The sequence below is a fragment of the Dromaius novaehollandiae genome, chromosome 1 (genome assembly GCF_036370855.1).
Source record: "Dromaius novaehollandiae isolate bDroNov1 chromosome 1, bDroNov1.hap1, whole genome shotgun sequence".
NCBI classification, from domain to species: domain Eukaryota; kingdom Metazoa; phylum Chordata; class Aves; order Casuariiformes; family Dromaiidae; genus Dromaius; species Dromaius novaehollandiae.
This window is the reverse complement of record NC_088098.1, coordinates 13,750,893-13,895,071: the sequence shown is the minus strand read 5'-3', so window position 1 is coordinate 13,895,071 and position 144,179 is coordinate 13,750,893. Positions and strand designations below refer to the sequence as shown.

The following is a 144,179-nucleotide window of genomic DNA, read 5'->3' as shown; positions in this document are numbered from 1 at the left end:
GTCCTGAAATCTTCTCTTAAATCTCCAAGCAGGTGTATCTCCTTCCCAGCTGACCTGATATCTGAACTCTGACCTGGGGAGCCTGACACAGAGAAATAATGAGGTTTTTCCCTGCCCATTCAAGCCAGGACCTATTGGCTGGAGCTATCAACCAGCTTGCCAGCCAGCAGCATTTGATGAACTTCTTTCTAAGGTGAGAGTGCTACACCTTGGGCATGTCTGATTTTCACTCCTGAGGTATTTAAAAGACAACAGTTTGCTGCATGTAGATAAATGGCAACAGTGACAATCTGAGGGGAACAGAAGACAGGAAATTCATTTCACCCACCTTGAGATGTCTGCAGGGTAGATGGCTGTGTCTGAGCTAGTCACACCAAGGGTCCCTTTATACTGACTGGGAGAAAGGCACATTTATGTCACAGTGACATTTGGACTTTTTTAGGCTTGCTTTACATTTCTGGCTGTGAAAATGTCTGTGTGGTCACACGTCTAAAGCTTTAAGCAGTGATCTGATTTTCTATTTTCTCCTTTGACTGTAAATCAGGAGTGGTTCCACTGGTGTCCTGGGAGTCCCACTGCAGGGTTGGAGATGCTAATCAGACCCTGTAACCATGATCTCACTAAATCTAGAACAAGGTGCAAGGAAATACAAAACCATATTCATCTTAGGCTCATATTAATCTAGGCAGGATTTGCCTTGACAGGGAAAATAGGCTTAAAATACATTAGAAAGAGACCAACTGAAAAATATTTAGAAAAAAAAATCTGAAGTATTACTTGCACTTAATGTTTTTTAAATGTCTGAGAGTAATGAACTGGAACCATTCTCAGATGGAAACAAAAGAGGAAAAAGCCTTGCATGGGGCGGGGGGGAGATAATCCTGACGCACATGTTATTCTCAGAAGGTAAACCAGCTTCACACACCTGTAGGTTATCATACTTTCCATGCAAACATCATTATTCTCAAAGGTTTTTATTTATGTTTATATACAAGGAAAATTTCTATTGCACAGAAAAGATGAAAGAAAATTAAACTAGATCTGACATAGCCTGCTGGTAATCACAAGAACAGGAAACATAAGGTTCTCTGATAATTTCACCTTTTTATTGCAAACAGCTAACCCTGCCTTCATGGGATGTACATATTGCATAAGTGCTGTGTTTCTAGAAAAGGCTGGGCATGGTTATGGATTTGAGGCTATGATGCCCAGAAGTTGAGAAGCAATCAACAACTGATGAAGAAAAATGCTACTGGTTCATCAAAACCTTCAGCTTGCTGCCCAGCAGTTTTAAAAACAAAAAAGTAGGTACAGCTTGTCCTTACAGTACCTCTGTAACACAAGAGCAGTGGTGGGGGTTAGGAAAAAAAGCGTAATCCAATAGATGAATGTTTACTGCCTTTTCTCTTGTCTCACCCCTTTGGCCTCAGGCAGCAGGGAGCCCATCCAGACCTGTAATGTAAATCATGCGGTCTCAACTCGTTTCCCCTCTCGCTCGCCCAGGCGGCTCAGAGAGGTTCAGCTCTATCTCCTTGCCCAGGTAGCAGCCTATTTGATATAACTGCTCCCCACTGCACAAAGTGGCCAGGTGCTGTGACAGCTCATCGGCGCTCTCCCAGTCGTTCTGGCAGGGTTTTTCTATGATTATCCTCCTACAGCCCCTGGGGATATGATTAATTCATGGAGCATCACTGAAGGCATCTTTCTATGGCATATGGAGTTAAAGTGTCCTCTTCACAGAGATGCCTGGGGACAACTGTGAAATTTGTACAGACAATCCCACTAGGTAGTCAATCTTGTAAAAGCACTGATATTACAAAGTAAATACAAGTGATCTATTTGTTTAAGGTTATTACTGTGACCGACAGGGTATTAAAACAATCTTTCTACTGACAAAAGATATCAGGCCTGCATTCCCATTTGATGTTCCTGAGCGTGCTTTTTCTTCTCTCTTTCTCAGCCAGTGAGCTTTGGGGTGTTCATCAAATTTTACTGATATGGAGATTGGAATACACTGCACAGCCAACCCATTGAAATTCAATTCAGATATGGGCTTAAATTATAAAGAGAAACCTTAGCTAGTAATAACACTTTGATGTGCAGCTGCATAAAAGTTTTAACTTCCACTTTCTTCTGAAAGAAATCAGCTTCCAGTCATGCTATTTGATTCATACTTTATCTTTTAATACATCCAAAGCACGAATATTAAACACTGCCCTCCATGGTCAGGAAAATTACAGTGGGTACCATATGAAGGCTTCTGTTTCATCCTTTTATCAAGGTTGTATATGAACAGTTCCACCCAACAGGAATTTACTGCCAAGTGTTCAGAAAAGAAAGGTCAGTCCCTTTAAATCTCAGCCCTTTTCAAAAGCATACCATTTCTTTTTGAATTGGAAATTTCAGCTAGGAAAGGACGTTGCCTTCGCAGTTGGATTTTGTATTTCGGCAGCATATGAGGCTAAACAAGAAGGTGCCTGGGCAGGCTTCCCTCGACACTGTGCTTTGCAGTCCTAGCCACCCTGTCTTCCGTTCTGGAGCCTGCCATGCTATGCAACTCCCCACCTTGCTTTTTTATTTATTTTTGCTTTTATTTATATTTATCCTACAGTGGCAGGTCTTGCAGAATCCAGAAATGCTATAACATTTATAGTCCTGCTGTACCAAATCCAATGCTTTTCCCATCCCACGAAGAGGTACAAGACATTTGTTCACCCACGCTGATACCAGCCCTGGTCTGTTACTGGGGACCTCACAGGAAACAACAGTAGGTACAAAACTTATTCCTAGCATCATGACCCTTGCAGGATCGAGGAACAAACTTAGCTTATCACTAACCTGAAATCATTTGTCCAGGATTCATCCCTCCTTTCAGCATTTCTTGCTTCCCCCCATTTAGCCTGGAACGCTGATCCTAACCCAAACTGTGTCTTTAGTGCTAAAGGCTTCTGGGCTTGGTCAGCACTAACGTTAGGGCTATGTCTGCATGTGGAAGTGGCTGAAGAGCTAGGATTTAGAGCCTTCAAAGGCTAGGGTGAAGACCTGTGCCCCCAGGAGTGGTGGTTTCAGCTACGCAGCCTAGCCCACCAACACCTATTTGCCCCAGAAATACACAGGCTGCTCCTCCCTCCCTGTAGCTTTTCCCGCCCCATGCAAGTCTCACAGGGCTACCATTGCACATACTTCCTCAGGCCCTTTTCTTTCCTGACTTTTAAGCTGACCTTATCCTTATATATCCTTATATCCTTATGCCTTAGCCAGGCAGACAACTAGCAAGAAGCCATCTCCCAGTGGGAACCAGCCCTCACTCTGATCCTTCAGGACCTTTAGATCTTCACCCCACCTCTTTGACATGCAGCTTCCCACAGAGATAACTCTAATCTTAACCCTTTCTGAATCATAGCCCAGTGACCTGTCCCAGCCCAGAAGAAATCATAAAATATTGCCCTGTAGGCACAAGCCTTCACCCTGCCTCTTGAGGAAGCCGAGGCTCTTTCCTATGACCTGCGAAGAGCAGTCTCTGGCCTGTGCTATGCCTCAAACTGGGTCCAGGCAATGCCTGATGCAGCTGACTCAGGTCAATCTCATGCCAGGAGGTGTGTTAATAACCAAACAATATGGTCAAGCACATATCCTGGCTCTGTCTAGTTTACTAGAATGCATATAGCCAGAGGTATAGTAATAAATATGGCCTTCAGGCCCCCGAAATCAGAAAACATGTTCTTAATCCCACTCCTCCTCTGTCTTAATAGTCTTGCCATAAACAATATCTTTGCAGGATAAAGTACAAGTCATTCAACCCTGCAGACCCCAGTCCTCATTCCAGTACTGGAAACCTGGAGAATACAATACAGAATATAATGCAGATAAACAATAAATAATTATTTTTTTCCAAGGTCTGACAAGCCCCAGTTGCAAAGCCTGTTTCTGGGAATTAAATTCTGAGGGCTGAAAGGATAGAATTGGAGAACTGCTGAATGATTTAGGTTAGAAATGACATCTGTCCAGAGGTGTCTGGTCCTGCCTCCTGCTCAAAGCAGGCCAAGTTAAAGCAGGGCAGGTTGCTCAGGGCTTTGAATGGCATCCCTTTCCTCCAGTTATGAACCGCTCTTCCTAGTCTGGTGTCATCCATGTCTGCAACTGCCTCTGTACTGAGCCGCTGAGGAATGCCAATTTTAACTGGCTATCAGTTAGGCCTTGAACTGCCCTTTGAGCCAGACAGCACAGGTAGATTTCCGCCCACCTTGTAGTGGTCCTTCAATGGTCAAAAAGGCCAAAGGCCTGCCTGGGACCTGGGTTGCTGTACACTGCACATCCTGCAGCCCTCGGATGTGGGCTGTGTGCTGGCCTCTCAGATTTCTTTCAGGCTTATCTTCAGATCAAGGGCTAATGCCCCAGCTAAAGGTATGGTTGAGGGCCCTCAGAGATGACCAAGTAGGCTTATCGGTGGCTTCTAGGGAGGTCATCAGGGCTAAGGTGAAGGCTGGTATTTACTGGAATTAACATATGCTGACAAGTTTTTTGAGAAAATGACTTCTCTTCTTGTAACATGGCAAAAGTTAGAATTAGGATTCAAGGTTGTGTGGTTATGTGTTGATGGACTATGATTAATTACTAGTTGATAGATAAAGAGTAAGACTTGCCTTGCAGTTTGGGCTATGAGTGGGATCTTCATCAGTTGATGCATTTAGGCATTTCCCCCCTGCCTCCCACAATACCTTCTGGGTATGGGCTGCAGAGGCTCCGATAGATGATTCACAGTTTGAGTTTACTTGCAGGCTTGGGTTTAACTAGCCTGAGTGGTTAAACTTTAGGTTTAGAGGGAATAGAGGGAAAAGTCTCCTCTGCAAGCACGAGGAAACAATAAATGTCAGACTAATGTGAGAGCTAGTGCCAGTGGGACAGATAGCCACTGTTTAAGTATGAGAAAGAACTGGTTCTCTTAGCTTGATGGAGATTCTGCAGTGACTGCAGGCAAGAATGAAGGCTGAAATGAAATGAGGCCAATAAATCAGAGCTACTTCTAAGCTTGATAGTAGCACAGCACATTGTGCAGTGTTGATCAAAAATTCTTGTTTTTCAGCCCTTGATTTCTAAACCCTACCCTTGTATTTATCTATCTGGCCCCCTAACAAATGAAGAAACACAACAAACCCTAGAGCAAATGATGACTCAGTGATCCCAGTGAGCCCTGCTCCTCATCTCACCACAACAGGCCTTGTGGGACACAACAATGATACAAGCATTTTAGTCACAGGAGTCCTACATTTGTTAAGTGACTACCTAGAATATACCTGATGCTAATGGCATCAAATTCATCCGAGAGCTGCATATTTTGCAGGATTCATTACCATGCCATTTTTCCAGCTCTAGATTTCGGAAGCCTTAACACAAACCAAAATGTGATCCAGGTAATGGTATCTATAGTCCAGTTAACAGGAAGTTACTCAATGTGTTGGCACCAGCCCTCACTGGAAACTCTGATGACACAACGAATCCCTGAGTTTTCAACACCTGGTTTCCCATACCTCACTGAGCCATACAGCTGTTGTGTATGATATATAGCTCAGGGTATGGCCTTGAGCAGTATGATCTAGCTTTGAAGTTGAACCTAACTTCAAAGTTGGCCCTGCTTTGATTGCAGGGCTGGGCCAAATGCCTTACAGAGGTGCCCACCAACCTAAGCTCTCTGGGTCTCCAAACTCAGCTGACAAGCCTCTCACATGAGCTTTGTATTATCAGTCAAGAAACCTATTTATGCAGTCCTTTCTTTCCCTGACTGTAATGCCAATGCTTGCATTAGTGAGCGCAGTCTGGTCCAGACCTGTGTATTAACTCATATTATTTGCCCATGCTGACATTTGAGTTCTGTGGGCTTTGAAAGATGCATCAGTGAATGTGTATATCCACCCGAGGAAGGAAAGAAGAGCCAGCTTTGCTTTCATGTCATGACCCTTTCAGTTACATTTTCTAGAGCTTTCTGAAAGCCTCATCAGTGTGCTTCTGGCATCATTTGGCTCCTTTGACTTTATTCAACCTTTCCTCCTCGGCTTAATCCATCCCCATAAGTTTTTCCACTGCTTACGGAGGAAGAGGGGATGCTCGCTCTCCTCTGCCCTGCTCTGGGCCTGACAGCTCTCTGTCCTCTTCTACTGCACATGCCATGTTACTGAGCCATGACTGCTGCTCTCTTCTTCTTCTCCCTTGCCCAAGATACAGCAGCATATACTACCAGCTTTACATTTATGTCTTTTTGTATACTTTTGGGGATGCTCAGGGCTTTATTTTTTCCCAAAGTCCTCATCTTCTTTTGTTGAGAATGGAAGTAAGGTGGTCCACTGTGGCTTTCTAAACACAGATAGCAATTGAGTCATTAAAATGACATTTGAAGAACTAGGTGAAGAACTTGGAAGTTAGAGGGCGCCTCTAACAGTTATCAAGTGAGACTAGGATGTCCCTGATTTGGCTTGCTTTCTTGGTGCTGCACCTTGTAATGGAGGACGAGTTTCCCCTTCATGGCAAAGTCAGCTTCTGCCAAAATTCAGCCTGCCACAGAGCCAGGATGCCGAGCCTTTCTCAGTTCTAGGAGAACTAGGACTTGCAAACTGCCCTTGTTGAAGACACAGCAGTAACCTCCCTGTCTTGTTGTCCTCCTCATCTTCCCAGTTCCCCCATAGACACAGCCTGCAGTGCTGGTAGATGAGAGGTCCTCCTCTCCATCTTGGAGGCACACTGAGGTCCTCTCTTGCTTCATTGCTCTTTTCGTATGAACTCAAGGTCACTCTAAGTGAAGTATTATCCGCTTGCTCTTTGTGTATGGAAAAACACAGGGAAGTGGCTCAGCGTTCCCACTGCCTTGGATTTTCTCATGCTGACTCAGCTCTTCCTCTAGGCACTGGCTGCTGCTGACGGTCATCCCACAGGAGCTTCGCCATCAGCTCCCACTGCAGCAGGAACAGACCCATTTAAAAGCAGTGCATGAGAAACACTGGACCTGAAATGGATCTTTGTCACAGCAGTTTAATTCCTTTGCCCTCTATGGATTCATCTTTTATCCTTATTGGTGTTCACAGAGCAGCACCCATGCCACTGTGCACAAAAAAGAAAAAAAAATCAGATCCAATGGGCAGTTCTACCAGGAATGGTATAAACTTTCAAAATTATAGAAGGTATTTAATGGAATTAAAAACAACACTTCTCAGTGAATACTTAAGACAATGGTTGTCATCTAGCTACAAAACCACCTTCATTTGAAAGTATGAACAACATATGATATCTGCAGTATTCCAGACAGATAGTGTCAGATTACCTAACCCACGAGCCACTTGCTCCAAGTTGCAACTGGGGCTGAGGTTAATTTTCCTGCTAAGGCTTAGCTATAATTTAAATTTCCTACACTATTTGAGCTGAGTAATCTGTACTTCAGATCTCTTGAGCATTAATAAAACAGTTATGAGAAGTTTCAGGATAAAAGGTTAAACCCATAAAAATATGCAACTCATTTATAAAAATAACTCCATCAGATTTTTCACAAGCTATAACGGCAAAGGTATTAATTTCTGCATTTGTAATAACCGGAAGCTCCATTGGTAGAAGTCACCAGAGCAGCCTTTCTTTGGATTCACCAGCCACAACCTTTTCAAAATCTGTAACACGGCTGCACATCTTGCAGCAGTGTCAGTCTGGCATTTCCTACTTCACAACCAGGGAGGCAGCTCAGGAGACTGAAAGATGTCCTTGGCCACCTCAGTGCATCTCTCCAGGTTCACTTCCTCCCATGAGGCTCAGCCCAGACCCTCTCTCTGATGAGTTGTGTGACTGCAGAGCCCAAATTGCAATCTCCCAGTGGTATTGGTTGCTCCTAACAGGATGGAAAGTTTCAAAGAGACCTCATTATCTCTTGGAATTGTTCTTTGCAGGGGGAACAGGGACAATTCCCCTTTTTTGAAGAGGCATCTGTGATCTAGTAGCTTAATACACACTATCTGCAGCAGAATTTTGGTTAAACTGGGTTCTTTCCTTGCTTTCTTCTCTAGACATAGGACCACGACAGTGTCACCTGTGGGTGACACTTCAGGTATGTTAGACATCTGAACCACCCTAGATGCCTTCTGCAGGTTGAGATGAGTCAGTTGCCTGTTTCTCTCTTCTGACGATCTGGGAATCAGTAGAGCTACCTCAGATGCAGACATTTGACTTCATGGACATCCATAGTCAGGTGAGATGAATCCTGTTCTTGTCTCTGAGCCCAGGATACACTCTTCTCCCTTCCCTAGTGGGGAGAATAATGTCTGCTATTGTTAAAAAGGTGAATCAAAATGAAAATGGTCAAAAAAATATTCCACAGTATACACTTGTTTACAAGTAACTTTGTTACTAGCTGTTTTGGTTTGGGTTAGGATTGACAAAGTATGCTGGATGCCCAGCAGACCCATGAAATCGGTGGGGTCTGGAGACAACTTTTAAGCTCTATTAAAAACCCAGATTTTTCACTATTGCTGTAACATAGTATAAGGAAATGTTTATATAGCTCCTCAGGAGCTCAGAAAATATTTTAAAATAAATCAGCTTAAAATAAAACTAATAATTCCATGTTATAACTGATACCATATTCATATTCAAATAATCAGCTTTTCTCAGTAAGCATTAGCTTGTATTTGCCTATCAGTTTTTAGAAGTCTGCTCTTTCTTCTCTTCATCAGCAGCCTTTTAAGCCTTTTCATCTGTAGCATTTGCTGCAAAGTCAGGTAATGCAAGGCAAGCATCCTTATGTCTCATTATTACTGATTACCCAGCTCTGGCCTGCTTTTCTCCCCAGCTTGTTCTGCAGGCCTGGCCTTTTCTAGGAAATGCCATCATTCCTCATGACAGCACAGCTTAGAGACTTGCTGTGAACTGTATCTCTTCGCCCCACTCTATAGGATCTGACAGTGAAGCTATTTAAAAACACTTGCTTTCAGGAGGCAAAAGGATTGGTGTATGGTTATTGCTTACAGTACATTATATTGCTCCAGAAGCAAAAAGCAGCAGCCCTGGGGTTGGCCACAAACATGCAGTTCAAGCTCTTTATTAGAAAATATACCAATTTACGTCAAAACACAAATCTTTGTTGATATGACCTGTGACAACTGCTGCAACAAAACCCTGCAACAATGGTTTCTTGCTTGGTTGATGCCTCCATTACACACATAATAAACCCATCAAGCTCCGAGCCATCTCTTTGGCTTTACGCTGCTGTAGCTAAGATGTACAGCTGGTCCGATATCTTATTCAGTCTTTGGTCACAAGCGATGCTTTAAAAGAACCCTTCTCTCAAAATAGTATCTTAATGAAAGGGAAAAGGGCTATCTGCTCTCCTGCCTGTGCCAGGAGGAGCCAGGCAGGCGGTTATTGCCCACAGCCCAGCGGTCCTTGCCCTTTCGTTCCAAGCGTGAGAATTTATCAGACGGACATGAAAGACAGTAACAAAACTATGGCTGACTTCAGTGGGGGCTTGAGTAGGCCCTAGGAAAACACTGCCTTGTTCAAACGACCTTAATTTCATATAGGATAGCTCACTGTAGGCTGGCCAGCCTCTTAGATCTATTTTTTTCTTTCTATTTGTATTAAAAATGAGAGCAGAAGTAGGAGAGTGCTTCAAGCATACACTGTATGAATAGAAGTAGCAATAATGATACTTAGCCTTTATGTAGTGGCTTTTTATCCGCAGATTTCAAAGCATTTCCACAAAAGGACATTACTGTCAATCTCCACATTCTCCAGAAAGAAGAAGTGGCATACACAGGCTCACCCAGCACGTCCTGCCAGAGCCAGGGACAGAGGCCCGGCCTCCTGCCTCCCCCCGCTGCTGGCCACACACCGGCCTCCCCACACCTCACCCTGGCTGTGTCTTCTCTCACCACCTCCCTTTCCTGGGCGACTGCCCGTCTGGTTGCTCCTGCGATGGGGACTAGCTCTAAATAGGCAGGAGCAGTGTCCGGACACAGACATGCTCCAACATGACCCAGAGCTCAGGCTGGTAAAGAAGCAGCAGCAGAAGAAGGAAGAAACAGCAAATTAGCATTGTGTGTATAAAAGAGTTTATTTTATTTAAATTTGTGATACACGTACATAAAAAAAAGACCTGTACATAGGGCAAAGAGTAACCCATTTGCTTTCTTCTGCATTGGGGACAGTGGGACCTGTCATGCAAACCAGAGCCCTCTTTTACTAGCTATTTTAGTATCAATGTACATTTGCAGGAGGTGTGAACACTCCCAGTACAGGGTAGTCATGTTTTGTACCTGTCTGTAGATCTTTTCTACTGCACAAAAATCAAACACGAGATATGCTGTATTGAAGGTCCTTGTGTTTCAAGACACTAAAAGCCTGGAAGGCCCAACAGTTCCTGGTGTTTTAAAATATTTTAAGCTGAGTGGCTCTACCAAACGGATAAATGGCAGAAGGGAGCCACTCCACACACACACTCCACTTGAGAATTTGGGCCTGTTCTTGACATGGGAAAAACGCTTTTTCTGTGTTTCTTCCTTGTGTGTTGCAAACTCTGTACAACACGAAGATTTCCATGGAGATGGAAGCATTGCATATTGTTGAGGCAAGGATCTGAATTTAAAATAGAAATATGATTGATCTCCAAATGCTGCTCAGGGGGCAAGGCACTGTTATGCTAAAAAGTATGCTTTGCAGCCCTCTGTCACACTGCTGTAGGTTTGCCACGGTTAACTCCGCGGTTGCCAAACCCAATATGCATTTGGAGAATGAATAGCTCTGAACAGCATAAAAATGATTCAGCAGTAGCAAGGCTCCTCGGTCTGTCTGATGCCTCAGCACTGGCTTTTCTGCAATACAACTGTTTCTGCACCAGCGTGACGATAAGCACTCACCTTGCAAGGGGCTGTGAAGCATCACTTCCCATGGGGAGAAGGAGACCTCTCACTGACTCCAAAAAGGGGCTAGGCATCTTGAAGGATCAGCCCTTGGGACTTTGGATTCACAGACAAATTTAACAGAAGGAGTTAATAAAAATAAGGAAAAACTCTGTTGGATATACCTGTCAGCTCTCCATTAACTGCCAGAAAATGCGAAAAGAATATATATGTATATATAATTCAAGCTAAATAAGTGTGTGGTAAATATTCTCTCCGCTTACATGCCCCGCCTACAACTCTTAACACTTAGAGTGAATTTTAAACAAGCAGGAAGCACAGAGAGAAGCAACCACCTACCACCTTCATACGTGGTTTCAGCCACTGCTAGCTGGAAGAGCTCCCTCCCAGATGACTGTCTCTTAAGGTCTTTTAGGACAGGTAAACATCATAAACATTAAGTACAACGTCTCTTGTATTCTGGGGAAAAATCCCTAGGTGGCTTACTGGTCACCCTTGCAGCAGCACTCATACGAATGTGCAGGGAGTAGTTAGCCCAGAAAGCACCCGTGTGTGCTGTCTGATGGGGAGGGATGGGGGCAGAGAAGCTGGGTTGTCATTGCTGAAGGCAGGGCCCAAGGAGCCTGAACATCTGCAGGTCCAAAGCACGGCACGACGCAGGGAAACCGCCTCCCTGAGCACAGAGGTGCTGTGGTGGGAGGACGATTTAGCTCTCTCAGAAGAAAACTCAGAAGGGGAGTGGAAGGGTCCCTGCAAGAAGACAGTGGGGGGTTCTGATTCAGCAGAGAGCCAATGCAGCTGCTAAACATGTCGCAAGAAACTCAGAGCAGTGAGAGGTAGGAGCCAGCACCTGCTCCTCGTCCAGGCAAAACAGGCTCTCCACGTCCCTGAAGGAACAGCTGGGGGAAAGGATGTCTTCTGCCAGCCCTCGGCAGCCCCTGAACCCCCGTGGGCTACTTACAGCAAGGGGCAAAGAGCCTCTGACTCGCACATGAAGAGCTGAGGGCCTCCATGAACATCATTATTAGATGACATATTAGACCTGGAGGTGGGAGGTGATTAGCAGCATGCCTCAGTGGGCTCCATCTCTCTATATAACATGTAAAGAAGCTCTAGCGCACACATCTCTGGGGCTCAGCACTGTTTGGTCCTCTCAGATCTGCATGCTTTAAGCTCTCCCAGCCTTTCCCGGTCCTCAGCTTGCAGCAGCTTTGCCAAGCCACGGCCTCCCGCTCCCCAGGCCCTCCCAGCTGCACAGGTCTGTCCCCATTTCCCATTCCCCATTTCAGATGTAAAATGCCACACCATTAATTGCATGGTGTCAGGACAAATGCTCGTCTTCTTACTGCTATTCAGAATCCACAGAAAATGAAGCATTTTACATATTCTTGATTAGACAAATGGCCCACCAAAGGCAATCTTCATTAAAATTGCACTCTTCATTAAAATTCCATATACATAAGTATCATTAAAATGCAGAGCTGGCTTGTCCACACATAAAAATTTCCCACTATTAAATCATGAAATTATAACACTTAAGGATGTTAAAAACAAAAAAAAGTTTAGTCTGGCATCAAGCCATCGGAGAAGTACTGCAGGTCTGAAATTCATTGTAAAACTATTGCTTTGGGGGGGGGGGGAGGTTAATGGTACCCACAATGTGTTTGAAAACCACAGACTGCAGATTTCTTATCCTCTCTGTGAACAAACACAGGGAGGGGAAAAGCAGATATGAAAGTGTGGCAGCTGCTGTATTGCACAAGACTTTTGGAAGCCCAGGGATAAATCCAAATAAGCCAGTGAGAAACAGGAGGCTGCGGAGGCCTCCATCATCCTAGAACTCAGCCACTGCCACCGCAGCTGTCACGCAGTACCAACCTCACAAGCTGATCCAGGTCCACCTTAATATTATTTAGATAATTAGGTTTCCTGAGCTAGGAGACTACTGGATCTTATTCTTCTGATAGATTAGGATCCTTCTGATAATTTCCAGGCTATGTTTATTCAAGACCAGTTTATATCCCATGCCAATGTTGTCCTTCAGATCAAATGTCTCTAAGGAGCATTCCCTGAAGGCATGTTTACAGCAAGCACATCCCCTCCCAGCTCGTTTCACTGGGCTACACAGACCAAGATCTCCCATTGCTGTCTTGCATGATAGTTTCTCCTTTCCACAAGGTAGCCATAATAATGCCTGGGGTTTGCAGCCATGATTTCGGGACCCAGGTGATCAGAACTACACATGTGCAGTTCACGCAATCCATATGGACTCGAAGATGATCTAAAAGGCCCATGCTGCCAATGTAAACGAATGTGCTGGCTTTAGGAACTTTGATACTTGAGGTAGAAAGCGATTTACTGTCTTTGCCAAAAACAGTCAAATTCCCAGTTGACATTTTCAAATGCAGCCCAGGGAATTCTTAAATACGCCACCACCTTTGGGAGCGTGGGAGAGAGCTGGCCACCATTGCAGGCGCCTACTCACCTGCCTTGGCACCAATGAAGGGAGCCTTCGCTTGAGCAAAGTTGAGAAGCATCTTTCTACTTCATCGCAGTGGAGATTGGGATGTGACAAAAAGATTCAACATAAAACAAGTTTCAGAGCAAGTGACAGGGAGATTAAAACCGAAGCAAAGCATAAATATAGAAGGTTAGTATCATCAAAATGGAATTACTTTATCTTTATTGTTCTTTATGGTCTGCATATTGACCACGAAAGTGAACTGTTTTCTGTAGCATGTTCAATTGACTTCAGGAAACTTCCTTAAATCAAATCAAAAATGTTTTGAGATTTCTCAGGAGAACAAATGAGAAATAAATAGCAAAGCAGCATTTTGCTGAAGTGTCTAGTCACCAGTCATTATTAGATCTGACAGACAGGACAAGATGTTTAGAAAACATATTGAATGTGGTTTGTTATCTAGCTATGTACTGAGGCTTTTATCTGATATACTCTGGTTTTCTTTATATAAAAAGAGTCATTGCTGAACTGTATTTGCAACAAAAATACGCGTTTATCCTAGGGACCCTGTTGTTTATGGTATGTTGTTTCTGAGTACTATACAATTTATTTAATGGCAACATAGTCCTTTATACTTTAATAATGCTATGAAAAATTATGAACATTAAAGCTTGTCTGGTGAAGGGCAGGCTAAAAATCTGCTTTTATTTATGCTTGAATAAATCTGAAACAACTGTTGGCCAAAGTTGCTCATCTAGATACCCACTGCTGTAGCAGTGTAGTAACTGATGCACAGATGCTCGTTTTTTCGGATTACTGCTGTCCCTGCACAGTTGGAGAACAGCGCTGAGAGCCCAGGGGACCGACAGATACCATACGAACATGGAAAAAGTCATCGTCCTTCAGTCTGGATCTTCTGCCTTATTCTGAACCTAGCTTCAGCCTTTCTCTGCTGCATTAAAGAGACCAGAAACTTAGAAACCTTTTCCCTGGGCAGGGGCTTACAGGCAATGACCAAGACACTTAAGCTACTTGTGGATAAATTATACTGAATTCTTGGCACTCTCTAAACTTTCCCAGACCTCCAATCATTCCTGCAGTACTTTTCTGAACCCTTTCCAATTTATCAGCATATGCCTTAAAACGGGGACCCAAGAAGTGGCCAGTTTGTTCCAGTAATGCTCTTGCAAATGCCTCACGGCATGATAATTTCTCTCGCCTCTTCCGACCCAGTATTTCCTTCCTGTGCATCCAGGATTGCTTTAGCACTTTAACCACTTGGTTAGACCGGGAGCCCCTAAGCAGTCCGCAGCGAAACCATTTCATGCCCACTGCTGGCTGAAGCAGTCCCAAATGCTGTCACCTGCAGTGGTGCCCCAGCGTGCACAGCTCTATCCCGAGCAGTTCAGCACAGCGTTAAAAAGCACATTATTCGGGGGAGGGCAGACCGCTGGGCCCTCGGGGAGCCCCGCAGGTGGCACCCGCTCACCCGGGGTGCACCCCCGCCGGGTGCCCCGCGCAAGCTCAGCGAGCCCCTCCGTCGCCAGGCTGCGCCCGCAGGTGCAGTTACTTCTCGAGATCTACCCATCAACAGAGTTTGGAGCCTTTTGATATGGGTTGCGTTGCTGGTGTGCAGAAATCATTTTTTTTTCACCAGAACGTCATGTGTTATCAAACGAAGTGCCTGACAGTGTATAGTTTGGCGACGCTGTTGCTTTTATCAGTCAAGCTCAATCTCACAGAGAAAGCAGTATCAAGTTTGGCAGTGCTACAGCTCTGCACTCATTTGCCTAGGCATACAAGAAAGCAATCAATCTGCAAAACCTCAGCAAATAAGAAAATATATTCAGTTATTTAAAATTTCAAAGAAATATCTTTAGTTCATTCTCTTTGCAGTTCTCCTGAAAACAGAAAGGTTTGTACTTCTGCCTGATATTTGGCAACTCCCGCAACATCTGAGACAGCTGATTTCACTCTCAAGCCATTTAAAGCAGATGGATTGTAGTCATGCACAAAACTCTCTAATGAATAAGTAAAACTACAGTTACTTATTATATTATGTAATAACCATTTATAAAGAACTGATCATTGAAGCAGCTGAAGTTTTCAGCTCCTCCGTGCCTTGCTTTATTTAATTGCCTTCGTCTGAGTCGTTTTTGTTGTGCATTTACTGCCATCCAGTGCTTATTCGAGGTATTACTCTAGCATCCCCGACGAAGAGCTAACCCAGTGCTGGAGTATTTGGCTCTTGGTAAATACCCTGACCCCGTTTGCGGAGGCGCTGCTGCAGGTCTGCCGCGGGAGGCGGCCAGCGCATTGCGAGGCTGCAGCGGTGCTCGGGCATGATGCAGTATCCTGCTGTGACAGCAGCTGCATAACGATGGGCACGCGAATTTTCGAAACCTGTGTGTAGGGCTCTGTGTGCCCAGCGCTGCTGCAGACTGGTTCAAATGACTTTTTGCAGGTGGTGAAAGAAGAGTTTAGCAAGGATGTTAAATAATATTTTACGTTTTGTTTTTAAGGTGTTACTGCTTTTTTCTTTTTTTTAATTTCCTACACAGGCTTTGCTTTCATATCTCATAACCTGTAGATACTTGCATATGTCTCTTAGAAAATATGCTACTTCTGCTTTGATGAAAGATAAAACTTGGTACTTTAAAAGTACCCATCTTACCTGAACTATTTTTTTTTTTTTTGCTTTGGTAAAATTGCAACTCGTAAGATCTGCATGCTTTTATACAGTGCCTGAGGAAGTTAAACTGGTAGGTATTTTAAATGATTTGAATTTTTAAAGGTCCCAAATTTTTCATGCTTTCGTGAAATGTTGTGTGGGGTTCACAATGAACAGGCCACACAGCAAGAAAAAAAGAAGGTATTCCCACCTTCTACGCAGTTCACTAAGTCTAAACAGCTAAGATGTCTGGGACTGAAGGGCCAGAAACGTGACTCCAGATCTCATTTGGAGGTGGAGGGAGGACAGTGCAGATAAAACGAAGGGCTCCAGGGCTTCAGCACTCGGCCAAGCCGCTCCGGGCACTGCTACGGGTGGGCGTTAGACACCTACGTTGCGTCAGGTATCCAACCCTATTATTTGTACTGCTGGGGTACAGCTAGTAGCATTTTCCCTGTTGCAGGGATACAATGCATTGCGGGGAAAATTTACTGAAGGAGAAATATATATTTGTATATTTAAGCTGATATCTAGTTTGCCATCATTTGGTGATTTAAGAAAGCCGGAAGGTGTGGGTTATACTGCTTAAACCACTGTCCCTCTTCCCCTTATCATATGCATACAGTTCCCCCAGCTTTCCCCTTTTCCCTGGTCTCTCTCCTTGGGGGGGGGGGGGGGGGGGGGGAAGCCTTTATAGCTATCACCTCCAAAATTCTGAATATCCACGTCAGTGTACACATCTGAATAGCAACGCTGTACTGCCATTGCTTGCCATTTGGTTCCTTACTGTCACATATAAGCAGGAGACTAAGAGGAACTGCTTAACGCAGTGTTTCAGTATTACATTTTGTTCTACAGTATTATATTTTACTTTAAAAAATCAGGTTAATTAAAAATCTTTGCCTCAATTAATCTCCACGACACAGAGAATGTTAACTGAACCTAAAAAAAAAAAAAAAAAAAAAAAAAAACCTCCTTTACTGGCATTTCTAATTTTGCATTTCTTTCAGAGTGGTGACTCAAAGAAGTTTAATCTGATTCACTTTGTTTTTTCAATTGATTCTAATTCCAGATGGTTTTACATCCTTAAAAGGCCTTAAACAATGATGGCAGGGAAATGCAAATCCATTTTCACAAAAATAACAAAAAAAAATGTCCTGAAGACTTCCACTGTGATTTAAAACAAAACACCTACAGCACAAAGATCTCCGAAAGGGCTTTCCAGAAAATCTGTATAGGAGACCTGTACCCTGGTGCTGGGTGCTTTCTCACAAGGCTTTCATCAGATCCATTTTCTTCTGACTTCCCCAAGGAACTGGGGAGCTATTGTCTTGATTTTCCTAAGAATAAAAAGCCATCAGAAAACATTAAGCTTTCCTGTGGGGTAAAAGCAATGAGATTTGAGAGGAAAAATTATTTTCTAACAACAAACTCCCAACCTGTTCTACCCACAGACTGTAGTTTTTAAATCTTGAACAGAAAAAAACAACTTTTTACTAGATTTTTTTTAATTATCTCTACCTACATCTTAAAAAATATCACAGACACATACAAGAAATGGCTGGAAGTTTGGGGGGTCCTGGGGAGGAGAAGGGAGGCTGACTGCTTACTGTTTTTAAAAAAAATATATAAAGCCCGATCCTATGGCTTGACCCCCCGGCAGCCCTTCCACCAGAATGGGCCACACTTAAGCCCAAATGATGCTCTTCCTTCCAGTCTGGCTCCAGACTGCCCTCAGCAGAAGTGTTAAGGTCTGAATTAGCTTTGATATCATTCTGCCCACAGCTCTAAATAGAAAACTGATTATTTAAGCATGTTTAAAAATACTGTAAAGAATATATAGCACTCTAAATGCTGAAACTGCAGTTTAACCATGGAAAATAGGTCTGCTTTTGAAGTGCTAGAAGAATGGGGTTTTATTCCACAAATGTCTGCAAAACCGGGCAAGAAGAGATCGTTTAGCCTTTTCTGATCACCAAAAGCTTTACAAGACTTTTACAAGTTCAATGCATCATTTCTTCCACAGTCTCATCTAACCTATTCCCAGATGCCTGCACTATTGGTGTCTCAGCACACTATTTCATCAGGGTCTAGTCTGTTATTCATTCCGTTCAATCTGTCACAGTACCTAACCTAGCTGTTCTCATGCTTAGTTTCTTCTCCTATGATCTTTGAAGAACTCTCTTATGTATCTACCTACTTGAGAGTATTCACAGGCTCTGACATTATCCCCCAGCCTTCCCTTTCTGTGCTGGATGACATTAAGTTTCTTCAGGAGCTCCTCCTGTCACGTTATCCAGATTTTGAATGCTTTGTTTTGTATTTTGCCTACGCTATTAGAATCTCTGTGCATGCGATCAACCTGTCTCTCTCCGCATTTTTAATTTTATCTTTCTGGATGTGGTATGAATTTTGGCAGGTAATATGCAGAGGGTATCCCACAGACCTGGCAGTCTTGTGCATTAAAATGGCAAGGGTAAGAGCAAGGGAAAGGGCAGCTCACCAGGAGCTTTCTATTAATCAGAATCATTTTTTTGATTTAGTACAGCTGCAGGTAAATCATGGGAGATACAATCCCACCAAAGAGAGACTCCTCTGGGCCTCAGCTCTTCAGATGCTGCATATGTTCTTGGGAGATTAAGAAGGTCCTGCAGAGGTAAATGAGAGAAAGCAAAGTAGATTGCTGCTTAATTAGCATTCCTGTCATGGGATTTTTGCCCATGAGGTAGCAAAGACTGAAGCCTAATGCCACAGGGGAAAACAGGAGCAAAGAGGACAAATTCATACTCCCACTGACTGCAACACCAGAGACAGGTGCACGCTACAGATCACAGGTTGAAGCAAAAATGTCTGCAGGTTTCCAAATTAGATGGTGTTTTTCAAACTTTTCATTCTGATTTTTATGTGCACTTAGGTGAATATTTGGGGCTGCATTAGGACAAAACAACAAATACTGAAGAACTCATTTTTCTCCTGGAACAAGAAACCTAATTTCTACTTGGCTGTAGAAAATAAACAATCTGCCGTAGCTTAGAGGCATAATTAAAAGTAGACTATACCTGTGGTAAGAACTGGCAAACATTGACTTTTTAATGGCTTCTGTGAGCAGTCAAAAAAAACCTGTTTAACTTATCAATACAAGGAGAAAAAAGTAGTTCTGACCAGCAGCCAGACTTTGGGATGGTACCCTTGGAGATAAACAAGTCCAAAGTAAGCACTAAGTGAGGCACAGGATGGAAAATATTACCTCAGCAAGATGTATTTTATAGAGCCACATGAATTTACTACCAGCCCCTGATTAAGACTTAATGAATAAACAAACAGGACTGCTTTTGAGATGGTAGAAACAAAGTTTATTACCATCACTAGACAAACAGAAAAGAGGGGTCTACATTGGTTTGTCCACACTTGCTTTACAGAAAGGAAGTTGCTATTGATCAATGAAGCTGGTCGCTCTGCGGAAAACACAGCAGCTTTCCACAAAGATTATATGGACAGGGTTTTAAAGAAATTACTCTATAAAACCTGTAGAATTTAATTCTATTTTAAAGTATTGTTTACTATGAACCTTCTGCAGAAGATCATCACTTGTTCGAAGGGCTGATTCACAAGTAAAGAGAAAGCTGGCATTTTCCGAGTTGAAAAGGATTCGGCTATCCTTAATACACATTAGAATGAGAAGAAATCGTTAATACAGTGATCTCAAAATCCTTCAACTCTCCGAGGAACAGAAGATGATGGCTCCTGTCAAACTCTCAGCAGTGCCATTGCTCTGAAACTCATCTCGTTTGTGCCAATGGTTTCTGAATGGCCTGTTTAAAAGTCTCCTTTTCCATGCTGAATTCCCCAACTACAAATGGGGCCATATCTCACATTAACAGTAGTGCTGCAGCTAGTAGACCCCCTACAAGCCTAGAGCTTGTCTCTGCTGCTTTTGACAGGCTTGCAGTGAAGTTCATTTCAACACTGATTAATTAATAAGGAGAAGATACAATAGCAAATTCTTGCACTCTAGTTGACCTGTTCATCTGTTACTCAAATACGCAGAGGACGAAGTTGGTTAATTTGGTAACAGGAAGACTTTCCTCATCCAAACATCACAGGTAATAAATCACCATTCAGTGAGTTTAGGTTTGTTCCCCCAATTATTCCATGTCTGTAGAAAAGAGGATTCACTGGTGTTATGTTTAAAGGAGGAAAAAATAGATAGTCACTTGTACTGACTCTTAAGGGGGAAACCTAAGATGTTTTCAAAGAAAGATTATAATGGAAAATAAAACACATACAATTTATTACTAACTTTAATAGTTTTTTTTATTTCTTTTAGACAAGCTCATTACACAAAGAGAACTGAATTTCTGCAGTAGCTGGGATTGTTCACAGGCCTCTGATGAGCAATCAGCAATGTGCACTGAAGTGTGAACTTTATATGTGTACAGAAATTCACAGTTCAACAAATTTGCCAGACCAACCTGGAGATGGAATAACAACAGATTCAGAGGTGCTATTACAGATAGTGACCCAACACCTTCATTCTTAGTCTTTTCATTTACTTTTCCTTTGCCTGCATCCAAAACAGCAAGCTGTGTCTTTCTCCAGCTCAGTCACTTTCATGGTGAAGGACCTGATGAAATTTCAGTAGTTTAAAAATACTTTTTGCTTTCTTTTTAACTTCAGTGGTGGTGTTCCTATTTTGCCATTCACAGAGAAGCCACACATGGATGGAAAAGCTAACGCAAAATATCATGTGATGCAGGCTCTGGATTTAAATTAAGTCCTTCTGCATCCCGGTTCTGCCATGTAGGAAAACATATTAAAGATCCCTGCTTTTCTTCCACTTCTCTGAGTGGAGTCACCAGGTGATTTTTATCTTGGCCAGTGAAAGCAGCAATGACTTTGGACTTCAAAAGGGTGATAGTTTTAATATCTGTAGTTAAGTATGAAGCGTATTGCTCATCCAAAGATTCCTCATCCCCACAAACCTGCCATCACCTGCCCAGCATTTTTAGGATATCTTGGCTTCCCTCCTTCAAAGGGAAGCCTCCAAGGCTTGCACGGCTATTGACGACTTCTTTTCAGCAGCACCCGGGAGAGGGACACCAGTGCTCCATGGCTGTGAAAAGCAAATTTCACATCTGTAGGAGACTTTTGACCAAGATCTATTGATTTCATATACAGCAGAGTTACTATTCAGAGGAAAACTAAGGAAGAAGCGGCAGTCTCAGTTCTGGATTCGAGCAACAGTTTCATGTTAGCGATGCGTTGCTGGGCCAGGAGCAGCGCTGGAGGGGCTTTCAGGAAAGTCCTGCTGCCTGAGGTCAGGCTGGTTTCTAGGGAGGGATGATGTCCCTTGTGCATCCTCCACTACCAGCCGGGCTGACAGCACAACATGTTTATGAACAGCTCATGTTCACTTGCAAGCGAATGAAGAAAGGTCAGGAAAAAATGCCACGAAGTCAATATCTGGGTTTTTTTTCCCCATGGTCACACCATTTACTTAAGCTAGAACCAGTAACTAATGTAATTGTGAGTCCAGCACCTAGAGCCAGGCACCAGGTGAAAAACACTTCCAGTCTTGTGTCCTGCCATGTGAAGGCCACTGTGGTAGCTATAAGCAGCAGCCTCCTGCCTCTGAGGTTAGAGCTTCCTTGTTGGGAGACCTGGAATATAATAAGATCCCCATTTTGTCTACTTTAGAAGTAAATAAGGATTTAGGCCTTGAATAATGGGTGATGTTCTTATATATAAGTTCAAACATTTTTCCCTGGGACTTCAGACCTCCCCTCGCCTCACACAGGTTTTAAGCCAAAGTAACATCAGTGACACCATCAGCACAGAGAAAAATCTAGCACTTAATCCTTTTTATTTTATTTTGCAATCAATTCTTCCCCTTCTCCTCCTGGCCTCCCCACCCCACCCCAACTAGGCAATACTGTAAGATGTTTGTTCACTGAAATCTCTTTTGCATAGTACACACATATTCTAATAAGCAAGACGCTTTGAATCTACTTCCATTTTGAGGATCAGACCTGCTTTCGTGACCTGCTTGCTGCTCGTCAAAGGGTGATGCTGTTGCCTGCCTGCTCCACTTGCTTCTTGCTGGTACACCATTTAGTATCACCCATCTCCATACGCGGCCTAGGTAGGAAGAGTCCTTACAAGTGCTCGAGGGCATCACAACTCCTCCTGGCATCAATAACCTGTGAGTAACCAAATCCACCCAACACAGCGATTCAGTACCCCAGGAGAACAGTGCATCCATTGTGCGCCAGATGATCCAAATGCCTTTTCATCCGGCAAGGCTTAAGGAGAAGAAATACATTTATTTTATTCTCTAAAAATAAAGGGTTAAATATGCTATTATGGTATTTTGAAACAGTTGCCGAAAGACTACGAGAAACACATGTCTGCACGGATGACCTTAGCTTCCCTCTGCTGTGTGAAGCCTCCTCGCTCCTGCTTCTGGCTTGGTCTGGCTGGAGACCATTGGTGTTGGCATCCTCCATTGCCATTGGTGCAATAAAATTAATCAACCGCTTCTCATGCTAGCGTTATGGATGTCTTTCACTGTCTCCTAGCGCAGGTGCATGTCTTGACAGGTGGAGAGGTCTCCTATGGTAAGTGCTTGAGGTTTTGCCATCTGCTCTCCCTTCAAGCCCTGTACTTTAGGTCTCCTGCAGCCCCTCAAATCCTCCTCTTAGCGTCGTAATTCAAAGCCATTGGTCCACAAGCACAGTATTGCCCTTCAGAGCTTCAGTTAACATGCGAATGGTGAAGATGGAGCTCTGCTAGAAAGTTTTACGGTTGTGGGATGTTGATTAGTCCATAAAGTTTGGGAAACAATTTAAAATCTTCAGAGGTTTGCCTTCTGTGATACCACAGCAGTAGGGCCAGATTCTTCACAGAGCAAGAGTTTGATGCAGTATGTCCCTAAAGGCATTTTAATTAGCTCAAGGTGTTTCATTCTGCTGTGAGAGATCATCATAGAAGTCCAGTAGCTTCATCACCACTGATTCTGAATTGATGTGTTTGACAGTAGCCTGCATCAGATCTGTTTCCCATTAAGTCATTAGAGGTCCATAAAAACTGAAAATAAATCAGCCTGTTATTCACCTGAATTTGACCATTTCCAGATCTTATGAAGCACACAAAAAGAGCTATGCTAATGACATTGTTATGAATCTGTTTTTAAAATGGTAATGATGAATAAGAGTGGCTTAAATGGACTAGCAATCACCATAGCAACAAAGCAGCAGTCAGGAGAACTACTATTAAGAGAATCTGAAGTCTTAAAAGGGTTCTCCCCACACGTTTTAATGAAACCTGGGGCTCTTTGATTTTGAATCAGATCAGACCAGAAAGAAATGTGGGGAAAAAAAGAACATTTGCATTAAAGCACTGAATTTCACCAAATATACATTATTTCATATTCAAAGCACATTTTTAGGGGGCATAAAGAAGAAGCAAGTGAAAATTAGAACATAACTAAGGATCGAAGTATGTGTTGGGGTAAGTCACCCATTCCAGTAACAGAAAGGCAATGTAATGCCTGGGAAAACAAATAAATGAGGTCTGGAAGAAGACAGTACAGTTTTTGTTTTACCTCAGACTCTTGTACAGGGTTTAAATGGCAGCTTTTCTTGCTTCTGCTTCCTCCTTCCATCATCAAATATCCACAGACCCTTAAAATGACCTGGCATAGCATATCTCACAGTCTAACACCATTACTGCATTTGCTCCTTAGACATTGGCAACCAAAGCTAATTATATTACAGATGAGATAAATATGAGAAAAAAGTCTGTGCCTTTTATTGCTACTGTAAGGCTTGTAAAGTTAAGATCTCTTTTCAACAAATGAGGAAAAATTGAAATAAATTTCACTGTCTGTTGTCTCCTTCCCACCCTTTCTCAAAGTGTTTGCTGGAAGACTAGACTTAAGTCACAGAAAACAGCAATCTGACTCAAAGAGACATAACAGAACTGTTTAAGTCTCTCTTTTTTCAAAAATTTGAATCATGATCAGCTCACATGCCTGACAAACTCTCTGGATAAAAACTCCCATGAGAACTGAGCAGGCTGTGGCTGAGGTTTGGGCTGCTGCGACGTTCCTCTCCCACCAGCCTTTCACCAGTGGCTGCAGTGCCATGACTGGAGGCTCTGAGTCCAGAGCTAAAGAGCAAACAGGAAAGACTCAAGGCCAGTTTCCATACTATGCGAGACCCTGTACCACTGTTGTCTTGGAAAGCCACTGACCACAGCAGTGCCCTTGGCTTCCCAAAAGGAGAAAAGACAGCTGTCTTCCTAAAACGCTTGAAATTGGTCAATCCATTAAGAGACTAAATAGCAACATGGACAGCATGTACAAACAAGATGTTACCCGTATGGAGGTGTAATTTAGTACCATCGTGGCCAGGGTTTTGCAGGACACAGTCCCTTCTGATCCAAGAAGAAGGCAGTTGCAGGTATTTTCTGTCACAAAGAGGCTGCCATTTTGCATGCTGCAGTGCCACGCAGCACCAGGAGCATGCCCAGCTCATGCCCTGGCATACCAAGGTGTCACCCCGATACACCAACAGGGTTTCGATGCAAGGAAAAAGCCACACATGCGGGATGGGCTGGGGCAGTGGCAGCATCACACCCAGGCACCCGCACTAGGGAGCTCTGTCTGGCGTCGCAGGTCCATCTGCCAGCTGCACGCAAGGCATCCGGCCGTGGCAGCCGGCTGCTCTGAATTGCTCTTGAGCACAGGCACCAGCCCTGTTTTCAGGCATCCAAATGCAGCATGTTTCCCTGAGGGCTTGCAAAAGCACAAGCACCCTATCGTCTCGGGCACTTGGTTACCACCAGTCACGTTTGCCAGCCTTGGCCTGCTTAAGTTATCGATTATACAAGATGACAATGTTGTGTCCTAAAAGGTAATGATCTTCTGCCACCTACTGCCACCTGCTCACCTGTCCAGACTGCAGGTGAGTGTGCAATCATAGCTTCCTCCTTTTAACTGGCCTGGCTGCCTGTCAGAAAACTTGCATCCAGATTATATTGCTACAATCAATATGTATAGAGACCTTTTCAAAGATCTGGGCACTGGTGTGTAGCCAGACGCTATTTCCACCCTACTGCTGACAAGCACGTATAAACTGCAGATGAGCCTATCCAAAGCTACACACTTTCTCCAAGTTTCTTTCCTTCATTATTAAACACCAACAGGCAGACCTCAGCTCAACGTTTTACCCAGTTATCTCCAGGCTTTCAGGGAGAACACAAGTCTTTCAACTGTGAGCTGAACATAGTAGGATACACCAGGCAGCAGCTCACAGGAAAGCACGTAAACTAAAAATCCGCGCCAGAGATCTAGTAGCTGCACAACTGAGCAATACTCTGGGCGCTGAAGACCTTCAATGCGCAGTACAACAGCGCAGCATCCGTTGCGCTGCGTAACGCAGACAGCCCCTCCCCGTCCTCTGTGTAGCAGCACGTGTCTTCTCGCATCTCGACAGGCTCCTGCTTGATGCAGACAAACCGCAGCAGCTGACAGTCAAGTGCCGGTGACAAAGCTGCCTGGTGCTAATTAAAAATGTACAAAATTAGAAAGACTTTGATGTAGCTTCTCCTAAAGAGAGCATCAAAACTAACATCTGGCAAACACTTTACTCTCAAACTTATGCTTTATGCTTAAACCTCATTCCTTGCATGACTTTCCCCTTTAAACGAGCCAAAAACACACATTGGCTGCATTTCAGCAACAGCTGAACAGAGGGAAAGGGTTCTCAGGTTGCCTCAGCCACATCAAAAGTGTGTGCGTGTTGGGGGGGGACCCACAGGGAAAATACATTTTCCCAGAGTCCAGGCCAACCTGACACAGCATAAAACCTCTGACTTTTGCAGTATTGCTCCTGATTTGCAGATTCAGCCTCCAAAAAAGAGGGATCGACTAGTTCCTGCAATTCAGCAACACAAAGCAGGATAAAAACAGGCAGCAACACTTAACCTAATAAAAGAGGATAAATGTTGCTGAACAGCTGTTGTGAATCTCTTCCCCGTAATGCTGCCCCTCTCTCCTCTTTATTGCTCTTACTACCATGGCCTAAAGGTACAGTGTGAGCAGTACGGTCCTTCCCACTCAGAGCTGACTGATTAAAATCATAATGGACACAATAAAATGCAGAATAACAGGGTAGAAACCAGGATAATAACCTAAAAAAGAATTCTGTTTAGCTAAGAGAAAAGTTTGCATATTAAATAGACATGCTTTTTGCTCTACAGGAATCTAAACTGAAACCTTTCAAACCATAACCAGTTACTCATGGGGAGCTGGGGCCAGAGATGGCCCTGGACCCACACCTGGGACAAGCTCACTCCACTTGGTACAAGGAGGCGGCAATCCACCTGGCCAAAAAGAGAATTAAGGAGTGACTTGAACCCGGCTCTCACAGTGTTGTGCTTTGGCCAGCAATTCAGCTTCAGTCCTTATAATTTTTTTTGCCATCAAAGTAGAGTCATTTCTTCAGAATCAGTTCAACTTCTATGATTATAAATGGAAGGAAAAAAAAAAGCAAAAAAATATTGATTGCCCTACAGACTTCTTTGTAGCCCCTTTCCCCTTTCATGGGTGATAATGGAAATTAAACAGTTTTATCCAGCAGGACAGGTGTGGAGGAAACCAAGCTTGCTATGGCTGGGTTCTCAGCTGGGGAGAGAGACACATACGCCAGCTCCATCCCACGTAATCGCGCCGGCGTGGGGCTACGCAGGAGCTCAGAGCTGCCTGTAGATGCCACCAGCTCCGGCCAGTTGCTGGAAGCCGGCAGAGCAGCAGGAGCTGGGCTCCAGCGCCGGGTCTCTGCAGGGCAGCTCGGGGCCCGCGGCGCTGCACGCTGCTGTAAGCGCTCCCGTTACCCCTTTCCCTCGCCTCGTGGCTCCCGAGCACCGCAGGATACCACCCCGCTCCTGCTTGGCAAACCCTACTGAGGAGCTGTCGATGTTGCAGTGTGGCTCTAAGGTGATTTCCATGTAGGAGCAGGTGAGAAAGGAGCTATTGCATCTCTGTCGTAGAACGACTTGCCCAGGGAAAAGCAGCCACCTACAATCCAAGCGTGTCATTTGTGGGCCTTGGCTGCTCAGCGTGGACTTCTTCTTCCATCACAGCTTGTGCTACCGCTCCCTCTACAGTATGAAACCCCTAAGGCAGATGCCACATCCTTCCAGCAAAATCAGGAGGAGAAAGATCTCTGCTTCCCACTTACCATCCTCTGAAGCCCCCTGCCCCCATACCAAAGCAAATTTTCCTAAACTGATACCTGTACATTGAGTTTCATCATTGCTTGGCTGTGGAAAAATTAAACTTTTAATTGAATTAAATTCAAATTTCCATTTTGCTTGCATCACCAAAAAGTTCAAGCCATCTCTGTCCATTTGGACAACTGTTAGATACCTACTGAAAGAGCTCTAAAAACAAAAAAGAAAAAGAAAAAAAACCCCTACATTTAGGATTTAATGCCTCATGGAGATCCAGCCTTATGCAATCGTAAGAAAGCAGAAATTTTACTCAGTTTCTCGCACCATGTCCCAGCTGTCAGTATCCAATTACACACCTTGTCCCATACCCTCCAGTCATGTCAGGTGCTTATATTCTCTTTCATCAGCTGATCTACTTATAAGCAATATAATGAGATTACTGAAATAACACCACTGAAAGCATGGGAAAAAATATCTGTCTCTTTAGGCTACTTTCCTGACATAAAAGAGGAAAACCTTAATTCCTGAAAACAGGGGTGGGGGGAGACTAACAAGCAGCCAAAACCAGGCATTTATATTTGGATATTCTCTGGCAAAAACGCTACCAGCACCTGAGCATGATAGCGCAAAGCTATTAAGCATGTCAGCCGCAGAATAACATAAACTGTTTATAAAGGAGCGTGCGTGTAATGAGTTCTCAAGTGCCGCTTGGCTGTCAAGCCCTGGAAATCGCTGCGGGGGCCCTCTCTCCAAAGCCGCAGCGCGCCGGGCAGGGGCAGGCGTGCCGGCCAGGCAGCGCGGGGTGACGCTCTCCAGGGCCTGCTGGAGGCCGACGCTGGCGAGCTCGCGGCTGGGGCGCCCTGTGCCGGCTACAGGCAACCGCGCGGAGCAGCAAGGCCCAGGCAGACGCAGTGCGCACGCTCCAGGCGCTGAGCACCGACGCAAGCGCGTGGCGCCGGGTGAGCTGAGCAGCAAGCTGGTGTTTTCTCCGCAGACTGAGGACACAGGAGGAAGCCGTTTGCGATCATCGCACAAGCAGAAAGGATCCTACAGTGTCAGTTATTCCTGACTGGCTTTTAAAGGTATCAAGTGTTAGGAATTGCATAAGCCTGAGAAGAAGTGCTGGAATTATACGTGCCGGCAGGGGTCTCCGGAGCCTGAGCTTCTACGCTGGTCTCCTGGGGCTGCTCGCAGGACCAGCTCCGCTCCGAAGGTAATTCCCGGAGCCCAGGATGCGATTTCCGTAAAGGCGCAGGACAGCACCGCCACCAGCGACCTTCCCCCCACGCCGGCTGACAGCCCGATACCGCCTCTGCTCGCCCCGCTGAAGCGGGGACCAGTACAGGTCTTCCCGAGCAGCGCTGGGCAGTAGGTGAGCCAAGGGAGGAGGGTCCCAGCAGGAAGCCACCACCGCCGGGGCGGCCGCTCTCAGCCCGGCACCCCGACTTTTCTCTTTAAATCCGACGACAGCCGAGATCCTTACTCACGACTTTCAGGCCTCGGAGGGGAACGTGCTGCCCCACCGACGACCGAGCTGCAGCCCCCATGCAGGCCGGCCCCCAGGGACCAGCCGCGCTGCACAGGCGCCTCCCCAGCCGCCACTGGTCCCCAGCCCCGCTTTGTGGATCCCCTGTGACTTGCCCTGCTCTGGTTGTGAAGGCTCCAGAAAAACCTAGATTAGCGACTGCTCTCCCCTTCTCGCCGCCTCCTTCCCAGCACTGCTATTTGAAATATTGATAGAGGGACTGGGAGGGAATAAATAAGTAAATAAAAAAAAATTATTAAAAAAAAAATCACTCAGTCATGGCATACCCTGGGCTACAAGGTGGGAGATAAACCCTATTCAGCTCTCATCCACCTGACTACAAGAACTGAGCATGCACATAAGATTTTCAAAAGCCTCATGTAGTGATTTCTGAAGTTATTTTCAAGACAATTGAAGTAACCAGACTTAACAGATATACCTATACATGTATAGCTCTAACAACAGTATACACTCCAAAAATATTTGAGCAATGAGGTTTTGTGCGAAAGTTAACTTGCACATACAGAAGTCTACTTTAGCTCACAGTTCCTTGTGTTTTTCTTTAATGCTATGAACGCAGAAGCATTTTAATGTTTATCATGTTTATATTTTTTAAAAATTACCTCTGAAATCTAATGATCATTATAAAACTGGAACGGGGAGCACAGAGCAATTGCATGCCTCAGTTCTGTTATGTTCCCCGTACCCGAGGCTGCGGCTCCCAGGGCAGCGAAGCCAACCGACCGCTGCTCACTACACTGGAAACGGTAGGGTTGTCCACTTCTCTTTGCCCCATTGCTCCCAGGTCAGACAAGTTCACAGAAGGGTCCGATGAGCCCTTCTGCTGGTGCAAGGAAGGTGGCGGGAGGCAGGGAGCCTCCCGTTAGCTTGGCTTGAAACCACAGTCAGCTTAAAACATTTGCTTGAGCACTGGCCAGAGATCTGGCTTTTCAAGAAGGTGTCTATGCAGTTGGACCTGGAGCTTGGCACATCTTTGAGAAGTAAGCCTTAAAAGGCTTCTGTCATCTCCAAGTAAAGAGAAAGACATACGGTGCGCAGTACATCTTCACTAAGCAGCCCACATTGTCAGAAATATAAAACAATAAAACTACTCAAAATAGTAGGGATAACTTTTAAGCAAGAGTTAGTAGAGCAGTAAGTCCAAGCTGTCTGCTGAGGCCTGTTGTTGGCAGTGGGTTTTTCCCTCCCCACCCCCGCTCCTTTTCTCCCCAGAAGCCACGAAGTGCAACTGATATTTTGCACAAAGTGAACTCACATGAAGACCACGGTGATCATATTTAAGAGCTGCTGTCCTTCACATAAACATTCCTTCTGCTGTTTTCAGTACGCATATTTAAAAGCAGAAACTCAACATACTTACATGCCTGCAAAGACAGCATCTCCCTCCTTTTCCAAAAGTCCTTCTGAACCCTGCTCAGCCACAGATCACAATTCCAGCTTTGGACTCAAAGCTGTCTGTCCCCAGTGCCCCATCTGTCCAGATCATCATTGCAGTCCTGCATCAGTCAAAGTCCAGGCTTATCTCCCCTCCACTACGCTCTCCTAAGAAAGTGCCCAGAGTCGCCCATCTTGCAGATGGATTTGAGCGCAGACACAGCCACCGCTCCACAAGCTATGCAGTCAAAGGTCCTCATTTTCAGAAAGTGCAGGGGTCAGCATGCCGTGAGAAACGATGTGAAGCTCAGTGTAGGCGCAGGAAGGCAGCTTTCTAAGGTTCCCCCTGCCACATGAGCACAGTGACCAATGATAATGTCCATCATAATCATCATCATATAACTTCAGAAACCTTCCCAGAGCAAGTCCACTAACCAACACTACCCTTACATGGTTCCTGAAAACATGCAAAACACCTAGGTATTGCAACAACAACAAAAAAACCCCGTATGAATACAGAAAAGCCCTGCATTGATATAATGAACCCCACTGCCCTGAGAGTAAAGAACGGTAAATGCTGCCATTATAAAGCATATATTCCACAAAGAAATATGGAATGTTATTTTGCTCCTCGTTCACACTTTGCCACCCTTTCTCCCTGTCAGTTTTTCCCAAATAGCATCTAAGATTTAATCATTTTCCCCTGACCTTTTCTGCAAAGGCTTTCTTTTGCTCCCAAATACTTCTCAGACTGATTCCAATTTCTGCAAATATTTATAGACTTGCATATTGTTTTTAGAGATGGATGGTTTTACATAGAGCTCATTTGACTCTTATTCCTTATTCATCTTGTGTGACTGGTTAACATCCGTCATTGGCTAATGACATTGCTGGGTGGAGAAGATTTTTCAAAAAGTAAAAGTAACTTTGAATGTATATATAATTGTTTGGTTGAAAGACTTTATACTGAGAGCTGCCCTTCCTAAACACTCGTCTGACCTAAAAAGCTATGCAGAGGATTTTCAGAAGTTCTTATTGACTTAGCTGGGAGAGATTAAAACCTCACACCCTGCACTCACAAACACAGCAAAAGAACGGCATGAAGATGGCTGAGCAAATACTAGTTTAACTTTAAATAACGCTTCCCAAATCCTATTTCGTAGTGTGCGGCCAGTTCCAAGTTTATTTCTTTACAGACATATTTTGCTCAACTTTGGCTTGCACCAGTAAGGAAAATCACTGTCAAGAAGAGATCGTCCACTTTGTAAAGCACACTTAGTTTGAAGAAGCACACTCTCTTTGCAGTCATGTAGATCATTAGGAACAAAGACATGAAGTATCAGCTTGGGAAAACGGGAGTCACTGAGCAACCCAAACCAGCAGAAACAGTAAATTTAATAGCTCCAATTTACACAAAATGAAAGGTGTAAAAGGTGGAGGCAGCTTTACTCAGCAGGTGACATGTTGATCAGAACACTGTCAGTATTTCTGAACTATCAGGACTGAACGTCTCCCCCGCCCCCAGTCAGAGGAAGAGAACTGGGAAGGTGCTGACACAAAAGTACACAGGTAGGAGGTAACTGAGGCAATCTCTCAATTCAAAACTTGAACAGTCACAGAGAGAGTAACAGAGGAATTTGAGTTGTTTAGGAATGAAACACGGGGTAACTCCCCTTTGGGCATAATTCATCTGAACTTTCAGCTAGACTATCATGGAGCAGCCAGCCACAAACTACTAAATGAGAAGAGTGGGGGTCAAGATAAAATTCTGGTCTAGGCATGCAAGTGCTATTTGGATTTTATCCATTTACGTGAGATCATCAAGAGACAAAATAAAGAGCAGGGGCTAAAAAACTGTGATGCAGGAGGTTAAACAGGCAAAGTGGTTTTGGAGGAAGGTCTGTATATGTGCACCAGGAGGAGAAAGGAAGGGAGCATAAAGACAGACATATATATATATATAGGCAGGAGAGGGTGAAACAAAAGGAGCGAGGACAACAGAGAAAAAACCAAATCAGTAGTCAACAGAAAGAAAAGCATAGTGAAAGACTGAAATCATTCTCCATATATGATCAGTTTCCATCTGAAGTGGCAAAGATGGAGCTTTACAAGACGAGGCAAAAGCAACGATTTTACCTATTTCATATCTCAAATAGGTTGTGAAGCTCACAAGATACAGAAGAGAGTCAGGTATTTAAATGTAGAAACAGATATTTGTCTTCTCCTCATCTTCCTTCTCTGTCTCCCAGGCAAGGCTAAACTGGTCAAATATAGCATCAATTCAGGTTAAATACTGTGAAGACAACTGTTCAGAACAATTGTGTCCTTGAGGCATTGTATTAAGGCATTTACACTTTTAAGAGCGTCAACAACTCGGCAAGGATACTGTTGCACCAAGGGATTGTTCCCTTAAAAATGCCCCAACTTCTGCAGCATAGAGAAAGAGTCCCTCATACTGTTAGTAGATTTTACTTGTGATGTAGGAAAAAGATCTGGAGCTCTGAAAGGAGGTGACGCCTTGCAGGCAAAACATTTAGTTTAACCTAGAACTGTCTAAACAGAAATTATTGAAACCAGAGACTCTGTAGAACTGCTAGACAAAAAGATTATTTAAAAGTAACAGCCAAAAAAAAAAAAAAAAAATCCCAGATTCTCCCAAGCTGAATGCCGTAACTGTCCCTTACAAGCCTGTTAATCCTTGTACTGCGCAGCACCATACTTTATTTGCTCATCTGCTGTAAGGCAGCGTATGTCTGTGACGCTCTGCAGCCGCAGCTGGCATGCCTGCTTTTCTTTCATTCCGGTTAGAGTTACATGGAGAGCAGGTGAATAGTTCATTCAGTTAAATTCTACTGTTTTCATGGGCTGCTAAAATGAGCTTCAGAAAGCAAGTGCCATTTTCAGGAATCTTTCTCCAAAGTCTCATAGAGTCGACAGCCAAAATTAGACTTTTGGGCTTCAAATTCTCTTTCATTTAGGTTTCAGGCAGACAAGGTTGAATCCACCAATCATTGTAATCACTGCTGCAGATGCAGCTAATTTTGCACAAATATTTAGGAAAAATGTATCTAAAAAGTGCAAGAGGGAAATCAGGCATTGTCAAAACACAAGTGTTTAAAATACCAGCTTAAAAGCACCATTATATTGCCAGATGCTTAGCTGCCGTCACGAAAAAATTGAGAATTGAAATAAATGGAGTAGGATGCATTCATGACTGGGATATCTGTCATGAACTGATCTATTTCCACTAAGCAAAAACTGCAGAAAGGAGGATTGTTGAAGCAAACAAGTGCGTCTGGATTAGGTGACCCACTCCTGGCATTATATTCCTAATTGGAGACAAAGACTTGTGTATCTAGTGAAAGCTAGTGCTGTGTAGTGAGCTTCTGTGGCATACAACATGGACAAGAAGCCCTAGCATTTATTCACAATAGCATTGTGGATTACGCAGAAGCGCAGCCAAAGGATCAGCAGTTGGGTACATATTTCTGTGACTGACGAACTGAAGTGACCACAAATTCTGCAGGATAAAGAATAGTCATAGTTAGATGTGAAATGCTTCCTCTAAACCCATCTCCCACATACCTGTGTGGTGGGAAAGGTCTAAATCTGCGCCTACCTGTAGCACAGTCTGCAATTATGATGTTGCTTTGTGGAGGAGCTTTGGCAGACATGAGCTTGTATTTCTATTATCATACAGGTGTATGTCATCCATGCCCATCTTCAGCGGCAGCTTAGATTTCATTGGTTATTTTTTCATCCCTTAAGCTAACTATATGATTACAAATGGACAGACATACTTACAGATAAATATCTAAGCAACACAGAGGCCAAAAATGTATCTATGCTCTCCAACAAATTAACAGGATTACTTAAAACACAAAATAAAGGCAGGTCCCTTTTGCTTCAAAAGTAACAAACAACAAAACCCACCAAACTCCCCCACAGTGATGGTCTTGATGCAGCTACAAATATCCCAAAGAGTAGTAACTCACCTTGTTCCAAGCAATCAGGTGCGTTTTTGCTATACAAGTTATTAAAGTGTGTAAGAAGTGTTAGCACAAAGCATTTTTGTGTTTATTTAAATAAAAATTATAATTTATACAAGACTTTTTAAACAAACAAGATTTTCTTAAAAATGTACAGGGCGAGTAATTTCATTATTTCAATTCTTCATACAGTATAAGTCTTTTGTCAAACAAAAGTTACACTGATAATACATTATTTACAACTTCAAAATATAGACTCAAACTTCAGACATAAAAATTTTAACATCCATTATATTTCAATGATTAGTAGTAGAAATTAAACATCTGCCAAAACGTACAGATTTCAGTAAAAACTACTGGTGTTTTTTAATATAAGTTTAAGTAGCCAAAAAAGTACATCCTTTCATCTCTTCACTGTTGGGTAAAATCTTTCCTCTTTGTCTAGAGGGACAATAGTAGGGTTTTGCTGCTGGATTTCTGTGTGATGTTGCTACTTATAAATAGCTTGTTTTATTCAATCTTGCCTCACAAAAGCTACAGTGTACAGAAAGGCATGATTTCATATTTCAGCTTTTTCTGCCTTTTGAATTTAAATGGTCACCAATAAATAATTAGAGGGGTCAGTTTTCATCTCCCTTTTTTCCTTTAAAAGGGACTCAAACCAACCAATGCACTTCTACTAAAGAAGTTAAATCCAATTAAGCATGAAGGATCCAGCAATGAACCACATACATCAGCAGAACTGCAAATATAAACAGCAAACAGACAAACAGAATGACAAGAATATCACTTTTTGCTATTAAAAAGTAACATTTTACATTAAGTGGCACTACCCAAATAGTAATTGAAGTGAAGCAGGTATACTGCAAAACTACATAGGAAGAATTGAATTTAAGATTAACTTCAGTGTAATTACACAAGTCAAGCATGTATTTACTCACTGTCCTTCCCCTCCCACCCTCCAAATAAGCAAGGGTGTAGAAGACAAAAAAAGTACAGGAGTACTCACAAGTAAACACACTGAAGTTATTTTCTAGCTTCTTTAAATTACATAACACAAGAGCAGTTACTTTGCAGTAATTCAGACAACCTAATGTAAAGTGAACTTTGCAAAATATGTACACAGATGTTTGTCAGTTATATTACAGCTCTATATTAAAAAAAATCCAGTCTGTTTTCTATATATCAGAATGGAACAATGTTGCATTGCTGTTTGTGATAAGCTTACTGCTTTAAGAATTACTAATTTTTAAGTTCATACTGTTAAAGTGCAAATTTATTTTGAATGCCAACACATTAGATTTCGTAAGATTCCAACTTACTTGTCCAGAAAAAAAATTGTTAAGAGTGTATTGTATGCATGAGGCATTTCAGTCTGTCAAAAAGATAATAACGGTTTCTTTCCTCCTCCTCTGCAGCCTAGGTATGGTTAATTGTCCCGGCACCATCAGCACAGCACCTTTAGCTCCTTCAGGAACCAGAATCTAGGACAACCCTGTATATTAGAGTCAACCAATGAAGGGTAGGAGGGAGTGGAGGCAGTAAGTGCAAGTCAACTGATTTCCTACTAAAACCACTGTTATGATCAGAGTGAAGGTATAAATTACACTTGAAAAATGATATAAAAATAAGAAAAAGAGCATGCTTTCTGTAAAAAATATAGTTTTCTGTTTCTTCAAAAAACAATAACTGCAAACACACCCAATTTTTTCTTAAGACAAACTGAATGAACCATGAATCTGATTAAGTGTTATAGTGACATTAAGCGATTTTAATGCCTATTTGGTAGCCGCACCTACTGTTCAAAGAATCTTCTAGAGAGGAAAAATCTAATGGCAGTACACAGCAATTGCAAAAAAACGATTAATTGCTTTTGAAACAGGTGTGATGGAAAATTTTAAACCCAAGAATTTTACTTAAACATAAAATCTGCACATGCAAAGTCAAGAAACCACAAACTGTTAACTACCTCCATATTAGACAGTGGTAAAAGGGATCTCCTACCAGCTTCACTTCTATTCTAAGTTTCCAGGCCCTGAGGTACACCGTATCTAAGGAGGTGTTAGAAATCCACCCCTTTTTTCAGGTCTTGTAAAAACATGTTCAAGTGCTAGTCTAAAGGGAGAACATGGAAATTTAACATTCTCTTCATTAAGACAGATTCTCCCCCATACTTACTCACAACTCCACTTAGGGCACAGAGTTTCACCACGATCAATGTTTTGCTTTAGAACCAAGTCACAGTATTTGACAGTATTTCTTCCTATCAAGTTAATTCTCTTCATTGCCAAACTGGGATAGGTTTCTACAGTTTGACTGTGACCTTCTTCAACACTGATGCATTCATGGAGAGACCTTAAAAATTGTGCTAAGGGTTAAAGACCCTTTGCTATTTGACTCCGCTCTCCCCCCTTCATTTTCCCCCTCTTCCTATACAGGAAGAAAATCCCTTATTTAAAAAAAGAAAAGAAATCCATGAAAGTAGGTCACATTTTCAGATAAGAGTTTGCATCTCCATTGTTTTTTGAGGCCATTCTTACTACTGAACTCAAAGCCATAGCAAGGAAAAAGACCTACTGGAAAGCTTACCATAACTCCTATTGTGCTTTTAAGGAAAATGCAAATAAAATTCTAAACCTCTCAGATAGGTGCTATTATATGGAGTATAAAAGCTTTCTAATATTAAAGACAAAGGTCAATATGTGCTTTGCTGCTAAAAAGGCCTGAGAGAGTTTAGAGAAAGAGAATAGCCTTCCTGTTGTATCTGGCAGTTAGGTTGAATTGTTGCTAATATTTAATTTTGCAAGGGGAAGCACAGCAACATACCAGTGCCCCTCAAATACTTTGAAAAGGAAACAGTGCTTTCACTTGCTACATTATAGTGTTATTTTATTGCAAGGTAACTCAAGAAAAAAGCCAAAAAAGAAAAAAAAGCCATGTCCCAAAGTTTAGTTTAAGTATAATTATTCCCACCTTCCCCAACACAAAAAGCCTGCAAGTCTTTTAGGCATTAACATACAAACACCTTGTACATACATGTACAATAGTTGAGCCCTTCTATGACAAATATCTACAGAAATACAAATATATGATGCCTAACATTTTAGGAACAACATTTTGGTGCCCTCTTTTATAAAAAGTATCTGCCTTCCTTCCTTCCTCTTACTTTGGTTAATTAGGAAAGGAAGATATAGTTACAAACATTTTCCTCCAGTTCACTGTACAAGCAATTTAAACCTCTGTATGCAGGAAAAACTGAACCAAACCAGACTGTTAAAACACCCTTCTGCAATGCAAGAATTAGCAAGAAGAAGAGTTACTTTAAGTGCACATATCAATATGGAAATACTAAGATGTTATTTCCTTGGTTTTACTATCAGTCTTAAAGAACGCAATTAAGAACTCAGAGCTGAAGACAGACTGCAGGCTACTGCAGTCGCCATTCCCAGGTCTCAGGAAAAAAGAGATAAGGGGACAAATGTATCCCTAGTGATACCACTGTAGTTAAAGGGATCAATCTGTTTCAGTCCACTATTTAGTCACTTCTCCAAGTATCTTCCCAGCTTTTAATGTTAGTAAATAAACATTAAAAGTGCTTAATGTGCAAGGCTAATAGTGATGATAGCACTTTCACTGTTTTGTTTCATTTTTTCTTTTTTTCTTTTTTTCTTTTTTACAAAAACCTTAAAAACAAACATGAAGGCATATAAAAAATACACTTGATTTATGTAACAGATAGAATAAAAACCACAAGACAAGAAAAATTATTGCAAAATAGATGAGGATGTTCATTTTTTCCCACTGCCAAATTGTAAATTAAGAAAGTTTCTTTAGATCTTCTAAGGTAAGATACTAGCTCTCACTGCTTGACGATGCAGAGGTTATTTTCACGTATTGGTTGAAAATTGTCTCAAAAGCTTCATCTCTGTGTACCATGGCACCAAACACCAAAGGCTAAATGACAGGGAAAAAAATACAGTTATATCAGTCTGAAAAAGAAAAGTCTTTCTTTAGGTATGGTTTTGGTCAGATCAATACGAACAGGAGATGAGCTGTGCTCTATGTGCATTAATAAAAACATAAGAACCCTTTTCTTTACTAAATCCTTGGGTGTATGTCAGAGGTTCTAGTATTTCCATTTCTAAAAACAAGGTATAAAATACATCTGCATAAAATATTAGCAATAGCTAACATTTCATCTCTACTCTTCATCTGCTCAACACACAAAGTCTTTCTAATTGATCTCTGCCTCCAAAGAATTTTAAAAATCTTTATTAGTGCCTATTAGTTTCGACTCATAGAATATTTATTTAAGCATATTAAAATTTTAATCTCTTTTAATTAAGAATTAATTTTCAGTATCAAACTGAGCAGAAAGCCTGGTACAACTGTCATATGAATTAAAAAGAAAGTTGGTTTATAAGTGATTAGTTTAAGATCAGATTCAGTTACACTTTAAGAAAAACATGGTTGCTCAGAAGGTACTCAGGGCTTAGAGAAGCTTAAATCTTCAGCACAATAAGACTGAAACAGGAAAACTCTGGATCACAGGGTCAGGCCCTTTTCTCCCAAAGCCTGTCACTTACATAGGAGATCGCTTCTCACCCACATAAGAGACCACTCCTCACCCATAAAGAGTCGGGCCATCAGCTTTTAATTTCAGACGGCACTGCAAACCAGCCCCCATGCTCTTGATAAAAGGTTGCAGGGGAGCACTCAATGGAGGGAGTGAAATAATGGAGCAGAAAGGATGAAGCAAAGCTCTCTGAAGTGTTACAGTAAAACAGTCCAGCAGCAGTTGAACAAGCCAAATGTTTAATTCATTCAGATTCTGAAACCAAATATACTGAATACTATAGAACTGAATTTTAAAAGCCAAACACTGGCATAAGGGAAAAATAAAAGGCATTTATGTTGATGCTAACCAGAGCACAAAGACAAAAAAGGCTCTGAGTCAAGCCCAACAATACATATAGAGCTGGCTACTTACTTTTTGTGTAGATGGTGTTGAAACAGCAATTCCCATCCCTGATCCCGGGAGAACAGAGAGTACTTTATACTAAAAAGGACAAAAAAATACAGACCAAAGATATCTTATGTACTGAACAATCACAAGAGGTGCTGAGAAGGTTATGCAATTCATCAATGGTAGATCCTCCTACCCTCAACTAATTTGCCTGTATGAGAAACAAGAACAGGCGAGACACTGGTCTCTGATCCTCAAGCCAATGGCCACAGCACTGCTCACATACACACAGCAAAAGTCTTACCCATTCTCCTCCCCCCATACAGAGCAGACTGCCTACTGGAACAGTCCTTGGCCTCAAACCGTCTCTGCTAAGCGGCTGTTGCTAAGAGTGGTAGCTGACCCCAGCCCAGACTGCCATGGACTACACCAGCAGCTTGATGGTGTGGATAACGACTGGTCAGTGATTCAGTATACTAGTATGTATATACGTGAGTGAGTGTGTGCGTGCATGCGCACAGTCTAAAGGTTTTCCTAGAAGTAATATTGACCGATTGATTAAAGGAGTAGGAAATGGAACAGATGGGCTTTTTTTTTTTCCCCTCCAAAATTAAATAGATAAACAGAGCGTATATGCAGTTTGGCTTTTTTTTAAAAGAAAGCCAGTAAGATTAAGAAGGAATACAGTTGCCTGAACTGGGAAATATCCTATAGGTAGAGGGGAACCTCTATATGTATAGCATGTAGTGCTCTAGTCAACACAGGAGTTAAGATGCAATATAACTTTAAGTTTAAAATAATTCAGAAGTATAAAAGTTCAGTAAACCTTATTTCATTTTTATACTCATATGAGTATATTTGCATGTGGTGAGTCCAAATGCCTAAGTGAGCCATTCTCAAAATCTTCTTGATCAAAGAATTGCATGTTTGGTTATAGAAATTACCAATGTCATGCTTCTTTTTGAAATAGCATAAGCACAAAAGCAAAACTTGACTAGTTGAATAAAAACAACTTTCTCCTCTATTTGCAAAGAAAAACAGACCTACCTTCTGAATATCTGTTATATCCGTGAGCTTTATAACTTTATTTCTTTTAGATGAGCCGGATTTGGAGCTTTCAAAGCACAAGTAACTGAAGATAAGGAAAGAAAATGCTCATTTTGATACAGTATTCTAAAACAAAGCTGTTAATATCCTTCCTTTCACTTCTGAAGTTTGAAATCTCACAGGTTAAAATCAGCTTCAAAAAAAAGAAAGAAGTACACAATGTGCAATTCAGTTACAGCTTCTAAATTAGAAAAAACATTCATAAATTCTATCAACTGGCTAATTTAAAAGTCTAGTAACAAATGGTATGTACAAAAAAATCTTATTTTTATATTATTGCATTGAAAGTTTATGCCTTGAAATTGACAAATATTTTAAAGATACAGGAAGCAACTGTGTCCTTAAACAGTTGAAATAACAAATCCCAAAAGTCTTATAAATCTTTTATTCTCCTTAAAGTAGATTAATGGAAAACACTGCATTAGTTTCATGTTACTGTGATGGGGACAAAAGCTAAGATTTCTAAATGCTGGAAAGTGCTCTCCATCACTAGATGACATTGCATACAGATTAGATTTACTTTCATTCATTACACTCCAAAGGAATTTCAGTGTAAGAGCCCAAACAGTATTGATAATACTTATTCAGCTTAACAGGAAATAGACAGCAAGGATTAAAAAAATAAAAATTAAGCACAGGTTTTGAAACTAAGGCTTAAATTTCTATTTTCTTTTTGTTGCACATTGTTTCAAGGAAAATAAAGAAACTAGGAGTATTTGCTAAATAACTATTAAGCACAACTCTCTCAACATACACTTGGTTCTTTCAGTTTAAAATATATATATGAATATATATGTGTGCACACACAGAGTTAGCATGCCATCCATGTCAAGAACTGCAACTACTAACATCTGACTATATAAAGCTATTCTCCATTCCTATGCATACATTTCCAAGACACTAACACATTTGTTTAACTTTACCATACTCCAGATTTAGTTCTCCCCCTCATATGGTGCTTTCCCGAGCTTCTAAGCACCATGGAAAGGCATTTTATACCCTCTTGTCAGAGGATCAGAGGAGTGTAGTTTCAAAATATTATTAAAGATTTACTTTTTTTTAACAAGTATGTTGCTTTTCCTTCCTAAGGAAAGCGTTGAATGTAATGACTCACTTCTCTGTGACATAAAGAATCCCATTCCTAATGTAGTCTGTAGGCATCTTCCTATCTCTGTTAATCAAGCAACAGCGCCAGCCATTTTCACACACTGAAAAAACAAACAAACAAAAATGAAACTTTAGATACCTACAACTAGAAACGTCTACAAAGCAAACCTAAAGAAAGTATTTCTAGACATTACAGTATCTATTTTAACACTAGTTAAAAAACACAATTATTTCCTTTAACTATCACATAACTATCACGGTTGTACTACCACAAAAGGCATGCCAGGCTGTGCCTTCTTCCAAAGGACTGTATGGATGTGGAAGGAAAGGCACCTTCTCCATCCTAATTTAAACCAAGTATTTTTAACCAAAAGCTTTTTTCTGTACTTCATGCAGAAAGGGAATTCATCTTTAAGGTACACTGGGCTTTTCAGAAAATATATTCTACCACTGTAGCCTCCCACTGTATAATACCTGCTAAAGGGCGTTCATTCTCTGACAGGTTAAAAACTTCATGGAAATTGCCTCTCTTGGTGGTATGAAAACGACTACTGTCTTCATCCTTGTTTATTCCAGCTGGAGCGCTTGAGCCTACATAACTTCTTGATGCTGCTGTTTGAAGCTGTAGAAAAATAAATACGATTCCAAAATTTGAACAGCAACACTTACACTGCACTCTTAAAAATAGCTTTGCTAACTGTTCTTGCAAAAAAAAACCCCAAAAAACAAAAACAAAAAAACAAACAAACCACAAACACACCAATTTGACTGCGTACAACTGCACTATACTATTGCTATACCATAGTGCTCTAATATGCCATCTGAAGATAATCTTTCCAAGTACTACCCTTTGATGACCTTTGCAGGGGTGAGAGAACATGGTATTAGAAGCACCTATATTAAAATACCATTTTGTGAGAGTAAAGAATATATCCGATTAGGTATAGCTAAGTCACTGCACACAACTCACATTAATATACGAGTGGAACTAACAACGGTTAATATATTATCATACTTCAGCTTGTCTTCAAGAGACAGACCAAGCCCAGAGCGCATCAAATAAGTTTAGAAAGAAAAGAAAAAAGAAAAGGGCAAACAAAGAAAAAAGTCACACAAAATTGCATAAACTCATTATGAATAACAAATGCTGAAACTGAAAGGAAGTTTTCCACGCTACGATCCATACCTTTTCATGCCCTGACAGCTAGCAGGAAAAGAAACAAACAACACAAATGTGACAGTGACAAAAGAAAAAAGTGAAATCTATTTAACAGTATAATACATAGAATAAAACATGAACTGAGTGAAGCTGCTCACATACCAAGAGACTACACACGATGAATGCAATTTAAAAAAAAGTTATCAGTGGTTAGAGCACACCAGTTCAATTTATTCAGGTTATGTTAGAGTCATTGATCTTTGCTTTGCTTTGAAGTTGTATTGAACTTTTAAGAGTGTTGGCATAGGAAATAAAAGCTGGAATGGTTGTCAGCATCCTTAAAAAAAGTAACATGCAGCTCTCAGACCTGAAGTACCGATGTAAAATCTACCTTCAAAAGGAGCCCCTGTGCCACCGGAGGCTGCCCCAGCAAAGGAGCGGTGGCTGCGGGAGGGCAGCAGCGGCCGCTCTGAGAAGCCTTGCCTGCCTTTGCTTCTGCCGCCTTGCCTTGCCTTCCGTGTGGCACCCCGCAGCTCTAAAGGCCGCTTTTGTCATGGAAATACCAACAGCGCCATTCCCACTCGGCTGTACACATGCATTCCCCAGTTAAACAACTGGCACGCTGACAACACGCAAGCTCAGGACCGAGCCCTCCTCCTGCAGAGGCCCAGTCCTGCTGGAGGCTAACCAGTCTCAGCTGGTTTTTTCCCAGTGTAAGTTGGCAGCACTGAACACTTCACAGGATTTAGCTCTAACAAAAGAAATCCAAAGCGAATGAAAAATATGCACTGCCATCACTGGCTATAAATCAGACTGACAAACCCGGCAAAACAAAGGGTATTTACCATCCAGCTTTTAGGGGTACTGCAGTACAATGATACCTCGGGGAAAAAAAAAGATAAAGAAAGCTGATGTTGACAGCAAGTGTTTGATGATGACTGTACAATTGCCTCAGTTACTGCCCTTTTGCTTTGCCCTTAGCAATGATTAAGGCCCTGGAACCAAGGAAAATAACAGCTTCTTCAATTTTTTGTCTGCAAGTAAGGATCAGCTGAGTTTTCTGGAAGGCTTTCTTGGGCAAGCAAGTTATTTGGCTCCACGTGCCTGTAATCAGGTGAAGTTCCACAGCCCAGGACATACAGAAGGTCAGGAGAGAGATTTAATGCTTTTTGCTCTGGAACAAATAATATTCCTTTTGGCTACTCTGATTCTTTTCCACCCATAATATAAAGAGACAATAGATGTTTAAGCTTCGGTACCACACCCCATTCCTGCAGCTGGAGATGGGAGAAGGAGTTCTGCCCTTACTTTTAGTTCTTCCTAAAACAGGAAAGGATTTCCTCTACCCTTAAAACAAGCAGCCAATTTAGATATAACCACACAGGCTAGTGACAAACCTATGGTTGACTACAAAAAGAAAAGCATTACATCTTATTTTGATAAGCCTTAAAGTGTAACTGGAAGTCATCGGTCTGCAAAGCTGGAAGGGTCATGTCTAAAACAATCACCAATAATCTGGAGATTGGCAAACAGCATTCCTCACTAGTTTTGTTTGATCTGTTGATCTTGAGCTTTTGACATATGACCTTTACCCATCAGATACTGATGGGTAGGACTGCTTGCTGAGAATGTGGGGCCAGAGTGGTACAGGCAATAAATATTGTATGGGGTCTAAGTTTACAGTATCTTGCATACTGTTTAAAGAAAGGAAGCCAAAGCCAGTGCTGACATTACATGTTTTGGCATTTGTCTTTTGTAGGAAAAAAAAAATGTAAAAATCTATTTGAGATGTTTTTTATACTGATAGGTTCCCAGAAATCTCTCAGTGGGTAAGAAAGCTTGTCTAAAATTATTGAGACCAAGCTGATGCTTTCATAGACATTTTGAAGCAGACAATGCAATCCTGCACATCCTTCTCAGGGAGAAAACCAACCCTGACAAGTCAGGCACAGTAGTCTCAAAAACTTGGTCTACTTGTCAAAACTCAAGCCATAAGGAAGAGCCAGAAGGGACAATTACTCTCTAGTTTATGGATTGAAGTTCAGCAATTCAGAGCTTTTCCACCACTAAGGCAGATTACAGAGACATCCAGGAAGAATCATCCTGAATGATGAAGCAGCCATAACCATCCAGAATGTGAATGCTAAGCTGGAAGCTCTAGAGGCATCAGAAAGTTTTAACACTATCTTCTGCCAGCAACAGAAATTTAGGCTACAGACAACAGACCCCATGGCTCTGTCCAACAGCTCATTGATTTCTCTCGTCCCTTGGAAAATACAAGCAAAAACCTCACTTTCAAAGATTTTCTTTCTACTTCCTTCTGAAAAACTCAAGTTATGCTAAAGTTCTCACCATTTTCCCACCATCTGCTCAATCTCCCTCAGAACCCCATATTTCTTTTTCTTGACAGGTTAACCAAGGGTTCATGTGTTTAACCCTTCTGCTGTCCAGCTGGGTACCCAGGCTGAATTACTGGTAAAGTGCTTCACATTTTAGTCAGGGAGTTTTGACAGCATTCAAATACCCTAGGAAAGCAATTAGATATTGTGAAAAGACGCATTAAGCAAATCCAAAAAATGGGATTAGACTAAAGTTTTACTACTGTAAACACTGACAATGTCATGGATATGGAAAAGCATGACTTGTTTTTAAGTCACCATTTCAGGCCCCAAAGCAACTGGCAAAGGTGCACAAAGCAGAACACTTGAGAAAGATTTAAGTACTGTGTTTCAATAAAAGGAAAAATTACTTTTAGGAGTACTGACATGGTGAAAAGTCATTTATCACCACTACACTAAAAGGTCATCTATTACTAATAACCATAAGACATAATACCCAAATCTGTAAATGACTTTATTACATCTATTAATGCTTATCCCATTAGTAAGATACCTATTATACTAAATCTTTTTTTTTTAATAACTGCTCTTAAATCCACGTAAGCAGCTGAATCTCCATTAAATAGAATATATGAGAACAAAGGGGAATACAAAAAAACGAAATTTTGACATGAGAATCACACAAAATGTATATTACAGACACTGATGTGAGTATGGATGGTATTATTTTCACAGTAATTTTTGTACTTTTTGTAAATAATTTCCAATATTTTTAAATAAAAAGATTCCTTTCTTATATGAAACAGATTCAACATGAAAGCTGTGTAGATCTTGAGAAAAGGGAAAAAAAGCATTTAACATTGAATATTAAGACTTAATTAACCTTCCTTTAATGTGCTCTAGTCACTGGGGAAAAGGAGAAGGAAGAAGGAGATCTGATTTTCAGATGCTGGGGGGCGGGGAGAAGAATGAAAAGAAAAAAAAAAAAAAAAAGGTATTATCCTTACCCGTCTCGATACTGTAGCATTAGACCTTTCTTTGAGCTGCGGATCTGTTGGTAGACTTGTCCAGATGATATAAGGAGTATCATACTTAGCTCTAAGTCTGGGACATCGTTTGAAGATGAAATCAATAAGGAAAAACTTGATTCCAGCATAGAGACCTGAAAAAAGGTCATTTTAGCAGTCATGTTTTAACCGGTGTTAAGAACCTGACAGTTTTGATCATGTTTTAACAAGCTCATGAACCAAATTCTGTAAGTATCTTCAATCACAGTGCTAATCCATTCTCTTGGTTTTAATATTTTGATTCTTCTTCCAAAGAAGGCAGGAAATTATTTCCCTTTCCTTCCCCTACACAGATACACTTCCTCCCCACACAAGTCTTTTCATTACTTATGTAGTTTCTTATTAGGCAAAAGAAAATTAAAGTAACTCAAACATATGTCCTTTACTATCAGAAGCATTCTGAAAACATGATATACTTCCAAAATAAAAAATATTCCAGAGGATTCAACTTTGCAGTTCCTTGCATAAATTTAAATGACAACAGAGGGCTCTCATGTGTTACGTTAAACTCTGTCTGCCAGCTGAATATGTCCTCTTATCTTAGGTATTTTCTTCCTCTGCTAGGTTAGAAATTAAGGGATCGAAGTACTCTCTCAAGACTGTAATGAATGCAATTGAGATCTCATTCTAAGAATTAGAGCAAAAAATTCCTCACACAAATAATTCAACTGCCCTACCAAGCAAACCTACATATATATTTAAATTAACACAACAATTTGAAGTTCAACAGCACTAAAATTAATATTCATGTGACCTCCTCATTGCTTCAATGAAAAAACGAGAGTTCTTGGTTCATAGGACACAGCCTCATACCTTAGAAAGAACTCTCTTTTTCCAATTCTCAGTCAAAAGTTCAAATATCTGCAACTTTACGCCTAGTATTTTTATTCAGCCTATCCTCTAAAAGTAGTCATGTTAATTCCATTTTGTCCTACCCTATCATATTCATGATGTCCCACGTATTTCTTTTGCAAGAAAGTGTGACCAAAAATCCTCAAAATATAGGACTTCCTGGAAGCCTTAGAGCTGACAGTCTGAAGGCTAATGGCTCATCATAAGCTTCCTCACCTCAAGGAGCAAACGCATTATCCAGTCCTTTTCTATTATAGTACATATTCACAGATGATTTAAACTGCATCTGACAGGCAATGCCAAAAACAAAGATGATACTTTAAAAAACTGCATTATTTATTAATGCAGTTTTCTTTCTTAAACTCCTAAATTCCCTCTCCAAAGAGCATGCTACGCTTTAAAGCATTAAATGTAGACTGTCAATTATTTATTGTGTTTACCCATTGCAAGCCCAATAATCCTGTAGGGCAAAAAGCAGGATGCAATAAAAGCTGCCCATAGAGTAATGTAGAGCTTCTGTGTAATTTCTGGCTGGACCCACATGAACAAGCTGAAAACAAAAAACAAAGTTTTATTACGAGCTTGCTAGAGGTTGTTCAAGTCTTGTTTTAAGAGGAAAAATGATTCATTCAGATAACTTACTTTTTTATTTTTTCCAGTATGTCTGCCATCTTGCCAAAAAGGTTCTGCATAAGAAGTGAGAGAATTAAATCCAAGTTCTGGTGATTTTTTTTTTGTCCACATGACAGAAGACAACAGAGTTATCATACAGAAGTGATTTTACCTCATGTATTCCACAACTGAATAAATACAGAATTGAATAGCAATATTCAAATGACTTCCATCTAGCTTAACATTTTGTTCTGTAACTTATAACTGTTTATTAGAAGTGAAGGAAGAAGTTACCTGACATCACTGTTAGGACTGGAAAGTGTTTTTGTTACTGCAAAAATTTTATAATAAGTTAATCAGAATGTATAAGAGCTTCTGCCAGTAGGTAACAAAATGGAAAGTTTGTTCAAACATTTTGAACACTGAAATTTCAGGAAGTTTTTACCAACATTACTGAGTCCAAATGTTGGACTATTATCTTCTTTTGAAACACATCACTATCAGATTTTTAGGAAATACCCTCGAATTCTACATACTTCCCACAACTGTTCATGTGACAGCCATTGCTTAAGATTAACAAGGTTATCCAGTAGCCTTCTCTAAATGACCCTTACTGCCCCAACACCTGTACATTTCATTTCCCCAACAGGATTCAAAAGGTGTTCATATGAGAAGCACAGTCACTTACTGCTGAAGAAAAAAAGAACCAGCAAATTGATACTGGTGCTACCAACAAGCCAACTTGGGCAGCAGCACACACTGCTGATGGCTCACCCCACTCCTACCAGTGGGTAACAGCAGCTCATTGCCACAGCAAGCTCCTTTCCCGCCCCCAGTCACCTGTCCCCGCTTGAACAAGAACTTGCTTTCATTTTTGGCCAGATTAATTTTATGCTGACCTCATGAGCAAGGAGTCAGACATGCACCGCAACCAGCAGAAGGAAGGACATGAGAGTACACAGCTGGCAACAGAAACGTAACCTACTTTCAGCAGCAGCACGCTGTTAGACATGGCACAAGGTTGCAGCTAGTTGCACTAGTCAGCCTAGTTAACTAGGCAGTTAGCTGAGTCACTCAGCTGCTAGTGTAACTGGACAAAAGTGGATGCGTCAAGTCATGTAGGTTGGGACAAAACCTTCCTTTACCCTCTCCCATACAAATAAGAAAAGACTGGGGGCGGGGGAAGGAAAGGATGTTTAAAACAGGCTATTTCAGAGTTGCTCTACAAACTGTTGAATTAACACAGCTAAGCAAACAGTAGCCTTCTGCTAAATGCTGAAGGAACAGGTTTTCTTAAACCAGCCTTGTTACGGGTTAGCAAATCTGTGATACGGATCCAGACTCCAGTGTATTGCCAAGAGTCATGATCTGATCTACAGAACCAGAAGCTCATTTATACAGAGAAAAACACTCAAAACTTGCTCCTCTTCCCCTCTGACGCTCACTTAGAGCCATGACTGGAGAATTTCAATCAGTTCAATTAAGTGTCACGTAATTTTAAAACTTTGGGGTATTTTATCAAGATCCCTAATACTTACAAGTAAATATAAGAATATGTGAGAAGTATTGTTTGTTTAGGCATTTGTTTCCACATGCTGCACAACTAGGTATTTTGATCACTTCAAAATTAATCTCCCTGTTTCTCAGGAAGCAATAAGAGATGTCTGAAAGCAGTACAGTACCTGTGCTTTCTGAGCCACATCTAGAACAAGCTGAAACTTTTCTGACACTGTCAGGTCCTCTTTTGGAGGTTCCTTGGGCGAGAAAAAGACAACCAATTAATTTGCAGCTCAGATGAAACTGATATTTTATAAAACTCGTACTGATAACTCAATCCTTCAACATTCTTGGCAATAATACTCTCACTTTAAACAGTTTCTGTACTTACCAAGTTCTTCCCTTGATTTAGATCTACTGTTTGCACCTTTCATTCCCGGTTATCTTATAGTTATTAATGCCTTTCCTCCACAGCATATGCACACATACTAATATGAAACTGCGAAAGACCCAAACAAGTCTTTGGAGCAACACAGCTAATGGTTTTCAGCCTATGACCACACACTTAAACTGACCTGTTTCTGGTCTAGCACAGAAATGTCACTTCTGCTAGTGGTTTTACATCAAGAACTTTTTCACAGATTATTGGCCTTTTAGGAGTAACAAAATTATCCAGGAAAAAAAGATCTCACTAAGCCTTACAGAAAGGTTTGAAATTCAAAGAATTCTACCCCACATTAATACTCATGAGAAAAAAACTAGGGCAAGAGCATATCAAACTTAGGATAATATGGCAATTCAGTTTGGAAGGGACCTTAAGAGGTCATTTAGTCCAACCTCCTACTTAAAGCAGGGTATATAAATAATAATTTCAAAATGTTACAAAGAAACAGAACAAGCTTTCTGAAGGTGATCCCACAGGATCTAACTTGTCCTAAATTGGCATATAAAGGTTTAAATTTGAATTGTGTTTCTGCAATAGAGTATTTTATGGTGAAACGCTCAAACCTAAGAGAGCTGTTAATGAAGATTTCCTAATTGCAAGAGAAAGAAAAAAGCAGTAGTGCCTGCACTTACACCTCACTCCTTTTTCCTTTCACAGCTACCCACACAAACACAGAAAAGGGTTTTGAAGGTGCAATTTCTAATGTAGGCATTTAGGCCAAACTGATCAAAGACCTACCATAGGTTCAGAAACTTCAGGCACAATGCTCCACTGTATTCTCCAGCCCCTAGAAGTTACAGAAAGTGTTAAAGAGCGATACTATTTCTTCTCTACCTGCCAACATGGATTATTTGTGAGAAGTTAAAAGTAGTTTTCTGCTTTAAAAAAAAAAGCTACAAACAACCAAGCAACTTTAAAATAACTAAGTTATTTTTTAAAATAACATTAGCTATAGAGATACTGCACAGATTCAGGTACACTGCTTGTGGGTTTTACAATAAAAGTGAACTGTGTGTCCAGAGTAAATGACTATGATTTGTGGGTTTTTTTTTTTTAATGTAAACAAAATGGTGTCAACTATTCAGGAGCCTATTTGCTACTGGAAATTTTCAAAGAATGAAGTATCAGTCATAAGTACCAATTAAGAAATCAGAACATAATATGCACTAGGGTTTTTTCCTTAATTTAAGGGAAAACACTGTAAGCCTATAACAGCATTTAAAAATAACCTCTCAGTACAAAAAAAATTACCTCTTAAAAAAAAAAAACCTTCATTTTAAATGGGGACCAGATTTACAGATGAGAGAGATACTTCAGATATAGATATGACAAGAGTCCTCGAGAAGAACTAAACTGCAATTTTAGGCCTACATGAAAATTTTCTCTGGGAAAAATGCAGTAAGCCTCAATATGTAAGGTGACATTCTCCAGCTAGTTCAAGTGCTGTAGGAAGAGGCTTTTATTTTAGAATTTTAAAATGCTGAGGTGTTTGTCTGAGAACTTGCAGCATTATTTATGATGACCTAAGTCCTTGGAAATGAGGTAGGGCAGTCAGAAGCTACCTCCTTAGAGCAGTCAAAAATTACAAAAATCAAGCAATCTAACAAAGGTTATTAGAGTTTGAATTTTCTTTTTTTTAAACCTTTTAACTCACAACATTAGAAAAGGTAGTAGTTTAGGATTCAATGCAGAAATCACAGAACAGCTTTCAAACAAACCATTACAAGAAAACAATCTAGTATTTAAGTAAATACCTGGCTATGAGGTAATTTAGGGACAACCTCAAAATTGCTAAAAATAAGAACATAGGAATGGCCCAGCCATGCCATACAGCATTCATGTAAATCTGCAGATTGGAAAAAAAAAGAAAAGAAAAAAGAAAGAAAGAAAGGTTACAAACTGAGGTGCAGTGAGCTGTATAAAATACAGCTCCCTGTGCAGTTCAGAAACATGCAACTCCAATCACGAACACTGATGAATGTTAGCCACTCCACAACTGATAACAGCACTGCATTCATGATGTAAAGTCAAAATTATAAGACTGAACCAAATCTCCAAGAAATGACACTCAAATAGTTCTCAGCTGTTTGAGAGACTGAATTATTCCAGCACTGCAACTGATGTGATGTAGAAATAAAAATTAAACATTAAAGTCTGTGAACCTGCTTTCAGACCATGATATGGCCTAACTTGACCTAGGTCTACCAACACAATAGCGTAGTATGGGAATAAGGAGTTCTAGCAGTTAGCCACTTACAGGAGCAACAGGATTAACTCTCACTCTATTATTTCAGGTCAATTAAATCCCTAATTCTTTACCAAGCTTAACAAGATTGAGAGGGAGATCAAAAGGCTGCAGGAGAACGGCTCTTATCTTGCCTAACAATTAATAGACACAAAGTGCTTCAAAAGGTTCTGAACTTGTGAACACGTAGAGCCTACAGCCATTCTGCTTTAAGACACTAGGTGTTTCACTCATCACCACAAGACGAAACAGTGCTCAGGCTCCGAGATACCCAAACTTCTTGAACAAACAGCTGAAGCTGCTGTTTCAGCTTTTATCTGGAAAATGGTTTTGTTTGAAGGTGAGAGGAAAATGAGTGGATTGGGAGAAGGGAGAGAAAAAACATGAGAAGCACAAAAGGAATCACAATGGGAAAGTCTCCTCCTCCATATTCCCTGAACCGTGCAGTAAAAAGCAGCAGTAAATGAGGCTGGGGTGGGATGACTTAATGAACAGAGGTGTGTCATTTCCACAAGACAGTTCTCATTGACAAAGTCAGTTATAACTACTGTTTAATTAGTAATAAACTTTGACATCAATATTTTTTCATGGTATATATGAAATATTATTTAGATCAGTTAATTAATAATTAGAAGGAAAACAAAGCAAAATCCAACTAATCCAACTACTTGTATTACCTTAGAGCATGGAAACTTCCTCCCATAACCCCACAGCAGTATTTAAATTTAGCTCAAAGACATAATTTTTGCCCATTTAATGACACTCAAATCGAGGCATTTAGTCTCTTATCAGTAAACGTGATCCTAATGAATGGAAAACAGCACCGATGGTAAAAGATAGCTTCTTAACAAATACAGCCTCTCTCAGGATTTCAGCCCTAGACAACAAGAGGTCTTGTAGAGGGTGAAGTAACCATCAAATTACAGTTCTGGCAGACAGGAAGCAAGAAACACGGGGACAGTGCCCAGACTCTTGTAAGTTATTTTAACTGTTACAAAACAACACTACAAAATAAACTCAGAATCACGCAATCTAAATGGTTTTGAAATATAAATGAAGTGTCAACTGCACAATATTTTTGTCTTATATGAAATTACACTATTTGATTTGACTTGAATTGTAACATAACCCACACTCAGATATGGTAATTTCAGTGAATTTTACTAAATGCATTAAAAAGTTCTTACTACGTCTCAAGGAAGAGGATAACTTACAATAAAGGCAATAGCAGAAGTGTAGATAGAATACCAGTCTGATAAGGCAGAAAGATTCTTCACAAAATTAGTAACAGGTTTGGCACCTCTCTCTAAACAGAAGTGGAGAGAAAAAAACAAAAAAACACAGTTGTTAAGATCAGTCGACTACAGTTAAATGACTTGTAAATGACAAACAACCAAACCAGAAATTTAACAGGAATATTCAAGACATGTAAATATAAAAAAGCTTACCCAAGTCAAGAAACAAATAAAACTTTAAAAGACACATCAATATAACTAAGCAACTAGGAAAGCAATACATTTCCAAAAATTAAGCGTTATTCAAGAAAAAGGCTATCTCTAAACTGCAAGTGTATAGGGGCAAGCGGGAGGGAAATCAAGTACAGCACTATCTTTACCAGGATAAGTTGGATTTTGTCAGCAATCTGCTCTTAGCTTTGTACTACTAATTTACACTACCTCAAAAACTCAGTATAGGTCAATTCATTCTACTGTAGAACAAGGAAAATTAGCCTGATGGAGCTCCAAGCCACCAATGGACAATCTGCCACTACTTGAACTAGCTGACTTAAAACCAGGCTAGATATCTCTTGGCTATGTTTCTGCAGCAGTCTATCCACCGCTAGCACTCTGCTGTTGCTTACCCCTATCGTAAGCCAGGAGACATAGGACCACGTTGCCTGGAGAAGTTTGCCTCCAGCCTCTGCAGCCCTTTGCTCTTCCTATCACTGTGCAGGAGACAAATCTATGTAGGGAGATGTGTCACCTCCGACATGCACACAGCCAGCGACAGCAAGATTTCTCTTTTTCAGCTCTCTGAACAAGGCTTATCCTTTACCCTTCCTATTCCTATGTGCTCTTTTACCAGTTATGCAAACAATTTAGAGAACACAAGAAACAGGAAAAGGCTGCTGCAAGGAGACCTTTGCCTTCTTTGCTGGAAAACACTGATTTTTTGCCTCCTCAGCCAAGAAGGCTGAAGACTCCTCTTACATAGAGGCCAAAAAGTAACACCCTAGTTCACTACAGTTCAGAACTTTGGAAGACTTTCCTCCAACAGCTGACAGCATGCTGTCCTAGTGTGTTTGGCCTGAGAGTCAGCTATCCTTGATACATTCCCGATAAGAAGTAATTAAACAACTAGGACTAGATTTCCTTGAGTGTCAGCAGCACAAATGAAGCAGCAGATAAAGTCAGTGGAAGGGAACGTTCAAGGCAGTGGAGGAGATCACTGACTACGGCATTGCTTCCAGCAGCTCCTCCTCTCTGCTCTACTCCACCGCCTAAGAAGAACCTGCAGGGAAGGTCAACACCTGGAAACCACTGGAGGCAAAAGGGGCTTGAGGGCCGTGGGTTAGGCACCCTCAAACAATAGGAATCTAACCTTTGTGGCTCACTTAGGGAAGCTAAAAATCACTCATAGCTTAAGCTTAGTACTTTTTTTAAAGCCATTCTAAAGACAACACACGTCCATCAAGGAGAACAGGTCACAGGTATTCTCCTAGAGGAAACTAGAATGAATATCAGTATTGGATTAAAGAGAACAAAACTGGCCTTACACAGACGTTAAAGACCTCTATTTCCCCTTTACCTCCCCTCTGTAATAAATTAAATATTTAAGGCACAAGCCAGGCATTTTTTTTCAGGCTAGCAATTCTTTGCTGCATAAAGCTGCTGGAGGGTTTAACTACTTTGTTTAACCTGCTATCTTGCATCCTCCCTTCCAGAAGGGGTTATCAGCTGTCTGAGAGAAAGAAATGCAGGACACATTCAGGTTCTCCATAGTCCAAGTCCTCCTTCTTTGGCAGTTTACGTTAATATGCTAGCAAGGGAGCTACGAGCAGCTCAGGCACAAGCACATAACTGTTACTTTTGCCACTAGAGAAGTATCTCACAGAAGCTCAGTTTCAGTAGTTAAGGGGTTACCCTGTTCTCACTCATTACATGTTTACACATTTCAATTAACATTACATGTTTAGTACAGAGATACCCTTTGTAATTCAAGATTAAAAGCAAGCTTCTACCATTGCTCCTGCCTGTAAGTTATTTTGCATTCCAAAAACTAATTCAGGATTTCAGAATCACTTCTGCTTATGAACTGGCAAAAATATTTCAAAACACTATGTTTTTACATGCAACAATCCTCCCAACAGGGTTACTAAGAACTATTTTTATTTCCAGAAAATAAAATACTGCTAACTACTTACTTAATCTTCTCATATTTTCAGTCAACCTGGAGGAAAAAAAAAAAAAAAAAAAAAAACATGGATGAAAGCAACTTGTTAAATAGATAAGTACTGTGTTGTATTAAAATGCAACTGTGCACATTTGGTCTCTGAAATACTGCTTACAATTGTAAATTAAACTTCTGTGCATGAAGCATCATTCTTACCCATTACGAAATGTGTCTAGTAACTGCCATAACCTACCTGCATCAGAGCAAAAATTGAAAAATTAAAGCTCTCCAGTCTAAGACTTTGTCCTCATTTTTCAACGGGTACGTGACAGAACCCACTAAATAATATGACTCTTATTCTACCCTATACAGCAGAGAAATTTCAAATTTCATGTCTCAGTCAAGGCATTCACAAACCAGTTCAGAAATGGTCCTGAAACTTCAGTTTTATTATTTTTTATGTAAACACTTGCTCAAGCTATGCAAAGGTTGTAAATAGCCTTGTAAAGAAGCCAACAATTGCCTACAATTGCTTCAGAGCTTTACCTTCTAGCACTAAGTGGTTCTTCTGTTTCCACTGTATTTTCCTCTGGCTGAAATCTGAAGTCCTCAACATACTCCCCAAATTTGTCATAAAACCACTTCTGGAGTCTTGAACACACTGTGTGACTGCGCTTATCTATTAAAAAAAAATTATATATTAAGACAATATCAGAAGACATCTTCATACAAAACCTGCATCTGTTCCCATACGATGTTTTTTGTAGTGTAGCATTCTTCATAAAGAATTCCTTGTCCTTCACCAACACTTTTCATGGGAATCCACTATGGAATTTAGTCTTCCTACCATTTCATGGAAACATCAATGTCTATACTGTCAAAGATAATATATGTACTTACCAGGACAGTTCAATAAAGATATGGAGAAATTTTCTTTCACTGGAAATCAGGCAAGTTTCCTGCCCATTCAAATCTGCCCATTCACACAGCAGTGATTCTCTGCCAGGTAAAGAGTCCAAACTTCACAGTTTGTCTCTTTGGCAACTTGATCTCTCAACTATTGCCCAGAGACCACCTCAGATACCCAAACATCTCTGACTGCTTGTCAGTCTTAAAGTCTTGGGAATCCCAACACTTAATTCAGAAAGTCGGAAAAAAAAATCTGAATTCCTGTTTCATAACAGAAGTTAGAGGAATTTTTCAGTCTCTTGTAGAAGGAAAACAAATAAAGCTTGTGAAAGAAGAGTCAAGGTGACTTCTGCTTCCAGGAGAAGCTTTGCTGTAAGTACAATATATGGAAGCATCTTATCACAGAAATTACTTAAACATATTTTAACAAATGAAAATTTCTAGCAGCATGGTAAAAACATTTTCTAGTTAAGAGATTCCTGTAAACGTAAGACTGACCTAAATCTCAGCACTTTTTTTGTGCTAAAGACTCATTTGGAGAAAGGAAAATGTATACCAAAACACTCCTGCAGAGAAAACAGGAGAACACCTTACAGCCAGACTAAACTGACAGGAATGGGAGGTGGCAACTTCAGCAAGATTCTGCAAGAGACGTTTTTACAACTGTCTGCCAACTGGTTATATGCAGTAAAGTATTAGCTTCCAGTGCGGGCAAGAAAGCGTTTGCATGTGTGTTTTGTTTTTTTAAAGTTGGGCAAGAGAAATTATGCTGTCTATGCTACCTTCCATATATGGAATATATATTCATTATACTGCCTGCAAAGTCTTATATGGCAAAGTAATACATGTTTTCTGTATGAGTACTTTACAGCTACTTCAAGATAAATTTCAATGGAAAATGTAGCAGAGTGAAGCCCTTAAGTTTCAGGCAGTGCAGATGAAAGCTAAGCAATTTCCTCTTGCTTTATCTCCAACTCAGAAAATCACTTCTTAGAAGCAATACACAGACTATTCCTTGGCAAGTAGGAACAGGGAAAGTTAGGTCAACAAAACAATGCAACAAAGAAGAGACTGGTCACGACTATTCCAGGACCCAGCTTAGTCCAGAACTCAGTAAAATTAAGACATGTTTAAGCAGGGCTATGAAAGACTGATCTGCCAGTGACAACTGCCCAAACTACCCTTTTTAAGCATATAAGAAAAAGCAACCAGTCCTCAGAAAATAGAATAATGCTATAGATTAAAGAATAGCAATGATATCTAGAAAAACAATGAATTTAGTGACAGTTTACAGCTAAGACAAAGCTTACATTTGAAAATAAAAGACAGGAAGTCAAAATTTCCCATATGATAATACTTCAGGTAGTACAAAGAATAAAATTTTGAGCACAGAGCAAGACAGAAAAAAAAAAGAGCAAGGGGTAGTTCACATAACAGAAACTACTGACGTTACGGCAGCACAGGAGGAACAACTCTTAAATTTCAATTAATCTTCAGTTTTTAAAAGCCTGGCTGGTACGCTCAATCAAGAGGTGTAGGGAAAATGCCTAAGTGTACTGAAAGATTGAGAATCTGCCTGCTCCCTTAGTTCTTTCAAATGTCACTATATTATTCAATCCATATAAGCAGCAGTTTGAGAAATGAGGGGTCAGGGTAGATGTGCAAAAAAACTAGCAACGCATTTAAGTTTATTCCTTCTAAAATAATTTATCTTTTCTTTTAGAAAAAGGAAGTATTATGATTAATGACACCAAAGAGCTTTTGCAGCTGGGAACAAGACAGAACATCTTTCTTACACATCAAAGCTGTTTTCTGAGTGGTCAAGGATCAGCCATGCATACAAGAATTAAAGTTACGTTACAGCTTTCATTTCATTTCTAAAGGTCTTACAGAGCAATATAAACTCCTTCTTCAAGTGTGCTGTCATCTACAAAAAGTAAATGCACAATCATATACAGAGAAACTGCTCAAATAATCTTTTATTATTAGCTTTTTCAGAAACCTCCTTAAGGACCTAGCAAGTTTTTCAGCAACATTTGTTTTATCTTCTAGAAGAGTTTTGAAAGAAAGGAATGAAAAAAAGATCTGTTCTCTGGATCAAATTGCTCATACAGATTTGACCAAGGTTACCTGTTCCATTGGCCTGTGACTGTGGCTTTGCAGGTTGCTGAGTGGCAGGCACCTCTTCTGCTCTAGAAAGAAAATGGAAACAAGGTGAAATGCTACTGATTAAGATCTTTATGCCCATTGCGTAAAGGGAGCCCAGGAAGGAAAGAACTTTGATGGCTTTCATGGCTGAGCTAACGCTAGCATGACAAGAGAAAATCAGACTTGTGCTTTATGGCAAGAATCAAAATATTCGTTGTACTTAGAGACCAGGGAAATGCCATATACTGAGAGGAAAGTTCTAGTCATTTCCAGTCACCAAAAACTCATTTTCATCTTTCAACTACTGAATGTTTTAATATCCAACTTGTTGCATTATTCATCTCTTTGTATTGTGTAGTCACTGCAGTGCCCACCAGGAGGGCTCTTCAGAGCCCTGACTTTTCCCACAGGAATAAATGCGGAGGGATTCCAGATTGCAAGTTGATAGCCACAGTTCTAGAGCAAAACCAATTTAATACATGAACCTTGAACGCTACCATTGTTACTAAAGTCAATGACCAGTCAAATCTTCACAAGCGGAAGAGCAAGTGTCAAGAATTATTTAAAATTTTAAGTTGTAAGGTCTTGAAATGCATAGATATCAACCCAAGATGAAAAGATCTTTAAGTTTTTTTTCAAAATTTAAATAAGAGCCTGAAAAACGGAGACAATGCATTTTACAAATATATGGCAAGGAACAGGCACCACTGGTCTCATCTTTCACCCCAAGTCAAGAACAGTATTATCATCCACTAAAAGTGAATGGATTTTGGAAAACATATACTTAAAAAAAAGTCCTGCACATGGCCGGATGGCAATTATATTTGAGCTATCCATAGCCTCCAATAGCCAAAGTATTCTGAGTACACTTCAGGCTTCAGTCCAAAAGTCTGTAGCCATCCATGCTACAGAAAAAACTTCTAATGGAAAAGCAGCTTTGACAACATAACACCAGCTGCAACAAGCTCCACTTGACATGGAGTTATATGAATGAAAGGAAGCAAAAATGCTTGAAGCAAAAATGTGTCAGTCATGTACAATTTCATTACCAGTCATTTATCAGACAGAGGTGCTTTCAAATGTTCCCTTCACCTTTCACTCCTCCTGAAGGGAACCAAGAGGTATATAGGTCAAAGGGAGAGCAAGAAGAGGGATGCCATCATACCAGACAGGTGATGGCAGTATAGATAGATACAAATCCCTTCTCTGTTGCTGCTCGTCTAGAAAGCACACGAAGGAAAGAATTGCCGCATTGTCTGTATATGGAACAGATCTAAACCCACGCAGAAATACACTCACAGCAGCCTCCAAACTGATCTAAAACACAGCCCTACAAATGGGCAAAGACCACATACGAGGGAGTAGAGCACTGAGGAGGGGAAGCCTGGAAAGGCCAGGTAGCCATCTGCTGAAGACAGCCAGAATACAGTCTCAGTTCAACATCTGAACAAATTAACAACAGAACGAATGATACAAAGTGATGGCTACTTCGCAGACCTACATTACACAAAACTCATTTAGCTGGACTATTAAGTAAAACAAAGTTCATAGATTCTGCCGCATTCTTGGTCCTTGAATATACAGTTCTAGGCTGGAAAACAAGAGATCTAATTACCTCGCTTCCCTGCTAAGCACTTGCCATATTTCACGAACTTTCCACATTCTCATTCATTTCTAAAAGGAACATTTAGAAATAACTTACTAACCTCTAAACTATAACTGGACCTCTACCAGTGTGGAGCAGCTGACTTCCACAGGTTTTGCTTCCAAAACTGGTTGTTTTCACTCCTCTTCAAGACTTTTCCACTTTTTCCACTTGTGTATTTGTAACAATTCCTTCCAAAAGCCACCTGAAATTCCACCCCTTTTTTCTTTGTTTGTTTAGCCAAACTTTAACTTTGCTTTCTGTGCCATTTTTCCTCAGTTCCTAGACAAACCTTGAGCTCTTCACTCAAAAGAACTCCTCCTCTTCTCACTCTTCCCCCATGTCCTTCTGTCTCCTCCAGGCCTAGCTCTCTTTCTCTAAAGAAGCAGAGCTACAAATATCATCAAATTTGCACAATTACATAGCAGTGGCTGAGTTTCTGTATCACCCCATCAAATGATTATACCAGATACGCTTTTTATTCATGAACCGTCACTGCCTCCACGTTCACTGAAACTGAAGGCAGATTTTGGTAGAGCGTACAAAATCGTTCACAAACAGGTTCGCACAGGCAGAAGCCAATTATTCAGCCCACTCTTGCTGTGCTAAGACATGAGGGGTCACACCTGGAGAGCCCCAGTGCCGGGACGGAGACAGGATCCAGCCACCAACCACTGCCAGGGCCTTGACGGTGGGTCTTCCTTTGCAACGCCAACATATTTTCAGAAGCAGCACATTGTTACTCCATGTTTCTTGGAAAAATTCAAGAGTCTCATCTAGAAACAGCTCTGAATACCAGCCTGATTGAAATGCATCAGTAGCATATGACAGTTGGCCTTCCCCCCCCCCCCCTCCCCTTTTGGCAATGTCTTTCTTACCATCTGCCTGTTACTCTTTCCCAGTGAAGAGCCTGACCTTTCTGAATCATCAGGTTAATGACAGCTCATTACTGCACCTGTGAATCAGCTTATAATTAACCACTTCAGCCAGATTTGGCCCAGGAAGCTCAGAATTCATTGTTCAGGCTTGCACACCCACTAGGAAGCCTAATCCTAAAAGCAGGTCATGTTTTCAGGCTTGCATACCCACTAGGAAGCCTAATCCTAAAAGCAGGTCATGTTGAACCAGCCAGGACAGCAAGACCACTGACAGAGGGTAGGAATCACTTTTTCTCCAGTTACTGAGCTATTCTTCATGCCAGAGATCAGCTAGAAGACTGAGGGGGAAAAAAAAAAACCTACCTCCACAACAACACAAAAAGGGTATGCTTCCATTTAAGCTTTCTAACAGCCACCTACACTAAAGAAAACAAGCTGCATTAATCCTGCTGCGAACACTTTCCACGCAGAAGGAGGATGCAGTAGATAAGGCTAATGTATCATCATGCTTAGACTAAGGCATGTTTATAGTATCTACAGGTTGCACTCACGCAAACGCACATGCTGATGAAAACAGGTAAGAGGCAATTACAGCCAACAGAGAAGACCCTCATGAGTATGCTGCTTCTCAAAGTCTGTTACAGCATTTCAAAGGAAGACTCAGCCTCTAGGCCCTAACAGTGTTTGTGGTTGGATCCTCTCTCTGTTCTGGCACTGAAGCCATTCAGGTGTGACCCCTCATGTCTTAGCACAATGAGAGCACGTTGAACAATGCCAGTGTTTATACGTATATGTGTATACAGTATATTTGTGTATATGTATGTGTATGTATATAAATACAAATAACATTATTGGCATTATATATATTTATATACATACATGTACCTGTATACACACACACAGGCAGAAGTCAGAGAAGCATGAACGTTAGAGCTACTCATGAGCAGTAGACATATAACATTCAAAAATGACAAGCACACGCTGAGAAAGCTTCCATTAAATGCTGACCAACAGAAATATCCAGAATAGTGTTATTTTTATAATAGCTGCAAGTATGACACAAAAGTTAAGAAAGTCTTGACACTGAACTGCGAGCTATGTATCTTGTCTTCGCTATCTTGGTGTTGTGCATCTTTAGCCTTGCACACCACTGAGAGCGCAGAATGGTACAAGAATCAGAACAATCTCTCCAAGAATTCAGGTCAAAGACCTGAATCACTGCAAACAATTTCCACAGCTCTTAGGCTCTTCTTAGCCATGTTAAAAGTTATTTTCTACAGACTTACTCAGAGTACAGAGTTCACAAGTAACCTATCATTTTTGACAGCTTTTGGGGAAGCCAGGCATAGCTCTTACGTTACTTGTTACTGCTCACAGAAACATGAGCACGTATGCACTTCCAGGGGAAGCACCTTCCAACCTTGGAAATGTGAAAATAAGCATAAAGGAGTTACTTTCACAGCCTGATTTAAAAAGACAAATCATTTGGGTACACACAGCTTCAGGAGCTGTCACAAAACTGAGTTAAACATTTTCATGTTTTCAATGCCCCCTCATTAGAATACACCAACAGCCCCAGCAGCCTTTGACCTCCTTGCCCAGACACTCCCCCATCTTATACAACTTGTAGCTTCGGAAACAAAAGGGCTCAGAAGAAATGTCATCAAACTAACGTTGTACTAGATCTACATGTTAACAGACAAAAAAATTTTTACAAAGAAACTCTTGACAGCAGCTACTTTACGAGCAGCCTGTCACCAAAGCTACTAAGTTAAAAATAAAGAGAGAGGCATAAAGTTCAGCCAGCTGGGTATGTCAGCAGTCGGGTATGGCAGCAATGCCAGCACGGCATGGGAGCCAGGCGACAGTCTTTGACCTGGGTCCCAGCTTCTTATTACCTGCGCAGCAAGTCCCAGGCTGACAGGGATCCTTCCAGGAGGGAACATTTCCAGCCACCACAGCAAAACCAGAGGCCAGTTAAGGAATTTCTCAGTGGACGCAGTCAGCCACATCCAAAGTGTTGCTTGTGTGGAAGACCACGCCACACAACCAGAGGCCAGGAAGAGTCAATAAAGACAGAGGCTAAAGAAGGAATAGTGGCTTATGCAGAAACATCATCTATTTCCTCTTCTTAAAAATAGCTTAGAATCATACTGCTAAAAAGATTTGTATAAGCCACAGCTTGTTAGTAGGTGTTGTAGCAACAATTACTTTTTTTTTCTTATTGTGTGGTGGAGCTAGCTAACAATTCGTAAAATAAGGCAGCAACAGCCCACAATTTACACTAAACAAGTATTGCTCACACAGATTATTCCAAATCATTTATGCATTGTTCCACTAGCAAAATGCCATAAGCTTCAGCTGATGCGCCAAATGCCAAGGTGTCCCAAAGTGCCCCTAATGGGAAATCTTTAGCTGAAGCCACTAGTTTTTTGAATACTCAGACATACAGGCAGACATCAGGAATGAGCCCCACAAACAGAACAGCCTCTTCTTCCACTCTTCCCTCCTCCCTGCAAAAAATTCAATGAAATAAGGCCATGTTCTTCACTTAAAAACAAAACAAAAAAATCCACACTGATAGCTAGCACTTTGTTTTCTCTTTGCTGAACAGCTTGCAGCACGTTTGTACAGCATGCATACTGATCTACTTCACAACTGCATCTGAACACTGCAACTGTTGAAACAGAAATAATGTCTCCCTTCTTACACCACAACATAATTTGTTTTTCATTAGTAGTTTACATCTGTAAGCAAGGAAATGTACAAGCATGTTTATATGCATAGCTACTTAAAGATAATATGAAAAATTAGCTGAACAGCAGGGCAAATTTGATTTTATCAACATTAAGCCAAGACAATGATTTTCCTAGTTTAAGTTTGCTTAATAAAATTAAGTATCCATCAGGCATAATTTTGGCCTATTACATACAGGATCGTGCCAGCTAACACTTTGCCTGCAGTGCTAACAGCAGCATTAAAACATCTATAGCAAAGTACAACCAGTTAAAAAGCAGTGAAAAAGAATTTCAGACAATGGAGCATAAGCTAAGTAAAAAACCTTAGGCTTCTTTTGAGTATAAACTGGGAAACGGTTCAAAGTCTTTTGTTGTGGCCTTACCTATACTTGCCTTTTCCAAAAAGGCTGGAATATAAACAGGACTAAGCAGAAAGACTTGGATAAAGGGAATAATTTAGTGCAGCACTCAAGCTTACAGGGCTAAAGTAATCCTTAGGATATCCAAATGGGAATAAAGCACTGAGGTAGACAGGTCATGCTACCTTAATTTAGCAATGACATGCCTTCTAGAGGCATGCTCTGATTGTGGTTGTCCACAATCTTGCCAGACTCAGCTGTTGACACTTGGAAATGAAAAGATTCAAAGAAGAGCTAGAAGACTAAAGATTGATAAACAAAGAACTTCAAACTCTTTTCTTTGTAAAACACACCTACTCACAAGTAGCAGTGGGCCAGATGAGACCCTGGGCCATCCTCATTGCTCCCTGTAAAGAACAGCCCAAATAGGGCAGGAGGATGGGACTTGCTTCCAGAGGAAGATCATTCCCCATCCGTTCCCCGGACTCTCAATAGTGATGTGATCGCTCTCTCCTGCCAGCACATAACCTGGAACCCAGGCTTTCTCTTTCTTAGGAGAAAGCCTAAAGGCCTAGACCCAAGTTGTTTATGAAGGGATGTAGCACAGATCAGAGGATACAACCTTTACTGTGCTCAAATACAAGCATGTGGAATTTACATCTCAACTTCCTCAAGGCAGCAAGTCAGAGACAAGAAGGCATCCTGAAGTACCAGTTATCTCAAGCAACAACAGAAAACAAGACTCATTGTTTCATACTAGACAAGACACCTTTACTCTCCTCACTCATACAAGACCTTGCCAAAATAGAGTACCCCATAGAGAGCTTCCAAAAACCATGACCTCAACACCGTGGCTGTCTAAAAGTCACTGGACTCAAACACTTAACAGAAAAGAGACTTCCTGGCCTGCTTCAAAGTACTCTGAAGATTTCTGTTGATAACTCATGAAAAGCAGATAGCATCGCCTAAACAAGCTTGTGCCAATGAGTTTTGGCTCTAAACTCCAAAGAAGGATAAAACTCATCTTTTTAAGTCAGCTTAGGTACACAGGCAACTGACCTGGACAGAATCCCATGAGACAGCTTCCTCCCCACAAGGGAAGTCTTTGAGGGCCAGGGACCCCAACCCTCACTCTCATTGGAAGCATTACTTTAAGTGGTGCAAGCTCCTTCAATAGGAACTTCTCCATCAGCACAGCAAAACAAGGACTGCTACGTTTCAGGGATCTGAAGACACACTGGTTCAAGGAGACAAAATCACTGATACCAAACCCAGGAGGAGGAGGAAAGCCTGGGGAGAGAGCAAGGTGCCTGTAAGAGCAGAAAGGCTAACTACTTAAGAGTGATTGGCAGTGATCCCTCTGCAAAAGAGATCTTTTCCTCCAAAAGCTGCTCCCACACTGTCAGAGTTATGTATATTTCTAAGGGACCCTAAAATAGGTAGACCAGATATTACAGAGCAGGTAGACTATTTCATGAGTGCTTTAGAAACATTCCTGCAGGCAGTGGGTGCTCTGCTACAGTAGCATTAATCAGACAACAAAGGGGAGGCAAAATCAGAAGCCCAGATGAGGAATGGCTATTATGGAGCAACAGCATATTCTCAGCATGGGGGCAAATCTGAGTTTGTCCCTCTTCCACTGCCCCCAGTAGCCCACTCAATCAGACAACATCAGCCTACAGACAAAATGGAAGTTAACATATGCATACAGGCAGGCCAACCAGTATGGAGGATACAGGGGAGACTGGACACTGCATTTCCACCTCCCAGCCATGAACCAGCCCTAAAAGCAACTGTAAACTGTCAAGAAAAAGAAAAAACAAAAAACACCACAAATCAGAGCCTTCCACATCACCTTTGTGGCACATGATCACAGGGGTGATTTGGGAACAAGACTTCTCTGCATGGCCATGCAAAGACCCCTTCTAAGCATGCAACTTGGCAGCTTAGGCTAGGACTGCACCCAGATCAGTCTGAGAGTCAGCACAGAAACAATGATTTTGGAGAACAATCAGTACAAAGCATCAGCCAGAAAATCTAACACAGCTCGGTACTGAGGATAAGAGGGCAGGCCTAATCCATATCTGCTACATAAAACCTAGGTGGACCCACACTTTGAATACTGCGTGAAACTTTCTCTTCATCTTAAGGCACAATAGGCAGAGAAGGGCAACTGAAGTAACGAACGGGATGGAGGTCTCTTAAGGAGCATCAACAGTGGACTTTGGTAATTTGTTGCCTTCATAGCTTCCAGTTGTTGATAGCATCAGCACGTTCCAGATGGGATTAAACAAATACATAGACAGCAGTTCTATAAACAGATATCCAAGTGAAAAGGCAGGGATGTATCTTCTGATATCCCTAATGCAATGTTTGCAGGCACTGTGAGAGTAGGAGGTAAACAGAGCAGAGCAAGCGGCTAGGCTCATCTGCTCGCCATAAATAGCTTCTGTTCCCACTGCTACAGACAGACAGAGTGGGAAAGAGTTTGCATAGTGCTGAAAGTCTTGCATCCAAGCAAAAAATGTTGCCTATTTGTTCCTGCTTGTCCCATCTAAGTAAGGGGCAGTGCTTACTGCACACATGATTACCAACTCAACCTATTTAGCAGTGACAGTAGTTGAATCACAGCTCCTACTGCTCAGCCAGGTTATCTTAGTTAGCGCTGAGGAAGATCATGCTGGCATATGCAGCTGGACTACACCAACAAGCACCTTCTATGGTCTTAAGATGTGATGTCCATAGCTGCTAGGCAGACTAAGGAGAGACATCAAATTTGATGCTCACCCATCAGAGTGGGTGTCCTCAAAGCTGAAAAGACTTAGGCATATGGCGAGGTATATAGCTACTTGTCATGGCAGTGGCAAGGAAATTTCAGTTACTTTTACAGATTTAGGATTGTGGTGTGATGCTGGGATGTCCTTGCTACTAGTACAGGACAGGACAACAGCAAGGGCTGAGCAGCCTGGTGCTGAGGCAGTTTTTGAAGAGGCAAGGCATGGCAAAGGCTTTGGCATTCAGCCATAGCCAGCAGATGCTGATAGCTCCAGGTAGATGAGCTCCCAGGGGGAGATCATCAGAGAAGGTAAGGTGAAGAACGTACCAACTAGACAATTCTCAGGATACCTCTGTAGTCAGAACAGTAGGGAAGGTCAAGGAACTTGGATGTAGATGTAAGATGCACTTTTATAGGAAAGCACAGAGAGCTTTTCACTCTATGAGCTACTAACCTTTTTCTTTTGAGAGAGTCCAGACTGGAAATGAATGTTTTTGCCATAACTCATCAGAGACAGCCAGAGATATCAAGAAGCTTTCTGCTATACAGCAAAGATATTTCTCTTACCTTGTTTTAAGTACTTCATTGACTTTTTGTTCTAGTTCTAATCTCCTCTGCCGTTCTTTTTCTAGCTCTTGCCTCAATGTTTCAGCATTTGTTTCTTCTCTCAGCTTCCTGAGCTCCTCCTCTGTTAATTAAGGGAAAAGAAAAGGATTTAGTTACCCTGAAGCATTTCTGTAAGAAAATTAAAGCCTAATTAAGACAGATTAGGTGTTTTTTTAGTCTGTGCTATGCCAAATATCCTGATCAGAAAAAAACAAATAATCAAAGGCTGGAAAAAGACATTATGAAAAGCACACAGGTGTACCATGTACAAAATATTTATTTAAAATTATTAAAACAAGGAGAAAAACAACTTTAAGGTTTCCTTTTACAGCTGCAATGCACGAAAATAAAGCCTTGGTACAAGCTACCTTTATCTAAATACAACTTGATATACCTTTCATCCCCCAAAGAAATAATCAGCAGTAAAGGCTGCCTCTATCATTAAATCCAGTAGTCATAACAAGTAAAAAAAATCTGTTTTTTCCCCCTCAACTATATGGGTAGAAAAAAACCACACATATACCTATATAACCATATATCCATTAATTTCCAGCCCTGTACTTTTATATAAATCAGACAAGTCCAGTATGAAGTCCTAGACCTGAGCACTATAGAGCTTTAAGAAGTCATGAGACAAGGAATTAAGCTCAGATTTCTACCCTTTTCCAAGGTTAGTCTGCCCTGCTGACTTCTAAGAAATAATTATCTGTGTGTGTTTATGTATGCATATACATAAACACATAAAAGATAATTATTTCATAGAAGTGATATATTTGTATATGGCTACACACATGGACACATACACACCCCTCTCATGACTTTTGTTAATGAGAAATTGGTATCAACAATGCATATATTTATTTGTGGCTAACTAACCTTACTTTTTTTGTCATTAGCAGTGTCCTTTTTCACAATGTCCTTTTTCACAACCTCCTTTAGTCCAGAGCTACAGAGGGTTCACTGCCACTGATCACTTCTCTTAGACAGAGACACAAGAGACATAACCAAAAGAAGATCTCTCTCTCTCTTTTTTTTTTTTTTTTTTTTTTTTTTTTTTGTTATTTAAAGTTATTTTACTTTGTGTTCTGTGGGGCAGGTTTTTTTTTTAAGCTCAGTCTCAGTAACAAGTAGTAGAACAGCAGGAGCATTTCAAGCTTACAGCAAACCAGAACAGAAAACACTTGCTAATTCCACTACCTCCACAGATACAGTGGTCCACGTTCTATGGTTGGTAACACTCCCATATGATGTTCTGTCCTCTAGCAAGCTCTTCTGTTTCTGTTCACATATTTTCCTGTAAATCTTTGATAACCAAATAATTTTGATATTTGAATCTTTCTCACTTCAACCAGTATGCATCTTCAGAAAGTCAGAAGCAGTAGTGCAAATACTTAAAATAACTAGTGCACTCTCTCTTCCCTCTCTGCAGGACGTTCCTGTGTAGTATCTCAGGCCATTTTATTCACTGTGTAAATTAGGTTGTGGTAGATTACCTGTATTCTTTGAATACTACGAGATTTAAAACACAGAATCAGCAAACAGGAAAATAAACACCTGAATCAAGAGAACAGTACAACATGTTGCCTGCTATTGCGAGGCTACATGCTGAACTCCACCAAACCAAGGAGTAAGTGTTATTATCTCACCACTGATGCTTTGTTAATGCTTCCAGAAAGAAGAGCTGGATCACAGAATCCAAGTTATTCACTAGCACCTAAAACTGAAATTTATTTCCAAGGCTATGGTATGTTATGGTATGGTAGGAAAGGAAACTTGCACTACTGCAGCAGGTATTGCGTCTCTCCTGCAAATAAACAGGATGATACAGACTAATGGCTCATCTGTACATAGAGCTGCTCCTAATTACATCTCCACCAGGAATTTTCATGTCAACACAAAAACTGTGCTCATTATTAGTCTACCCTACTTGCAAGGGCTCATTTTGTTCCACAACAAGAGCATGCAGACAGCTGAGGGGAAACATCTGTTGCACTGTTCAAATACACTGGAGCTTGCGAAACATCATGAAGACATCCCAAAAAGTTCCAAAGCTGGATAGGAATGTTATCTTCTCAAGACCATTAAAGGGGAAAAAATTCTTCATTAGCTTTTTTTTTTTTTTTCCTCCAAAGAGGAAGTGACTATGCATTGTGTGTACATAAGGAAACCAAAAGTAGTCTAAATTAACCTTGGTGCCCTTGAAAGTCTACTCAGATCTGCCAGGCTTCCTTAATTCCAGTTGTTCTGATTGCAGTACACCACATTCTATTAAAAACAAAACAAAACCCCAGAAATGGAACCTTCAAAGAAGGTGAAGTGCCAGGGATGCAGAATTTCTTTGTGCAAAATTAGTGCACACAACGAATGAGGTAAAATTCCTGCTTAAACAAAACAAAAAACCCCCAGCATCTGATCACGTCAGTAAAGACTGTCAAGAGCTTCACATTATGTGGCATTCCCTAACTTTCAAGTACATGATTTTGCAATTTAAATCTACTCCTGTACAACTGCTCTGGCACCTCCCACTCTTTTTAGAGCAGTGCTTGTCACTACTTTGACAGCAGTGTGGGTCTGGCACTGTAAAACCTTCATGTTTAGTCAGGTAGACATGCAAAGTTTGCTAAGCAACAGAAACCATAGATAAAGGGAAATGTTCTTCCTTGCTCTGTCCTCTGAAATAATCTATAAGTTGGCTCAACTGTGCTGAATTTATGAAAAGGACATTTCTCTAGACCCGAGGAGTCGCCGTGCAAAATGTCCAAACTTGGCTGCAAACAGCAGAGATCATGAAACCTCAAGAAAGGCCCGTAAGAACATTTCACCATAGAGGTCTTAGTGCAGCATCTATCTATTGAGCTTTACAGGCATATATCCTTCTTGATGATGACAATGGAGCACTCCTGGGATTTGATCCTAGACAGTCAGTCTCCCCCTGGCAAAGGTAGGCATAAGAGGCCAAACCTCAGGTCCAGGATTAATCTCCTTCTCCAGTTTCCCTCCTAGGCACGTCTATCACAGCTCCCTGTCTCCTGATGGGCAAGAAACAATAAAATATTGAGAGGCTCAAAGCCTGACTTCACTGGATCTGCATATCCAGTTAATTAATACAATACAGGCTTTATCTGCTAAATTTAGTGTGACCCCAAAAAGGTGCTTTAGAAACTCCCTAAACAAAATACTCTTGCATAGAAAAGCAGGACAACATCTGGATGCTATGGGACTTTTAAAAACAAGCTTTAAAAGTGCCCCAGACAAGACAATAATGACTTTAAAACTACATTATCCTGCATACTGTCACACAGTAAACCCTAGCATAGTTCACCCCATAGGGAAGATCAGCACTTAGCAACGTATCACAGAAGTAAGGAGGAAAAAAAAAAAAAAAAAAGCTACTTCAGTATATCTATGTCACTTTACCCCCCACTAGCTGTAACAACTGTTGTACCCACAGTCTAAGAACCGCTTTTCTAGATTTTAAAATTTAATGTTTCAAAAAGCTTAGCCATTATCATTTTATTGTCAAAAGGCAAGATATCTAGAGTTTTGTTGCAATGCAGTAATCGTATGTCATCAGCAACTAGTGCCAGTGAAAAAATTCATTTTTCTTCTCAAAATACGCAAGCTTATTATTTTAAGAAATATTTCACTAAAAAAAATTGTTAAACAATAAAATACTGGTTCAAGTGAGCCTGAACAGCATCGGAGTAATACTTAGAAAAGAAGGATGCTACATTAGACTGGGAAGGCATGACAGTAAGTTGGATTCCCAATTCAATGCTGCATGTGCAGTAAAACGGATGTTTCTCTTAATATAGGGACTGGAGGTGGATTACAGAGTCTCCTACTAGCTAATTTACATAACAGCTTTTCTTTGTAGGTCTACAGGTATGCTGCAAAATGCCCTAGTGGGACAAAATAACAAAAAAGACTTTCGGAGCACAGCTAGAGTACAGACTGTAGACTGCTGTTTGCAGTTACCAGATCAGTTTAGTGTTAAATATAAGGAGACCAAGTTAAAAACTAACAATACCAAAAAGCGTATGTACATCCTCTCCTACTTTCATGGGGAAACACCACTACTTAACGAGACAGAAATAACTCTTCTACGTCTATGTTAATTATGGCAAATCTCCCTATAACCCTCTAAACATGACTACAGTTCAAGCATGCTGCCTAATTGGTATTAAACACATTAAATGCCAACCACAAACTGTCAAACTGGATCTTGTCAGCAGCCCTGACGGAGCCAGATGTTGGAAGCTTTCTCCAGCAACAAGCAGATTCTACCCTTGCCAGACTCCTGCAAAAAGGGAGTATTTTAAGTTTGGCCCAAGCAGACCAATTATATGACATTATTGACAGAACGTCAGACATCTGTAAATACACATATTTTTGTCATCACAGATGTTGAAGAACTTTTATTGTTTATTCTAAACACCAGTAGTAAGCGGCAGTGCTGTAAACGGCACGAGCAGCTCCACCATTTGTCCTGAAGCAAGCACACGGACAAAGGACTTTGACCACCAGGAAGCAATAGAGGAAAGATCCTCAAAAAATCCCTGACTTGGTTTTTTTTTGCTGTTTACAGTTATCTTGTAACTGATATTCTCTTCTGGAGACAGGCAAGTTTGCAATTCCTAGCTATAATTGGATATAGATTAATTGTGTACCATTACCTATTCTTCAAAGCCGTGCCTCCCCTCCCCAAGGCTTATGTCTTTTCCAGCAATAACCTGCAAGCCTCAGAGACTGCCAAAAAATTGCCACAGATCTATCCAAAAGACATGAAATAAAACAGTAACTTATGATCCCAGACACTGTGAGAGATTTTACTTCTTTGCATGCCAGATGCTTGCAACAGAAAAGGGCTTGCGTAAACCATCACTCTAGCAGCTCCACTTTCTTTCTGAGCTCTCCTTTCTCCTTTAAGTCACCTCCCAAGTCCACATCCTCTTTCATGCCTGGACTTTTGCACTTTACATGGGAAGAAGGTGGTTATGTGGTTAGAAGGACTATCGTTCTAAGGCAGGCTAGCAGGCACCTAAAAACCTCCCTCCTTAACTCCCCCAAACTCCCGGTTCTATTCTCTTACCTTTCCTTTGTCTTGCATGGTCAGGCAGTCACTTCCAAAATGGATATGGACCTTTTTGCCCTTCATAGGTCTACTGCTGGAACTGGCCAAGTGAACTGGAGAGTAATCTCCAGCAGATGGACAGCAGTGACAATGGGAAGAGGACAGGAGCTGCTGCCTGACTGTGGCATTATCTGGTCACGGCTTTACAAATTCCTGCCTACTATTACAACACCAGATACTATCAGTAAAATGACTCAATACAGTACTGTAAACTGACCCAATTCTAAGCAAGAGATCTTCACACTTTTTCCCAAATGCCGCCCTCACCGTCTTTGCTGCAAAGAGAGAATGCACATGATTTTGTCCTTTTAAGTCCAGCATCTATCTGTATTTCCAATGTTATCTCTGCACAGCAGCAGACTGAAACCAACCTATGCTGCTCCTCTATATTTTTCCTCTTATTTCCTTTAAATCTGGAAAGCCATGGCTGAAGTTGGCAAGGCATAATGATGGGTTTCAGAATCACTGATCCTTCTTTTGCCAAGTGCTTCCTCAGAATTTGTTTTGGTGAAGTATGTTGTATGTTGACTGATCCCGTATTATGTCATTTAGGTTTTTATAAAAAGTTGAGGGAGCAGGTTATGTCCTGTTAAACTGAAGGCAGAAACTTTCAGATTTCAGCTAACTGAGAGGTTGTTCTTCATGACAATGTGGACACAAAGATGAAGGTCATTTTCTTTTGTTTATCTTGCCAGTAGTATTTTGCAAAGTAACATTCAGGAGGCTACGTGTTGCAGAAGAACATTTAGAAGCTATACCGAGCCAAATTAAAAAGCCACTGAATGCAGTATCTTGTTTGACCACAGCCATGAAGAGGTACTCTTCGACAGGCACAAGCAGAGACTTACTTGTTGCAACACTCTCCCAACCACCACTTATTTGTAGTTCAGGGACTTTCTCTGCCTGCTACCGTAGTGCTAAGGAAACACAAAGAGTGCAACAGCACGCAACATCACACCATCACCAAGAGTTTTATATAGAACTATTTCCAACAATTTCCTCATTCTAAGAGCACAGTTTAAGGTTACAATGAAAGTGTTAACTATTTAAAACACAAAGAGCCATCTAAGGGCCCAAATTCACCCATGTAACCTTTAGTAGTAAATGCAGTAATGAATCTTGTCATGGCAAGAGCTAAATTTTGTCACAGAGATGGTTAGGTTAGGGATGCAAGTCTCAGAATACCAAACCATATTTAAAGCAAATGTCTTATTGATATGCTTCAACCTCCAATGTCATGTGCATTTAATATAATTCTGATTGGTGAGCTGCCAGGTACTCCAGAATCAAAAGACTGCCCAGCATCTTTCTGTATCATTCATCATCTATTTATTCAGTGGTGAGTCTTAGGTGGACAAAGAAACCCCTATATCGAAAAACCCCAACCATCAGTAAGTGTAAAAAAACTAACCCCCCCCCCCCCACCCTCCCAAAAACCACACCACCACCTTGCAAGATCTACTACACAGGGATCAAAATGCATTACCCGTACACATTCAGCTACACAACTAATCCTTAACAAACTTGTTCCTCCTTCCCATATTCTTCTAAAAGACCTATCCTGAAATAATTTATCTTCAGCCAAGGCTTGCTCAACTTAAGCATGGGTGAAGCATAGAAAAAAAAAATGATAAAAACATTTGAAGATATTCTTTATCCCGAGCAGTCTAAAATATGGGGGGTGAGGGACACACAGAGTGACATTCAAAAGCTAATGAGATAAGAGAGGAAAAAAAAGTCAGCAAAACTGGAAGACTGGAGGCAAAACTATTCATTTTGTTTACTTTTCACAACTGAAAGCACCTTGCTTTTACAGTTGAATGGTTTTCCCCTGTGGTCAGGCTTCCTGCTCAAGTCTTTCACACAGAAAACCCCTTTCCCCCTTCTTACAAACAGGGATGTAGGTGTCAAGAATGCCAGAAAAGCATACAGGAGACATTAAAAATCAACTACATTTGTTTATCTAGTGCATACCTTTCTCTCCTCCTACTCAATTTTACATAGGCTTTTTTGTTAGAGTGGAGAAATGAAAGGGTTAAACATGGAAAACAGACTCCACCTTTGGCATTTGAAAAGAGAGCTCTCCATAACCTTTCTCCAGTTCAGTCTGGTTTATCTGCACGCATCAAAATGAAGAAGTGACTTGCCATGTTCAGAAACAGTCATGCCTGTCTGCCTAAAAGAAAACCTAACACAAGTTTGCAGTTAAACAATCCCTCTTTTTACCTTTTTGTTTCCGTCATTTCGTTATGCCTATTTTTGTCTTTTCAAAAGTCGAGCTCCTGCTCCATTATTTACAATGAGCATAGCTTTTGGAGACCACTTTTTCAGTCTTTTAGCATATGCCTACAGGAACTTTTAGAGGGAGCAGAGTGAACTCTTTCTACGCTGATCAGAAATAAGCCAACTCTGATTCAGAAGCAATGCAACTACACTTACACTGGAGGCAAGGCTGAGCCTGAACTACCATTCTGCTTCTTAGCAGAACTATTCTCCTCATCTCAGTAACATATAGCTTCATGTAAAATCTTCATCTACTTCATGTGACAAGGTAGACTCAATTTAAAAGCTAATCTTATTTGACAAAATAGTGTTTTCAATAGTCCTTTATTATGTTACTGTAGAAGAGTGTTTCTCAGGTAAGGGAAGACTTAGATTTCGAATGTTATGCTCAATGCTGTGCTTTATTTTAGCATCACTTAGGTGCACCTTTTCCTAACTGCAACAGAACAGGGGTCACACAATTCTTCATTAATATTGTTTCCATGCTTATAGTAGGGTGACAGAACAGAAGACAACAGTTGTAATATGGAAGAGTCAGTGTTTTGACAGCTATGAGATACTTATCAGTGACTTTCAGAAACTATTCCCAGCCACTCACTGTTACACTTTGCAGGATCTATTCAGTGTAGATGACCACTGTATTCCCAAACATGAAGTCAGCTACTTGTAAAAAGCATCACAAAGAAAAGCTACAACCCTAGGCTGTAGCTCAATGTCCAAAGCTAGAAAAACACCTGCTGAATGGGGATGGAAAACTATTACAGACACATTCCCCCTTCTTCTCTAGCCTACAAGGCCTGTAGAGCCCTCATGACTCATCCTAAGGATTTGTTTTCATCTTGGAGGTACTTAGGAGCTCAGAGGCAGGCCTCCCCTTTGATTTCACCCATTAAGACCTCATCCTACTGTTGATAGGTTGGACATCTGTCCCTTAAACTAGTGCAATTTGGAAGTGAAGAGAAAGACTACTTGCTTCTCAGACTTTTTTGCCATCAGATCTCTCAGATCTGGCAATCTATGAGCTCAGAGTAAGTCTACATGGACAAGAACGGCCACACAGGAGAGCCCAGGAGCAGATCCACATGAAACCAGAGCTGTCTCTTATTTTTTCAAAGACCCTTCCAACAGACACGTGGGCGGGGTATCTTTTTTAATGTATCCATACCTGCAATTCAAACTTACTTTGGGACAAAGGATACCCTTCTACTTCCTAGTTAATACAATTTTATTTAGCTTTCATTGTTCTGTTCTTCCATCAACCACCACAACACAATGATTTTGTCCAGAAAGCTAACAGGAAAGAAATGCTTGCTAAAATACTACAGTACTAGCATAAAACTTTTGTCTGAAAACCCAATAGTCATACTTAACTGCCACTGTCAGAATACAACAATCTCCAGGCTGTCCTGATGGTTTTAGTTATGACAGGAATCGATGAAAATCAAAAAGTCACAAGGCAAACTTCTATTTACTTCCCAGGAAATTAAACTATTTTGTATTGAACATAAACCCTAATCCTGCCTTTCTCCATGCCCTTCCAAAATGCTATTCTTCTGTGGATGCATACATACTCTCACCCAGAGATATTAAACTCAACAGAATTATCCGCATGAAAAAGCTTTTTCTGTGCTCAAAAGCCTGTCTGATCAAAGCTGCAGAAACACTTGTTTACCTTCACTTTTCAGGCTTCAACTCATCTCTGTTTATGTATTTAGCTAAGGTATGGCTTGAAAGTAAGATTTTAAGCTTTATAACAGGATCAACTTATATGCACACGTTTGTATACAGAGGATCTTACCTCTGACCCTTCTCATCAGCCTAGCTTTCCGTTCGGAAAGTCCTCTTCTTCCCTCACAAACATTATCCCTGTAGTGCATCAACAGGCCTGGCTACATATAGAAATAGTAAAACTAGATCATTCCCATCATAGGCAAAATTCCACTGTGCTTCCCGTTTGTTTCAGAGCACAGTACAAAACTGTTGTCTACAGAAACTTTGAAAATAGTTCATAGGTTCTCTAATATTGCAACTTTCCCTTTGTTCTACAAAGTCTTTGGACAAAAGGCCAGAAGTCTTAAGATAAATAACTGAAGAGGGGTAGAGATGATTTTTTTGCTACACAAATCTAAAAACATTTTGGAAAAAGTAACCTTATTTACACAGAAACAACAAATGCACAGTTATAATGAGCTTGCCCTCACTGTTTTACTTTAGGCATTGGAGATGTTAGCGTATGAAAACAGCACATACTTTCTACAGCAATTCTGGTCCCAACAAGACCTGGTCTTTCCAAATATTTTTAAAGCTCTAACCAAACAAAAATAATCTTGCAGTAACATAAATCATTGCCTTTCCATAGAAATTTCCTGAAAGATAACAAGTTTCGACCAAAGAATAGTGGATGCATCACATTGAGTTAAACCAGGTATCTAGTCTATGTTAACTATGGATGTGTACAAAGCTTCAGTTTGCTTATTATCAGTGTGATGAAAGATCACAGACAAGACACCTGGGCTTCAGTCCCTCTACAGTAAGAGGACTGAAGATATAGAGGGAAAAAAACCCCTCCCTTTCCTGCAAAGTAATAATTCCCCAGGGCAGAAATTGAGGAGACGGGTTATTTTGCAAGGTGCTGCTCTCATACTCTGGCAGTAAAAGGCATGAGGGGGAAAGCCCAGCTCCAGAAGGGACATCAACGTGATGTCAGAGACAAAATGCCTAGAAAAGAGATTAGCATCCAGGCTGGGGTTCATAACAGGACACTGAATACCAGGATGCCCAAATCAACTTGTCACTGAGGAAGGCCAGAATGAACTTTACTTGAAACTTGCTCGTCCATGTGTTTCAGAGCTAAGCTCAGGGCCTTACAGAACTTCTTCGCTGAAGCTACAGCTAGTACACCAAGACTCTGAACAGAGAACAGAAAAGGAATGCTTGATTATGAGGAAAAAAAACAGCTGAAGACAAATAAATTTAATATAAAAAGGGAAGAAATTTTTTTAAAAAATGAAGTGGCAGTTTAGATGCCTATACAGAAGGTATGTCAGTGCAGTCAGGCATAAAGACCTACACAACAAATCCTCCTGCACTGAGCCAGCAGGGGACAAACCAATCCAGAGGCCGGTGGCCAAATTAGTTTAGACAGTGTTTCCCTCTCTCCTGGAGATCCAACACATGCACAGTTTAAGCTAATATGCATAGCAGTGTATAAAGCCAAACACTCCCCTACCTGTCCAGAGCACGAGCAGAGCTACCCTACATCTGCCTGCATCTGCCCACGTACTCAGGCCTCTGATATGAGCCTCCAGGCATACCTGCCTGCAACTTCTGCAGCACAACCGAGCCAGTTAAAATGAAAGCAAGTCCACTCTGACCTAAGAGAGAGGTTATAAATCAAACTTATACATTCATGTAGCTTTTTTCTTTCTTTTTTTTTTAATTTTAACACATTAAGAAATAGCCAGATTCTCTCATTCACAGACATATTGTTCTTGGATATCCCTCCTCTTGGATTACCTGAACTGCTGTTGAACAAGATGCCTTTTCCCCCTTCCCTAATGCACCTTTTCCCACTGTAACCTAATACACAAAGGGTATATGTGCACATTTTTAAAATACAACATGCTTGCATGTGCAAAGCTATAAAGAATTATTTACCAAGTGGGTTTTTACTTTCCTGGATGATTTTCAGAGGTGCATGAAAGATTTTAGTCTTTAAAAAGATATTTTTTGTTTTACCTTTTTTGAATTTAAAGTATTAAAACCAGCTTTCCCATATTAGATGGAGATGTTAAGAGTGTTTACACGTCAGCTGAAACACTGAATCTATACACAGATCTTTAGGGTAGAGAAAATTTAGATCCTCTTTAAATACCATTTGTCACAAAACCTATTCACTCAGTCGCACAAGCTCGTCTTGTGACATAATTTCACTAGGTCTAAACATCAAATCCGTTATAAATAAAAACAGAGAAATTTGGCTCCTTTACCTACATGAGAAATAGCAGGAAGACACCGGATCATTCTTCCTTATTCACAGAAAAGCTTTAAATTATAAGGTTTCCTGAAAATGTGCAGACTATTTTAAAAATTCACCCCTTACTGTGGCAGATTCTTCTCCCAAATCATCCAGTGAAAAGTTTCTTTTGGTAGAGACTCTTTTTACTAGCTTAAGAGTCAGGAAAAGCACTGCTCCTCCAGGAATTTCCAGAATCTTCAGAGCACAAAAATGCCGGAAGAGTTGCAGAACCCGTCCAAAATGAAAGGAGCTGCAAAAATTCTGTCATTAGCGCAGGAACTGTTTTCACTTCATGTTTTTGGCAAAAAAAGTGAAACAGAGTATAAACATTTCAACGCCTGGCCCAGGGATAGCAGCCGAGGTCTCCTCCGAGGTCTGTGTTATTAAGTCGAGCGCAGAAGGGCAGGTTCCACACGCGGCTGCGGAAATCGCTGGCTGCCTGCACACGGGGGGCACGGCAAGGCTGCCGACAACCACCTTTAGCCTTCAAACCCACTCCAGCACCGCAACTCACAAAGCCAAGCTGTCCCAGAAAGACAAAATCAAGAACACGCTACATCTACATAACGCAACATGTGGGTGGCATTCATTAAAGCTAGCGAAGTTTCAGAACCAGAAACAACACACGTTTGTCAGTGCTGTGCTGCACTTGGATTAATCCGCCCCATGAAGAGGCAGTATGCCCGGCTTTCACGCGGCTCTCCCGGGTCGGGCCCTCCAGGGTTCTGGCATCTTCACGCAACTACCATCTACACCTTTTGTCAGTGACTACCGCAGATTTCACAAGCTGGCCCTGGAACAAGGACTAGCCCAGGACTCTGTCCTGTCACCATCCCTGGGCCAGAGTCACACCCAATCCTTTCCCTGGTCTCAGGACTCCCAGAGATGAAGGCAAAGCTGAGAGCGTGAAGACTGCAACACATTCTCCACCAGTTAGACCACTGTCCTCGGAGATGAGAAATGCAGGTCAGAATCCTCCTCGGTCTGAACTGAGGCCCCTTAAATCCCAGAGAAGTGCTCTAACCTGTTCATGATCTCCCCTTCCAACTATGTTTCCAGGAAAAAGGAGCCAGAGGATTTTTCATTGTCCAGGAAGGCTAGACATGAACCCAATATACAGCATGCATCAGATCTCAGGACAAATGCCCACCTAGAGCACGAACCAGAAACCACCTTCTGCACAAGCATGCTAGGCTCACTTTTGGGAAGGCAGAACAGTTAAACTGCAAAGACTGTGGGACCTTTAGCAGAGAAAGCTTCGGGCCCAAGTGCAGTCTGAAGGGTTTTGGTGGACAGTCTTCTTGAAGGAGGACCACTTAAAGGAAATGAAAGTGTCCTTTTAGATTCATCTTTGTGTATCCCTGACTGACATAACTCTTCAGTAGCTATATGGTTTAGTTCCTAATTATTTTACATCAGTATATCCCACAACAGTATATCCCACTATCTCATTCTCCTATCAAAACCTTCCTCAAAAGATTGAGCAAAAGTCTGCATACATTGTTAACACTTTACAAGCAAGTCCAGGCACAAGCAGAACCTTTCCTACACCTCCCAAGAAACTTCCCTTAGTTTTGTGAGAAGCCTCTCAGTCAGAAGTCAGACTCAGAAAATTTTTAAATGCATTTTTTTTAATGCAGAAGGAAATGTTAGAGGCTCTGGTTAACAGCTGGCCCTGCAGCAGAGCCTGAACTTTTTCCTTTTCCTATGGCTCTCTGTTCAAGAGGATTCCCCAAGAGCCACCACACATAGGTACAGTCCAAGCCAGAGGAACTCCTCTATCGCCAAGGACACCTGCAGATCCCCCAGGAATCCTCCTGCCACCATCCACGACTCCAGAATTTTAAGGAGAAACAAACAAGGCTTATGGGGAAGGAAGAAAGGACGTGAGAAGCCCAGGATAAGCTCCGCTGCTGCAGGGGCTGTCAGCTGTGGCCTCCACTGGTGGCAACATGATCTAGGAGCCCATGCTGCAGCGACAGGATCTCTGGGCCAGAACTGGCTGCGCTTTAATGCAGGCCTGAGAAAGGGAAGAGGGTGACAGGCACTTTGCAGGCCAGATACTTTGTAAAAAGCCCTGAGAAATGACACCTCTATATTGCTTGGAGCTGCTCCGGGATGGTGCCAGGATATCACCACCGGCAGCTCACAAAGCAGGTAAAAGCTGCCACACCACCTGGACAGGCAGAAAGACCCAGCTGCCCTCAGCCCTGACATTTAGCAAGCACCAGCTACCCTGGCCCGCAGCTGGTGTCTGGCTAGCTCATATTTACACAGCAACTACTTACTCTGTTACAGGGCTTCACCTGCCACTTTAATCAACTCTTTACTTTGCAAGATTTCTGAACCCAAGGTGACTATAGGCTGCCTGGTCAATAAGAAGATAGCAAAGCTAATGCATTAGCACGATTTCCTCTTCTGTTCTCCTCCAGCTCTGCTACTGCAGCTGGTATTTGGCCCTCTTACTAGAAGAAATTTACAGAAAAGGTTTTCTGACATAGCTGGTAGCTGGACTCTGGCTCAGCTTTATAGTCCATCTGTTGCACACAACTGGCTTGGCTGTTCCAGGGGTTATGAGCATTTCTGTACAGAACAAGACCCTGCAGCAGAGGTTTTTGCTGGTCACAACCACCACCACACACTTTGCCTCCCAGCTACGCCACTTTATAACAGCCCAGATCTGCCTGAAGATCACATATGATTTTCTAGAGCTCTACTTTCAGAAGGTCAGCATTCTACTAGTTAGCTCCTATCATAAAAAACCATCAGGTCATTTATACACCCTTCCCTCCCTGCTTCCCCCGCCCCCCAAAAAAACCACACACCAGAAGCCAGAGAAAAGGCATATGAGAATAAAGAGATTGCATAAGGAAGAAAAGCTCAGATAAAATTTAATGGAAAAGCACAGTGCTGATTTCTTTTTTAAAGCTATTACAGAACTGCCATTTTCAGTTATGATTTAAGTCCCTAGAGTCTCTGTTGTACAGGGTTGGAATCCTCATGCAGAGTTCCTTCAATTTACTAGCTTGTGACTAACCCTCTCTAACAGTTACCTGGTTTGTTTACTTTTAGCTGCTGCTACCACCACCTCCTCTTCCCGGAGCTGCCAAAATTAGCATTGCAAAAGCCTTAAACAGCCTTGAATGAGAACTAGGGAACCTTCCATATAAGCTGTAGGACACCTGCGTGCCCACAAAACACACCTGTAGCAGGGGGACCAGAGTGCTGGTATCAGCTATCATCAGGTCAGCTGCAGAACTGGTCTCCATAACCAGTCACAAACTGTGACACAAGAACATTTCCTGCAAGGAGGCAAAAAACCAGAAAGGTATTGCCTATTGTTTTGTCTTTTAAATGCAAGAGCAGCAAGTTTGCTTGCTGATTAGACACAATCAGATTTCTGAACCAAAGCACTGGAATTTAGCTGTCATATAGCATGGTGTACAGGATAATAGCTGTTCACTTACTCGTTCAACTGTATCAAGTGACATATGACCCAGGAGAACAAATATCATGAACTACGCATAGGCAAAAAACACCACTAAACTTAGCATATCAGTCTAGTTGTTCCAATTCAGCAGCTACCATCCAAATCTGAACTCTCAGTTAGCATCAAGGTACTGCTCACATGCATTTAAAAAAAAAGAGAGAGAGAGAGAGAGAGAGAGAGAGAGAGAGAGAGAGAGAGAGAGAGAGAAGAAAAAAAACGTGCAAGAATGCAAAGTCCTTTACCAGTGGAGAAATCTGATGGCTACAGCTCCAAAACAAAGACAGTTTTCATCCACTTCCATTCAGAGTTTCCAGCAGATTAAATGCTTTGCACTTTTCATTCAGTTGGCATTTAAGCATCATTCTACAAGAACTAACTCAGTGAACCTCTACTCTAGTATTCCAGTGTCACTATATTCAACACACATTTTTAACATTCCTAAAATACAACTCAGAGGGATCCATCAGATTACATAGATTTTCCAGTACAGGCAAGAAAAGCACCTTTAATCCTTTTAGTTGGAAAAGTCAGAGAATCTACTCCCCTGTTTAATATGTCATTATCTAAGACCCCTTCTTTCTTGTACCTCATCCTCCTGTCAATCTGAAGTTTAAAATCCTCACACATTTCCAGCCACATTTTATTTGCATTTACAGCTATGCAACATGCTAAGCAATTTGTCTCCATCTTCACCTCTCCAGGTCTTTAGACTAACTCTTCACTATGGATGAAATTCATCTGGCGTCTTAGATGAAGACGCTCTCCCTCTGCAGATACCTGCTTTTGCCTCCAGTGACTATTTGCCCTAGACTTCCTCTATTGCTTTTAGAGTCTACAGTTAGGAGTGGATGTGTTTTAATGAAAACACTGCTGAGCCAAATTACACTTATTACTTGTGCCTAAAGACTGAATGGAGTTTAGAGAAGACTAACAGTTTGCCATTCCTTTAGGCAGACACTTACAGCTGTAAACTGATACTAATTTGTAGTTGTATTGTAGTGTATATGTAGACTATACATATTGTATAGTTTGGAGGAAATCTCTCCTCCTTTGACCTCCTGGCTATATTACAATATGTACCTATAAATAAGAGGTATAGAAGAGGCAGAAAGAAAGTCAGAGGATCAGGCTGACCTGTGATTAGAAAACTGTTACGTTAAAAAGCAAATCCATGGAACTTTAAATATTTCCCACACTCGTCAGCAACTGCTTTGATTTCTGTACACCTAATTGGAGGAAATGGAATAAGAGGCGGTAGCAAACACTCAGTTTATATGCAAATACAGTTCTAGAAAGATGTCTTTAAGGAATTCCATATTTAAAAGAAAGTAGTACGCAAATACAGTTGAGTGACTAGCCTTTTCTAAAAAACATCTACTGGAGCAGTTAGGAAGAAACTACGATTTAGGAAGAAAAACAGGCTTTTTTCCAAGAGCAAACTAATGCAGAAAAATGTACATTTTAAGAGTGCTTCTGCTTACCACCAGTTACCCTTTTAGCAGGCAAAAAAAGGTAACGAAATATTTCTAGTGTCAAAAAACTATTAAGAGAGAAGAAGGAAGAGAATTAAAGAATATAGAAACCATACCCAAAAAGTGAGCTCCTACTTCACTCCAACTGTCAGGCACAGCTACATATTTTAGCCCAAAATTTTGAAGTGGGGGGGGGGGGGGGGGGGGAAGGGAAGGTATTTGCCTACCAGTTCACCATTCTTTCTCATGTTGTATGTAGAGAGTCTCAACCAACTTGCCAGGGCAGGTCCATCACTGCAGCTACGGCAAAGCCAAACAGCTCTTGATGCAGCAGCACAGGCTGGAGTCAGACTGACCCACACCACCCAGCCAAAATACCCCTACGGGCCTGAACCTCTAAACCATCTGCTCAAAGTTTATATGCTCTGCATCCTCGGCAGGAGGAACAGGGAGCTTCATTACCACCAATTATACAGTTTCTAATAAAGGTCTGTGCAAAAGAAAAAGATTCAGCTAAAGGTGGTAAAATGATTGATTAGATGGTTTTCAAACTACAGCATGAAACCGAAGAATGAAATTATTCACAAAAATGCATGCCACGAGTACTTTAACCACATATGAAGGACTGGAAGTGGATTCATCAGCAATGGGAATGTTTGAGAACCACAATTTTTTTTTTTTAAATTAGTTCACTAGAAATCAATTCTGGGAAGTCCTACTATTTCTGTTACACATCAGATTACATTAAGAGATCAAAAAGGTCATATCTAGTCTAAAAAAAAAAAAACAATTTAGTAGCAAAAGCATCCCTGGGGATGTAAGGAGTATATGGCAACTTTATACTGCACAGTTAAATAAAGAAGTCAGGTAAACTACTAAAAGCAACAAGGCAAGTCAAACAGAGCATGTACTTTTTGCTTTATATACCAGTCATGACACCTCTTCCAGGTATCAGGAGATATGTTCACTATAAATTCTAGCTGAGTACCTTCCTCACACAGATGAGGAAAAAAAAAGAAAAATCAAAGAAATATTGCAAAAGCACAGATGTGTCACAGAAAATTAATTCTAAGTGCTTGAGAATATGCTGAAGATAAAACACAAGTCCTAAATTATTATTACTAGATTACAGATTCCAGTCAACAACTATACTATAATATTATTGTTTTTATACATAAGAAAACATGTGACAAGCTTTGATCACAAAAACAACCTTCATATTCTTAAATTCAAAAATAACCCATTACAATGACCATTTAGGGAAGCAACTGAGCAAGAACTCTAGTTTATTTGTTACAGATATTTTCTTCTGTCAGATTAAAGGAATGCTTGTCTTCCATTTTCATGGGGTTTGATTCAGCTATCCTGTCTTGCAAGTCAGTAGCTCAGACCTGCCAAAATACAATCTCAAAAACCTTATGAATGCCTCTGGCTATGAACAATACTTACACACACACACGCACGCACGCACGCGCACACACACACACACACACACACATTTAAAAAAACAATCAAGTAACTCTTGAAATCTGCAAATACTCTTTGATTATCTGTATTTCCCATACTGTTAGAAAGGTATTTTAAGATGCATTACTTGTTAGAACAGCTGTCAAGGAAATGAACTGGTTGCCCCCTTAGTAGTCCCTTACTTCTTACAATTACTACCAGACAAAAACGCCTACTTCAACCACCATGAAGAATTTAATTAATTCCATGATAACGTAGAGATGTTGACATTAAGATTTCAAACCTTCTGTCATGTAGTGAAGTGTGTAGTGAGGAATTGCAGCGCAGAAAAAAAAAATTTGTCACTCAGTTACCTTGGAAATGCTTTTAAAGCTCTTTCTAGAGAAATGTCAGCCTATGTGTGTTATCCATGCATCAAACACACCTCAGAATGCAAGTGCCAACTTTTGCAGGTTTAGAGAACACACTACTGGTCTTATTTCAATAGACTTAAGCCATTCCGGTTCATAGAGCACTATTTTATACTTACGTAAAAAGTGTTTCTCCAGTAAGGCTATTTCCAGGTGCCCTTTGATCTCATTCAATCTGTCAGACTCCGTTCTGCTAAAATCCGGGACTCCCGAAGCCATGATGATGGTCCCTGGACCAGCCTACGAGAAAGCCAGAACACACTGACAGCTCAGAGGCACTTTTTTTCTTTTTTGTCATTTATATACATCAGTTTACTCCTGTGGCAGCAAACACACAGCCACGCAAAAAAGCATCGACAACTCACCATGCCTCTTATTCAGCATTAAATTACCAAAATGAATCTACAAAAGCTAGTCGAATCCACAGGATCTCTCCTGCATAGGTTTACAGAATGCACTTGCGCAGACCTCAGGTACTCAAAAAAAAAAAAAAAATCCCCTTACCAGTTCTGCTGCATCATCATTTAGCTTTCTCCTGCTGATTTAAAGGCACGAGTACATGATCCCTTTCCTCCCCCCATTCAATGGTCAATGCAACATTTCACACAAAACCAGCAAAGCTAGTGAAGCTAGCAAAGGAAAGATTTTTCTGTATTTCACTGACTTATTAGGAAACAAATATAGTATATTTTAATTTCAGTTTATACAGTGTGTAATTCTGAAGATTGCAGTCTTTGTGCAAGAAAGATCACAGCAAGGAAGCCTGCTTGCCTCCCCAATTACTGCTCAAGTTGGTGCCCCAAAGATCATCCTGGAAGGCCGAGAGAGGGGGAGACAGGAATCTGCATGTCTTGACTGATTTATTATCGTTGAGCTCGGCACTGGAAATATGGCAGAACACAAGAAACAAAGAACGGCATGCCTCATCAGAGCAGCAGTGACCACTGCCACCTCCACAAAGAGAGCACGGAAAAAATGAACGTGCGCAGCAGAAAGTAGGTGAAGCCATTTTTCATAAAGTGTGTATTTTCAAAAAGCAGGGGAAGCGGTGGGTGAGGGCATCTCTTTGGTTATGGTTATTTAGGCGCTGCACGTAGTCCCAACGAGTTATGAACATTTGGCCAATGAAAAATCTAGGAGCTTCTCCAAAAGCTTATACTCAAAACTTCAGTGCTAGATTACAAAAGCTTACGTCTAGGAAAAAAGAGGATTTATTATTTTTTATTATTATTTATCTGACAAAAAGGGATTTTTTGTTGCTGTTGCCATCCCCTCACTTGCCCTTGCTTGATCTCTGAAAGCATACAGGAACTGTATTGCTTTCAAAAGTCAGCTTACATGTATTTAAACATGACAATTTAAATTACATACATACCTAAACTCAGCTAATTTACATGACAGTTAATTAAAAAATATTTTCAACATTCTGGGAAGGAGGTACAGAAAGCTCACTGACAGCAAAGTACTTTCACTGATGGGAAAGATTTAAATAAAGCAGCGTGGAGATATCTATTAAACATCTGTTTTCTTGCTCAAGCTGAACAGCTGCTGAGTTTAAGCCTTCAAACTTGTGTATGGAGGCAAATTAGCACCCAATAAGCATTTACTGCATGACATTTACCTGGCACCGTCTCCCCACCTGGGCTTGCTTAACGCAGTGCCAAGCGGAGATGCTATTTCCAGTCCCGAAAGCAGCACAGCTACGCCCACACCATGCTGCCAACGTTGGCCAGCCCTGACAACAAGGAGAAGCTGTGAAGCTCGGAGCAGCCCTGTGCTGCTTCCTGTTTTGGGGCTAGTACGAACATCTCCGTACCAAGCCACGGCAGAGAGGGAGAGGGTCTACGGCAGTCCTTGCCGGGGAGCTGCCTCCGCACAGCGTCCAGATTTCCCATCCGCACGTGCCTTTGGCCAAGGAGGTGCAGCAAGACGTGCTCTTTACAACTGCTTAAGCCACTGCTGCAAAGTGGAGTGTCAGCTGTGTATTTTTAGATGAGTATGGGATGGCAATTAACCTCTGTGTTTGTTTCTTATCTATAAAGCTGGATCATATTTTACTCGGCTACGGAGCTGCTGCAAGATTTAGTGTTATCACTCATCAGACGCTTTGAGAAGCCCAAAGAGGAAGGTGTGGCAGAAGTCAAACAGCAGCACCCGTACAATACACTCTACAGATAGGCAAAGTGTTACAGAAATACAGATTGCTGCCCAGACATTAAGCACAACTTTCTAGAATTCAAGTGAGTTTCACATAATAGATAGCTAAACACACAGCAGTTTCATATAATAGATAGCTAAACACATTCCTCTCCTACTCCCATTGCTGGGGAGTCAGACCACAGCAGCACGGAGCTCCACATTCGGAAAAGAGGGACAACAGGGGCAACCTCTGCTCCCAGCAGGCAGGAGCTCATAGGGAGCTGTCTAAAGAGGCATTGACACTGTAAAAATAAATAAATAAATGACATACAAGTCAAAGGGAAAGATGTCGCACCCATCAGGAACACTCACTAGCTTTGCGTATCAGGCTAGTGGTTACATAACACATGCTCGGATACTTCAGCATTACTGCCACAGGCACCCTACTGCTCTCCAGACAGTCCCATGCTCCCAGGCCTGTGCACAGCGGAGAGGACAGGAACACAGAGACTGAGACGAGGGAGGACATGAAGAAGGGGCTAAAAAAATATATAAGCATATGTAAATTTTCATTCTCACCGAAGTTACTCAAAGTATTTCGCCCTAAGAGGGGTTACATTTCAGAAATCCATCAAGGCAAATCAGCTTTGCTTTTGCCTCTTCAATTACATTAAATCATTAGTTACATAAAGCCCAGGATACCCGAATTGTGCATTTTATGAAGCAGAAAAGACCAAAAGGTACATAAAACTGGAGACATAACAATATGGACTCATTCTGAAAGTTTCCAAACGTGCATACCTGCTAAAGCATTAAACTCAAGAAGTCTGACATAAGCTGTTAGGCGAAAAATCAGTATGTGCCCATAATTGCACCAATCTAGAGAGGTTACAGTGACCTTCTTTCTATGTTAGAGGAGGGAAAAAAAGGGGGGGGGGCCTGAGTTAAAACATTAGGCTGCTTGCTAAGAATACTTTCTGTTTATAACTAGGGTTAAGATAATGCAAGTATTGTCTAAATAGTAAAGTAGTTTAACCAGAGTGCTGAGATACACAGTGATATAAGTTTGAAGGAAAATAAAGCATTCAATTTACAAAAAATCAGTAAAAATTAGTGACACCGTAATGTATTATCCAATGCAACTGAGTGTTTAGAAAACTGAACATGGAGAGGAAAGATGTAAGAGGCATTTAAGCAGGTGGTGGTTTTCTCAAGGAAGATTTTTGTTCCCCCTCACACCAACACACCTTGTTCTGCCAAGAGGTGTTAACGGGCTAAAAAGATAAAGAATAAGGCCAATACTTCTGCTGGAGGTCAACTTCTTGCCTCTGAATGAAAAAAGTACTTCTGAAGTAAGCATAAGTGGCTCAACTCACATGTTAAAAAAATATTTTCTTGCAATAATTCCAGCATTAAGTGAGTAGTGTTTCTCTTTCTTCTGCTGTTTTTGCAGGATATTGCTGGCACACAGATTAGATTAACTAAACCATACTATGTAGATGCCCTTTCTGGCTTCTGTATGACTCACAGTAAAAGCCTTAAAGCCTTCCACCAAATTCCACTTTTCCATTCCCTTCTGCCTCTCTAGCTTTGACAATATATGACCCAGGAGCCCTCTTAAAATGTTGGCAATCACTATTACTTAGCGAAGAACATGCACAAGCCTTTATGATGCCTAGGAAGATAGCAAAATGCCATGAGAGTTGAATGTGAAGAGTCAGAGACAGAGGGGTTAAAGGAAGAATTTTTGATGATGACAGATTGCCTCTAAACCACTATCAGAGTTCAGAGTTCCTGCTTCAAGCCACATCCAGCTCCAGGTCTGAAAAACCACATCCACATGCAAATGTGTTTTTAAACCCATCTGCAGTTCAGGCTTTTCACATCAGCTTCTCTCAACTTGAGAGGTTTCTCCCCTTTCCCCCTTGACCAACAATATCCTGCAAGCCCTGGAATTTTGTCCTTTTGAGCACTGAACACCAAAAACACTGTTATCCTACAGTCCTAGTAAAGATCTCATTTCCAGTTTGGTAATTAACCTATTAAAGAGCAGCAGTGCAGCAAATATTGGTGCACCACTGGTTTAAAAAAAAAAAAAAAAAAAAAAAAAAAAAGGAGGGTTATTTTAGTTGCAGTTTGCCTAACATATTTGGCATACTTAATGAGATTCTCATTCAGACAGTGTCCCATCCCTCCCTTCCAGCACAAATCCTCACGTTGTATGAAGAATTCCCATAGCGTATCGTACATTTTAGATTATTTTCTTCAGATATCTACATCCTAGGAAATTAGGTCCACTTCAAAAAATATACATAAAATTAAGCTTCTGACATCTGCAAGCTCTTTCCAAGAGTCAGGAAAGGTAACCTGATAAAAATGGTTTAGGACAAATAAAACAACATATTGCTTGGCAGAATTGCCAACCAGATGCTAATCTGCTTGGTTGATCCAACTCTACCTCATTGCCTATTAACAATATCCCCAAGGGCTAGTTTCATTATCAGTCTGCTTCCCCGAAAGCAGAGAGGGAGCAGCAAGGACGCTGCATGCCAAGCCCCGGGGACAGCACACTCCAAGTCACGGCAGCTGCAACACAGCACAGAGAAGACGTATAATTTTAAATGATTAACCTCTACAGGTATTCATTTGAGTAAAGCCAAAAAAAAAAATCAATCTTAAGACAGACAACAAACTAAAGAGCTTGTTCTACACGGGTCCTAGTTATCTTGAATTTCTCAACTGACATTCCGGATAGTTTTTCTTATTTAAAATTAAGAAAGGGTTCACCATGGCTGCTGCATTTACCTGGCTTAAGGAAAGGAAAAAACAACCCAATGACACTACTCAAGAACAAAAGCATCTGCATGAACAGTTAATCCTTAATGGCTATTCTGGGAAGCATACTCATATTGGCAGTCTCCTAACACACAGCTGTATTTTGCAAACTTAAAAAAACAAACAAACAAACAAACAAACAAACAAACAAACAACTAATGCTAGCCAGGTTTAGATACTTTAATACCTTAACTGTAGTCTTGGTATCATGCTTTATACCTTCAAATGACTGTAAATGAGGTCACTGATACAGTACTGTTAAAGGCTTAAAATGACAAGTTTCAGGAAAAGCCAGGCTGTGCAGGAACATCAATTAATTTAATATTTGCTGTATCACAGTAACTCAGATTTAATCCTAGCATACAGGCAGGAAACTTGCATAAATAGATTAGACTGCTTTCAGTACAATATGTCAGGTACAAGACAGCTTCAATTTGCAATTCTCACTGACAGTTTAATACAGGATCTCCATGGGTTTAAACACAAATTTGTTCTTTTCCCCTTTCCCCAAAGAGACTTTGAGCCTTCTTTTTATAGAGTTCATTCACACTGCTTGTACATAGTACTGAACAGTTTCTCACTGTTATAAAAACAAATCATTTTTCAAATTAAGCATACATGATTTCATAAAATAGAATGACAAGACAGAGGCAAGCAATGACAATGACAGGCAAGGCAAGCCAGCACCAGCAAATGCAAAGCAAGACTGATTTTCAGGGAAACCTCCTCCTCCTCGAACATGTGGCATCTTAGCAAACCAAGTTGCAGAAGCAATGTTTTAAAGCATTTTAAAGTATAGCCACATATGAGAATTGTGATCTAACAAAAAGCAATCTACGTTGCATCTACAGAATAGGAAACAGAGCACTGAATAAAGGGGACTTAATTATCGTGGGCAAGCAACACGACGTGAATTTTCAATGTCACAACAAGATGAATGTCCACATTCACTTCCAGGAAGCTGGAATAGAAAGTGGCTACCCCTCTCCTCCCTATTTCTTTATTATGTTGTTTTGCAAAAATAACACAGAGATACCAATATTGCATACAGTGCTGAATGTCCGTATGTTAAAAAAACTGATGTCAAACTGGCAAGGGAGGGAAAAAAAAAATCTGTGAAGCCATTCAGGAACTGAAAGAGATGCTTAGCAAAAAGGTCATCTGTTAACCCACACAACTGTCTGGCAATGATATAATTACAGTATACAAGTAGCTACAGAAATTTAAGAAAGTACTTACTATCCAAGAAACACCAAATAGCAAGGGTTTTTAAATCAATGTACACTGTGTATTCTTGAGGTACACCCAGTGTCTCCCTATATGCTAGAGAAGGGACTTCCGTTCGTATGACTATGCTGTACAGTTTTAATAGATCAAGATCTTTAAGTGGCTAATGGGTAATGTGCCAGACTGAAAATTAAGCAGCAGAGGAGGCAGAGCTGAAGCCCTTGACAAGAGAACGGCTGATAGCAGCAGCAAAGACATCTGTGTACTAAAGATGCAGATCAGGAGACTAGGACCCAAATTTGCATGCATACGCTCTGTTCTGTATCAAGTCACCAATCTTGCCATTTCAGTCAAACTGCTCTGCACTCAGCTTTTAAGGGAAAGGGTGAAACAACAGAAGTGGAAGACTTACAGGACAGCTCACTCACTCGCGAAAGACATGCAATCTAACTTTGATGTATGCACAAGACCAGAGCATACATTGATTTTTGCAGGCTTTAAACAGGTCCCTAAAGGTATTAAACAGAAAGAAATCAACAAGACTAGAATTTCCTCCTGATCCTTGACAACACAATCATAATAGTATAATTTTCTATGGCTTACAGATCCTATAAAAGAAAACCACCCGTACAAACAATTTAGATTTGGATTTTAGTCACTGAATTAAAACCAATTCAGGCACAACTCAAATATATGATCTCAATAGAAAACAGACACATAATTCTGAATCTCTGCCACTCAAATATCAGTGTTTACTCAAATATAGAAGCATTACTTTCTTTCCTCAAATATACAAGTGTTACTTTCTTTACTCTTGGCACCCCTGCAAGGTAGGGGATTATTTCTTCTCCCTTCATTTTATGGAGGGGCAGCAGAGTTTAGGGGAACAGATGTCTGTCAGAGCTAAGCGCTAATCCCCAAAACTTCCCAACTGAAACCTACTCTTTATACCTCAGGCCTCCTTCCTCACACCAGTTTGCTTATTTTTTCTAGTATCTATAACACAGCAGCTATTCTCATCCTGTTCCAGTATCATACTGGCTTTGGAATTCCCTAATATCACAAACAAGGCAAAATAACAAGTTTGATGTTGTTGCTCTTTTTTCCCTTCTCTCTATATTTTATATATCTCTCTATATTTTAAAGAAATATATCCAAATCCAAAGAATTAGATTAGGATAGCCTACTTAACATTATGTAATCAGCCAGAAAGCAGTGGTTCTCTTCAAATTGCTTTCTGGGTGCACAGAACTAGCAGTCTAAGGGAAGAGAAGAGCACCACAGATGTACAGGAATAAGGCTTTATAACGAGTCAAAACCTTAGGTTTACCAGGTGATCTCTTCAGCCATCCATCTCCTAACTACTATCCTCCTACAGAAATGCAAAAAATAGTATCTAGGCTTTAAGACAGATCTTTCTATAGCCTCTAGCTGAGCCATCAAGGCTGTTCTGACTAGATATACAGCGTATTCTTCACTCTCCTCACATTAAATAACGCCATCAGTTTAATGAACATACGCCACTATTTATCTAAGACAAACCTCCGAAAAATACTGTGATGCAATGGCTGAATCATTAGTCTCAGAACACACGATACATCTGTCCTAAGATTTATCAAGATGTGTGTCTTCAGAGGAATTATAAGAGGAAAGGAAAGGCATGCAACAGACTTTCTTTATCTAAGGAAGAGCTTTAAGATATGTATACAAAATAGACTTTTTGCAACAGAAGAATTCTCTCTCATTACTACTGGCCTGTTCTACGATCATAAAAAAAAAAATTCTGGCAAAAGGGTGCATGTAAGCCAGGTCATATGTGATGCCATACAAGTCAGCTTAAGTTAAAAAAAACTAACAGCTATGAAAAGGGATACAAGTTGCCAACCCCAAAGAAGATGCCTAAACCTTACACAGCTAATCTTTTAGAGTAACACCACTAAGGAGAGAGCAAGTTCTGTGCTGCTAGAAGCACAATCTTCAGATACCAGCCTGACCATATTTGGGATCAAAAAGAGTATGGTGTGTTTCTAAAGAGTGCATACACTCCATTTGGAGTGCAAATTCTGACTTCCCGGCCACATTCTGGAATACAGTTAAACTGCCATATTGTAATCTAGATTGCACCCAGCAGTCCAAGTTTAAGGATCCACAGCCATTTTTGAACAGTTAAAGCAGAACTGTACCAATATTTAGCATTTCCTGAAAAACTCTCTTGTAAAAAAGGCAGTTCCACACAGGTGCTTCTGCTAACAAGCTCCACGAGGTTTTAGTAACTGAAGAGTCTTGCTCAGCTGCTCCTGCACAGGGTTAAACCAGCACTGCAACATGGAAGTGTTACTAGATACGACACTGCAGTAAAGAACAAGACAAGCTCTAATGAAGACATCAAAAATCTTATTCCCAAAATGCTGCTATCTCCTGCCCTTCTGGCCAGTGGCATCTGAGCAATTCTGAGTTTCTCTGACTAAAAAGCATCTAGAAGCCTTTCATTCAGCTAACAAGCTTAAGACTTGTTTGTTAGTAGCTTAACGAAACAAGTAAAAACAGACAGCATTCAGAAGCCCAAACTCAGGTTAACTGATCCATCAACCTACAACATCTAAAAGCAATAGCAGGGACAGGGAACCCTAACATTAAGAGATTATTTAGATCTTTCCACAAAATGGAAGCCTATTTAGCTTTATCGCTAATCCATAAACCTGTGTTGAATCCAAAACATAACGACCTTCAAAAAACGATTAATTTTTGTTATTTTTCCACCTGACAACTGTATAATATAATGCTACGATACTTGAAGCAAACCAAGTACTTACAGGGTCTCTTAGCTCTTCATTGTCTCGTGGTGACGTTCGAGGTATTTTCACTGGGATTTCATCTCCACATTCAGTGTCAGAAGCATTTGGAGACTCTGCTAAATCAAGGAACTCATCTCTCTTGTGACCTCTGAACCTTATTTTGTCCAGCCTCTTTAGCATGTTCAGCACTGAACTTTTCTGCTTTACCTTAACATGACGGTTGGAGTCTCTGCAAGAAGCAAGACATTAAAAAAAACTTTAGAAAGCTTGCAATAAACCAACACACACACATTCTAATCACAAACTTGCTTTTAATCATTTTTCAAGACCCTTCCTGCCACAAGAAGAAAGCCTTTTAAAAGGCTTTTATCATGATGCAACAGATGCATGGTTTGTTTTCCAGCAGTTGATAATCTACAATGATCTCTGCCCCCACGCTCCCCCGCCCCACAGTAATTACTGCCTCTCTCACATCTCATGGCTATTTTTGAGTCAGAATGAGCACAAGCTAACAACCCCACACCCCCAAAAAAGAATAAAAAATCAGTTTGCAACAGGTCACTTTAAATAAACACACAAAAAGGTCCTGTAGGTAAGTCCACTCTCTTCAACTTGTTGATACTTCTAATCAGACATGAAAGTCCACTAAGCATCACAACTCATCATCAAATCCCCTGAAAAAATCAGAGCAAAAGAACAGCATGGCTATCATACCACCATGCTCCTTAAGACTACACAAACCGAAAGTAATAGGGATTTACTGAAGAAAACTATCAGAGAGATCTAAACGGAAGAACCCATCAGAAATTTAAAAGATTGTTGAAGCTAGCCATAACTCATATTCAAATGTACAGCCAAAAATCCTTAAAATTATCACTGCTGACAATCTTATATATATAGAGAGAAGTAAGCTCATTGTATATAGTGGTGGCTTGTCAATACGCTGCACTGTATCATTTACAATGTAAAAGGGACCTGCTGAATCAGTCTCATTCAATGCTCTACACACACACCATCACGTACCAAAGGTCACAAGCTCCATCTCAAAGGAAATTGAGTTCCTTGATTCTGCCTCTCCTGAAAGTTACTGCTCTGACTAGCAAGTTTGGCAGTTTATTTTTTTTTTCTCATGCAAGCTCTGTTCCTCAGCTCAGGGAGCTCCTATTCCTCTCACCCCAGCACCCTTGATGAACACAGACGATGACTGTGCACCTCTTAGCCTTGAGTTTGCTGGAGCAAGCAAGGCAAGGTTTCTGTGTCTCCTGCATATGGCAAAGAGAAGGCCATGTAAACACCTAGTAGAAGATCATCTGTTTCAGCCTGTGTTGACTACCTCAACACCCATGTCTGCAATGACCTATTTCCCTCATTCTACTAAAGCACCCTCACCTAAATACATGCTACAGTTGCAATTGTCTTTTTCAAAGCTGTACTACACCAATACCTCAGTTATGCTTATGCCTCAGTTATGCTTAATTCACTGGGGCTTGCCAAGTACCTAGTTATACTATACATGCAGGCTGGAACTCTAAATATTTTGCCCTGTTTTTAATATTCCACCTATTGGTTTGTTTCCAAAGGAACTCTTAAGACCCACTCTGAATTGAGAGCAATCAGTTTTATCAGCACATTGAAACTTTAGTGCTAAGATCATTACTTTTTTTTTTTTTTTAGACTCATCTTTGAGACCTTCCATTGGCAGCAGCTGAAGAAAGTTTCCTTTGATACTGTATGTTGTAATCATACCTTTACCCAGCTTCTATAGGCCTTGGAATTTCTCGACTAATCCACATCTTCATTAAGGCATTTAATACAGTGCTACATGGATCAACTGTTAAAGTTATCAAGTTAAACTAGCAGGGCATCACTTTTGATAAATCCAGACCACACTTAGAACAGAACTCAAAAAGGAAAACATTTAAGTCTTACGAGAGCACTGAGAATCAAGACTTTCAGCTGTTCACATGACTATTACTTCTTTCTTAAATAAAGGTATACAATACTTCCTATCTTTAGGTCACATGATATCACTTGATAACTCAGAATTCAAAGAACTGGGATATGAAATTCTAAATCTCATAGCAAAAATTTTAGAGGAAAAGGTTTTCAAGCCACATACAAACATAATCCATTTTGAGAGTCCATTCTCCCAAATGGACTTTTGCTGCAGTAAAATTTCATTTTGAGACACTTGTTCCTGTTATCATCCTCTTTTCCTCATGGTCAACATGCTCCCTCTTCGTTGTTAAAAACAATGTTTAGCTTCACTGCACACAATCCCAGGGACCGATGCGAGATAAAAAAAGAAAAGAAAGAAAAAAAAGCCAAACAGATCTAGGCACAAGTCACTCCAGGCATATATATAAAGAGCAAGGAAGCAGACTTTTGCCTTTGGCGCCAACAGCCTTTGCAAGACTGAAAAGAACAGCACTTCAGGCACTTCTCACTTTCCAACACAAACCTCACCCCAACAGAATTTTTCTTCTTTCCTTGTAGAACTCCGCTAACTAACATTTTTGCAGTGACTATTCCCACCAAGTTCAAACCAGAGCCTTTCCTTGAAAATCTGCTTTGGTTTGCACCTCGGCCTAGATTTATTAGCAACCTTAGCTTAAACATAGAAGTCTGAAACTAATACAAACACCCTACAGTGCAGCTGGCCAAAAAAGAAAAAAAAGGAGGAGGAGGGAAGAGTTCTCTTCCTTTATCAGAGATCCTTAAATTTGTAGGCCTTCATTTATTCTTTCACTTAAAGAGAGTCACTTGTGATAACTCACATCAAAGTTATTTTCTATGCTTTTCTGCTTTTCTTTAAAGTTCTATTACTTGTCAAAGCTAAGTTTAAAATAGAACCACTTCTTGCTCATTCATTGACTATTTGATGAAGAAACTTGTCAGCTATCACATCCAGAAATATTTCTAGGCCCTACTATTAATAGCAGCTAGAGAACAAATGCTATCAGGGAAGTTTAAGCCTCTGATAAGTACTGGCACAGTTATATTGTGCTCCCTCCAGTATCACAGATCTGTATCTATGTTCAACCAATTTTACATACCACGCCAGTCAGATCCGCAACACAGCAGTTTTATAACCAAGCCCATTTGTTTTTTACGTTTTAACATTTATGCCATCACTTAATGATACAGTTATATGAAAAATAATAAGGATGGACTAGTGCTAGGACAGCATGGGGGACAGGAAGGCCTAGGCGCTAGTCTCCTCCTAGGATGGCACACGCATTTTAGACCTAATCACAGAACAACTTGGCCGACAGATGCACCCCTGAGCCTAAACACCTTTACACTAATTTTTACTAGTGTAATCGATGCGCCTACATTTAAGTGTTACCACTCATTCTAAATAAATAAATAAATAAATAAAAGCCTTGCTTTAAAATATTAACAGATTAGTTGTCTCAATCAGCTTAAGCTCTGTCAAGGAGAGGCTAGCAAAAGAAATACCATCATAGCCATTATTCTCCTTTTAAAGCATCACTGAGTAAGTTGACCGTTAAAAGAGGAAACGGAGAATCACGTTGAGCAGAAGTACAGGAAGCCTCTGTATAGCAATATTTGCTCATTTACAACTTTAAAACTGTAAACGCATTTTGTCTAAAAACTGTTTGGGCATACCAGGCTTCCAGCTCTGTAAGATTACTTGCGGTTACATTAGATTTCTCTAAGCAAAAAACATGCTTGCCAACAAGCTCCTATAGAGACTCATTTGGCCTCAAGTTAAACAAGCCTCCTAAGACAGGCTGTTTTTACATTAGCACCTTATTCCTGCAACTAGCTACTGTTTATTTAAACAGCAAATGTAGAAACACTCACGTTCATTATGAATAAAACCTCTCAGAGATTTTGTATTCCAAACGACTTCAGTCAAAATTAGATAAGCTTGAGAAAGCAAATGAGTTGTTTTGTAATACAAAGACAGACAGACTCACTGAAAGATACAATAGCTAAACACCAAAAACCTTGCTTTGCCCTCACAGCTGCTTCATCCTGCCACCCTCTCCCAATCAGCCATCCACACTCTGACCTCAGCTACTGGTTTCACGCTGTTTCGAGTAACTTCCCACACCAACAAAATCAGAAGTGACATACGGTCACTTTTGTATATGTAAAACTCAAAGAGAAAACACAGGCCTGCTTCTCCCTCTTCTTTAAAACTAATCATAAACACACAAAAATATAATTATTTTAACTGTGTTCTAAACATACACTCTTACTCCATGACACCGTCAGACATGTGCCAATAATTCTTCTTGCCACTACATAACGAACAAGCTACGTATAAGAATTGAGTGCTATCATACTTGTAATTCATTAATTTGAACAAAGTAAAATCAAATCCATTCTCCCTAATTCAGACTATTTCTGCATATAAACACTGTGCTATTAATGGAGGAGTCTAGAGATTTTTTTTTCCATGTTCACTTCTATAATGCAAAGCGGGATACAGCACATTAAGACGACAGCCACCAACTCTGCAAGGCTGATCCAAGTCCAACTCAGCTACACCTCAGCTAGATCTAATAACGCTAGAAGATCCAATCATATAATCATATAGTAGGGATAATCTTATATTAACATGCTTACAAACAAGCCTATTCAGGCATCCAGGTTTTCAAGCAGGTGGCTTGTATTTCTACCATAGCTGTAGCAGAGATCTGATCAGTTAGATTAAACAGCAGCCCATCAAAGGCATACTGAAGCCCCAAACCCTCAAGTAACACACTGGACAGCAGCTTACATATACAGGGCTTAAACAGTGAAAAAGAAGATTTATATTTTCCACTCCAAAAAAAAAAAAAAAGTGCAACAGTAAAGTCATCTCTAGAGATTTTTTTTAATTGCCATTATTATTTAGTTGCTAAAGCAAAATTTCTAAGGCTGAAGTTTTATGCCTTTTACAGAGAAGTTTTATGCTTTTACAGAGAGCCAGAGAAGAGATGACTTTATATGTACCTTATTAAAACCCTCAACCCCAAAATAACCATCAGACACACAGTTTAAAGTAATGTATCAAGACTCAAACCTCGAGAACACTGTATGCACACATTCCAAACTTCTCATAATGAAAGAAATTCAACTTTTCCCTAACTGCTGCATGAAAATCATAAGGAGATTCAAAACAGCTTTTTCTGCTTCTGTTTACAGAGAGACTTTCTGCAAGGAGACAGCCAGCTGTTCGGGAACGACAAGAGCCAGCCTGCCCTACATAGCCCGGGAGAGGATCCATTACAGGGCTGTCACTGCGGAGACCCCCCCAGCCCTTAATAGCACTGCTCCTGCCACGGCCTTTTCAGATTTATCAGACCCTGAGCGAGCACCAGCACCACCAGCCTCCTTACGGAGAGGCAGACAAATCCTGCTATTGCACGAACGTGGAAGGGCCTGGGATGGACGGGAAGGGAGGAGGAAAAACAGGGAAAGATAGCACTTTCTATACCACTGCTGTCTGAAATTTACCTTGACTCATCCCTTAGTAGACTTCTCTGTAAGTGCGTTACAGATTTTTTGTTTACTTTCCTTACATTTACTTTTCGACATTAGAATATACTGAACCAGAGTACACGATCTAGTAGACCTGGCAGAGAGTCAACAACTAAATCCCAATGTGCACTTCGCCAGAGCAAGGATCTCTGCTTCGCAACACTAAGCAATTCAGTTTCCATTAGCTATTAAAAAAGCAAACCCACTACACAAAGTCTAACAGCATCTTATCAGCAAACATTCATCTGGAGTCTGGGGAGAAAAAAAACTAAAATATTATGGATGAATTTCATAATTCATCCAATTCATGGTCAAAAAGCCCACACAAGACCTCCGCATCGTAAAATAGCCTTCAAAGCACACGTGTTTCTTCTGCTAAAAGTATTTCAGAAAGCTGAAGACAACATTAGAGTTGACAAAAATCTCGTATACCCTTAATTCTCATCTTTACATACCATTTTCCTTCACATTCTCCTTTTAATTTCAAAATACCTTTCTGCAGGATTCCACAATAAGAGTTCTGGTATTCAAAAAAAGCAAGATTGTATGCATATGAACATATACAGACACTGTCAACACCAGGAACATTTCAGTCTGTTATCATGAGGGAGTGACATGCAAACTGAGGACATGGAAAGTATCAGGATTACGTTAAGTATTCATTGCTCCTTCATTCAAATGCTCCTGTGTATTATTTTGAAAGGGTTGATGTGAAAGGAGGAATATGAGATACATTCAGTCCATCCACATATCAGCTGATAGTTAAAGTCCTGAAAAGAAAACTGCTTGTGTTTTTTTTTTCTGGATATGTCTAACTAAACAAACTGGATATTTTGAAGAGTACATCTAAGCCTACAATAGATTCAAAGGCCAGCTCTATATTAGTGTTCTGCACAAGAAGCTTCCTCCTGCTACAATGAAATTTCTTCCACTTTCTCTTTTTAATAGACAGAATCTCAAGTCATTGTCTGAACATTTTGTACTTATTAATATTTTAAAAACTTTAACCAGATAAAGATCAACTGACTGCACTTGACAGCTCCTCGTCTGCTCACTTTTTTCTTTCCGCCAGGCACACAGTGCTCCCAATTTGCTCTCCAGCAGGCTCACAGCTCTAAAAAACATACACACAACATACCATACAAATCTTATTTGCAGCTTCTCTTCTTAAACAACAGGAAGTGGTTTTGTGCAAATAAAGTTCATATCTTTCACAAAAGATTTACATTAAGGCTCGATTCAGGAAGCATGCAGAAGGGACACAGACTTCACTCAACACAGCCCCTTCACAAACTACACCTGTTTCCACGGCGCACACATCTCAGTTAAGACCTATGTCACCCAAGTTTATGCAGTACTTTAAGTTCTCTATATAGGGCGACAGCGTTGTTTCCTCAAAATGCACGATGCGGATATGCCATGGTTGTACGTTTCCCCTCCTGACATCCTCACACTACTAAAGCAATCCTTTCCAAGGCTTTTAAGTGTAAAGTTGGTTTCTGAGAGAATACCTGTTGTCTACTTTCAGTGGTTAAGAAGAGGGCCATATGTTTTACACCTGCTGGAAGCAAAGAACCTGCAATACTTGGAGCGAGTTAGACTGGACTGGCCAAGAGCAGCTTATAAACGTTTTCCAGAAGTTACAAGCGTTGCACAAGTGCCCTCCCTTTCTGGCACTAATACATACGCAGGGCTTGACCTTCGGAGCTGAGCTCTCCCTGCACTCAAGCTGTCACAGACTCATCCTGAAATTAGTCAGTGCCTTAGTGTCATCATCTACTCAAACCTTCCTCAAATTACATTATCTTTGGCGTTAGGGTCATAATATGATGTAATGGACACACACAGCAAACTATTTTCTAGCTTTGAGTAATGACTACCAAAAGCTCTCAACTCTGTCACGGTCAGGCATCCTTTAAAATTCTAAATTTGTAAAGGGATACACTTCGTTGGGTTTTTTTTTTTTTTTTTTGAGAGCTGAATTTATGAGTTCAGGTTACCTAAGGTGCGGAGAAACATTATGCTTGCTAATTCAGATTTCTTTTCCCCTTGAGTTAAAAGAAAATAGAACAAAAGAAATCCGTCCAGAATACTCTTGTCTGTATTATGGGCTGCTTGCAGGAAGAAAGCAATCCACTTCCAGAATCCACTTCCCGTTTACTCGTGGTCAACACGAGTCAGAAACAAGAAGGAAGCTGTGATCAAAAGCACTGCTGGCTTCCTTAGCTGCAGCTAATGATTAAGAATTGAATCTGAAACAATTTGCATTGAGGAAAAAGGGGAAAACACTAAAGGGAAAAAAAATGTGGAAAGATGCATAATATCCACTGTGGTTAGAACAGAGATACTGGCCACAGAATTTTAAAGTTCTGGTGATCTTAATCTTGACTGCCAGAAATAAGGTTGCCACAGCAACCATAATGCAGCTTCATGAATATGGATTATACTAAAACCTATTTTTTCCAAAAAAGACTGATGTATCATTTAGCATACAACAGGAAGCTGCACAGGGGATGGACTGGGGCTGTACAATGAAAGTGGCTTGTCTTCAAAATCCTCACCTTTGCTGTTGCAGGCTGAAGTGGAGGGAAGGAAGGTGAGAGTCATTGGACATGGCCTCATTTTAAGGTAGCTGAATGGCTGCCTTAGGACTCAGTTCTATCCCTGCCTCTGTCATAGCCCTTCAGAGATATTAGGCAAAGATTTTAAGGCAGAGGTTCCCAAAATGCACAATCATTGCAAAGCTTCAGGCTTGTGTAAGGCCTCCAGCCTCTCAACTGCCTGGGGAGAAGCCTTTAAAGCAGCCAAAGGAGGTACCTCCACTGGCCTGTGACCCTCCACTGAAGGACCAAGAAGGTGGAGCTACTGCTTCCACTGCTAGGGACAGTGCCCAAGCCAACTACAGTTTGGGAGCCTGATCACAACTGGAAAATTGTGGGTGCTGGGGAGGGGAACACAAAAAAACAAAACTACATACATGTACCTATCCAGGCCACACACCAAGGTCTCAGGAAAGAAGCCAAGAGCACTGACAGTTTCAGCTGCATAGCTGTGGGAGTTGTGCTTTCTACATCTACTTCACTCGCTTTATCACCCTCAGAAACACCACACCTCCAAAACACACCCTTTCCATAAGCACATTCACACCCGACACACCTGTCCTCTTACTCATCAGCAAACCCAAAATTAGCAAGCTTTGTTGGATCAATCCTTCTGTAAGCAGTTAAAATGGGAATTTTAATTCTCCAAACAGCAAGATACAGCTTTCAACTTTTTTCCAAGACAACGGTATGAAAAAGTGAAATATTTACAATGTTGTCTGAAAAGCATCATAGAAAAACCCTGTAAGAAAATGACTTTGCCCGCAAAGAAAAGCTCAAGCAACATGCGTATACAGGAGGAGCCCACAAATTGAAACCACAAGACAGCAAGCAGTTACCAAGTGTTTGTGTTTACCCGCTACTCTGCACATAGCACGTGGCTGGTATCTCCTGAAAGAGGTACCAGGGACTGACGGAATTCAAGGTGTCATAAAACAGATGCGTAAGGGGATTAAGTTGAAACTGCACAGGTACCTGCTATTTCCTGGATCCCAACTGCTCACTGGAGCAGCCTCCAAGTTGCTAGTGCCATATTTTAGATCTTTAAGAATTGAAACAGCTCCACACATAGTTCATTAGCAGGGCTGAAAACTCTACTGGCTTTACCTCTCCTCATCACTTAGCAGAACGACAGCAGTAGTAAAAGCCGATCATCCTCCACATGAAATGCTTCTAAGTCACCAGCTCCTGCTTCAAGCGTGCCTGGTCTCCCCCCCAGCCCATGGTCCCTCCTGCTCCTCGCCACTGCAGTCGCGCCCTCAATCCCTTCCGGCTCCTAATATCAAACCACTTCCTCAGCCATAAGACAAACAAGCACAGTCCAGCCCGAAACCAACTTGATCCCGGGCTGACACCAAACGGAGCAACCCTGTACATTTCTGCCATATCCTTTATGTCACTTGACCGGTCATGCAGGCTGATAACTGACTGCTGATACAACGGGGTTTTTTTTTTTGGCGGGGGAGGCGGGGGGGTGGAGAAGGTGAGTTTAATCAGAGCAGACAGCTAGTCAGCTCATGGGTGCACAAGTTACTAGAGCTGTTGTGCCTCTCTCACCGAAAGTGTGTTTCTGGTCAAAAGCAGAGGGAGAAAGTACCCTTCGCAGGGGCCGCCTGCAGTAAAAGCAAGTTAAATGGCTGTGAAGCCTCACTCTAAAGATGGCGTATATGAAGCTGGTGTGAGCCATGTTTCAGAAATCAGGTCCATGCCAGAGCTTAAATCCCTCCTCTAAAGGAGGGGGGAAGCTTATCACAGCACGTACATGGGCCAAACGTATTTTTCCGCTTTCTCATTCTGGCTGATTTTTGTCAGCTGATCAGGGGAGCTGACTATGAGGATGAAAAGAAGAGAACATCACTTGTTTAGCAGCAGCTACCACGTATGAGAAGCTCATTCTCAAATAGCTCAGGCCTGACCAAGTTTCAACCAGAAACCCCAAACTTCAAAGGCGAAGCAATGCTGTAAGAAAGTGCCACCAGTCCTGCCTGTAGAAACAACAGGGCCATGGAAGAAAAAAGAAAACTTTACACAGGAGAAGATTAGGCTATCAGTGCATGCATCTCCTTTTCTGCTGTTCAAATGGTAGCACGAGGAGCCCAGACGGAGACCCAGAATAAAGTCAACCACTTACAACCTGCTTTAAGTAAGCATTTAAGTACATATAAATGTACTAGCATGGACATCTTATTCAGATAAATAAGTTTCATATGAAAGGTGATCACTAAGCTGCTAAAAAAAAAAGTCTTGTTAGCTCTGAAAAAGAAATTTAATTCTATCCTTTCAAAGAAAAAAAAGTGCAGTTATACTTGCTGAATCTCAAACCGTGTATTTTATAATTTGGACTGTCTTAACCATCTTCGAATGAATAATACAGCTAAATTAGGAAGCAGACACTCTGGAAGATGAACCACAATCCAGGCTTAGAGAGAGAGATTTTGGGAACGCAGCCTTACAAGGTCTGAGCAGAACGGCACTTCTGGAGCCAGCCGATACCTCTCGGAGCGCCCTCCCGGAGACCTGAACTGCTAAAGACCGCAGCCTGGCTCATCTCTGCCACCCTCAGTGCCACGCACCTCCGTCCAGCGCAGCCGTGAACATGCTTACAGCAACATTTCACAGGAATGAATCACATAACCGCACACTATCTATGCATTACGTTTCTATTTACAGCAAGACCATACAAAAGGAGTCACTAAAGCTGTCACGCAAAAGAGCGCAGACATGCAACTGCTGCATTATACATGCACAGATAAAATGAACTCCCCCTTCCTTTTTGTTCACAAAGCAGCCGCAGGCCATGTCCCTAGTCCCCAATTATTCAGATATTAGGGGCAGCTCACTAAGAACAAATCTAAGGGCCATCATACAGCATGTCGTAGGACAGACTGTTTTGAGGAGCTTTCCTCAATTTTTGAAGACAGTGGAAACAACAGCTTTATAAATGAGCAATAAAAGTCATCATGAAACCATCTAATGTCAATTTTCACGGGAAAATTTCAAGGATGTGGTGATTTTGCATACAAGATTAACTTGCTTTTGCAAGCTTCAGCCATTCTACTATCGATGTGAAAATCTATTAAGCATCTGAAATTATCAGCGTTGGAAAAATAAAAGTAATACATATCAAAGACTAACATGTTTGAAATATGCTGACTACAGAAGTCAGTTATGGACAGAGCTGAGGGAAGGAACTGAGTTTGTTAACAAATACCTGTAGCTTTAACAACTGCCATACATTGATAAAAATATCTGCAACAAATTAAAAATGTTAACTTTTTCATCATGAGTAAAAAAATTCAGCATTTCTGGTACATAAAATATAGCTAGCCCATGTAAATTAGAACTACCAACATAATAGAGAACCTTTAGCTTCCCTCCTATATTCTGGCCTTGAGCTCATACGAAGAATGTGTACAATCCCGAAATCCTGCACATTTGTGCAAGAACTAGGGCTGCTTCTCATTCTATTCCTTCTCCCTCCTTCCTATCTCCTGGATTTATCCAGGTAGCTTAGAAGGAAGGAATATCAGAGAAACACTAAGATTCATACAGCGAGCCTGGCTTCAGGCATCAGTTTAATTTCTGGCGTAGTCTTTACTACATAGCAGCTCTTAAGAGTATCATGTAAGCTATCCCTTGGTATCTTATCACGGAGTAAAAAATTCAAGGGCACGTTCCCAACAAATAGAGGGAAATCTGAGTAGCAGTTCTTTCGGACAGAATTTAAACATTTTGGAAAAACAATCTCCTTCTTCCTTACTCATATAGCTTATTTAAAGATTAGAGTACTATTTACTCCATGTAATAGAGTTTGGAAATAACAGAAGAAACTATTACACAGAGAAGTCTCACACTTGTCCTCTAGCTATCATGGGTTCCTCCTCCATTTCTTCAGAGTACAATTCTTTCTTATATAAGTCCATTTGTGCTGCTGGCACATTTGCTATTAACGGAACTGAATCACAGTACCCAAAAGACAGTTTTTATTTCTGGACTGCAGTTAGTTGTTTAAATAACTTGGCTATTTAACTGACTTCTCCTAAAATAGCAAAATGGCAGACTTGCGGTTGAAAGACCCTGCTGTTCAAGCTAATACTCTGCTCCATGAGAAAACCTCTGTTCCCTCAAATTTCAAACAGACTCTGAGTCATTCCCTCAGTATGCAAAATATTTGTTCTTCGAACCCACACTTACAATAGTTATCCTAATTTTTTTTTAAAATGTTTAGGTTTAGGTTGTTATAAGCTGGTATAAGGCTTAGCCACACTAGGTAGTAGAGTATACAACCCAATGAGAAACTAAGACAGGCTGTGAACAATAAAATCCCCCATAATCCTGCAAGTTAACTCTTTCATTTGGGGAATTGACTGGATATTTTGCCCTAACTACAGACCTTTCATATCACATGTTTATTTTAATATACTTTGCATAGCAAAAAATAAGTGGAAATCTTTGCTATTAAGCCTGATTTTCGCAAGAGTTGCATGCAGTTTGTGCTTTGGCAGTGTCTCCTCAACACCCTTTCCCAATAGCCTTTGGACATGGTACCAGCTGCTATCAAAAAGCACCAATTTTCAAGGTACCTCCACTGCTCTAAGGGGAGGACAGAAGACAGGCATCAGTCCAACTCAGGAAAAGGTTGCCACACATCCACACAAACTGCCACACAGCTGTGACTTGTTAAATGGCCAACTGGCTGGGAAGGATAAAAGCTCAGCCAGGCACAGGTTACCCTCTCACCCAGCCAGCGAGTACACGCAGGGGACAACAACGCGGGCCCTGGGCAGAGACACAGAGGAATCTCAGACAGAATGACTGAACAGGTGGTTTAGACACTTGTTAAAAAAAAGTGGGGGGTGGGGGGGGGAGAAATTACTACAGTTAAGTTTCCCATGAATTCTTGTCTTTTCTCCCAAATTAATTTCTGGTTCACTTTTTAGCTCATGAAACCAATGTTGCCCAGAGTACCAAGCGTTAGTTTGTGTTTCAAACACAAAAACAAAATAACCCTTCAACTGAAGATGGTACGAATGAACATAGGTCAGCAACCATAATCTGCTCATCTCGGACTCGCGCAGCAGCTGAAGGTGGACGAGTGGATGGTGAACAGCATGGCATACATGACTGCACACATCAATACTTGCATACATGACTGACGGAGAAGAGGGGAGGAGTGATGAAGTTACAGACCATATTCTAAGGAGAGGCCATGATAAGATTTTGCTAAGCCATCAGAGAGCACGATTAGCAATCACAAGCCAGTGAAAATTAAGACCTATTGCCTCCTGGGTCCCCTTTTTTATAGGGGAAATATTGGCCTGGATACTCAGCACAAAGCACATGTCCTCCAATTGCTCCCCCCCTCCCCCATATCACTCTGCAGTGACACACAAACTCCCCTCCAAGACTACAGACCCTGGGACAAAAAAAAAAGAAGATAATAATAATAATTCTACAGTCGGACCTGAAGCACTGCCAGAATCCTGAAACGACTTCAAAACAGGATTCAGGCAACTACTGATTATTTTCCGTGGTTTTGTGACTCAGTCAGATCCGGGGCAGTTTCCACCAGCTTCAGGAAAGAACGCCCCTGAAATGGCACCCAAATGATAGTCTTACGGGTAGATTTTGATTACAAGCAATTCCATATACAACTTCTGCTTCAAAAAATCAAAAATGTGGCAGCTTCTACTGCCACAATGATCTAATATGGCAGCCTTCAGCTTTTTTTCCCTGAATTTCACAGTGCTCATGACAAATGCATTTCATGCATACATTCAAACTTGTTTCTCATATGGTTGCCTTTAATTTTGAGGCTTCTGTCAACCATGCATATGGTTCAGGAAAACTGAACAAAAATGTACAGAATTTCAAAAAAAACCCACAGAAAAGATGTGTTATGCAAGTCTCTAAGAAAGGTTCAAACCCTTCTCCTAACAAGTAAATCAGCCAGCTGAAACTAGTCCAGTTCTTACTAATCTGGCTGTATTTGTATAAAATAAAAATTTTAATGGAGCTTGATGTATTTTAATGGCTGGTAACTGCAGATGTTTCCAAGGGTAGAACATAAAAAAAAATTATAAAATAATTAACATTTTTGAAGCTGATGGAAACAACTAGAGTAAGATACCATAGAACAACTCTTTAAATAAACCAGGTCACATCAACATCTCCAGCTCCACTCCTGCACTGAGAGGGAAACATACTGTTGGAAGCATCACTGAAGCACAGTGGCATTTCTCCCAGAGTCAGTCCCTCTCTTGATACAGACCTGCTCGCAATGTTTCAACACAACATGTGCTGGACACAAGGAAGAGACAGGAACAAGCTTTGCCAATATGTTTGTTGATCCCAAACATGAAGTAACCCACGAATCTAATGCTGTTTGCATTTAACAGTGCAACCGTGTAGACTGTGCATTAACCAAGCCTGTACATTAACATTCTGATCTACCCTGCTTTTCTCAAGCTCTGCTTTAAATATATATATATTTTCTTGTCTCAAAAGATCACAAATACACTGTGAAGACTGTCAGGTTGCTAAAATTATATAAACCCAGTGAAACTAAATAGTAACCTGGCACACCACTGAGACCCCTTCAGACTGGGAAAAAAATTAAATTAACATGAAGAAAGCAGGACTGATAGTTTACTAATGAAGTCAAGAAACCAAAGTAAAAGGAATAGTATTAATTCAATTATAATTTCTATCAAACTAACTGACTTAAAAGCCAGCTAAAGGATGGCTTTTATACGTCTGCCTCTAAGACTGGGATGTGGGCCAAAATTACCCTACTTGAGCTGAGGGTGTATTTATGCTATGCTGACACTTCAGTTGGTAATGAGAAGGTCCAAAGGTCAAACTAGCTTAAGAAGAAAAGCCATATACACACAGTTTGTTTTTCTGAACGGGGAGGGTGGGCTGGCAAAGGGAAGAGGCGGGAAGCTGTATTCCTTGAAAACACACCCACACCCCAGAAGCCACAGTAAAGTCATTTTAGCTGTGCCCATTTCAAAGTTCATAGATTTGCAAAGGAAATTGTTGTAGAGATGCCACTTTTCTTCATCAGATCACTTTTTAAGAAACATTCAGGTTTTCAAAAGTCAAAGCCAGAGGGAAGACAACAGCGTCTTACGGCAAAATTGAGAGACCACTTCACCAGCAGAAGTCCCTCCACACACCTCCAAAAGAGCTCCTGTAAAATTCCTAACACGCCGGAAGGAAGGAGTAAATGTGCAGCCTAAGAGCAGCATTTCTGACTTTTTTGTCAGTCACTTAATGAGGACTTCCTCCATCTCTAACTTATGCCCAGTATGCTATTTCATTAATACTCACATATTCAAACCTTGCAATTTTAAAAGTTAAACTACAGATTTCACTTTTCAAGAAAGATCCTGAAAATTTTAATGATCAGTCAGTCTCAAGTTCTGATCGGAGGATATCAAACCTTTTGTTTTCATCATACAACAGTGTTTTCACAGATACGTTCTCTCCCTTCTCCCAAAGTCACCAAAACTTAAGAGTTCGAGTTTTGTTTTTCTGGGTTTGGGGGGGGGGGGGTGTGCATGAATTACAGAAGCATGTTTAAGACTGCAGGGCAAGACGGAAACATCAGCTAGCACTGAACTCCCAACTATCTTTGATTTGGTTATATAACTGCCATTGATATAAAAAGCCGCATATCCATACTCCTCCTCAATACTTCAGAGGTTCCAGGAGGCTTGCATTTGTGCTCAAAAACAAACTATGGAGCATCCAATTTGCTGGGGCGCGGGGAGGGAAACATCTTTTAATTTCTTCATAACAGACATCTGGGGCCTTCATCCAGCTGTGAGATGTAGACAGGCAGACTAAACTTGAACAGGGGCTTGGATGGCTGTAAGTGACAGTCTGCTCTAAGCAAGGCCTAAGTCAAGAAGATGAGATGACACAAAATAGGGAAAGTGAGAAGAAAAGTTATTAAAAAAGTAATAAAGGGATAGTTCATTTCCTCCTCACATTCCTGCAAACCCTTCCATTTCTTGGATAGTGCAAAAGCTTTAGAAGGTGAACAGGAGTTTTAATCAAAAGCTGTTCTTGACTTTTATGCTGCAGCTCAACTCTGATGCCCACAGCAAACCAGAGGCATCAGGCCTCTGGGAGCTGTACTGCAACAAGCAAAAGAAAAACCATGCCCTGCTGCAAGTTCTCCTGCAAAAGAGCAGTCAAACAACCTAAAAGACATGTAAGCAAATTTGTCTGGACCACAAAACCGCCTTCAGGGCCAACAGGTGGAAACGTTTCCAGGTACCCAGAAAGAATCAGGATAAACAGTAACACGAGAAAGCAGGGCACAGTTTGTGTATAATCAGCCCTACTACCTTTGATTAAGGAACAGAAGTTTTTGGAGAGAAGATTTGACATATATGTTAACAAGGCAACAGCAGAGGTTGGACCACCTCCTACACAAGGAGACACGCAGGAGAATATGGGGGCAGGGGGTAAACTTGAAGCTGTCCCCATCCAGGAATGACAGAGGACCACCGAACTTCCTTGAACAGAGTCCCTTTATTTAAAGGACTTTTTTTTTTTCGCCTGACGAGACAAGCTTTCCTTTTACCTTGTCAGGCAGAGTGCTTTGCTAATTTTTTTCCCCTAAGTAGTAATTGGGGTATCACAACTGATGACTGTACTTGGAATAACCTTTTATATAAAGAGTAACCCAAAAGATTCAACTTTTAAAGTAAAAAGAAGAGCAAGTTACTTCAAACAATTAACAACCTTTAAGGATAAAAAAAATCTGTGTGCTTGCAGATACTCTACTTCAAGAGTTGGTGTCTGGCATTTCCTCCACCATTCGGAAACACTAGCAATGCATCTGCTTCCTAAACACAGCTTCTCATCTCTGCTTCAAGATAACAAGCAAGCTGCAGTCGGACAGTCATCTTAAGGGTCCAGCCGCTCCCCAGTGTTTTCAGTATATCTGTCTTTACCTACTGTTCTTCTGACATTTACAAGAATACAGTATTAACTTCCTAACGACTCTGACACTGATACACACCAATAGATTGCTGAATAAAATAAGCTCTAAGAAACACCAGCCCACATAACTAGCAACACTTCATTCAGCTGAGGCTTTTGAAAAGGGAGAGAAAGCAAAAAAGCGAATTGCAGCCTTCAAAGTAAACAGACACTCTATTTTGCTTAAGTCCATATTGTGCTTCCAAATTTCATCCAATGCAACTGTTCAACACCTAAACACGCATACGGAATTTTTGTGCAAAGAGTGCGGTCTGCTGTACTTTCATACCTACTCTCAGACATTATGGTGAACTTTTAGCCAGTTGAGATAAAAGACACCTCAAGGGTAAGGCAAACAGACATAGTTTGTTTCACATATAAACTGCATGGAAAGATTTTCCCCGATTTAACAAAGACAATAAATTGAACAGTACACTCTTTCTACGGTAATGAGTGACAGATAATAGTTTAATACTTACGGGTTATCTATCATGAAAAAAATATTTATGCAATTACAACGTATTAACAACAAAATACAAAGTGGCTTACAAATACACTCCATCTTCTCCACCCTGGATAGCTGTATTCATCTAAGTGGAATCTAGAGCAGGTACTGCATACACTCGGGCTTGCACTCCACCAAGAAAACTGAACTAAAAACACAGGTTGTTGTTTCTCATTCAGAAAGTATACGCTGTCTCAGCACCACTTTAAGAGAGGGCTGCCAAGTGCCAGACAGCTTCACCACTCAGATTCAAACTGCTAAGCAATGCAAGTTCCTTATTATCCTGTGAAATATTCCAGGAAATGGTTATTTGTACCTCACTGCATGTGTGTATTGTTGTAGAGGGATAAGTGATCCAGTGTTAAATGAAGCCATTGCCAGAAAACCCCTCAAAAACTGGAGAAAGATACTACTGCAGAAACAGAAAAGAAGCAGAAGTAGCTTTAGAAAACAAAATATTCATTGTAAAAATGTTTCCTAATACAGAGTTTTCTGGGGAAACCATAACAAACTTACCTAAGCTGGCTATTTCCCATAAGTAGAAGAAAATAAGAGCTGTTGAAATGCATAAATTTATCAGCACCATAAGCAGCATCTCTGGGGTGGGAAAGCACAAAACTTACAAAATAGGTACAGACCCTTGTATAAGTATTGAAAGGTTTATATTCAGAATATTTAACTATTTCTAACTATAAAATATTTCTACTTTAATTATTGCAAGTTTCCAGGAAGTTCTTGCAGTTCGAGCAACACTTGGGAGTACAGCTTCATCTCGCAGCTGGCAGCTCCTTTCAGAGCCCGACTTGCCCTGCGTAGCCAGTCACTCTGTACCTTGTGGGAAGGACACTCCTCATCGCATGATCCCAGCCTCTGCATAGAGCTGCTGAGACCATGCGGCGTTTCACGCAACAGCAAGCTGCACTTTCCTTTTGTGCAAAAGGTGATCCCAGACATGCTGCAACAGCTTCTGGGTTACTTTGTAGATTAGCTTCTAAAGGCAGTTTGAAGATGTTGCATAAAAGACACTACAGAGGACAAAGAATTATAAAGGTACAGTTAACCAAACTGCAATAAAGCCCAGAAGCAGTTTAATGCTTTGAAAAGTCAGACTACATGAAGTAGTTACAGACTCCACTTATTCTTACTCCTTCTGATAGCATTATCTTTGACTTGGCACACTAAGGAGTTGATTTTTAATATTATCTGATAATCACAGCCCAAAGTCACCTTAATGTTTGTCACACAAGGCTGTTTTGGATGCATTGCCACTCTCAGGCCCCACACTTCATAGCTACCTTCATCCCATACAAACGGGATGATAGCTGCTTGGAATCCAACTGCTCAGCTACGTTCAGCAGCAGCAAGCAGCCAGGAGCTTCTAGGACAGTACATGCAGGCAGCTGCTAAGAATTACTCCCTATCTCAAAAGGGAAAAGATGAAGGGAAAGATGATAAAAATCCAGCAAAACCCATGAGCGAATATGCCCACAGACAGGATCGAGGACAACAGACCATCCTGCAGCTTGATTTTCAGTTGGGTCCCCAAAGTTGTATTCATCGAGGGCCATTTAAGCACAAAGAACATCACACTGAAGATGCACAGCATTTCATCTTTGTGTGTCAAAAGCGTAAGTACTGCAGTAAGATACCACATTGCAACAGGAAAAAATTATTATTATTTACAAAATGCTCGGAGTGCTGCCTACAGGGCCCCCCAGAGTGGGGCAGGGGACCTCTGCAGACTAGTGTCTCCTCTGCGGCTGCGGGTTGGGCTGGGCATGCCACCCCTCCTGCCGCCCCACAAGGCAGAACCTCCCCACACGGTCCCCGGAACGAAGCCTGCTGCGGGTCCTTCTCCTACAGGAATGGCTGGGGAAGCAGCCTGTGTCTGAAGCACTCGACTCAGGTCCGGAGCTGCCAATAAACTGCAGGGCTTAGACACCCACATCAGTCCTAGCATAACCAGAAGGGTCCCTGCAGCTGTACAGACGTCAGCTGGCTCTACCATAAACAAAAGGAAAAAAGACACCCTGGTCGGGTTCATAAAGCAGGATCATGGACTGTGTGTGGCCTTCAGACTACATTTTAAGAACTCCTTCTCTAAAGGCTTCGCGTTTCCCCATCCCTATGGCTGTGATACTGCTTAAATACTGCTGACAGTTATAAATCCACATGCCTTTGTGCAGCACAGTTACATTTCCCCAGGAATTACAAAACGCTGTTAACCTTGAGAAGTACAGCAAGTTATTTTAAAATGCAGTCACCATGCCCACCCGGGAACGGAGATCAGATCCAGAGAAAGGGAAAGAAAAGCGCACAAACCATTTCACGAATGTACAAGAAATATAGAACTTCAGGCTGTAAAGATCATTGGTGTAAGGCAGGAGGACTTTTTTTCTGGAGACAGTTTTACAGCTAAAATTCTTGTTCACGCTATCTTCTAAGAAGTTCTGTTTTACAGATATATTTCTAACTTAAATTTTGAAAAGTGTCTTTTTCAAGCTAATAATAAAGTTTAAGTTATGAAATAGACTGCTTTGAGCATATAAAGACACTTGTGTATCCTTCATTGAGAATTCAAGTGCTAATTTTCAGCCTCCAAGAACAAGTTACTTTCCAAATCACTGAATTTCAAGTGCTCTCTATATACATAACCTTACATCTGAAATGAATAGTGAAGGAACAACTGGCTTTTACAACACGGTAGAAATGCCAAGCATTAGTAATGCAAGTTTCTAATACGAACCGTTGACAGTCCTATCGAGAGCTCTGATAAGACAGTTCTAGCGGTTGGAAACTAATTGCACTCAGCCACTAATTGTATACATCAGGCCACCACGGAGTGCATGGCTTTGTTCTCTTTAATTAAGATAAGTACAGACCTCTCACATTATGCCATTATTTTCAGGGAGTGTTTTGGAAATTTAAAATACATCTATAACCATTGTGTTTGGACATGCAGAAGGCAAGCAGCCGCTAACTGCTTTTTGAAAGTAATTTTGCCATTTTCTTTATGGCCCTTAAGAAAGCCATCTTAACCAGCTACATACACCGAGATATAGAGGACAGGATGATCTGTGGTTGATGTCCGAGTGTCCCCTCCCACAGAGTTGGATGAGAATCCCAAGGATAAAGTGACATTTCACACTTCAGTCCTTCTTGTTTTGCCCTCTCCCTCCTGCTACAGGAATGCCAATGGAAATTCAACGCTGTTCAGAGAGGTTTATTTTGCACCCGAAGTGCTGACTTAGGAACATAAACCTTCTGAGTGACTTCTGAATTGTCCACACAAACGCACAGAAGAGCAGTGGCAGAATAAGGAGGCGCTGGGACTTCACTCCGTTTGCCTTACTTTGTGAGAGGGATGTTCACCTTCAGGCATGTCGCTAGAGAAATTCAATAACCCGGTCGGTATCCACTGACCAGGCAGGTCAGTCCTGATGGAGCACAAAGCAGCGCGGGGCGGCTGCTGGAGAGCTGCCAAAGCAGCGCACAGCAGAGATTTGCCCACACAAACACAGCGAGCACTTGCTCAGCACTGCAGTGAGCTGACTGTGTTTCAAACAGGCGGCTATATACATATACATACCCACACACCCCCGGAAACACGTGCAACCACGCGACTCGGCAGCTCGTGATGACAGTTAATAGGCATGCGTATCCAGCAAAGTTAGTCACAGGTCCCTTAACCATAGGTTTGAAGATTTTTGACAAGTCTTTTCTGATTGGATGCAGAAAAGAGGGCTGAGGTGTTTGGGGTATTTTTAACTAGAAATATCAGCTCCTGTAGAAGAGCAAGAGCACTCAGCAAAACTGCCTCACGAATGACTTACAGCACCAGAAGTGACCTCTAGGACCTGCATCCAGAAAACAAAGTATAAAGACTCAACATTTACTTTAAAAGTAACCTTTTTTTTAACAGCATAGTATGACATAAAAGGACTATTTTGCTTCAGTCACTTATTAGACACCTAGAACAAGTTCTACAGTAAGTTTTATATATTCCTATTAATAAACATATCTAGAATAGGTTTTGTGTTCTTAACAAATATTAGCAAAAATATAAAACTGCCTGTGTTAACTCAGGATTTGTAAGAAGTTGCATCTAAATTGAATTTCAGTTTCCATTAAGATGCAGAGACAGCATTTAAACTAAAAGCAAAAAAGATAATTTTATGTATTCTGAAAGCATGCTTAGAAAATACTGTTATCCAACATATCCAGCTGTTTTTTCCACAATAAAATAGGCAAGTGTTAAAGACCATATTGTGACCACAAATGCAAATATAAAGGATTTTTCAAATCCAAGTGAGGCTAGGTATTTTTACCTACCATATATTTACCCCCCTTATTCTAAGAAGCAAATCATGTAAGTATCTCTGAAGAGCTGGTCTCAGTAGTCAAAGAATGAGATCTACTACTATCAGAGTGTGCAATGGTAGAAAAGATTAGTGTTAAAGAGCAGAGCAGAAAAGGAACAAGAAAACTCCTAACCTCAAAGATGGTATTTTTGGTTTGCATCTGATAATTACTCTATCAGTTTAATCAAGGCAGGAAGGTTTATTGCACAAAAGAAACTGCAGTATTAACATGAAGAAAAAACTCTATTTACTTTCTGTGAGGACCAAAGAGATTTTTAATATTTATTAAGTCTGAATTGGCTTCAAAGACTTCTTCCTTCATTTTGCTATGTCATAATAAGAACCAGCAATAACTCATTAAATTTTGAAGTGGGTTCACTACGCTGAAGTATAACTATATATAGTATATATATAGTATAATAAATTTTGATCATCTAGGTTAAGGCCTAACTTTTTTTTCTTCTTAAATCAATGACAATGACTGTCAGATTGAAAGAGAAAATTTGCATTTGTTCAGAGATTTGAAATATCAAAACCCTTAATTCCTGGCAGCAGCAGCCAATGCAATGATCCAAAAGCTACCTTTAACTGCTTTATTTTTGTGCACAGTTTATTTCACAGATTAACTTGTCAACCTGCAATGCCAGGGTGGTGGGCAGGCAGAGAATCTCCTCTGAAAGACCCTGATGAAGCAATATTGTCAAAAGCTTTTCCTCCAATCAAATTCTAGCTGTAGTTCAGACTGCGTGATGAAAGTAACACATCAGAGAAAATCATCTTCACTTCTGCAGCACGTATCCTGCCACGTATATACTATTTAACTGAGGAAAAACCTATGCGGGAAAGAAAATTAAACAGTGTCACAGAATAAGGCTAGAAAATTGTGTACTTTTATTTGGGCCTGGCATAGTCAGGTTTGGACAACAGAGCCTAAAATTTAGGCTGGCAGATTTTCTGCAAGAAGTACTGGAGTCTTCAGGTTACAACCACAGCTTTGGGAAATTTTCACAGTCAGTGTCGCTGCAAAGCTTAATAAATAATGGATCAAGGAGAGGGAGGAAGAGACCTGCATGAGCCACTGAATAGCTACACAGCTTTAACAAAAACAATTCAGCAAGGAACACGTTGCACAGATTCACAGAACAGTTGAGTTTGGCAGGGACCTTTGGAGATCATCTGCTCAAGAAGGGTCAGCTAGAGCAGGTTGCTCAGGGCTGTGTCCAGTCAAATTTTGAGTATCTCCAAGGATGGAGACTCCACAACCTCTTTGGGCAACCTGCTCCAGCGTTCAACCACCCTCACAGTGAAGAAATGTTTTCTGATGTTCAGATGGAATTTCCTGTGCTTTAATTTGTGCCCATTGCCTCTTGTCACTGGACACCACCGAGAAAGGTCTGGCTCCATCTTCTTCACAACCTCCCTTCAGGTATTTACATACACTAAGCTCCCCCCAAGCCCTCTCTTCTACAGGCTAAATGACCCCAGCTCTCTCAGCCTCTCGTCATGCGAGAGATGCTTCAGTCCCTTGCTCATCTTTGTAGCCCTTCGCTGACTTGCTACAGTAGGTCCATGTCTCTCTTGCAATAGGAAGCCCAGAACTGGACACAGTAGTCCTGATGTGTAGCCCTCAACTCAAGCATGCCTAAATAGCATCTATATTCTGACTCTGTAAGAAACACAACAACAGGATATGTGATCTATGACTTCTTTGAATAAAAAAAATATTTGTCATAAAACTGTTACTGGAACCATGTGTTACACAAAACAGTCTCTCATCTTAAACAGTGGAGAGGACAGTGACTTAGAGTCCAAGCCTAATGATGACTTTTCAGCAAAATGACAAGAAAGGGTGTCTTTATTTTTCAACACGTTGTCGTCACTTCAGAGGTTAAACAGTTCATGTTTCTCCTTAGTTTTGAAGCCACAGCATTAAAGAGTGAATATTTAAATAGCAGAATGACACTGAAGATATAACATATATATATAGTATCATCCACAGACAATGCTCCATATTCCAGAAGCATACCTGAACTTTCACAGCAGCACTAATCACCTTTCAAACACTGCAGAAGTTTCCTTACCAAAATAAAATCGTAGAGCTCCTTTTTTTTCCCCCAAGTCTGCTGCTCACAAATAATACTGAATCTCTTTGACGCCCGATATTGCCACAGCCATTCAGTCTTTTAATGAACTTCAGCCAGTTTCTACCAGCTTTGGTACTTCACCTCCCCGGCTGGGAGGAGGTACAGGGGGTAGGGCCAGGGAACAAACCGCCCTGGCTAGCTGCCCTGAATCACAGGGGACCGACTCATTTTCAGCCAGGCAGCCTGCAGCGCTAAGCGTCAGCCCCCGCTTTTTCCTCCACGACGTGCAGAGGGGTTTTCCCATTTCTCCACTGCAGCGCTCCCCGAAGCTGGGTCCCACCGAGGAGCGAGGACCGGCTTTTCCCAGCTGCTGCCCTTAATTCCTCCCTCCCCCGCGCACTTACGTCACCGGAGCACAGCGAGGCTTCCACCCAGGCCGGCTGACGGGGGTGAGGATGTAGGTTAAAGCCTACATTGCTGCCTTCACCCCGCGCAGCACGGCTGTGGCACCGGGGAGTGTCACACACCAGTAGCCTCTCCCGAGCCTTTCGGCGAGCGCTCCCTACTCCCGCGTGCGCAGCAGGGCCAGTCCTCAGCAGTTCGGCAGGTCAAAAACAAAAAACAACACAGCAGTCTTACGGTTTAGGTCAGATTAGCCCTACCTGCCGTTGAGCACAACTATCTGCCAGAGGCTACCTGTGGAGCTGGGAACGGGGCATGGCTGCTCTTGAGTTCCGTCTGGCACCTCAGGCCAAAGCCACTTCTATTAACATAGAGAGAGATAAGCGAACGTATTTGAAACCACCATATGAAAAACGGGGAAACATAAATCAGACTGTCAGGGATTTTTGCACAATTTGGTATCATAACTGCATCACCAAATAATTTTAAACTACTAATTGTAAAGCTAGTAAATGTAAGAAGGCAATGTCAGCATTAGAAGAATACAGAATAGGATTTTAAAAAGCTCTCCCACTTGCAATAACGAGATCAACCGGAGGACATACGGCACACAGAAGGTTTAGGACCGCACACCCCTCTAATTCTGAGGAACGAAGCAACTGCTTAGCACACGCTAGGAATTAAGGCAGAATACCGCCAGATAACACAAAGCATAGCCAGCCAGGATCCCTCCCTTATTAACAGTTCCCCCCTGCGCCCACGTCTAAACCATGCCTGGAAATGTGAAACCCAAGAACTAATCCATCGCCCACTCCACATTCACACAAGCTTAACAATATCGTATCTACTCAATCTAAAACTTTGCAATTGCAGTAATGAAACATGACACGAAAGCATGGCAGAAAAGCTGTCACTTCCACCTATTGCGCCTGCATTTGATGCCAGCAACGTCTACCGGAGACGCACAGGAAGCCACAACATGTATCATACCTATCAGGGAGACCTTTTCCAAAGGAGCCTTGGTTGACAGCCATTGATCTCGCAACACAACTCCACCACCCTCCTCAGCCTCTTTGAGAGAAAGTGCTCCAGAAACTGGTATTTCTCCACTTTTACTCCTCCGACATTCCTGCATCTCATTGCTCCACATCAAGATGCACCCAGATACTGCACACTTGCAGGAACCACCAAACCGTTTCCCACAGTGCGTTGCTGATTACTATTTAAAATTAACATGTGGCAGCCCCTAATTTAACTAGGCTCATCTAAAGATACACGAGCAAGACGCAAACACCTCCCAGGAGAAGCAGCGTTACCAGGTCTTCCTTGCAAACAAGCTGACACCTGAACAGGCAGCGTGGGTCGGGAGGGCGGGAGGCGGTGAGGAGAGCGGCGGCTCCCGCCGTGCTCCCCGCAGGAAGGGAGATCCTGCGAGCCAGCTGTTGCAAACGCCGCGGCGGAAAGAGCCGGCTGCACGGGAGCGCGGAGAAGCACGGCCGGCCCGGCAGGGCCCCGTCCCGCCAGCCGCGAGGCACTGCCCAACCACAGCCGGGGCCGCCAGCCGCCGCCCGCCTGCGTTTGCACGCGGGGACGCGACACCGGCAGGACCGGGCGGGCGGCACAGCCTCCCACCTGCGCCGCGCCCCCCGGGGCCGCCCCCGCCGAAGGGAGGCGGCCCCGGGCAGCGGTGCCCCCGCCGGGAGCGGGGTCCCCCCCCCCCGCCTCCCTCCCTGCCTCCCCCCCGCGGCCGCGCACAGCAGACAAAAGGCGCCGCGGCCCGGGCAGGAGGGGGGCAGCGCGGCCGCGCAAGCAGTGCAGGGGGGAGGCGGCCGGGCTGCGTCGCGGCGGCGGGCACTCACCCTGCGCGGAAATCGGAGCAAACTCTCATCCACGCTCGCGCCGTGCACAGGCCGCCGCCGCCGCGCTGCCCTGGGCGCCGCCGGGGCCGGGCGCGCCCCGCTCCGCCCCGACGCAGCCGCGGGGCTCCCGGCGAGAGCGGCAGCAGGTGCCCGTCCGCCGCCGCCGCCTGCTCGGGCCGCCGCCGCCGCCGCCGTGCCAAGCGCCGAGCGCCCTGCGCACCAGCCGCCGCCGCCGCAGCGCCCTCGCCGCTCGCAGGGGCCGCGCCGCGCCGCCGGCCCCGCCCCGCCCGGCCGCGGCCCCGCGGCGGGGAGCCCGCAGCGGCGGGGGCGGGCCCGGCCGAGGGGCGGGCGGCCGCCCGGGCGGCGCGGCGGGGGCGCGGCGCCGCAGAGCGAGCGGCCCGGGCGGCGCGGCGCGGCCCTGCTGCCGCGGCGGAGGCGGGTGTCGCGGGCCGGGCGCCGCGGGGCCGCGCGCGGAGGCTGCTGCGCTGCCGGCCGCGGAGCCCCCGCGCGCACCGGCGCCGGGAGCTCGCCCGTGAGGGAGCCGGACGCCTCGCAGGCAAGATGCTCGGCGCCGCGCGCGTCGGTGCTGCGCTGCGCTGCGCTGCGCTGCGGGGCGGCCCGCTCCGCTGCGGGGGTGCGCGGGCCCCGCTGCGCGCCTTCCGCGCCGCCCGAGCCGCGGTGGGGTTTGCGAGGGGCCCGGCTGCGCGCCCGCAGCAGCGCGGGGGCTCCGCACGCAGCGCCCGGGGAAGGGCCCCCGGCACCCGCGCCGCGCTGCTCGTGGCGGAGAGAGCGGGCGCTGCTCTGCACCGCTGCTCGCGCATCGCTTGGCTTTGGCGCTGCTGGTTGCTAGCCGCGATCTCGTTTCCAGTAGCTTCCGCAGCGCGGGAAGCCCTTGTGGCTTTCGTTTCCATTAGCTTCCGCAGCGCGGGAAGCCCTTGTGGCTTTCGTTCCCCGCATGTCCCACCTTTCGCCTGCGGAGGTGCAGGGAGTGCGGGCAGCTGTCGCGCAGCGTAAGCGGTATTATGCAGTTGGTTGTGGATGTGTGCTCCTCACTGCCGGCCTCCAGCGGGCCGGGGACGAGCCGTAGCGCCCGGCGCGGCGGCCTCCGGCCCAGCCCCGCGGGCATGACCGTGGCTTCTGGGTTTTTCTGCCCCAGGGTGACCATGGATGGCATGTTCGGTGCCCCCCAAGTCTCGTGGCTTGCATGATGTCTTTGTGACTTCTTATTTTTATGCGATCAAGAATTTATGAATCAAAAGATGGGGGAGTGGATCCATGTGGAGGCTGAGTCAGACTGTGGAAAATGAAAGCCAGCACGAGTGTGCAGTCGCATAGCACATTTACAAATATGCTTTCATTCATCCCCATATGTTGCTTGTGTTACTACTAATAAAGCTCTGGTTTCTTAGACTGGTGCTTCCCTCAGAACGTTGTTTAATCTGCCTGGGGTTTTAGTGTATAGCCTCCATATTATTTTTGTTACAGCATGTTCTTTCCTGATTATGTTTTATTACATTGAACACATGCTAATCACAGTAAGAATTTGATAATATGAATGCACATCCCACACTCCTTTGTTCCTGCTGTTTGACATGCAAAGGCATGACAGTTTATTTATCCAGCAGCATTTTTTTTTCTTCCATACTGGTAAGATTCGATAATTATAAAAACAGAAGAAAAGCCTTTTCCTTAAGCATGCACCCCTGATTGCTTCCTATTTCGTTCCTCATCCTACTAATGATACCAAACACAATCATGCTAATTTTGGAGCGGCAGGAAATCTAGATTTGTCTACTGAAATATTTCTGTAATAGCTTCTGTGTGCAAAGAGAGCCAGAGAGCAAGGTCTGCCTTAGCTTAATGGTGTCTGGGTTTTTACTGCCCGACAGGGAGGTATGACTGTGTAGTGCACGGTAATTAATTCAATACAGCACTGGAAAGAAGAAGGAGGGAGAGTTGTACTGGATGAAATTAGTTTCTTAAAGTCCCAAATAAAAGATCTAAGCGACGATTTCAATAACCATCTTCATTTTTATTTTAGACAAAAAAAGGCAACATGAAAACATTCTGAAGCCAGTAAAGTGGTGCCATTTATCTTCTCCATGGTCTTATCCTTTATTCCCACCTTCAGGCAATTATTCTCCTTGGTTGTAGCCTTTTGCTTCCCACAGCCTGGCTCTGTCTCTCACTGAGGCAGCAGCACCTCTTGCCTGTCACTCTCCAAGTGCTGTTCTGGCAGGTGGCTTTTTCTCCACCGGCTTTCCACGTCTTCCTTGCTCTACAAGGTCGGTCTTCTTATGGCCCTCCATGTCTCTCTTTTCTGTGTCTTATTTATGATTCAGTATTTCTGCCTTGTGAAACATTGTGCTGGTTTGCTTTACCTTCCCCCTTCTCTCTGCTTTCTGTCCACTCATGCCTTTTCTCTTGTTTTTGTCCCCCTTCATGTGTTCTCTCTTTTTTCCATCTTTTTTTCTTCTCTTCTGTCCTTGTTTTTATATCGTGTCTTGCTCTCTCCTTCCTGAAATCTCACTTCAGGCACTGCCTTACTCCACCTTCCTCTTGGCTTTTTTCCCCCCACACTGTTCTTTACTCTTTTGTTCTTTGTCCTACTCCACCCTTTCTCCAGGCTTACCTTTACATATATAGGCATGTGTACATACAAATACCTATATATTCTATTCCAGATCATCCATTCTCCAGCTATAGCAATGAAGTGACTCATGCTGGTAGTCTGATCCTACTGCATCTCTTTCTCAGCACCTGAAATACACTGCTCTCTGCCCTTCCTCACATATACATCGCTGGTAGACTGAAGAATTAAGTATGTGGAAAATGTTCTTAAATTCAGAAGCAGACTCAAGAAAGCAGCTTGTTCAGGGTACACTGTAAACAGAACGGTTATTATGTTCCCATTGAAAGTATCAGGGAATGATTGCAAGCCCCCTAAACCCATGCATTTGTGGAGATAATAGCATCTTCTTCGTGTTTCTAAATTTCTGATTTTTGGCAATGGAAAATTTTGATTTTAGATAAGGGACACCACTATTTTTTAAAATTGTCCTTTGGATCCTGGACTGATCCAAAGAAAGAGCAGGAAAAAATGCTTTTCTTTCTCTCAATGGTCTTGTTTTATACATTTGTTAAGCCACTTTTGTGCAGCTATTGTGAAAGAAATGCTTTTCTCCTTCTCAGACAGCTAAGCTCTGCCTCTGAAAAGAACTCTGTGTGGGACAAGGCTGGGATCCAGGCTAGTCAGCTTCCCTTTTTTCTGGAGAGAGAGAGAGAGATGTGACTGTAGAATCATATGCATTGGGTGGGAGACAGAAGAATAGATGTGTTACCCAAAAATGATATTTTAACCTTGGAGGTGGCAGAGTGGGGTTGTTTAATAACATTTCTCCTTGACTATCGGTGACTGCAAACAGTATCATTGGGGATCAAGGGCAAATGCTACATTTTGCTATTTAAATAAGACTTAATGTAAAAAAAGAGATTTAATAATTAAACTTTTTTTTTTTCATGTAAAAATCATACTACTAGCTGGCTGGAATGCAAACAGTTCCATCCCACAGACTCCACCTCCGCTTTCTGGCATCTTACCTGACTCATAAAGAGAGTGGGGATTTTATATGCCACCTACATCAACTCAACATTTTCCTTTGTGGGGAGAGTTAATCACCACTCTTGTCATATTATTTCACAGACCCTCTTGAAGATGTGATCTGTCAGGGTGATTGTTTATCTTTCAAACCATCCTTAAAAATCCTTGTAGAAAAAGGTGGGCTTTTTTTTTCCTGAGCTCAGTGAAAATACACAGGTGGTCCATTGCATAAAAAATTGTGGGGATTTTTTTGAGAACTGGCAGTTTAGTTGGGCTTACTCCAAGATCAGGGAAGAGAGAGTTTTCACTGTAGAGGACTCATCACTGACATGAGACGTGCCACTTGGACAGACAAGATGTGTCCGTTGAAGGGAGAGGACCTTCCCCAGGGAACTGACTGCAAGAGGTGTGCACTGAGAAAGGAACTGAGGGGCTGTAGCCATGATGGCCAACGATTTAAGAGAGAAGAGTTTTGTCAGAAGAGGTAATATTTATATTAGACCAACAGATAGAACTGGAAAAAAATGGACAAGCTTTGGGTAGATAAAAGCTTTCCTTGTAAACCCTGTGTCTTATGAGGAAGGAGATTTTATGTAGTAGACTGACATTTGTCAAGCAAAAAATACTGCAGGAAAAAAGGCTGTGAAGATGGGAACAAGAGCGAAATACAAAGATGGCAACACAATAGATACAGTCTGTGCAGGAGGCAATGGAAGAAAGAGTAGGAAGAACTGAAAATGCATCTTCAGGAAGTTATTTAGAGTCACAAAATGAAGGATGCAAATTACCCTAGAAAGTGGGAGAAACTTGGAAAGAAAAGAGGGTGACATTTTTTCAGAGGAAATTGCTGAAATGAGGTATAGGGAGGGCAGAGAGGAGGGAACAGCTGAGACCGCTCTTTAAGTCAATGCTTAAAGCAAGATCCTTAGTGTGAAGGGCTGACAACGAATGCATTTGGTAAGAGTCTCCTTATTTCTCTGTTACAAGGTTAGGCAGACTCAAGGAATGGGAAGGAAAGAGGAAAAGCGAAAGAACTGAAACTCACCATTTACAAATGTGGATGAAGGAAGGGTAAGAAAGTTGCTATGGCGTTGGCAAAGAGGAAGAAGTGCCACGTTCTCCTCTGGGGAACTTGAAAAATGATGGAGCATTAAGTGGGGCTGCAGGACACAGGACAGCGAGCTCCAGCGCTCTGGGACCACAGGAGCCCCCAATCTGGAATGAGCTTGCTGAACATACCCAAATGTTGGTTATTTCTGTTCTTTGTGTATATGACCCTTAAAATACATTGAAGATGAAGAAACAAATGCTGCAGCTGTCCCCCACTTCCTGTCACAGCTTTCTCTCTCTCCCGTGCCAGACTTAACTCCCATAGTCTCTCTTTTCATGCACTGTGGGCCCTCAGCCCGACTCTGATCACTTGTAATCCCCTGTGCCTGGTTGATAATTGGGACAGAAAAACTGAAGAATAAAGAGTTAGGAGTCACCAGTAAAGATCTGAAAATGAATTTCTTGAATTGGAGGCACTAGCAGAGAAGGAAAAGAGAGAAACATGAGGAAGGAGCAGGTCAGGGAACCGTCACAGTGGGGAAACTAAAGGTGTTGCAGCCTCAGGGGGAAAGTGAGTGTAGGAGGATGGAGCCATGGATGGTCGGAATAACAATGTGGTACCAATAATATGGCACTCAACTGACATTTTAAACCTGATGCCTCTGGAAACCCTTTTGTGTTTTGAAAACTGAGCCTTATATTTAGTTTTCTAATTGCTGCTTCCTAGCAAGGACTGCTGGTGTCTTGGGGCTATCACTTTGTCAACGAACCCCTGTTTTCTTCACTTCTAGTCTAGTGGTTGCAACTGGGTCTTCAGCAGAGAGCTCTTTGCACCCTTGCCTGATGTAAATACTGATGTATCCCTAATTACCCTTTGATTTCTTTTGAAGGGAGATTGCCTTTTTTAGCCCATATCAATATAGCGACTAGCACACTAGCTGCTCTTGCTAATGACACTAACTGCTGTGCTATCACAATGCAAATGATAATTAGAGCTAAATTAAAACAGCATTCACAGACAGTTTGTATGGTTTGGAATTTGGGCATGCGCTAAACTGGACTGAAAACCCATTTTTTTTCAGAGTTTGTGGGGAACGACAAGCTTTTCAACCCTGTGGCTGTTAAATCAGTCATTTATTCGTCTCTGTACAAGTATCACGTGTTCAGGGCGACCAAGTGGCAGCAAACCTCCTGGGGCTTTGAACCTCCTGGCACTTACAGTGGGTTTGAGAAGAAGGAGTGAACAATAAAAAAAAAAGAGTAAAGAAAAGAGAAAGGCAAAGTGAAGGACGTCTGTGCATTTTGGCAGTGGTTCTTTAGTAGCATGGCAATATACAACAAAAAGGGATTGTCTGGTGCTTGTAGACCAGTTATCTGCTACTTCAGGAGCCATATCCTAAAAGTCTTTTCAAAAAATTATCAGATGTCATCTTTACTCTGTGGAAGATTTAGGTTTCTTCATCTTTCCCCTCCATTCCCCTCCTGATCCTCCCCCCACACACACACTACAAAGTAAAGGACGTAAGTGAGGTTCCTACTCATTTCCAGTGTAAGTTTACCAGAAGCATTTTAAGCATTTTAAATTATTGTCAGTTCTTGCGCCAGAATTTACTTTTACCTTAAACAACTCTTGCCTCCTCAGTGTTCACCCTGTAGAGAGTAGCTAACTGCGCGTTAGCTGTTGTGTTGGCTGCGCAAGCCGTGCTTTCCTCATCTCCTTCCCTACGCTAGGCTCTCCCTTTCCCTGCTTCCGTGCTTCTGAGCTGACCTCTAACACTCGGATGCCTCTCCGGCTATGGTAATGTGATCTAGTGGCTGCAGCGGAGAAAGGGGTCAGCAGCCCTGGATTGTATTCCTGATTCTGTTATCGGATGGTGTGAGATCTGGGGAAGGACATTAATCTTTGTTTGCCCACAGGCTGCAGTGATAGTCAGACGTCTTCATTACTTCAAGACACTTACAGTAAAATTGCTATGATTATGCCAAATTTATTATTAATATACCTGTTACAATATTTTCAGTATCCTATAACAATGAAATCAGACACTGTGCCATTCACTTCCTTTTAGCTTGTGGCATGGCTTGCAATACTTTTGAATATACCTGTCTGGTTTACAGAATCAATCCATGAAACCAATATTTGTATTTTATATTCCCAGGCACCTACACATCAGTGATAAAGCAGCTTTCACGTATTCCTGACTTTTTCATTAATTGCATGCTTTCCGATGTTTTTTTAATCATTTTTACTACTTTCTGAAATGGGGAGAAGGCATGGGTAATGTTACTGGAAGACTGTAATCGAACTTAGAGGCTCTCATTTAGGGGGAATGTCTGTAGTGATGCATTAGAACCGCACGCGTCACGCTCCCACTCGGCTCTTCTTTCCCAAGTCCTGCACGTAGCGGGTGAGTCTGTGGAACTCACTGCCCCGTTCTGCTGAGCGTGCCTGTATCAGACCTGTACATATGGCATGAAGGTTGTTGAAAAGTCTTGCTTTTCAACCTGTGGCAATTCTTGGGCTGTGATGTGCCCATTACAGCAACTCTGAAGAGCCTTAATGACCTTGGTATGATCTTCAGTCTAATTTGGCAGCGTAGTCTCCACTTCAGCATGTTTTTACATCCATTACATACTATTCCCAGCCACATTTTGAGATAGAATCGTTGATCTGGGCCCCTTTTTGCTACACAGATGACCTATAGCATTGTAGAAGGTCACAGAAACCCACCGAAACCTGAGAATGGGGGTGTGTAGGAGGACGAGGTGCAGCTCGTGTCTGTATTGGTTCTCACGTAACTCCTTTCTTCACTCAGAAGCAACTTTCATCTCCTGGGGTTTCTTATCATCTCTCACACCCACTTTCCCCTTCTGGCCTCAAGTATTGGTCTGTAACTCTTCATATTGTTGGCCATGGCTGAAATAGCACCTTTTTATTGGATGTTCTTTTCAGCATCAATGAAAATAGTCTCTAAGATTTGGGTAAATCTCCATAACTCCCTAAAATCCGTAAGAATAGCTTGTTTAAATGTCATAGCAGTTCTTCAAGCTTATTATTATTACTTAGAAACCATGGCTGCACTGTAAAAGGGGGTGTTTAGATATAGCAGACTCGGTGAGTATATGATCTTCTGGTTTCCCAGAGAAACTGAAAAGATGAGGTCAAAGATGAAGTGATTTTCATATTTGTCAAGGTGCAAGGACTGCTCTAGTTCTGTTTGAGATCATCTCTGTGAGTGGTTGGCAGGCTCTGACCTCGCTGTGTGTTTAGAGCAACTTTGCTGAATTACTCCAAGGAGAGGAGCAAAACCCTGTGCTAAAGTACAGTTACTACTGACAGGTTGGCCAGTGGCTCCAGATGACTCCAAGTGGGATATAAAGGGAAAGAAGCCTGTTGATTAAATAAAGGATTTGTGGCAGAAGCAGCAAATCCTGATAACTGAAACTTGGAGAGGAAGCTTGCGCTGAAGTTTGTGTTGCGTTAAGGTTATGACTTACTGGTAAAACCCTAGGAAGAGCCCGGTTGTGTTCTGTGTTGAGGCTGAGTTACAGATTTAGCCTATCTGTAATCTCATGAATATAAATTCATTTCTGTTGCATGCACAAGGACTGATTTAGTACTGAGGGTTTCAGAGTATAGTTATGATAATATACATTTCTCTTAAACCCTGGCACTGTTTGTGGGAAGTCTGACTGGAGTGTAATTTTAGCAGATTACAGTACTGGATGTACTCTTTAAAACATTTAAAGGGTATCGATCTCTGAACATCATACTTGTGGTTGCACACCCGGGTTAAACCCCCTCATTGACTAATCAGAATAGGGACAGCAGTATTTAGTCTCCTGGCAGTCATTCTTCTTGCAGCACTGTGTCTCTGTGCTGCTTTGCCTTGGGTCATGAATAAGATTTTATTTTCTTTAAAAATTCAGTGTATATTCCCTGCAGACAGCTCTAATCTACAGTCCTGCTTCTCGCTTTGTGCATAAGCATCTCCGATTGATAGCCCCGCAATCCTGAGAAGTATTTGCAGCTTTAGCAGAGGCAGCACAAGAAATTGCAGCTGTGACTGATGTTTGAAAAATGTGTTTTCTAACATCATATATGGAAATACCTAAAAAGAAAAGCAAAGATTACTGTTAAGTACTGAACTCCCAGGTCATGTGTTAACACAAGAAATGATATTAAGGAGCAGTCAGGGCGTTAGGATGCTAGTCCATGACAGTGCTCTGCTCTGCCTGTACATCTGAAACTGTAGATCAAATTGAATGTAATGTACATGTGGCGGGGACTGAGTTTGTCGCATTTCTTTATAATTTAAGGGAGAGGAGGCACCTTCAGTTCTAAATATTCTTGTGGTCCAGTCCATAGGCATAAATCTCTTCGCCGTAAGAAGTGCTTGTAGTGTATCCAAAGTTAGAATTTAAATGATAACTTTACAAGATCGGTCGTGTAAAATACAGCAGAGTGTATGGGATTGTGGCTGGAGGGGTTATTATTAATGTTCAATTACCTAGGAAGAAACCTGGAATTCTGAAATTGATCCATGGACCCCTTCATAACTGGAGGAAAACAGACATTTCAGATTATCTTACCTTAGTCTAGTAGATGCTCCTCATTACTTCAGAAGAAAACAAATGTTAACTCATCATCACATGCTAGACAACAAACACAGAGAAAAAATTCCTTCCAGTCCAAAATATGGCTGTCAGGTTTTTCACATGAGGAAGCATCACCAATGTCTCACTGTGAATCATCACATTTTGGTCGTTTTACTACCTAGGCTAAGCTTGCTACCAAACAACCATAAAATATCTTCTTGTTTTCTCAGCACTATTTAATGGTACATGTTGGCTGAGAGGATTCTTGTTTAATAACTTTAAGGTAGATTGCCGCACATTATAAAAGGGAGAGGATTTGCAGTTTGCAGAAATATACTCTTCCAGCAAGCATCACTTGCTGGCATCTGGCTATTTGTAAACTGTATTTAACAGATCTTCTGTCTGCGCTTTTAGAAACAATTTTGAACAGTTGAAAGAACCCATTAGAAAACCCTTTCTTCTCCATGGAAACATTCTGTCATTTGTTGCCCTTCTCTGTGCTTCAGAAATAGTAAAACAAAGAGTAGCAGCAAATTTCACTTGAAGTTTCTTGATGTGCAGGATTAAATCCAGATTTTCATTATTTTATACAGAAAGAGAAATTAAGGAAAGGGACAATAATTGGACAGAACTAATAGAACATTCATATTTAAGGAGCAGGACAAATAATGAGGTCCAATTGGCAGTCATTTGCTCTAACAAGGATTAAAATAGATCGTCAGAAGTTTAGCAAACATCAGAAGAATTGGAATGTTGTCTGGAAGGTGAGAGCTTCAGTTTTTCCTACGGATGTTTATTTTCTCATCAAAACATCATAAAAACTGAGTGCTGGTTACAGAAATGTAACCTTTATTAGTAAATTACAACAAGAGAGCAGCCCAGTGGTCATGGGGATTTAGAGGGTTTACCACAGAGCTCAGCACTGCAAGGGCAGCTTTTAATAGCAAAAAAAAAAAAAAAAAAAAAAAAAGGAAAAAGCTGAATGTCATTTCCATCCCTGCCTGAGAAGTAGTCCGAAATGACAGATGATAGTCCTCCCATTGTCCTCCATACACACCATTGGCACTAACTTGGCACTGGTCTTACAGACTTAGCAGCAAGGCCAATAATGGAAAAAATTGCTGAAGAAGCTTCTCTGTCTATCTATCTGTCAATATATTAGGCGTAGGGAAAGCAAAGAGAGAAGCAGGCTTCACAGGGGATTTCTCAGCAGGACTACTCTCCTATTCCAGATCCGAGAGTCTGCAGTGATTTATATCTATAAATATGTTTTCAGTTCATTTTCCTTTTAATGATGCTGAAGAAAGGGGAGTCAACACAAAGCAAGATACATCTGTCACTCCTTGCTGCTCTGGTTCTCTTAGATGGGAAGATAGCAGCAGACAGGCTGCTGTTTAGTGCTTAGAACTGGCTAGAAAAATACTGTTGTTGCTTTCGTTGTTTTTCTGAGGAAGCTTGTGAGAAAGAAAAAAATGCCAGCACAGATAATTGATTGACTCTCAGCATAAAAAGTAGCTGTAAAGCAAAAACACGGCCAAACATTTTCCTCAAAACCCTGAAACTTTCCAAATCTCACCTTGATGCTTCAAAACACCTCTTCTTGAGTGGGCTGTCCCTGCCTCCCAGGGACCTGTGTGTTTGGCTGACCCACATCTTTCATAGTGCAGTGCGGTCTCCCTCAGTAGGATTCTTGGGAGGGCCCCTGGCTGCAGTATGTCATGGAAAAGGTCCATCTGGGGAAGACACCTCACAGAGCGTGTTCAAGGTCTAAGATATCCTGCTTCAGCTTCCAGGAGTCACAGAATCACAGAAGAGTTGAGGTTGGCAGGGACCTCTGCAGGTCACCTGCTCCAACCACCTGCTCAAGCAGGGTCAACTGGAGCAGGTTGCTTAGGGCCATGTCCATTCAGGTGTTGAATATTTCCAAGGATGGAGCCTCCACAACCTCTCTGGGCAACCATGTCCAGGGTTCATCCACCCTCACAGTAAAAAGGTCAGTCATCATGGCAACACTTCCTAACACAAAAACTAGTAATTGTTAAACTTTTGAAGGTTTTCATTTTTTGAAAAAAAGGAAAAAGAAAGAGATGCAACTGTTTTCATCAAAATACATTTTTTTTAAAGCTAACCTACTTTTCCTGCAATAAACTCTCCTGATGTATGGTTTGGGAATAATCCTCTAATTTTGTCTTTATACCATAGCAGTGCCTGCCTGTAGAGTGCCTTGTGCTGTTAACAGAACTGGTGGTGCTACCGGAGGCCATTATTGACATTATTTATTTAGCACCTAGCAACCTCAATCAGGGCCCTTTGTACTAGGCACCATCCAAACAAGGGGGAAGGAAGACAGCCTGTCCCCAAAGCAGGCATTATTTAGCCATTAAACAAGATGCTGCAAAGACATAGGTGGAGAGAAAGAATGAGGGAAGCAATGACACGAACGCTTTCATAGTAATCTCTGGACTTCAGTATCACTGTTTCCCTCATCACAGCCATGAATGGAAAAACAGTGAGGTCCTCGCTGTGCTGTCCAAGGGTTTTAGCAAGTTAAATGGAAAGTTGTCCTGTAGGGGTAACCTTTTCTGGAGACAAATGAGATCACTCTGGTGCCTTTTATGTGCTGTTTTCATTTGAAAAGCTGCAGGACAAGTGGAATTTACAATTGATGCGTATTTTAAAAGCATGTACTTCTTAAAAAGCATAAGAAACAATCATTTACATTTTGCAGTTGCAGTATTTTTCTGTCAAGAAACTAGCTCAGGAGGAAAAGAAATGCACAGTTCTTTCTTGTCTTGGAAAAATGCCTTTCCATTGAAAAGAATATCCTCAAGTTTGCATACAAAACCAGTAGGGGATTTTTTTCCCCATGTTGTTTCCCAGATAGAGGCCTACCAAAGGAAGAAAATGAACTGTTTAAGTAGGCAGATCTCAGCATTTCGAAGTGCATTCAGCGCTTTCAGGTCAGTTCAGAATTTAACATGTCAAATCCCTCCACTGTGAAGAATGACAGAAGAAATTAAAAAAAGGCATGAGGTGGCAGAGGGGAGGAAAGAGTTCAGTCCAGTTCCAGATTTCAGGAGCTTGTGAAAATCGTATCTTTAGAGATTTTCAAGAAGAGGGAAGAAATTAATCTACCAGGGCATGTCTAGGGGTACCCAGTCCTCAAAAAGCAGAGTGTGGAGCTCTTGAAGCTCCTTCCTTGGGCACATTTCTATCATTTCTTTCACATTGTTTATTCATATTTTCAAAATGAATGGCTTGCTGTGCCAAGCCTCAGAATCCATTTTTCTCTAAAAATCCAGTGGCAGACTGGGCATGGTCTTTGTTCATGTTTGTCCATCTGGTTCAGATGGAAAAGCCTTGGGTCTTTGCCACATTATGAGTTCACCTGAAGGAAAGCTACTCTCCCAGCGTGCCCATCTCCTTTCTCTTTCTATCCAATTGCTTTTCTTTTAATTTGAAAGACAGTCAGTAAAATATGTTCGTTTATGGTCACCAGCTTGTATAACCACATACAGATAAAACAGATACAGATAAAAATACCAACTTCCCGAAACTAGCAAAAAAATACTAATGTTCATAAAGCAAAACTGATTAAAAGAAAACATCAACAGCTTTCAGCCTGTTCTCTTTCCTGTCCTCCAAGCATTAGGTTAGGATGCTGACTGTTCCGTGGACTTGAGGATGGTTTATATATATTTACCCAATTTTTATTTTTTCTTAGTATTTGTGTGCTTTTGTCCTGAGCATTTTGAAATTCTGGTGCGGTGAGGAAGTTTTCTGTGTTCTTGTGACCTGTTACATGAAGCTTTCCTATATCCTGGCCTTTTCAGCCTCGGTGCAGAGTATCTCATTTTAGATTGACAAAATGCTCATTTTCTGCAAGATGAAGCAAAGGAAACCTGAATATGTCTCTTAGGCCTCACAAAGGCAAAGCTACCATTAACATTAAGGAAGAAAGTGTTTTGCTTGAGCAAGACCTGAATATTAAGGACATCAGTGCCACATTTTAGTTTTTAGACAAGCAGGTGTTTTGGAGGATTTTCACAAGAGTGGAGAGCAGACAGGACAGTTTTTACTCGCGCCACGGAGGGGCTCTAGGACTGCTGCTGTATCCCTGCTGTCGTTGCACCGATCCGTCCCCAGTAGCTGCCTGGTGGCAGAGCAGCAGGGTAGGATGTGCACTTCTGTGTTTGAGGCACCTCAGCTAAGCCCAGCCCTGCGTCCCACCTCCGCACCCTGTCCCGAGAGCAGAGCAGCACCTGCTATTGCCCAGCATACCCCAACTTTGCTTTGTGCACTTTTTCCCAGCGCCCGACAGACCACCCAGCCACAAGATGCCTTGTAAGGTAAAACAGTCAGCAGCCAGCTCGGCGCGATCAGCGGCTCGCCCTGGCCAGGGGCAGCACCTCACATATGGAGGATTTGTAGCCACAGAGGTTTCTTATACAATTTGGACCCAGGAAGTTGATGTCAATGAAGATGTGGGCACTTAAGTCCAGCCCCAGGCTCTAAGGCATCTGCTCCTTCAGGGAGCAAGGGGACCTTTTTATACACTTCGTTGCAACAGAGTTTGTATGTGATTACACTTTCTTTCCAAATACTGCCTGTCTGACTGACTGCAAATGTGGGCAATAATGGGAGAAACCAGGCCAGAATTAAGGACACCATCTCGTTCCTCCCTAGAGGAGAGAGCAGAGCTGAGCACGCAGCGATCGGTGCAGCAGGTTGGCACAGGCACCCATTTGGGACTGTGTGTACAGTCCATATGTTATGTCCCAGATTTCTCTCTCCTGTTTACTCTCTGTCCATTTTCAGATGTACTGTCAAGCTCTCTTCTCTTCGTGTCCCTCCTAGCCAACAGGGTGTAATTCACAGGCCCTCTTTGAAGGAGATGCCCTGGGACAAGTCTGGAGGCTGATCGGGGGCAAAAGGCTGGAGATTTGCCTTTCCATGGCACACTCAAAGTGTCCTCTGAAACACCAAACCATTCATATCAAAAGCCCACGTTACAGCATAGTTATTCCCTGGACCCACGTAGTAAACACATGTAAATCCATAGTGTAGAGCAGGCATCCAGTTTTATGACCCATTTACAAACTGTCTTTTATTACTGCTCTTCTGGATTACAGCAGTCAGCGAAAGGTCAGGGCTCTCCAAGGTATGGCCTAATGAAGGAAAAAATCAGGGACAGAATCAGGCATTTTTGACATAAAATGGCCAAAGGAGACCTGCTTTCCCGAAAGCAGAAAGCACCAAATGGCAGAGACCATTTCAGTCCCTGTAGCTTCTCTCAGTCAACTTGATGCCCAAAAGCACCTTGTTTTTTTCTTCCTATCTATTTTCCTGGTTCTGTGCCAGGTGCTTCTTGCCACCTCCTTTTGGCTTTTCTACTCTTTGGTATTTTTGCTAGCTAACTTAAGTATTGGGAGTTTCCAGTACTTCAGCTAGCTTGCTTGAAGTTTAATTATTTTTATGTTCCACTGTAATATATGCTGTAAGGCAGTAGCCAAAGAAATGCAAACATGCACAAAATAAACTTCTGCCCACATGCAAAAAACAGGGTTTACTGGAGTTTGTAATAACTGTATAAAATAACTTTAAACAATCTAATATAAAGGTGGCTTCAGTGATCTTTTATAACTGTCTTCGGACCATTCCAGAATGATTTGGTTTAATCCATGTTGTAATCATTGTTTTCTTTGGCGAGGACCAATTCCTGCAATGTTCTCAGAAACATGTTCATCCCCAGGCCATATTTACCAAGTAGATGCCAAGTAGGCCTGGGTTCAGCAGTGTTTACAAGGCCAGTTTGATGGGAATTTAAACAGGAAACAACACAAAAATGTATACAAACCAGAGCAGTTCTCATTGGCAATTCAAAAATGCTTGCAGTGGGTCGTGGGGCATTTTTCTCAGATGTCAGACATGTCATTGCTTCTCTTGTCTCTGCATTTAGTTCTTCCTTCCTCCCCTGAATCAGTCTCCCGTCTTTCAGTAAAATTATACTGTAGAAGGATAAAAAAGGATCTGATCTTTTGGTGTTCTTTCCAAGCAGCTCCAAGCACTAGAGAAGGAGCTTTCAAGATGCCGGAGCCAGCAAAGTCCACTTCTGCCCCCAAGAAGGGTTCGAAGAAAGCCGTGACAAAGACCCAGAAGAAGGGGGATAAGAAGCGCCACAAGAGCAGGAAGGAGAGCTACTCCATCTATGTGTACAAGGTGCTGAAGCAGGTCCACCCGGACACTGGAATCTCCTCTAAGGCCATGGGCATCATGAACTCCTTTGTCAACGACATCTTTGAGCGTATCGCCGGCGAAGCGTCCCGCCTGGCGCACTACAACAAGCGCTCCACCATCACCTCGCGGGAGATCCAGACGGCGGTGCGCCTGCTGCTTCCCGGAGAGCTGGCCAAGCACGCGGTGTCCGAGGGCACCAAGGCTGTGACCAAGTACACCAGCTCCAAGTAGCTGGCCGCTGGTCTCCATCAGGACTCGTAGGCAGAGACGGGCACCAGAGGGGCAGCTCCTACACGGATAAATGTCAGGGCTACTGCTGACAGCAGTTTGCAGTCTTGGGATGGGCATTAGAAGCTGTCTATTGAAAGAGGTGATGGTGATCTGGATGTTGGTTTATTTTCCTGTTTGGGACATGCTACGGGTTTTGTACATCACACCTCAGGCAACGCTGACAGAGGAGGCCTCTGCTTTCACATCTCATTCAAAGGAGAGTTTATTCTCCTCCATGCTCCAAAAACATGCATGTTTGGCACTGGCAGGGGAGACGGGCAACGGCAGCGTAGAGACGTGGTCTGTGAAGTCTTCCTGTTTGGCTGCTTCCTCGCAGTCACCAGAGACAGGCCTGGGAGCCGGCGTCTGTCGTCGCTCTCTCGCGGGCTGGACCTGCCCTGTCCCGCTGTGCCTGCAGCGGGCAGGCACCGACGCTAGCGCACAGGGCGCAAGCTGGAGTGAATCCCATAGCAATTAAAAGGAGGGATGTGCTTGACAGTAGTGTGTGAGGCCTCTTTTAAAGAGAAAGTCTGACAAGTGGGCTGGCGTCTGGGGAAATTTCAGCACTAGCTCTTCCCCCATGTCTCTCTGAACTGGGACTCCAGGGCCCTGCTCGCCCGAGGCCAGCCCGGATGTTTGAGCTGCTTGTGCTGAGACGTATGGACAGAAAAGGGGGGATGTTAGGTCGCTTCCTGTCCCTGGCTGCTGCTTTGCCTGCTTCGAAGACCTACTTCGGTGTGCAAGATGCTGCTGTTTCTGCCGCTGTTTGGAGACTTTCTCTGCCGTGATGCTGCCTGTGCTGCCTCCCACCATCGTCGCTGTAAGCACATGCGGACCAGGCTGGGAATGGGCATCTCACCTCCTCACCAGGTCCCTTGCGTTACCCATCTGCCAGGAAACAAAACAAAACAAAATAAAACAAAACAAAGGGTGCAGAGGGAGCAACGCTTACCTGCATCCCAGTGATACTTCAAATAATTTTAAATGACTTCAGATATTCCCCATGCCTTTTCAAAGTTCATAGTAAGGTGAGCAATAATAAAATCTTGGTAAAAGCCATAGAGATTAGTGGAGGAACCTCTCCATTAAAAGTTTAACTTGGCAGGAGTGCTGGGTAGCACGATAAGGCCATGGGTGGAACTGGTGTGAAGCTGAAGCTTCCTACTCAGAACACAGCACTAGCCAACATTAGAAAGTCAAAATCTCTGGTAGGCTGTAGTACTTCAGATCAAAAATGTTCATGTCTTTAAAATAACAACTGATTGCTGCAGTTTATTCTGTAAATGAAAGGGCAGCAAAAACAGAAAATCTTACTTCAGCTTTACCCCAAACTCCCAGAGTTCCTTTTTAATGAAAATGTAAATTTATACCCCAAAATAACAACCTTGCACTACATCTCTCACTTTCCTCTACCTTTATCTGTATCCTGGTTTTTTTACACTCTGAGAGTGATGAGGACCTTTGACAAATTCATATTACTTTTGGAACTGCAGAATTCTGCTGTTCCAGAACGTTCAATTGTTTCTTGTTTTTTTTAGTGTTGTAGTAACTTTGCAATTGGTCCTGAAGCAGGAACTGCACAGACCTGCACAACCGAAAGCATCTCCGAAAACCCAGAGCAGCATGAGCTCCTAGGTGGTGGTGGTGTGCGGGGGAAGAAGTACAAATCCACACCTCCGTACAGATAGGTCGTCTAGTAAATCTTTCTACCATCCCACTCCATCGTACCCACCTGCAGGGGCTAAGGACAAATGGCAACTGCTTCAGAGATGTACTTCCACTCCCCTACTGAAACTTGGGGTTCCCACACCAGAAAATAGGCCTTCCTTCCCATCCTTTGCTCAGCGATCTTACACCACTGGGCTTTCAGCCACATTTAATCCAGTGACCCCAGCAGGACTCTCTCGCGATATCTTTTGGAAAGAGATTCAAAGTTCTGTCCTCAGGATGCCAAGTTTTGGAGCAAAAACTGGGTCTCCTGCTGTCAGCACCAGAACAACAAGCTCCCAGTGCTGGTGTCCGTGTGTGGTGGCAGCAATCCGTCACTCACCTGGACCATTTGGCCATGACCCTTTGGAAGTGCCAGCTTAGCACTTCCATTTGTTTTCCAATCAAATAGCCAAAGACAGGTAACAGACATGAAAATACACCTGGAGTAGGCCTAAAGCTGCTGTCATTGGCCCTCCTTCCACCAAAAAACAGAAAGCAGATAACGGAGAAGGGGAACGAATACAAAGTGAAGGGCTGGTTGGCAGCACTGAAACTTTTTCCTCCAATCCATACGAGCCGCAAGTGAGAATTCATCCTGTCCAGGATTTCACTGTCCTGTAGGAGCAGAGAGGCGAATAGAACTGTTGCAATTCGATGCTGTGTGCAAGCCAGGCTGCTGCCGGTCCTCCCCCAGGTCTACTCAGCACAGCTTCAGAGTCCTCATTGCTTTCCAACAGCCCAGAGCTCCACTCCAGTCTCTACAGGTGGTACAACCGCCTGCAGCAAGAAATGCAGAAAATAAAATTAAGCGTTCTCCCTCCAGGGCCTCCTGGCCAGCTAACAGAGCAGGGGGAGCAAGGCTGGGCTCTCAGACGAGAAGTGTTGGCCCGTTGCACACAGTCACAGCGTCGGGCTCATTTTCTTCTCTGTGCGGGGGCACTATTGTCGCCTCCATTTTCAGAGATCGTTTTGGAGAGAGAAGTGACAATTTAAGGAGAGTATAAAAATACTTGCAGGCTTAGAGAGGATTTTTATATTGTTCAAAGAAAAGTCACTGAGAGTGAACATCTCCATGCCTTTATAGTTTAGGCTGTAGTTTCACACATATTTTGCTCTTCACTCTCCCCTTGTATCATTCTTCAGCTTGCCTCTGACAACATGGAGAACAGGACTGGGGAATCGATCCATTAAACTGAACCTTAAAATCAACCTTATTTTTCCCTGCAAGCTTCGTTTTAAGCCAGTTCTGGTCCCTGATCTGGTCTGTCACCAGCATGCAGACATTAGTGACAGTCACTGACCCTAACGACTGGCATAAACTAGGACTGCCTCAGAAAATAGTTAACAGCATTTGTAATATTATGGCCCTTGTGTGAAAAGACAAATGAAAAAAGGAAATCTGTGTCTCTTGCAATAGTCCTGTTAGCAGAGAAGATATTACTTTTAAATATACCACTATGGATGTTACCTTGCAGTGTTCCATGAACTGTTTCTATAATAATCCTGACACTGGAAATCAGACACATCTGATGATTTTTTTAAAATCACACTGGATGTAAAGTGTTACACAAGGGAAAGAGAGCAGATTGTCAGTGGGACTCTGCTCCTGTTCAGCCACCGAGGTGAAGTGATTAGAGGCTTCTTGCTCAGCAGCCAAACAGCATGCGAGACAGCCAACTTTCCCCGCAGCTGCCTGCTTGCACTGGCTCATGGTCACATCCCTTTAATTGGAATTACTGTGATGGTGATAGGCTTTGGACTGAGGCTTAACAGTGGAGACAATAGAAAATGGTCCAAAAGTTCAAAGTATTGATTGTCCACTTAGTAAACTGAGTTGTGGCATGTTCCAAAAGTCCATTGTAATGGGATTTTCTCTGCAGGATGTGCTTTTAACAAGATGTATTTCCAGTTCTTGGAGTTGATAAAATGCTTTAAAAATGAAGATAACATACAAAGCCCTCCTCCCCCCTCCCAGACTCCTACTGACATCCCAGAAGCATCTCTGAGATATTCCTGTGCTTTGCCAGTTAAAAGCCAAATGCAGATTGAAAGCTGGGAAAGGAGACTGCAAAGAATAATACAGGCCTTATATTACCCCCAGAAGGGTTGCTGCGTGGCCACGGCCTGGAGGTGTGCTCATGCTCCGAACAGATAGGTCTGTAGTCAAGCGCTAGGAAAAGGGAATAGCAGCAAGTACAGGATGAGTACAACGTTGTGCCTGTCCTGGACGGCACCGTGAGTCCAAGGAAGTGGTACCTGGCAGCCAAGGCAGAGCCCTGCCCGCAGTAGCCTGTGTCACTATGTGCCCTTCTACCCTTGCCACAGGCAGCAGCATGGAGGTAGCCCAAGTCCTAGCAGCCCCACCACAGCACTGAAGGCAAGCTTGGCATGGACTATGCACAGCCTTGAGCATTTGTCAGCGTCATAGCATTTGCTGATGGTTTACATTGAGAGCAAATTGTTTACAGGAAACAGAAGAACATGGAAGAACCCATAAAAATCACTTGCTGCCAGAATTTCAGGAGTTCCCTAGGACCAGCAGCTGGGGAGCAATCTCTCACACTTACTGTCCATGCATGGTATTTTGCAGGCTTATGTACACAGAGTTTTTTCTGACAATACGTGTTACATGATGTATGATCTATGTTACATTACTGTTGTTTTATGACATATCTGACAGCTAAATTACCTGTTTTCTGTTAAATGTATAAATAAAATGTAAATGCAGACCTGTTCAAAGTCAGGTGATACCGAGCTCTGCAGATGTCTTTGTTTCCATCATATCACTGAACCCTCAAAGCCCTACATTTCTCTTTCTCCAAATTGCTTCCTCCAGCACTTGGGGCCACAGCAACTGCCCTTCCAGCAGAGATCGTGGCCTTGCTGGTCCTCACAGAGAGTTAGTCCCAGACCAGAGCAGTCCCACAGCAGTGGGCTGAGAGGATTTCTTCCCCTCGGTACCCACCTGCTGCTGCTGTGGGGCAACAACGCCTGTCACATCCTTTTGCATTTCTCCTCCCATCCCTGCATTTGAAGTTCCAAGCGGGGGGCAGCTCTGCCCACAGCCTCAGCCTGCCGCTGTGAGTCATCACAAGAGGTGTCACTCACCGCAGAGATTGTCACAAGACCAATGGGGGGGGGGGGCCTTTTCAAGCTCTTCCACTGAGCTTCCCCACGGTCGAGCCCGCTTTCTCTCAGCTTCTGACTCACCCTTCATCTGGGGGTGAGGAGGAGGAGGAGGGCAACGAAGTGGCTTTACCTCCCACACCCACTCCTGGCACCAATATGAGGTATCGCACAGTCAGTTATGCATATGTATAATCCACTTTGCCTGCTGCATGGGAGAAGCAAAAGCATTATGATAAAGTGGATGCAAGTGCTGCCGGTTTCCATGTTAGGCACCCAAGGTGCAGTGGCATCTCCATCCATGACAGCAGTTAGATTAAACATGACTCTGCTCGCTGCAAGTGCAGGCCTGCAGGAAGGATGCCCATACTATGTGTAACTATGTATGTAGCTGGCAACTTGTCCTTAGCCAAATTCCTATTTCTGGTGTGGTCTACCTGGCAGCTATCATTTAACCCCAAAGTGCCAACACTTTTAACTTGCACAGACTGAAGCACTGTGGGTTGGAAACATGTTTTATACACATTCAGCATTTCTGTTTATCTGAATCAGCGATCACTGCCACTAGAAACATCTTTGCCTGGGCTATGAGAGGTATATAGGTAACAAACTTGGAGTAAGATGTAGCATCTGAAAACCCCAAGAAGAAAAAGATCTTCATTTTAGAGAGTGATTAATACATACATTCAGTTGAATAGCTTATCTGCTGGACAGCCACCTAATAGTGCATCCACTGGGGTGGGAAATGCATGTGCCTTGCCAAATGTTATGTGATGGAGAAACAAGCTCAGATGTCAGGTATGCCTTACAGTAGCTAAAGAGATTTAGAGTCTCTCTAAAGCGAGACTTACAGGCTTAACATAGTTTGGGAGAAGCAGTACTTGTAACTAACTGGCGTGGAAGTGGAGTATTTCTTTCCAAAGAAATGCTATTCTTAATGTTGATTTCCATTTAATACCGCTGTGTGGAGCAGCGCCCACAAAGCTCTTCCGTAACTGAGCTGACACCTGGGCCGCGGGAAGACCCAGACCAGGATACACAAGGCAGAGCATAACCCACGCTCATCCTCCTTCAGGACACCGGGAGGAGGGAAGCAGTAGTTATTTGGGGTCAGGAGCGTGACCATACTTGGTGTGTGAAGGGTCTGCACAGACTGAACCCAGACCTGCGCATGGCCACACGGAGCCAGGGTCTGAGCCTGCTCTCAGAGCACCCTGCCTTCGACATGGCCCGAGCTGCCTTGAGCTCCCACCTCTCACACCCTCTTTCACCATCTGCATTTGCACAGCAGAGTCCACTACAATTTAGCTGACAGCTGTTTATAAAAGTGCTGCTTTTCAGAGCAAATCAGTCCTTTTTCTGCCATTTTCTTGCCAGTGCTATCTGGCTAATATCACTTCAAAGACCATTAGTTGGCACTCGGCTATCACATGGCCAAGTCTATTGGCAGAATCAGATACAAGAACTTAGGACCATCAAAAGAAACTAGTAGCGAAGCAGTTCTAAAATAAATAAAAAGGAGCAGCACTCCATGCAACAGGCCATTCACCTGTGGAGCTCTTTGCCAATGGATGTTGGAGATGTCAGAAACTGATTTAAGGACAAATGAACAGATGAGAAATCTTCTGAGAATTACTCAGCATGTATAAACCACACTGAGAATGATTAGAGACTGGGAGAGTATAAGAAGGAAAGAAGAAGCTATTCGTACAGGTTTTCTCACAGAATCACACCTGGAAACAAGATACTGGGCTGAATGGGCCAAAGGTCTGATCCAAGATATCTACATATATTCATGTAATATCTACCTTGTACTACTCATGAACTGTGGAGAGTTTCAGGCAATGTTTTATTATTTATTAGAAGAAGGCTTAAAAGAAAGCTTTCTTTCTTTCTTTCTTTTTTTCTACATAGCTGCTGTACCTATATAGACGGTTATGTGGATTGAGTTAGCTTGGCTTATATGAAAAGAGATGTTTTGTTTCTAAAACAGTTAGAGTTAACAAACACAGATGGTGTGAGAAAGAGAGAGAAATGGGGCTTTTGCTTTCTCGTATAAAAGAAAGCTGTTCTCAAAAACATTTCTCATTTTCTCCCTTGAAGCAGCTGGGTTTTTTCCTGCCTTTTAAGGTCCATAAGCCTAATTCCCCCAAAAATCTCCTACAGAACCTCTCACAAAATTCATTCAGAAAAATTCTCTTAGAGATTTAACTCTTTCTGTTCAGAGACCTGCAACAGAAATTTTAAGACTGGTAAAACTGGAGGAGGAATGGCAATGTCTGGATGTGAAGTACCACAAGGAGCAAAAGGCAGGAGACTATAAAATAAAGGTGTAAGAGGGGCAGGTGTTGATGGGCCCTAGATGAGCAGGTCATCAAGATCCCAGCGCACACCACGTGCAGCTTCTCAGGACACCCAGGTCAGGAGAAGAGGGACGAGGAGTAAATCCTGATGACTCTCGGAGGTGGAACAGCATGGAGAGAGTAGTCACCGTCAGCTCCTGAAGGGTACAAAAGGCAGACCCAAAACCAGCATGAGATTGCTGATTGGAGGAGAACCCAGGAGACATGACGATAACTTGATAGGCACCATCTCTTGTCCTGCAAATCATTGCAAAGATGGACATATGTGTCCCAGTGTCTGTGTGCTGGATAGATGGCATGGATACTCCATCTTGGTGCTTGTGAGTATGTGGGCGTGAGAGTATGAGCCTCAGTGAGTCAAATAAGCTCTGTTTTAAAATAAAATCGCCTGCCCCTCCTACAAGGTGCTACACTGTTGCACAATGTTGCAATATCATTGCCTCCTCTTCGGGGTTGCTGCTGCCCAGGCTGACCCCCAGTCATCACCAGCCTCAGCGTTTTGGACCGTGCCCAGCTGGTATTCATAGCTGCTTATGCAGCTTCTGATCGATTATTCACTTTAAATCTAGCCTTGGAGCAGGAAGAGTGTGCTCGTTCTGTGTGCACCTCTCCAAGTTATTGTGACTTAAACCT

General features: G+C 42.0%; 2 protein-coding genes across 4 annotated transcripts; one reads left to right on the top strand and one right to left on the bottom strand.

Moving 5' to 3' along the window:
• Nucleotides 1-34,228: 34,228 nt before the first annotated feature.
• GRAMD4 (GRAM domain containing 4) lies at nucleotides 34,229-120,900 on the bottom strand. Of its 2 annotated transcripts, none has more exons than XM_026095376.2 (19): nucleotides 120,591-120,900; nucleotides 94,299-94,509; nucleotides 85,404-85,524; nucleotides 66,972-67,092; nucleotides 57,991-58,052; nucleotides 55,498-55,630; nucleotides 54,983-55,008; nucleotides 52,773-52,864; nucleotides 51,068-51,159; nucleotides 50,052-50,100; nucleotides 49,054-49,125; nucleotides 47,402-47,445; nucleotides 47,200-47,309; nucleotides 45,848-46,002; nucleotides 41,817-41,964; nucleotides 41,350-41,443; nucleotides 40,176-40,260; nucleotides 39,153-39,221; nucleotides 34,229-38,116 (listed from the first exon to the last, which is right to left on the bottom strand). In XM_026095376.2, the coding sequence occupies exons 1-19, from the start codon at nucleotides 120,617-120,619 to the stop codon at nucleotides 38,015-38,017; spliced, it is 1,815 nt and encodes a 604-aa protein (XP_025951161.1). In that variant the 5' UTR covers nucleotides 120,620-120,900; the 3' UTR covers nucleotides 34,229-38,014. The 2 variants fall into 2 exon arrangements, with proteins under 2 accessions (XP_025951161.1, XP_064362185.1); XM_064506115.1 differs by lacking the exon at nucleotides 120,591-120,900 and adding an exon at nucleotides 120,048-120,353.
• Nucleotides 120,901-120,919: 19 nt separating this feature from the next.
• On the top strand, nucleotides 120,920-140,811 carry LOC112980485 (histone H2B 5-like). 2 transcript variants are annotated; one of them, XM_064506122.1, is made up of 2 exons: nucleotides 120,920-121,146; nucleotides 135,899-140,811. In XM_064506122.1, the coding sequence occupies exon 2, from the start codon at nucleotides 135,928-135,930 to the stop codon at nucleotides 136,306-136,308; it is 381 nt and encodes a 126-aa protein (XP_064362192.1). In that variant the 5' UTR covers nucleotides 120,920-121,146; nucleotides 135,899-135,927; the 3' UTR covers nucleotides 136,309-140,811. The 2 variants fall into 2 exon arrangements, with proteins under 2 accessions (XP_064362192.1, XP_025951148.1); XM_026095363.2 differs by lacking the exon at nucleotides 120,920-121,146 and adding an exon at nucleotides 121,519-125,262.
• The last annotated feature ends 3,368 nt before the right edge of the window (nucleotides 140,812-144,179 follow it).

Coding starts and splice junctions, on each gene's coding strand:
- GRAMD4 (XM_026095376.2), bottom strand. CDS start 120,619: ATGAGAGTTTGCTCCGATTTCCGCGCAGG. Junction 47,310..47,401: donor ATACTGGAAAAAATAAAAAA/GTAAGTTATCTG, acceptor TTTTGTTTTCAG/CTTGTTCATGTGGGTCCAGC. Junction 46,003..47,199: donor GATTATTGGGCTTGCAATGG/GTAAACACAATA, acceptor ACCTTTTTTCAG/GTCTCTATGCTGGAATCAAG.
- LOC112980485 (XM_064506122.1), top strand. CDS start 135,928: ATGCCGGAGCCAGCAAAGTCCACTTCTGCCCCCAAGAAGGGTTCGAAG.